Raw genomic sequence first — 141,020 nt, forward strand, 5'->3', positions numbered from 1 at the left:
ATGTTTCCCCCAGTGCTTTCCTGATGTCGCTGCTCCTGACTATGCATGAGAACGAGTGTATCCTTGATGTTTTAGGATTTTATTTGCTGGCTTAATAAAGGCATCAGGCAGCAAGTACCAAGTTCCAAGTACCAGGCCGAAAACCGGCCTGAAGTTTCAATGCACTCGTTCACCTCTCCACCTCCATCTTAGCCCTGCCTCACTTCCGGTTTGGCAATGTTGCATGATGCAGCCTAAATTGCTGCCTCAATTACACATGTCTCGGTACCTGGGTACCTGGGTATCTCAGTATCTCAGTATCTCAGAGTCTGAGGGTCTGGATTCGCCTGTGTGCGTTTGCAGGGTCAATGCTGTCTGACAGCCGGCACAGCTCTTCAACTTTAATGCGATTTTAAAGATGCACACAACGCCGAGGGCTTTCAAGAAATGGGTACCTAACTACTGATGAGGTCGTGACACGAATGGTTTATTAACATATTCAATGTTTCATTTTGGCATCTTTAAATTACGTGTATTTGTTTTAAAATTAAATTAACAAATTTCGCTTACCGAATTTTCTATAAAGTTTAAGCAAATGAACTGAATATTAATTCCTGAATTAAAAGTCGGAAATAAACTATCACTTTTGATGAACACAATTTGATGTGCGAAATTTAAAAGCGAAATGAAATCCATAATGATCATAATTCCAAATGTATCACTAAAATTTTAATTAATCTCTAACTAACAATTTCACAGAATTATTTTCCTCTTTTCAAAGTCTAAACAATGCTTTTTAAAATACCCGAAAACCCCTTGCTCTGCCCAAACAAATGCAAATTTGCAGGAACGGAATGCACTTTTAGATGCGCTGGCCATTTGTTTTGTGTCCTGACTTAATTAACGCTGACTTACTCATGTTGCCAGGACTCGTACACCCGGAATCCCGCGATTGCCGCTCCTTTTAACCCCCCAGGGCTTCTCCATAAGTCGCTGGCTGGCATTGTTGCTGCCTTTTGTTGATAATTACTTTTGATAACTTGGTTCTCTCACTTAGTGAGTCTGTCTGTTGTTGTCGTCGTTTTCCCCCTTTTCCACCAGTTTTTCATGCGTTTTCCCCGTTTCCCCTTTATCACGCGGTTTTTGGGTTATTTCATAGTTGTTGCTGGCGGTTTTTTTCCAGCCGGCTGGCATATGGCGCCATTGCAGAGCTTATCAACAAGCTTTCGCACAAGCTTTAGTTTTAGTTCCCATCCGAAAGGCCACTCTCCTCCTCGCGCCTTTGGCAACTGACTGGGCTAAGTGCTCCATAAGCCTTGAGGTAGGTCAAGTAAAAAATTTCAACCAGGCTCGAGAAGAGTGCCAACTGCTGTGAATAATGCAATTATCATGGAGTAAAGCTGCGATGCAAGACCATGAAATATTAACGGAGAGATGAACGGAGGGTAAAAGTTGCTAGTGATACGGCATTTAAAGTTAGGAATTCTAGTTATAGCTTTACATGCGGATTGTAAAGGTTAATATCTTGATGGCTTCGTTATAGTTCCGACTTGAAGATAAAGCATTAAAAATATTTTAAATTCTTATACGTTTATTTTTTTTAAGATTTATGTTATGGTGTAAAAACTTTAGTTCCAACTACTTTTACAAATTGGGGCGTGCTCTAGCATCTACATACATTAGAAAACCTATATTTAAATTATGTATAAATTAGATTGTTGAAGAACTTTCTAATTTTAGTTAAATAAAATATCGATGACAGAAATTGGTTAGGAAGAACAGGACATAAAAAATAAAATAGGTATGAAATCACAAAACGTTATTTAAGAATAACATGATAACGCTGTTTAAAATATAAAAAGATTTTTTCGTTTTCACCAACCTTGAATTAGAGAAAACAAACACATTTTTTACCCGAGGTAAATGCAGTTAGGCAAAAATTTGTAAACTAGTGTCACTCAAGAATAAGAATGAGAATTTTCTAAATTTGGGTTACTTCAGATTAATAAAGTTTCGTTTAAAATATAAAAAATCATTTTAAATTACAAAATTCGTGTCATAGTGTGAAATTTTCATAAAATCAAATGTGGTTTCGAAAGCGAAAATTCGATTTGGGGAGCTACATCGAAACATTTCTTATTTCATATTTTCTGCATTTTTGTTGGCTTAGGAAGTGTTTGGCCCAATAATGGTTGCCACTCTATTTACATATTGTAACGCTCCCAATTTTCTTCCCTATCCCCCAGTTTCACAGCTTGGCATGCAAATTTGTGTGTCTGTGCATAATGTACCCCGTTGTTGTCGTTGTTTCTGGATACTTTTGTCTCGCACATTTGCTTTTATTGCATTCCTTTTTTCGCACGCACGAGGCCTCAAGTTTTTAGCTCGCACTCCTCTTCTAAATGTCAGCTGTCAAATATGTACACTTGCCCGTACCCATCTTATATCAATATACATACATATATTTATTCACATATTTACTATTTAAACACTTAAAGAAAACATTAGAAGCTTGTACTTCAAAATATTAAAAAAATAAAAAATTGAAACAAATATTTGATAAATTATGAAGTGATTTTAAAATTTAAATCAATAAAATGTAAGCAAATGTTAAACTTTTATACAACAGTATAAATTCAAAGTCTTAATAAAAATAAATAAATAAATAAATATAAGAAAAATATTTTAATGGGGTTTTTCTCTGAGTGTAAATAAAATGTTTGAAGAGATTTAACAATGTTGTTGTCCTATATTTTTCTTTGTGTACATGAAGATATTTACCATGCATATTTTGAAACGTAAGTCGGTTACTTTTGCCGGTGTCCTTGAAACTGACATGTGTGTGTGGGTGTGTTGTGTCTGTTGCCAAGTGTGTGCCTTTATGTGTGTGGACAGCTGTTAAAGTGACAACATCGCATTGAAAATTTATGCGATTGCTTATAAATCGGATTTATTTTGATATGCAGGCCAGTTATTCATTGATGATACCGGCAAGTTCCAGAAGCGAGCTTAGACCGCTCGTATAATTAAAATTAACAGTGTGCTAAATTTTATTAGCCTGTTTAACTGACTGAAGCTGAGAGAACTGACCAATAAAAAGTAATTTAATTAAATAAACTATTTTACATAAAAAGGCAAAGCTAGTTGGGATTTAACCAAAGACAACCCATGAATTAAAAATAAAACCACTAGATGTATAGTTACAAATTGATATTGACATATATTCCAATCAACCTCTGACCCATATTTCCCTAATGAAAATAAAAAGACCCACTTAGTTTAATTTTTCACACACGCCACTTAATCACAATGGAAACAAGTTGATGGATATCAGACCAATTATTCAAATCATTAACATAATTCCGATTATACGTATGAATCCGTAAGACTGAATAAAAAATGCAAATCGAAAGGTCATTGAATCGCCCACAAAAGCGTACAGAAACTGGAGTCGCCCCGATAGACAAAATTTGTATGGCTTGCCCATAATCACAAATAAATAATTAACAAATTTTGATTGAAAATGTCAAATTGCCATAGCCCTGAGCTAAATCCGGGGCGCTGAAGACCCACAAGCCAAAAAATGAGTATAAAATACAAAGTAAATTTGCATAAAAGCGGCGATAAAAGAGAGCGCCAAAACAATTTGTCAATGTAACGCCCAAGAGACTACCCCTCCCTTTCATTTTTCGGCCCTCTATTTTGGCATGCAAATGAGGGGGAGGATGAGAAAGGGGAGGAGAAGGAGGAGGTGGCGATAGCGTGCTAATTTGCGAAGGCAGAGTCAAAATAGAGCCATAAATATGGCAAATGTTTGAAGTTGTTTCCTTTCCTTCCGGACCTCTTCAGTCCCCATACCCCTCTCTTTCTTTCATTGGCCATCATTAAGCCAAAACAATGTATAATTAAACATTTATCGGTAAACCAAACCGATGAGTTGAAGCGGTCTCTTACCTTGAGCTTTTCACATTGATTTCAATTCCAAGCCAAAAAACAACTCAGAAAACTCGTCCCCCATCTCGATATCATCAAATCCGAGATTCGTGCAGCAACAATAATAGTAAAAATAACAAAAAAAAAGTAGTTTACTAAACTGTTATTACATCTACGATTCATAGAAAGACCATGGTGAAAGGTGGTAGGGGGAGGCGAGTTGAAAGTGGAACGAGCGGATGTCCAACAAATAAAGCATTCGCACTGTGGGCCCCGCAAAGATAACTTTGGACCTGTCCAAATACGGCATCAGAACTTAAGGCTCTGCTTACGTGAGGAAATTCATAAGCTTCTAAAGAATTCCCTTTTTTCTGAGCTTCTACTAGGTTAACTGAGTGCATCAACCTTGTGGTGAATTTTTAATTGACCCTCAAGTGCAGCTTAAATTTGCATTAAAATATGACTACCGTAATTAGGAGCAATTTCAGCTTTTAAAGTTTTACAAGGCTATAAACCAATTGCTTTCAGATGATGATTAACAGCCATGACGCCTTCATAAAATTCAGTTTTTATTTAAATTAACACGCTTGACTAAATTAAAAGTCTTTATTGAAAAAAATTACTTAAGCAAGAGAAAAAGGGGCACAAAGCTGAATTTTAAATTCAAGTTTCTACATATTTATGACCCATATGCTACTTAAATTTTTAGTAAGGCTAAGTACGCAAATTATTAAACAGTGTATGACAATTAGATATAATTTCAGCTTCACAGACATAAGTTTATTGTGGTCAAGACAATGGTTAAACTTAAAAAGTGAGGAAGCTCAAGAAACTCAAAACTCGCAAACGTATAAAGATAGAAACCATAATTACGATTGTTTATTTAACAACCTGCTTCCCACATTTATTAGCCCATTTAACTTTGGGTTTACACACTTCCATGTTTCGCAAGAGCCAAGTTTCCCTGTTCGTTAGCAACTCCACCCGATTTCAACCAAAGCCAATAAATGGTAATTCAATTAACCTGTATCTAAATCAGCCACGAATCTTGCCCAATTTTTCCACTGTATATCGATAGTTAAGTGAGGCCGAATTGCAGTTCGAATCCCAATCCTCCAGCTGTTGTCGACTGACTGGTTATGGCGCTGCCTGATCCAAAAAATACAAAAATCGAAAAGGGTGCCCGAAACACAACGTAATGCTGTTGCTCTTACTTCCTCGAATGCGAGCACATACCTACACACACCCGATGTGCTTTCGATTTGCACAAAACTCCACATAAATTACATAAGTTGACCATAAAACCCGAAAAAAAAACCAGAGCATTTGCAGGAGAAGATGCGGCAGAATGGGTGAGGTAAGTGCACCTTTTCGGAGCAGCTTTTGGAAACTGGTTGACCAACTGACCTTGAAGCACTTTGGAGATGGGGCCGCTTACGCAATGCAACATACCCCGATTCCAGTTCGATCTTCTTCTCTACACGAAAGTCAACAAATTGCAGCTTCAGCTTCCCCAGCGTCGATTGCAAAATTACATTTGAAGTTTTTGGTGTTGATGTTGAGTTTTTCCCCCAACAACCACATGGCAGATCTTTGGCTTGTCAAAAATGTAAACACAAAACTTCGGGAGGGGAAAAAATACAAAAAATACGAAAAATTAAAAAAAAAAAATGTATAAAACACGAAGCGACGTCGCCGCCGACGCCGCTGCCTTTTGTGGCCAGGTCTCAAGTGCGATATAAAAGCCCGGCCACAAGCCGCTCAACGATCCACAGTCCAAAGTCGCTTGCAGCGAAAGACATCGAGTGCAGAGAGTTTAACCACCCCAGAAAATATGTTCAAATTCGTGTTGATCGCCAGCCTGCTGGTCGCCATCGCCTATGCAGCTCCTGCCGTGAGTGTTAACAAAAATTCACAAAAAAAAAAAAAAAAAAACATATATATATATGTATCCATAAAGCGAGACATAGACGTGACCAAGAAAGTTTTCGGGATTAAAAGTTTCCATTTAGTGACAAACAAATAAGTTTATAACGCGATGTTGCTGCCGTGTTCGTTGATGTTGCTGCGGGGTTTTCACGATCGCACGCACTTGGGTCGCTTGGTGTTGCGGTCCATTTCGCATTTCTCGAAGCTGCCGCACTTGACATTGCCGCAATAACTGCCAGTGGATCCGGCTAAAAAACAGATTTTAAAAATAATGTTAAAATTCAAGAGGATCTGAAATGGTTTTTTAAAAAATGAGGAAAATTGAAATTGACGATTCAAGTTGATTAATCAAGTTATTGGTGTATAAAACATTTTCCTTTTAAAATAATGCCCTTATGATGAGTTGCAAATCAAGCCGATTAAATCAAAATGATCTTAGTATTTATGTGTGACAGAGATCACATTCAACTCTTCTTTGAACGAAAATATTTTTTAATTTTGGGAGCCCTTATTAATAATTCATATCGATGTTTTAAAATATTCAACTTTAGAAAAGAGAGAAATTAATTCAAGGGCATATATTATGAAAATAAATATTTCATTTGAAAACCATTTGAGCCATGGCATTATTAGATTATACTTTGAATGTCAAGATCGCTCTAAAATGATCATTTTTGTTAAACATAAGTTTATTAGTAAAAACTTACTATTTTTGCTGCCAAAGGGCGATTTATCGGCTCCGGAATTTCCCAGCAAATTGGGTTGCACGCAGCTGCGACCGTTGCACAAATTCGGACAGCATTTGCCCCCGATGGCGCTGCACTCGCTGTCATGCAGACACTTGGGGGTACAGTTCTGAACCTTGGTGGATGAAGGACAATCTGCCGGAAAGGGGAGTCAATGAAAAGCTCTGGAAAAGCTGAAACACAAAGACCTACCACCCGCAGCAAGGGCAGCAACCACACAGGCAGCAATCAACAGAGAAAGAAAGCCCAGCTTAACTGCAACAACATACAATGTGATAATGTAAAAGCGAATTCTAAATGGTTCCGCATTTCATGCGAATATTTATAGCTACATATGTATATATTTGGACCTACCCATCGTGATAGTTGAACGTCCGCTTCGTTACTATAGTCAACATCGACTGGCGTTCATCGGGCTTTATATGCCCCGATCGGCGGTTTCGAGTCGAACAAGTTTTCAGCTTATTTGCGTTTGTATTTTTTCATTTTTCACTTCATTTTTTGTATTTTACCTCCACAACTTGCCTTGACGAGAGGTACTATAAAACAAAAGGAACGAAAAAACACGGACAAAAACAACAGCAAGGCACTTATCTTTCAGACTTTGAATTTACATACAAACAGGATCGGAATAAGCGATATCTGAAGACGCTACCATCAGAACAATACATGAAATTTAAGTCAACTTGACTGATAGGTGCCAAAAATAAAAACAAATTTTCCGATTTATATTTTCATTCAGTTAACACCATATTACTTATATGTGATCTTTGATAAGAAAATTTGTATCCACTGCATATACTTACCATGTCACTATAGCGTACTAAACAACCGTAAAACCCCAACCCAAAACACATGTCTAAACTACATCGACATATTTCAATTACTATTTCCGTTCATGCATTCGCACGAAAGACTAAGGAAAAATGTGTCAAATCGTCGTAATGAATTTTTCATTTCTTCTACTTTGACTTATATGATGGCTGAGTCATGCCTGCAAAGTCTACGTTTATGCGGAGCTCAGAAACCAAGATAAACCATTTTTAAATTGATTGCATAACGTGCAAATGCAAAGATAATTTCCATTTTTTTTATAATAGCGGTCTTGTAAAATATTTATGTTCTTGATATAGGAAAGAGGTGTAAACATTATTAACAGCGAAGTCATGTTATATCCGACAGACGACTATATAAATTAATAGTTTTGCGGTTCAATGGGTCATTTCAAATAACGCATCTCATTATCGACTGCAGGCAATGGGGAATCACGAGGTCTACCTGACCGAACACAAATATTAGATCTTCAGTTTAGAAACTGGTTCACTTAATATTCAAATTATACATGAATATACTTAAATGAAAAGGGGGTGTGACTCAAGCCTTGATTGAAAAACTGTAGCTAAAAAACACTGAACTCTGTTGTTTGAATATTTATTATATGGAGGTTGTTACCTTTTATTTGGATCACAATAATGTGTATTTTTTATTTTAATTCATCGGAATTTAAGTAAAAATGTATAAAACCACCAAATACTCGTAATACTCTGGAATTCTAAAAACTTATGAAACCTTTTCTATTTTCAGCGCCAAGAAACAGAAGCAGAAATGTTAGAGAGGGAGGCTATGGAGCGATATCAGAATGAAAATGCCCAATACTCGTTCGATTCCAATGTGGACGATAAGATAAACGATGGCCAAATCCGGAGGGAGGAGCAGCGTGAGGGAGGCACTGTGCGTGGTTCCTACAGCTACTTCGATGGATTCGTGGAACGCCATGTCCAATACATCGCCGACAAGGATGGCTACCGAGTGCTTAAGGACGAAATGAAGGACGTTGGCAATGGTCCTCAGTTCAATCCCGAAGGCCAAGCTGACATTGAGGGCTCCCTGATCGGCAAATACTCCATCAAGTTGGACAAGACAGACGATGAGAAGCACTACAAGGACATTCATGCCTAAAAGCCAATTGGTTGGAGGATTTCTAACATTTAGAAACGGACTGAATACTTCGTAGAGCCTTAATCTAGAGTAAAAACCTTCTGAACATACTTTAAATTTCAATTTTTTTTTCAAAATGAAATATTGACAAAATAAAGACATCTCCCGTAAATATGACTGCGTCTAAATATTGAACATTGGAATCGTTGATCGACACCTTTAACGGTTACTTTCTTGGTTTCAAATTTATTTGTAATAATGTTTATTTATTGGTTAATTTTGCGGTGAGTGCATCTAGGAGCAAAATGTTCTGTTCTTCGTTTAGGGTTTTGTTTTTGAATTTGGTTTTGGTTTTGTCACGCCATCGTTTCTTGATGATGTTGCTGTTGATTTACTGGATATAATTCATACAGGTTCCTCATACTGTCTTCATTTTTTCCGTTTATAGTTTTTGTTTACTCATCTTTTTTATAATTTGCATTGTATTTTTGTATTTATCAACAGTTTTAGCTTAATATATAGGGTCTCGTTTTGTAATCAATTACGTGTATTACATTTACGTTTATGCGCTACATGCTAAAGAAATGTGGGCGTGGAGAGTCTTAGATCGCTTGGGTGAGTGTGTATGTGTGGGTGTGTTGTTGGGTGGATAATACTAAACTTAGATAATTAGAAATAAAAGCCTAAGCGCTGGGCCCAAGCGTTTTCAAAATACATTATGAATATTTCATAAATTACACAGTAAACTAAAGTACACTTATCTAGCAATAAGTATATTGATCAAGTTCGTATATTCATGAATCGAACCAACCAAGTCACACACACAGCGAATAAATTATAAAAATATAGTCATCAGACGTAAGTGAGTCCATATGCTAACCTATTCTCGTATGTACTTCATATTGTTACACTTTAAACATAAATATTTACATTATAATTAGTTTCTTTAGTTTTAGATGCTTTACTTTTGCCTTCGATTATATTTGCTCTGCTGTAATTCAAATGATAAAATCTAAATTGAATTCTATTGTTTCATTTTAGAGTGCTTGTGATATCCTTAAACAATCACAAAAAACAACGAGTATCTTAAGGGATATGCAACAAGCACAAAATACACAACACTAGCTTGCATTTTAGGCTTAACTCCTCTTTCCTTCCTATCTTTATACAAAAAGTGTTACGAATTGCCAGTTTGTTTGCTTAGTTTACATGAATTGCAAATGAATTATAATATACATTTATGTATGGTTGCCATTGCTGCGTCTGTGCGTAAGCCTCTGCACTTGAGATGTTTTCATTTGTTTGTTGTACAATTGGTATTCGTCTTTGCTCTTTGATTGGTATAGTTCACAATTCAAACATAAGGTATCTCTCTACTGGGATCGTCTAAAGATACGGTTATCTAAGTAACTACAATACGTTATCCATCTCATCTGATCACGCAGGCGACACACAGCTTGGCCGCACCGATGCAGTCGTCATGGCAGAAGGCTCCACACTGCTGGCAGATCACCATCGCGTTCATCGAGCAGGCGCAATTGCTTGGCGTCGCTGTGGCCTCATTGCCTGGCGGGGTGTTCTCCCCACTCTGGTGCAACTGCAGCATTGGATGCTGATGCTGCGGCGCGGATTGCTGCGACTGTTGCTGCGGGTTGCTGGGCGAGGGAGTTGCAGCTGGTGTTGCGTTGGTGGTCACTATATAGTTGTTCCCAGCCTCCATGAGAGCGACGGCTGAGGAGTTGGTATTGCTGCCGTCGATGTAGGCGATGTTGGCCCCTAATTGGAAAAGGATATGAAATTTTTATTTTAAGCTAACGCCACTTAATGGTCTAAAAAACTATTATCAAATACTTACTAACAAATTAATTTGTCTAGGAAATATAAACATATTTATTAAAAAATTATTGTTTAGCAGGGGCCGTATTTAAGATTAGGTCTGACGGTAATACAATTTGAACAAAATTATCAAGGGTGGCCATGAAGTTACATGGAAAATAAAATATTTTATTTAGCCACCTTAGTTTCTTTCAAATATTTTGATCGTCTGACCTAAACAGCTAAGCAAACATTTCCAAAAAATACCCAATCTCTACAAATAAATAAACTCTTTATTTATAAAGAAATGAATTTTACAATTAAATTTACCAACAAACGGAAAATTATAAATAAAAAAAACAATGGAATATTGCAAAAACTAAAATAATATTGGAAATGTATCATATGCTTTATCGGCCCCTACGTTAATTAAACATGCAACTTGGCCTAAAATAAATTCAAACATAAAGGTAATTCGATCACGTAGGTTAATCTAACAAATCTATGCAACAAACTAATGATTGCGTGCCAATTATGGTATCTTGACCATAAGGTTGATGATTTTGTGGGTGGTGATTTGAAAGACGTACCTCGCTAACCACTAATAATACACCAATTTACCTGCAGCGATATTGCGCCGCACAATATTCGCGGCGGCGCCCACATTGCCCAGCGGCTGCGGCTGTTGACTTTGCTGCTGCTGCTGCTGCTGATGCTGCTGTTGCTGCAGCTCGTGGTGATGATGATGCAACGCATCTGTGGCGGAAATGGTTGGCGGCATAACACTGCCGCTGCCCGCTGTCGTGTCCACCGATGCCGGACGCCCGCGTCCTCCCATGGGAATGCCATTCATGCTGTGCAGCGGATTCTGAACGGTGACAAACTGAACGCACATAAAATAAGTATGGTTTATTAATGGAAATGGAACTGAGATGGTATGTTATCATTTACCTGGTTTTGATGCAACGGTGGGGCACTTGAGGCTCTAGGCGCTTGGTTGTCAGCTGCACCCACATTGGCCCGGTGCACCAGCACATACTGACCGCTGCCATTCTGGTGGATTAATGGCTCCGGGGCCACCTGCTGGGGATTTTGCACCGGCACTGGCGGTGTGGCCGACTGATGATGCTGCTGCAGCAACTGCAACTGTTGGGGGGTAGCTGTAGCTCCTCCGGGTCCGGGACTGAAAACATGCCGAATGAGCGTGGTGGGCGAGGGCTTCCTTTGAACATATTTCTTTCGCGGAAAACCACTCATTCTGGGACCAATAACCTGCAAAAAGCCAACGTTATTTGGTTCAGTTCATATTGAAAGTATCTCTCATCGAAATTCTACCTTATATACACCCGGACGACCGACACCCATCACATTCGGCGGCAGTCCAGCTGGCAGTGCTCCGGCTCCAACTGCTCCGCTGACCAAAAGCTCCTCTTGCTTCAAAACATTCTGCACTGGAGCCGCGGCCACGGCTGCGGCCACACTCCCGCTGGCCGTTGTCATGTTGGACATGGGTGTGGCTGCCACGGTTGAGACATTTAGGGCCACAGGGTTGACAGGTGTTGCCGCCGTTGTCGCCGTCGGCTGCTGATGCTGGTGGAGTATCGCTGCTGGTGGGCGCAGTTGAGCCTTGAGGTTTTCGCGATTTGGACTGTTTTGAATTACTGCCTGGCAGATTTGATAGCTACGCTCCAGATTGACCGCACCCGGTGGCAACCGGTTGCTGGTGGCCTTGCGACCCTTGCCCGTTGGCATCTTGGGCTGTAATCGTTGCTGGGCAATTGTGGTTGGCACTCCCGAGGGCGGCAGAGTTTTCATCGTCAGAACATTGGGAATCGTGGGCAGCTGCTGCATGTTGCTGTTGTGATTGCTCAGCAGCGGCTGTTGGTGCTGCTGCGAGGTTTGCTGCTGATGTGGCGGGGCAGGTACTGGCGGCGATGGCTGCTGTTGCGCGGCTGTCACAGCAACAACATTGGCGTAGGCGGACGGAATAGTTGCGGTATTTGCTGTTGTTGCTGCTGTGGTAGGCGATGCATTGGCAGGTCGCGTCACGGAGATGATATTTAATGGTTTGGCTATGAATTTAGCCTGTGTGGTGGCAGGCACAACATTTTGCTGCTGTTGTTGTTGCTGCTGCTGCATCAGATTGTTGTTGGCTGCTTGCGCCAGCAATTGTCGCTGATGTAGTTGCGCCTGTTGCAGGGCAAACTGCTGAATTTGGTGCTGTTTCTGATGCGCAGCAGCCTGCTGCTGTTGCTGCTCCAGTTGTTGCTGCTGCTGATGTTGTTGTTGGGCCAACAAGTTGGGCGACAAGAACTGTTGTGCTCCGTTGCGAAGGGCCACCGGCAATGTCTTGGGCAAGGCATTGCTACTTGTTGCTTGCTGTTGTTGTTGTTGTTGCTGCTGTTGTTGCTGCTGTTGCTGCTGAGCGGCAGCCGCTTGAAGTGTGAACTGTTGCAGAAGTTGCTGCTGCTGCTGCTGCTGGCGTTGCTGTTGCAGCAAAAAGTTGCCAATTATCTGACCATTGGAATCCACAAGAATCTGGCGTTGTTGTGGTGCACTTGGCTGAGTGTTCTGTTGACTCTGCTGCTGTTGCGCAGATTGCTGCGGCAGCTGATTGATGGTGAGACTGTTGCTGCTACTGCAAATGCTGCTCATATTGTTACTGCTGTCGTTGCTATTGCTACTGTTGGTGATCACAGTGCTGGATACCTCCATTTCGGCAGCAGACATTGGGACAGCGTCACAGAGCATCTCCTGGGCGATCTGGTGAAAAGAAAAATTTAATCTCATCTAATCTATTACTTCCGTATCAAACTCACATCATTTCCATATTCGCTGTGGGCTTGCGGCATAAACGAATGCTGAGCCAATTGGACCACATCCTGGATATGCAATTGCTGATGTTGCTGTTGCTGCTGTTGTTCCTGTTGCTGTTGGTGTTGCTGCAGTTTGTCCACTATCTCGCGCACCGCTTCATTGTCCTCATCCATTAGCTGCTGTTCCTGCTGCTCCTCCGTAATGCATTCCACCACCTCATCGTCTTCCTCCTCCTCTTCGTCATCCTCCTCGTCGTCATCAAGAACTTCATGACACACATCGTTATCCATGATGTCGTCGATGACGTCGGCATCCTGCACTACATCCATCAGATCGATAGATTCATGGTTTAAACTGCGCTGCTGATCTCCAGTTGATTGCGAGCTGCTCAACTTAATGTCGCCAAAGTTCCAATCGTGCTGCACATGCTGGTACATTTCATTGGAGTTCAACTCCATGGGCAATTCCTGTTGCTCTTGCTGTTGTTGCTGCAACTTGGCCACCGTTGAGAGCATGGCTTGGACATTGGCCAAAGTGGTTTCGGCTGCTGCCGCCAGGGTCAATGGAGTTGTGGCTGCCCCCGCCCCGACCGACGATGATGTCGTGGGCGCCGTTGTTGTTGAACCCGAATTACTGCTGGAGCACGAAGATGACATCGAAGCGGTGGAGGATGAGGATGATGTGCAGCTGGTGGATGTAATCGAACTGGCCGGCGTCGACCCAGAAATAGAGCTAGCAATGGGCATCGGTAGGTCCTCCAGCTTTCCACATTGCTCTTCCAGTTTAATGGCTGCAGTTGTCGCTGCTGCAAAAATAAATGGAACAATTAATACACTAGGTTCTTCAAATAAGAAACAGATGAGTATGATTACTGTTGGACGATGACGATGAAGTGAAGTAATTGTGATTGATGGCTGATTGATGGTCTTGGAAATAGGCTGATTAAAAGGAATTAATAAAAATTAGTGACTTATACCGACAGCTATCTTTAAGTTAACTAACCGTGATCAATGGTATCTGCAAATACAAAATCATGGCTGTTTGTTCCTGTCCTTACATCTGCCTCAGTTGAGTTTTCCAAAGGGGCTTTGGTGTCTACGATTTTGTTGTATCAGTTATTTTAGAAGGAAAACGTTTTTCGAAAAAATCTCCAACTTACCAGCTGCTAGTTCAACGCTTTGCAAGTAGCTCACAAAGTGGTTGACCACCTCCGGGTTGTTTACCAAATGTTCCGGCTTTGGTGCAGGTGGGGTAACAACAGCAATCGCTGGCTTGGCAGCTGCAGTAGCAGCAGGCGGCACCACTTCTACATCTTCCGTTCTTTTCATGGCAACGATCACTTCCTCACTGCACTGCTCAGATGGCTCAAATCTATCACAGGTACTGTTGATAAGTGGCTGATGTTGGCGATTGTGCTTTTGCTCCTCCTTGCTTTCTGTATCCCTTGCGGCATTATCCACAACATCAGCTGCTGGGGTAGCGACAACAAACCCTGACGCATTAGGAACAATTTCGATCATCTTCGGCTGCTTGCTATCCTTCGATGTGCTTGGCAGCTCGTCGGGATCGTCGTCCAAAGTTATGGTGGCTATCGTTGTGGGTGCCTGCTTGCGTTGCGAAGGACTGCTCGATGGACGTTTGAGGATTCGGCGTTGTTGTTCGTTTAACACATTACTCTGGCTGCTGGTGGCAGACGGAGCGCTCGATTTAGCTGCTACTGCTGTTGCTACTGTAGTTTTTGTGGTTGCTGCTGTCGTTTCGCACTTTGTGCTCTGCAAGTTATAAGATATTATGCCCCTCGTGTTTACATTTTAAGGATTTCATAAGCTTACCAAATCAAATTTTAATTCAGTCTCATTATCACATGTTGCTTGTTGTTGCTGTGGTTTTTGTTGCAATGTTGCTGGTGGTTTGGGCTCACTCTTAACGCTAACCGAAGGCTTCTGGTCCTTGCCATCGCCTTCGGTCTTAGCCTTGCTCCTGGCGTTCTTTTCGCCCCAGAAGGGCTCAAAGTGCTTCAGTTTCCAAGGATCCAGCTTGTTCTTCTCGCGCTCTGCCTCTGTTTTCAACTTTAACTGATTCTCGGGAGTGAATTCACCTTCGCTCAACCGCTCCCGCCATTCCAGGCAGGCTCGGGCAAAGAACTCGTTGTTCAGGCAGGAGGCACTAAGCCTTATACCCTCCGAGGAGCTGCCTCCACTTCCGCTGCCGCTGGGTAGCTCCAGCTCGCTCGCCTCGCGATCCACGCTGGGCAGCAGCTGTATGAGATTGTATTGATAGAGGGGCGGCAGTAACGAGAACGTTTGCTTGTTCAACAGCGCCCTAAGGTTGGTGGATGCGAGTATGGAGTCGGGGGTCTCCAGGTCGATCTTGCCATCTTTTGTTTGCTCAATTTGCGCCGCTGTCGTCAGCTTTTTATTGCTCCTCCGACGTGGCTTAACACTAAAGCCGGGTATTGAGGCTAGGACCTCCCGCATGGTCGAAGCTTGCGAGGAGCCGGCCTTGCTACCAGGTGAGATGGCGGATGGATAGTTGGCGGCGGCTTGAGCTTGAGCTGTGGCCGCCGCCGCTGCAGCCGCTGCTGCTGCCGCCGCCGCTGCCGCTGCAGCTGCCGCTTTGACCTGTTGCTGTTGCTGAATGCGTCGGCTGCAGATCAATCGCGGGGGCGGAGCAGAAGCAGGATTAACGGCTGGCTCTTCACTGGGCGCCATAGGCTTCTTCTCAGGTGGTATGGGTTTCACGATAATGCGTGGCAGGTGGCGTCTGAAAGGGAAAACGTTTTGAGATCTATGTGATGGGATCACTTGATTGAAAGCCAACCTCAGACTGTGCGTGTGCTTGGTAGAGGGCGACACCTCCAGCTGCTCCAGCGCAAGCGGATCCTTCTCGTCGTCGTCCACCAGATTCACGTGCTCCATTATTATGGGAGGCGGTGGAGCGGCCAACAGAGACTGCTGCTGCAGCATCGGCTGGTGATGCTGATCCGCTTGTGGAATGAGAAGTTGTTGGTGCTGCGACGTCGTCGTCGTCGTATCCGGCGTTATAGTTTTCATTGTTAATCTATCTGCCTAATCTATTTACAGCGAACTTTTGATCCATGCATCCATGTCAGGCGAGTTTCTTCCGCACATACTAAAATAGATAGGAAAAGAAAATTTCGCAAAATTAGTTATTGTTTGTGAAGGAAGTTTATGAAAACTTAAGGATATCTGATGCACGTTTAATCAATGCAAATTATTGTGAACTCGAAGGCTTCAGTGTTTTTTATTAACTTAAAGGGGTTCTCAAGGGGTTCTACTTAAACTTAATTTAGCTGGCTGTGCCTTAACCAATGTTAATTCATTTAAATATTTATAGTTCATATTTTAATTTTGTTCTTTCTCTGCTATTTCCCGGTACTACCCTCAACCAATGCTGTCCAATTTTAGCGCATGCAGCTTTCCAAATGCCAGAATAGATGGACAAACTAGTTCTGTTGTTTATTGCTCTGTTAATCCTGGCCGCTTCACTAACCTGGCCAGCAGTATTGTCCATTTTAAGGCAAAAAACTGTCTGTATAATTTTTACGTTGCGCCCTTTGTATATGTACTGCCATCTGTGTATGTATGTATGTACGTTTGGATGTGGATAGACTTGTGTGTGTGATTTATATGTAATCGAATTGCGGCTATGCGGAGATTTATACGATTTAGTTTTAATTATCGTTTTAGTTTTCCTCCAAATTTTCTGCACTCGCCAGCAAAAATCAACAAAAACAACAATGTAACTGCAACAACAACAACTACGAACGACCTGCGAAGTTGTTGGTTGGTTATATTTTTTTCTCACGCACGCACACACACACAGACATACACTGGCACAGCGTAAAAGTAGAAAAAATCGCTTTTGCTTCTATTTAAAAGCCCTCCTGCGAGTATTTAACATATTTGCTATACGGAAATGAGCTGTAATACAGTACTATCTTTTGCATAACTCCGATTTCCGCCTCGTTAATAGCTCACTAAATTAAATATTGAATGGGGGAAATGTGAATGCCAAACACACAAACAAAGCAGCTACAAAATGATTCTTTTCTAGGCTAACTATGCCGATCCCTTTCTGGCGCACGCGTTTCCGCCTATCAGGCCCAGCACCCATCCCACTCGCACACACTACGCAGAAAAGCTGCGTTTAATTGAATGAAATTGTTTTAGTTAGTACGAGCACTTCGCACTAATCACACCAACTAGCCACGCACCTTGCGTCCCGCACTCCAATTTTAAATATTTTTTCGTGGCCAGTTCTAAACGCGAAACGCTCGAATTGTTGGCTGCCAAGTCCGATGGGGTTGTTGATGTCGCTCGATACATCGATAGGCGCGAAAGTACTTGCATCCCGGACCAGGGTTGCCGATATCGATTGCGGGGGCAGGCGGAGAACTAGCTAGGAACAACTAATGGCGATTTCAATTTAATAATTACAAAATGTTGAATAAACAGGTCTAATTTGTAGAGCCAAGTTTTTCCATTTGTGTTAATATATGCGATTTTAAGCTGTTCAAAATTAAATCAGAAGGTTGCATAAAAAAGAAAACTGGTACCAAAGTTATAAGCGATTCGAAATGGCAACATTTAAAAAATGCTAAAACTAGCGACTAATTAAGAAGTAGCCAGTTTTATCTTCTACTGACTAAAAAGTAGCCAAGCTACAAGCACTGCTGCTGCGGACGCGCCATCCCTACCAATTGGCGATAACTTTTCTCCGGCAATCGATAGTTCCGCAGCTGCTGTGTTGGGCCGGCAAATTGTTTAACTTACTAAATAGTTTAATAATGTTTTAAGTAGTTGCGCCGCGAAGCAAACCAGACGACCGCAATGTTTTCCATGTGCAAGCAGACGCACGCCGCCACGGCGCTGGAGTTTTCGATAGCGTGCCGCTTCTTCAACAACCTGGAGGAGAACCTGGTGGTGGCGGGCGCCAATGTGCTGAAGGTGTACCGCATTTCGCCCAACGTGGAGGCAGGCCAGCGCCAGAAGCTGAATCCCAGCGAGATGAGGCTGGCGCCCAAGATGCGGCTGGAGTGCTTGGCCACGTACTCGCTCTACGGAAACGTGATGTCGCTGCAGTGCGTCTCCTTGGCGGGAGCCATGCGGGATGCCCTGCTGATCAGTTTTAAGGACGCCAAGCTATCGGTTCTGCAGCACGATCCGGATACGTTCGCCCTGAAGACCCTCTCGCTTCACTATTTCGAAGAGGACGACATTCGAGGCGGCTGGACGGGTCGTTATTTTGTGCCCACCGTGCGCGTGGATCCCGATTCCAGGTGCGCCGTCATGTTGGTCTACGGCAAACGGCTGGTGGTCCTGCCCTTTCGCAAGGACAACAGCCTGGACGAGATCGAGTTGGCGGATGTGAAGCCAATCAAGAAGGCGCCTACCGCCATGGTCAGCAGAACACCCATTATGGCCTCGTATCTGATAGCTCTACGGGATCTGGACGAGAAGATCGACAATGTGCTAGACATACAGTTCCTGCACGGCTACTACGAGCCCACGCTGCTCATCCTCTACGAGCCTGTGCGCACGTGTCCGGGAAGGATTAAGGTGCGCTCGGATACCTGCGTATTGGTGGCCATTTCGTTGAATATCCAGCAGCGGGTGCATCCTATTATCTGGACGGTCAACAGCCTGCCGTTCGACTGTCTGCAGGTGGGTCTAAAGAAGTCACATTAAAAGATTTCTTCCATTCAAAAGAATCTAATTTATTTGTATTCGACTTTACAGGTGTATCCCATCCAGAAGCCCATAGGTGGTTGCTTGGTAATGACCGTGAATGCAGTGATCTACCTCAACCAGAGTGTTCCTCCATATGGCGTCAGCTTAAACAGCTCGGCGGATAACAGCACCGCGTTTCCGCTGAAGCCACAGGATGGAGTTCGCATAAGCTTGGACTGCGCCAACTTCGCGTTTATCGATGTGGACAAGCTGGTTATCTCCCTCCGCACTGGAGAGCTCTATGTCCTCACACTTTGCGTTGACTCGATGAGGACGGTGAGAAATTTCCATTTCCACAAAGCAGCCGCCAGCGTGCTAACCAGTTGCATCTGCGTTTTGCATTCCGAGTACATCTTCCTGGGATCGCGTCTCGGAAATTCCCTTCTGCTGCACTTCACGGAGGAGGATCAGAGCACGGTCATTACTTTGGACGATGTGGAGCAACAGGCGGAACAGCAGCAGCGAAATCTGCAGGAAGAGGAACAGAATCTGGAGGAGATTTTTGATGTTGATCAAATGGAACTGGCACCCACACAAGCAAAGTCGCGGCGAATCGAGGACGAAGAATTGGAAGTACGTTAAAGATTATAACTTTTTTTAATTTAAAAACACTGAACTGAAATTAATTATTATTCTTTGTTCTACAGGTGTACGGCTCAGGAGCTAAGACTTCGGTACTCCAGCTGCGCAAGTTCATCTTTGAGGTATGCGACAGTCTCATCAACGTAGCTCCCATTAACTACATGTGCGCCGGAGAAAGAGTGGAATTCGAGGAGGACGGAGTCACTTTGCGACCGCATGCGGAATCTCTGAATGAGCTGAAGATCGAGCTGGTCGCTGCCACTGGCCACAGCAAAAACGGAGCTCTATCCGTGTTTGTGAACTGCATTAATCCCCAGATTATTACAAGCTTTGAGCTAGACGGTTGCCTCGATGTGTGGACCGTGTTTGATGATGCCACCAAAAAGTCTTCGCGGCACGATCAGCATGATTTTATGTTGCTTTCACAGAGGAATTCTACATTGGTTCTTCAAACAGGACAGGAAATCAACGAGATCGAGAATACAGGATTTACGGTGAACCAACCGACGATATTTGTGGGTAATCTTGGACAACAGAGGTTCATAGTTCAGGTAAACTGTTCATAATTAACTAATAATAAAAGTAGTAATTAATTTTTGAATTTTTAAATCCCCAGATCACCACTCGTCATGTCAGATTACTGCAGGGCACGCGTCTTATCCAGAATGTGCCCATCGATGTGGGCTCACCGGTGGTGCAGGTCTCCATAGCAGATCCATACGTTTGCCTTCGGGTGCTCAATGGTCAGGTTATCACGTTGGCACTGCGAGAGACACGCGGAACTCCCCGGCTGGCCATCAATAAGCACACCATTAGCAGTTCACCCGCCGTGGTTGCCATCTCCGCGTATAAAGATCTATCTGGACTATTCACAGTCAAAGGGGACGATGTCAATCTGACGGGAGGCTCGAGCAGTGGATTCGGCCACAGTTTCGGTGGCTACATGAAAGCAGAGCCCAATATGAAGGTGGAGGACGAGGAAGATCTGCTCTATGGCGATGCTGGAAGTGCATTCAAGATGAATAGCATGGCTGATTTAGCCAAGCAGTCAAAACAGAAAAACTCGGACTGGTGGCGACGCCTCCTGGTGCAAGCAAAGCCCAGCTATTGGCTGGTCGTGGCACGCCAGAGTGGCACCTTGGAGATATACTCCATGCCGGACATGAAGCTGGTGTATCTCGTGAACGATGTGGGCAATGGAGCTATGGTTCTTACGGATGCCATGGAATTCGTGCCCATTTCGCTAACCACGCAGGAAAACTCTAAGGCGGGCATTGTCCAGGCTTGTATGCCGCAGCACGCCAACTCTCCGCTGCCGCTGGAACTGAGCGTCATTGGTTTGGGACTCAACGGAGAGAGACCTCTGCTTTTCGTTCGAACACGAGTGGAGCTGCTCATATACCAGGTGTTCCGGTATCCAAAGGGGCATCTTAAGATACGCTTCCGCAAGCTAGAGCAACTAAATCTGCTGGACCAACAGCCGTCGCATATCGAGTTGGATGAGAACGAAGAGCAGGAAGAGATCGAATCCTACCAAATGCAACCGAAGTATGTTCAAAAACTTCGCCCGTTTGCCAACGTTGGAGGACTGTCTGGCATTATGGTGTGTGGAGTGAATCCGTGTTTTGTTTTCCTTACTTCCCGTGGAGAACTTCGTATCCATCGGCTGCTGGGAAATGGTGATGTACGCAGTTTTGCCGCCTTTAACAATGTCAATATACCAAATGGATTCCTGTATTTTGACACCACCTTTGAGCTAAAGATCTCTGTGCTGCCCAGCTATCTGAGCTATGACTCTCAGTGGCCGGTGCGCAAAGTACCACTGAGATGCACGCCAAGGCAACTGGTTTACCACCGGGAAAATCGAGTTTACTGTTTGATTACCCAAACGGAAGAGCCTATGACCAAGTACTATCGGTTTAATGGAGAGGATAAGGAGTTGTCCGAGGAAAGTCGTGGTGAGAGGTTTATTTACCCCATTGGCTCGCAGTTCGAAATGGTTTTAATATCCCCCGAAACCTGGGAAATAGTTCCTGATGCGTCCATTAGCCTTCGAGCCCTGGGAGCATGTCACCGCATTCAAGATCGTAAAGTTGTCTTACGAAGGTACGAGATCTGGTCTCAAGGAATACCTTTGCATAGGAACCAACTTCAACTACAGCGAGGATATCACCAGCAGAGGAAATATTCATATCTATGACATCATCGAAGTGGTTCCCGAACCCGGAAAACCAATGACCAAATTTAAGCTAAAGGAGGTCTTCAAGAAAGAGCAAAAAGGACCCGTATCTGCCATTTCAGATGTGCTCGGTTTTCTGGTCACTGGCTTGGGCCAGAAGATTTACATTTGGCAGCTGCGCGATGGAGATCTAATTGGCGTGGCTTTCATAGATACTAATATCTATGTGCACCAGATTATCACTGTCAAATCGCTGATATTTATCGCAGATGTTTACAAATCAATTAGTTTACTGCGCTTCCAAGAGGAGTATCGCACTTTGTCGCTTGCATCGCGAGATTTTAATCCGCTGGAGGTCTATGGTATCGAATTCATGGTAGACAACTCCAATCTGGGCTTCCTGGTCACAGATGCTGAGCGCAATTTAATTGTTTATATGTATCAGCCAGAGGCCAGGGAATCACTGGGTGGCCAGAAACTGCTCCGCAAGGCGGACTATCATCTGGGACAGGTGGTAAACACCATGTTCCGTGTGCAGTGCCATCAAAAGGGACTTCATCAACGCCAACCCTTCCTCTACGAAAACAAACACTTTGTGGTCTACGGCACCCTCGATGGAGCTCTGGGATATTGCCTGCCACTGCCCGAGAAAGTGTACAGGCGATTCCTTATGCTGCAGAATGTCCTCCTCTCCTACCAGGATCACCTGTGTGGCCTCAATCCCAAGGAGTACCGCACTCTAAGTCGTTCAAGAAGCAAGGCATCAATCCCTCGCGATGCATAATCGATGGAGACTTAATCTGGTCATATCGGCTAATGGCCAATTCGGAGCGCAATGAAGTGGCCAAGAAGATCGGCACGCGGACGGAGGAGATTCTTGCGGATCTGCTGGAGATCGAGAGACTGGCCAGCGTTTTCTAGACACCATTCGCATCAAAAATGTAAAGTTTTAGTTGGTAGCCATATTGTAGTTTATGTTACGAGTTTCTCAGTTGTAATTTTAGTTTTGTAACCCAATCGGAAGCCACAACAAAGTATTTTGTTAAGTAAACTTCAAAGTTATTTATGCTTTTGGGGTCGGCAAGGAGTCTTTAGTCGGAAAGTAATAAAGAAGCTTGTCAATTTTTTTTCATTTTGAATACATTTTGAGCACTAAACATTGAATGGTGAGTTTAATGGCAATTGAAAGATTACTTTCCGTCATTATGATTATTCAGTTTAATGGCAGCTTTAAAGTCACGGACCCACCACAACATTGAGATCGAAGTTCAAGGTATTGAAAACCTTGCCCCAAAAGTAAACACACAATTGAAGACATTTGATTGGACGCTTTGTGGTGCGTCTTGCCTGCGTCACAGTTGGAGCTGATGGCATTTTTTATGTATGGTATAATATATAAGGTATATGTATACTAGATTATTCATTGTATAAACTAACAACATCATCAGTATCAGTATCAGTTAGTTAACTCAATGTGCAACAGCCAACGACAGCCGTACACTCGTCGTACGAAGAAAATACACATTTCCAATCGAAGATCATCCGAAAAAATGAAAGAAAACTTATAGGCGATGTAAATTAAAGAAATTGCAAACTGTCTGCTTAGTTGGTACGTGGTAGTTGGTAGGTGGTGCGAATGAGGTTTCATGTGTGGTTATGCATGACATGTGGGCGGTGGATGTGGGGTGGTGTCTGTGGTGTGGAAGGCGCTTCGTGTGTCCTTGTTTCGTTGAGCAACTAATTTAGTTTAGATAGCGAAAACAATCATCAAGGCGGCTAGGCTACAGGCTAACAAAGTATGTGGGTTACGAGCTGATATATTTTTATGTGTACGTAGTGGTGACTCCGAAATTCCATCCAGCCCAGCTAGCCCTCGATCTGGGATCGCAGGCGGGGGCGTGGCAAGTCCCCAAACACAGCCTCGCCATGGACGCTTTTGGTCAGCGCCTGGATGCTGGCCGCTATGTCGATGTTGTCCATTCCCTGATAGAAAAACCATTATTAGTTTTATGTATAATTAGGGTTTAATGGGAACTTTACCTCCTCGCAGCCCAGTGCAAAATTATTATTATTGTTGCCAGCTGCAGCTCTCTCAGCCAGCGTAGTGTTGGCTATCTCGATGGGCAGACTCCTGGCGAAGTTCATCAGCTGCGCATGAGTGGGACGTCCTCCCCCCCGCACTGGTATGGAAATGGAGCTGTCCGGGTCGAGTGCATCTGGAAAAGCGGGAGCATACTGGTTACTAAATGGTTCTAGTGAAACTTGTCGTGGCACTCACCTTCAGCTTCGTCGGCAGCCTCGTCATCGAGCACGTTTCCCTGGCCGTTCTGCTGGCTCAGCTGCTGGAACGGATTCTGGTGGTGCTCTTGCTGGTAGATCAGACTGCGCGGGTAGCTGGGCACTGGCACGGACTGAACCGGCAGCGGCGTGGGGGCATCCACATCCTCCAGGTCGAACAAGCAGTCATCTGCATCGTCGGCGCCACTGGACTGGCCCACTCCGTTGGTGGTCAGCATCTGGGTGGGGGCACCACCAGCACCGCCGGCCGACTGCTGCCGGAAGGTGGGACTGTTGCCCACGCTCATGGGCGTGGCTTCTGGGGTGGCGGGCGGTGTGTCAAAGTGCGACATCTTCCTGGTCACCGAGACACTTTGCTGCAGTGGCTGCGCCTGCTGCGGCTGCTGCTGCTGCAGCTGCGAAGCCTGCAACTGTTGCTGCGGCTGCTGGTTGAGCGTCAGGAAGCTGGGCGGATGATTCAGTGTGGTGGTGGGCGTGGTGGGTCCACCGTTCAACTCCCGCCGGCTGCTGATAGGTGTTCCTGCGCCGGGCAGTTGCACTCTGCGGCTGATTGGCCGCCACTTCCAGGGCGGGGGGCATGGCACGATCTAGCAGCTCCGAGGCCTGCTCGGGCAACGCACGGATCACTCGGAACAGCAGCGCACAGTCCTGATCAGACTTCTCCCGGAAACTGTTCAGCAACTGGAACTGGTTGCGCGTATACCGCTCAATCCGTTCGTTCGTCTCCAGAATCTCCTCCTGCAGACGCGCCTGCTGGTGGGCTTGTATCATCCTCAGCCTCTGCACCCTGGCATCCGTAGGATTCGCGCTCAGCGAACCAATGCTCAGATTTGAGGCCGAGTTGGCTATTCCAACGGTGGGTCCCGCCGACACGGAATCACTGCCTGCGTGATCCATGATCAGCAGCTCGAAGGTCTCCGAATACGATTTGTTGGACTTTCGCTGGGCCAGCTCCTCGCCGCTGGTCAGCAGCGTGCAGTTGATGAGGTAGAGCGTGGGCGTGGCTCCGGCCCCCGCCGTCAATCGCTTGGCGCACAGCACCTCCTTGCAGTTGATGCACATGCTCAGCTGCCAGCTCTGGCCAGCGGCATCCAGGGTAAGTCCGTACAGCAGTTCCCGCTGGTTGATCACGGCCACTGTCAGGTCTGGAATGGGTCCATAGGCCTGAAAAGATAGGAAAAATAAAAGGTAAGTTGAGTGGTAAGCAAAGATCAAAAAATATGGCTTATTATAAAACTGTTTCTATATATTATATTTTTAAAAACATTTTTTAGATCTTATTAAGCCCCAGAAATAAAAAGTTTCTTTAAAAGAAATGTAATACCATTGTATTTGTACCATTATTGATTTAAAGTAATAAACTTTTCCTCAGTGCACCCCTCACTTTCATGTAGATTACCTTCAATCAACAGTTGATAAAACTTTTTATACAGCCTGGTGAATGCCTGATAAAGGGGATTACTAATTTATACCATTATCTGCAGTTCTGATCGCCCCTCGAAAGCCTTTCTTCGATATTTACCCAGTCGACAACCCCGCCGCACAGTAGTTCAAGTGCAAATTTGTCAATTATGTTCGTTTCGAGTGCTGCACCCGATTGTCGGGAAAACTTATCGGAAAACAAGGGACCATTGATGAACATGAAACTGACAAACAATTAGTGCAATGGCAAAATGCTGTTGGGGGCACCAAAAGGCAAAAGACTACTTGAATTATTCTGGTTGTCATGGTGACAAGCCGAAGATGTGATGGGTAAACAAGTCCCTGATATCTAAAAATTAATTGGTAAAGTCTGCATCTGGTTTGTTCAATGATTTCAAAATGGCAAAAAACAAAAAAACAATCTAGTGGTGCCCCTAAAATAAGAAAGACATCACTGATCATAATACCGCTTAAAAAGTTACCTCACACTTTAATTCATGTAGATAAATTCCCCCACATTTGCATGTTTGGGATAGTAGCACGTGTTTGCCGACTGACACAGGAGCGAATAACACATTTTATAGACGTGCTCGGCTAAATTTGACACTCGCGTCCAACACAATCAAGCTATATTCATATAGCCCGGACAATAAACACAACCATTGGAGGGGTGAGGGGGCGAGACACTGGGCACAAGTACACAAACAACCACTAGCACATGTAGATACACAGAATTAAATTGAATTAACGTACGAAATGCAAACGTCAACAGAAATCAAATGACAATGTTGACCGTCAGCTAAGCGACAACAGCTCCTGGATTGCATAGCATCGTCTTCCATATAACCACCGTTCTCATCAACAGGTGGGCAGAGCAAAATTAATCAAAGAAGCTTTCACAAAATGTTCTCAATTAAAAAATTAGAGAAATCTCAATTATTTCTTTAATATAGTAACAATTTCTTTCGACATCAAACTTTCCTTGAATACCTAATAAAGTAAAACTTTCAAAATATTTGATTGTACTTATCGGTTAGTCTAAGTGCTTTGATAAAAATCAACATGCCCTTCCCCCTTCCTCAATTGCTATAATTATACATTAAACTAAACTTAGTAGAGAACTAAATTTCCGGCATTTTAAAATTGCAGCTGCATTTGCTTGTCTTTGTCTTCTTTTGAAAATTGTTTTCGCTTCCATTTTGGACAATAACAAGTTGTGGTCACACCCACTCAAAAAAAATTGTTTTCAATGCAAATTCCAAACTTGTTTACACCCGGTGCGGTGCGGTAATATCTAATCAGCCTCAGTCACTCGGCGACAATAATTATATGAATGAAACAAAAAATGGCTGTAAAATGTGACACAGCAAATGCATTGTTGTCAAGTGTTTTGGCATTCTGTTATTATTATTTCGCTGCCAAACGCATAAACATATTTATGGGCTCAGGCCTATTAGCTCAGTTTAAAATTGCAGTTTTATGGATGTTTTCGTAACCACAAGAGTAGACTTGTTTTTCTCGCTGCTAATTTGTTTCGCCTGATACCCTTTGAATGGGTTTTTTTCTTTGAGGAGTACGAATCGGGAAAAGCAGATAAGATTGTGTTAACAAAAAAGATTACAGTTTCCACTATGATTTTTAATTTATGATTTTATCTGTTGATTAGAAAATTTACCATGTTGATAAAAGCCAATCTATTACAAAAAAAAATCGTGAAAAGCGAATGAAAATTATTACTTTGTTGCTAAAAATATATATTTATAAATATATAATGCAATTTAAATTAAAAAAGCAAAACAGGAATGTATTTTTATTGTGGATTTTGTAAGGAACAATTATCTGCAATGGTGTTGAAGGTAAATGACCTTAACTTTACACATATGTATGATCATTTAATGAGCAACCTCTTAAGATTCCAGGGTAACTTAGCAATCGATCATTGCTGATTTCTATCCATCATTCATTCTTGATTTTATGGCTCGGCTGGCTAAGCTTAAAGTGGGTGTTTTTGTTGACTTGGTTGTTCGGCCCCGACCGCCTGACATTATCAGTTGTGGTTGTAAAATGTTGAGGAGGGGCTGTTTAACTCCCGTCACATCCATCCTGCATACCCTCTTTGCATTACCCTCGTTTTCTTTTTGCCCCTTTTCCTGCACAACATTTTGTAAGAACTGGCGCATCTTTCGCAATTTGCCATTCGCCAAATGTCAATGACTCTTCTCAGTGACTTTCAGACTGCAATGACAACAATTGAAGGCAATAGCCGTCGTCACTTCATTGCTTAATTAACGTAACTGCCTGTTCGAATTATCGGTTCTTGCTTAATTGAAATTAAATGTCAGTGCTGTCCTGTCCTGTTAATTATGGTGTGGCGCCACCTAGCGTACGGAACCAGTGGCTGTTAACTAATTAAATAACCGTTTACGTTCGACTTTGACGTATGACCGTTTATTTTATGGCCAGTCCGACATTTGATTAATTGCGGCCAAAAACAGAAAAAATAAGACCACCTAAGTAATAAATAAAACATGGCGTGTTCTTGCTGGATGAGCTTCTGAAAGAGATGGCAATTGGCTAGCGGAAAGAGAGGCAAAATCGCCAGAGGAAACGCGCCGAGGAGCACGTAACTCAGCCGCACACTCTTCGCATATCGGAAATCAATATAAATCGCTTTAATTGAAACCCGACATTTAAATAATATATGCAATCAGACGGAATCAATTGCATTTGTGCCAACTGTCGAAATCGTTGTCCAACTGTCAACGAGAATCAGTGGATCTCTTAAAATTCATAGTGCTTAACGCTAACTCATATCTTAGTATTTTTATTTTTAATACAAATACCTTTTAAGTCAAATATAAAATAATGCTCAAAAGAAATAATTAATTTGTTTAATTAAAAGCTAACTATAAAACTATAATATTAAATATAATTAATTTTATAAAAACATGAATGTTGCGCGTTAAGAACTTAGTTAAGAAAAAATGTATAAAATGTTAGACATGTATCGTTAAAGCTGTTGATTCTTTGAAAGCAACTCAAACGAATCTCTTTACCTGCCTCGTTAAAAACTCATCTAATGCTACAACATCGCATAATATGGCCATAAAGTGGTCCATAACTTGAGAGTTATGTTCTTGCAGTCTCAGACGGGAAGTACAAGTGCATTATGGACCCTCAAGTGGCTGTGGTGTTCAGTTTTGCTGTAAAGCTAATAAGGACGGCTGTTAAAGCTTTTTGCTATCATCAAACTGTTGCGCACTTGAGCTGCCTGGTTCTATTTTCTTTCATTATTTCTGTCTGGGCCGAGTGAAACAATTGAAATTCATATCAAACTGTCTGACAATGCAGATCCCCCGCCAACTTATGCAACCAGAACGATTCCCATTAAACAAACAACTTTAGAGCACTATGTATGTAATAATTTTTCTCATTTTGCACATTGCTGCATAATTAATTTGTTGTTGCGCGAGGCGAATATCTAGTGTAATTGATTGCCCGGCATTAATTAAGCTCTGGTAGTCCGACACTCGATGTGTCTAATGGGTCTACTTATGTAGATCTGTTGACTTCCCCCTGTATTCCACTTTCCCCTATAATTTTCTTTTTGCTTTTTACTTTTTTGCATATCAATTCGCCTTGCCTTTGACTTGGTGAAAAACAAACAAACACATCAAGCTGTGTCCAAAGGTACAACTGAGCTGATGACACACAAAAATGCTAATATTTAACATTTGAATACTGTTTTGATAGCTCTTTTATCATGAAATAAAATTTTATTTATTGTTTTACCCTTTGTCTGATAAGAACTTTAAGCTGAAATTCAAATCTTTATGGTGCAGTGGGGTAAAGTTAGAAAGGGGGCATTAACCTGTTGCAAGTGTTGGCACCTTCGATAATTACCAATCAATCAGGCCATCAATCATCCGTGGCTGGCACACCTTTCGCCCAAAAAAAAAAAAATAAATAAAAATGAAAATAACAATCATCCATCCGATTGACGCATTTTCCTTTCCTTTGTTTTCCATTTCTATTTCTATTTTCATTCGAGTTTACTTTTTTTATAGCTTTGAGATAACTTGCCTTGTTTCGTTTCATCGGCAGAAACCGAAACTGAGCCAAAAAGAAAATAAGTTGTAAACAAATCAACTGGCAAAAGAAACTACGAAAATAATCTTTTATAGATTTGGACCCCCCCTTGCAAAGGGGATTGTGGCGAGGGGTTCGCTCTGGGGTACGACTTGGTTCGCCTCGCTGCTCACGAATAATACAATAATACCCTCTTCGTCTTCGGCCGTTCTTTTTTTATTTTTTTAGTTTTGCCTTTTTTTTTGGTTTTGTTTTTTGTTGTCGAAAAAAGCAAACACATTTCGCTCAGATACGTCGCCGTCGTTGGCCATTATCATAAACAACTTTAGACAGCTGGGGACACACGCGCGTGCGGGGCGTTTTCGCTCTTCGGATTACGAGTTGCCAATTTGTATTGCCTGCTGCCGCATCCACTCCGTTTTGCTCCGGAGCTCTTTTCGAAAAATTTCCACTACCATTCGGCGGGCTTACGCTTTTTTGGCCTGTCCATCTAGGGCTTTTGTTTTTCTCCTGCCTTCTTCGGGCTCTTTTCGACCGTCTATGTGAGTCACTTGGGCCCTAAGTTCGATCTAATCCCCCGTTAAAAGTGTCTTTGGGTCACTTGTTGGTCGAAACTTGTTTTTTGTAGACATAAACAGGAGCCCCAATATATAAGGTCGGTTCTTGTTTTTTGATTGGGATTAATTGTTTTCACAATTTAATAGGCGCCTTATGAATATAAATTGCTATAAGTGAGTTGTATTATTAGATTTACTGGTTAACATTTATATAAAGAGCGGTTAGTTATAAATAAATTAAATTAGTTTGACTAATTTTCTGTTTTTGAGTATTTTGAATAATTTGATACACACAGCTTAAAAAAAAAACGTAAGCTGGTTTTAATTTATTACTAAACCCATTTGAGCAGTATTATTAAGATGAGTTAAGGCTTTGCTTATAATTAATTATCTCATGTACCCTCTCTATAGATTCTGTTCGTATTACAAAATTAGTTGCTGCCATGTTAAGTTTCTAAACCTATTTAAGCTTATTGTTTTTCTACCCATTCTCCGCCTCCCTCTTTCGCTCTTCCCCAATTAAATGTTGCCTTATCTACGAAAAACAAAAAAAAAGGGAGAAATAATAAAAAAAAGCGTATCATTCAATGTCGTTTGAAAACAAAATCTGATAAGGCCCCAGACCCAAAACATCGCGTATAGTCTCGCCAGCCAATGTACCACCCCACCCCCTTCCCCCTAATATATACCATTAAAGTGTATATATAGTATAACGCAAACGGGACTAGGAAAAGAGGAAGAGCGAGAAAGCTCTAGGAAACGTGCACACGTGTATTCCCCCCGCCGACAGATTAAGCGTTTATTAAATAGGTTTGTAAGAGAGGTGCACAAATACGTCGAAGCTCAATTGCTTATACAGAGAACAAAAAAAAAACCGTATAATTTTCTAAAGAATTTTTAAAATATTAACATTTTTGTTCAACATATTTAGTTCCATCAGGGGTCTACTGATCAACTTACTGAATAGTTACTCAAAAATAAAAAAAAATCCAATCCGGATAATGTTCGTTATTTGGTTTGGTGTTTTTAGAAGAAACCCTAGAGTTTCTTAAAAATGACTTATAAGTAATTAACATTTTAAATGTTAAAAAAAAGGATAAATAAAAATAGTTATTAATAAATTAACAAGCTAATTAACTCAACATTTTAGAATCATTTAATTAAACAACTAACATTTTTCAGTGTATAACAGTAAATTAGGCGCAACAGTGCTAAACAGACTTTGAAAGGAGTGCGCGGCAAAAGGGCAGAGATAGCGAAGAAGAGTAGAGGTGGGGGCTTTGAGGTGTGCCAGCCAGCGTTATCTAAAAACTTTGACAAACAAATATTCGTTGCCGTGGGCTTTTGTTTGCTCAGCGCACAGCCGGCTGGCTACAACTCAAATTTAATAAACAAACAGCAAAGATGGCGGCATTCTCGGGCCTGCCCAACGTCTGCTGTTAATTGTTAGTTTACTCGCTTTATACACATACTCATACAGGTGGTATAAATAATAATATAAATATATGCCCATATATGTACATTCCTACTTGAATAATGAGATCATCTACAACGCTTCCAAAAACGCGACCTGGGACTATTTTCGGAGCCACCGAATTATTGTAGCGCTTGTGATAAGAAGTGATTATTTGTGCAAACAGACTCTATTTTAGAGCTTTTCGTGGGGTAACAATTACAAGACAACAAAAGTGTTGATATGTCGGAACCGAACCCTTGAGAAAATATTGGGGCTTCTTAACAGTAATTAACTAAGAAATAAAATAATAATGGATTCATTTTGTTACATTTTAGAAATAATAAATATAAGTATAGTAAACATAAAATCTAGTTTACTGGGATATTCTTATATGTATATTATTCCTTATGTAATTTTTTGACTTTTTAAAAAAACGTACGTAACAAGTACTTAATGTAATATTGTTGTGTTTTCTTTCTGCACTTTTTTACTTTTTATTCCTATTTGCGTATCAAATTTAGACGTTTTCCATTCTCTTGTTTCGTGTTTATCCAAAGCAAACAAATCTGTGGCCGCACATTTGACACAGTTTTCATTATTTATTTATTTCTCGCTTGCCACTGCTATTCTTTTTTTTTTCGTTTTGGCTGCATTGAGTTGTGCCCCAGAGCAAATATTTATGCCAAGCCATCATAATTGGGGGGAAGTGAAGGAATTAACCCCTCACCCGAAAAATCACGCACGTTAAACGTGAGCGACCGAAAATAAGAGATTCAACCATTCAACCCCATCCCAAAATCCCACCCCTTTTGGCATTCTTCATCCCTCTTGCACACGCAAAATAAATTATTCGCGTTTAGATATTTTGAAAATTGCCCGCTAGCAAAGAAGAGGTGTATTCGCTTTATTTTTAGCAGGCGCGCGATTTCTCAATTCAAGAATTTATAGTTTTGTTTACACGAGAGTGGCAATTGGTGCACACTGGTGTGGTTCTTACAATGCCCGAGGAAAAGGTTAAGAGTTTATGAGTAAAAGGCTCATTAAATTGGCCCAGCGATTGCTCTGGTCGGTTCAGGGGAAAAGCTCAAGTGTGGGCTTTATTACAGTATGCCGTCTGACTGCTGCCGCTTTCAAGGTTATATTTGTTAAAGATTAACATTGGTTTTCAATTAACCGACACGCGCAACTCGGTACTCATAAAGCGGAGGTTAAAGGGGATGGTCAACTCTGATTGACCACTAGGACTCTGAAACTATGACCTTGCGATATCGTAAGCGAAAACTTCAGCTGGGGGATAATAAATAGCTCTTAAATGACCAGTGGGTAAAAGAAACATCAGTATTGATGGGGGAACCCGATATTGAACAAATTAAACTGAAAAGTACAAAAGTTAAAAGAAGAAAAATATATTCTAGAAATTTATTTTTATTTAAATTCTATTCAAATATTTATTATTAAAAACTTTTTTTGCAAGATAATGTTTTGGTTTTAAAAGTGCCATCTCATAGGGCTAGCACATTATAACCGAGAGTTTTGATAAGAAATGCCTTTATTATTATTAATTTCAAAGACTGATTTCATCACCTTTGTTTGTTTCTTTTTTTGCCCTAGACAGCAATTAAGCTACCCTCGCCTGATTTGCGATAAAATAATGATTTCTCCTTCCCTACTTGCACCCACTTATCATTTTACTCACTATTATTGTAACACAAAACCCATACAAACCTCCTCGATTCACAGACTTTACATTTGATAACTGGCTATTTTTAGAGTCCACAAACGTTGTCAGTGCAGCCGCGCCTTGTATTCTCCCCCCATAAAAATATAACTTTTAACTGATTGATAACTCGTGCTTGGGATTTGCTGTTGCTGATGTTTGTTTTGTGGAATCAGGTGGATTGGAAAAGGGTTTTCGGTTTCATAACGCGATTAACTGGGCTAAAAATAAACATGGGCATTAGCATATGAATGCAGCTGGCGCATGTTGTTTTAGCTTATTCACAAAACTTGTTTTTGCCCCATTGAAAGATCGTCGCTGTGGGCTCTTTCAATTATTCGATTTCCACAGGTGAGACAGAATTTCAGCAAAAGGGTCAAAGGAAAGCGAGTTTAACTGATTAAAGACTCTAATTATAAATAAACGATTTCCAAGGCAAGAATTAGAGGCAGACATCCACTGACGACAGTGCGACTGGCGGTGATCGCTTATAATATATATATATACTATACTATATATTTGTTGGGAGATTATCAGTATGTGTGCCGCGGTGCTTTTACCGTTTGATAACCTAGAAAAAAAGCCTAGGAGTGAGTGTGGATGTGGATGTGTGCGTGTGTGGGCGCTGCAGAATCGAAAATTGATAAGGGGCCATTGCGTACAATAAAAACCGAGTATTTGTTCAGTTTAAGATGCACTGACCAGAAGTATCCAATATGATCGATTTGTTTAGGTTTAGAGAGTAACACTCGTGAAAGCACTTATGTAGTTGTTAATTTAAGAATAGGTATTCGAATAAGTTTAAGATCTGGGAATTTCCGACTTGTAAGATTGTAGATTATTTTAATATTTATCATTAATATATCGGTGCTGTACTCTTTAGGTGATTTCTCCAAGTTCTCTGTCTATATCATAGCATAATCAGAAGGCATGAATTACTCTTGCCAATAAAAATTATAATTAATTGGTAACAGATGTCGTATTAAGAGCATTTTAAATTGAAATACTCTATTGTCAGTCAATTCAATTTGCGTTACACAAAACATGGGGAAGTTCGAGTTGACAAAATTTGGACATAGCCTTGCCATAGCTCATCACATCTCATCCATATGTCGTCCAGCGTTTCAACAAATTGTACGCATAAATTTATAGTTTAAACATATTGGGGCCTACGCAGTTGAGAGTTTTGTGGGGACGGGGGCGATGGTGCCCCGGCGCTGTCAACTGGCCCATCAAGTGGGCCCGAAAAAGCCATTCGCCAGCCATCTCTATGTGCCTTAGTGACCCCCTACCCGGCTTTGAATATATTGTGCTCATGGGTCTTTTATGTGCCTACACGTAGGAAAAAATATAGTAATTTATTTTTTTATTCATTATGGGGATTTTAGTATAGAAAAAATTGTAAGTTTTACTTCCTCTTGTACTATGAAACTTAAAAGAAAGAAAGATCGAATTGAAATTCTGAATTTAAGCAAATCTCAGAACTTTATATCGATTATTTTAATCAGATATAGTTTGGTTTTTTCTGTGTATCATAGGATCTCATAGTTACTCCCCCTCTGTTTGCGCCCAATAGGCCTTTTGGAGGCCCCCTTCTTCCTCTTACCGGACTCCATCGAGTTTACGGCGGTCCAGTACCCGGCCGGCCGCATTTGGAAATCTCGAAAACTTGTTTATCCAACACACACACACTCTCACAACCATACAGCACAGAGATGGGGGAAAAAATTATAAACAAGTTTTTTGTTTTGTATTTCGGCTCGGCTGTTGTTGTTCTTCCTCTGCCTTCGTCTTGCACTGCCCCCGCCAACCACCCCCTCCGCGGAGCCCACTCCTCGACCGCTCTTTGTGCTTTTTACTTCTTGCTTGTATTTTGTCGCTGGTTTCGTAATTTATTCTAAAAGCGTTCGTTTCGGCTCTATATAGAGAATATATACACACACGGGCTTTTATACATATTTATACATGTAGGATATGTGCTATGCTGTGTATTTGAATATAAAACATACGCTGAGAGGAGGTAAATTTTAGAGGTAATCAGAGATCGTAAGCTATATTTTTGTTTAATTACAAAAAACAAATTTAAAGTTATTTTAATATATTCGTACTACATTACAATGTGCACATCATTTTACAAATCAAGTTTCAATTTCAAAATATTTTAAAATTTGTTAAGACGTGGTTTCGAATTGACACAAAATCTTTTAAATCAATTTAAGATATCACTTTTTTAAGCTGTACAAAAACATTTTTGTGCTAGATTATATTTTAAAACAGTTTTTAAAGTCCTTAACTTAAACCATGTATTTCCAAATGTAATTGACTTTATAATGTTAGAGCATTTATTTTTCGTTGTTCTCCACACTTTTGTCTTTCTCGTTTTCTTCTGGTTTTTTGTTTTGTTTTAAGCTTTGAATTATTCAAAATAACACTTTTGGTCTATTTGTATGTATTGTTACTGCTTTTGTTGTACGCCTCAGCGCTTTTGAAGTGGGTGCAACACAAAGCAATAAAAACAACAATAGTGGCAATATCAGGACGATCTCCAAACCACAACAACAAAAACCCAACAAGACGTAGACTTATTGAACAATTCAATTTTGCATTACAACAAATACGACACTCGAGTTACAATCTTGCGGTGTAGCGAACGATGTGCAATCACTGCGATAAACAATTGTTCAAAATAAATAGAGTCGAACTTACAAAACTCAAACCACTATTTTCAAAAACCAAATTGTTCTTAAAGATACTTCTAGTTGCGGAATTGGTCATAATGTTCAAGCTAAAAACTTAAGGTTTGGTATGTTCAAAGTATTCAACTGAACTGCATTTGAGTGTGAGAAGAACCTTGATAATCCCCCGTCCACCCACTGCCTTTCAAACATCGGCTTTGCAGCTCAGTGGTTGTCAAAATGTGACAAGTGTCGTGGTCGAAGGAGGGGATAAAACAGACACAGAGAGAAAGAAAGGGGGATAGAGAGATTTAACCTTGAAAAGTATGGAGAAGACAGACGACGATGACGCAGATATTCTTTTTTGGGTTTGGACGAGGCAGAACCAGAAACGTAAAGATGAAAAAATACAGTACAGTTTAATAATAACTATTACACGCAAAATAAGTCAGGTGAGACAGGTTCCCCAATAAAACTTCTTATACATCGAGAACGAAGTTTTATTTGCTTGCAAATGTCAACTACTTAAGAACCCGTCAACTTCTTGTATATATGATCTGATTGTTTGCACATACATACATAATTTGATACATTAAAAGTACATAAACTACAAACCATTTATGAAGCTAAAGCAATAATTCCTAATAAAAACCTCTATTGCATGAATGCGGTATTTGTTTTTTTTAAGAATACCTTAAATACACTTTTTGGTTTTTTTTCCAGCTTAAGTTTGTGTCAAGTAGGTAATGGAAATTACTACTTTGCTAGTACTAGCTTTTTATTTTATTTTAATAGTAAATCAAGTTTTCTCGCACTCGTGTCGAATGTTGTCCCCGCAAGATCGCTCGACTTAACCGTTCCAGGCAATAAAATGAGCCTGTATTCCATAAATTGTGACGGCACCCATTTGGCCAATATCATCTTGACTAATGGAATCTTATGACGGCATTACTAAACCATAGTTTGTTTTGATTAAAAAAAGAAGAGTTTACAACGAAAATAAAGAGTTAATAACTTATTTGTTTGTAAATGATAAGACGAAATGTTTATTTACATTTCAAATAAAAAAATACAGGGAAAATAAAAAACCCAGAAGGTAGGGAAACTTTTTAAAGAAATCCTAACATAATGAAGGCAACAACAGAAAAGATAACTAATGACTAATGAGAAGCGATTGCGGGTGGTCTATAAATTTTATATATCTTTTGATGAAATCAGCAAATATACAAGACGTTTTTGTGGCAAATAGAAGTGGGACACAAAATTAAAATATGTATATAAAATATTTTATGAGGATTTCTACAATTATATAAAAAAAACTAGATAAGTTAAATTAGAGAACACAAATTTATGCATAATATTTTACATAAACCTAAAACTTTTGAATTCCAAAAGGGAAAAATTATGAACCATGAACCGAATTCACTTAACCCCTGAATGCACGGGAATGTGCCCACCCCTTTAGAGACTTTGTGACGTTTTTAGGGAAGCGAACAGAGCTGAAAATTTCTGAACGAAAATATGCAAATTACTTACAACTGAGGGCGTGACAAATGAAAAGCAAAAGCGCATAAATCATAAAAAACGCAAATAAAAACGAAGAAAAGTAACGCGAGTAAAACAGAAGCTGACGCAGGAAACTAAAAATACCGGCGATCAGGTTGGCAAAGAAAAAACCGAAAAAAACAGGGTGTTCCTAAGTGAAAAGAAGGAGCGGATGATAAAACAGGTGCGGGAGGAGGGGGTTCCGAAGGAGCGGAAGAAAGATGCGAGTTGCACTTGGCTGAGCAGGCCGAAAATAAACCAGTGAATGTGAGGATTTCTTACGATTTTCCCATCAGCGAATGGATGACCCTATTTCTTCATGCCCTCTTCCATATTCCCTACATCCTTCAGTGGACCATCCCCTGCCATTCCATTCCCATTCCAATTCCCGATTCCAGGGCTATATAGGCCTATGTTTGTTTTGTGTGTGTGAGAATAGGCGGCATAGGCAGAACGGCAAAAAGCAAAGGCAAACGCAAAAGCCATAGGCCGGCACACAAAGCATAAAGAACGATAATAAACACACACACTCTCACATATCGCGGCACAATACAATGCAAATACAGTGAATTTCGCTTAACAATTACCCTGACTAATCCAAACCGAACAATTTTGTTGGTTTTATGAGCTCATAGCACATACACGTTTTGGGATAATAATATTAATCGCTTATTTATATTATTATATTTTTCAAATGTTTAGAAATGTTTATATATTAGTGTATAATGGAAAGTGGTATTGAAAAAATTAAAGAACCTACTAAGATTTAAATTAATATGTTAGATAATTAATTAATTAAATAATTCAATTTATAGAGACATTTAGTTGCATCCTGGTTTTAACAGGTTATTATTTAAGCCTAACTATTCTAAATGGGTTTTTTACTTTTCTCCCCCTTTCCTTTTAATCGTATGACCACTGTTATCCCGCAAAGAGAGGGAAAGAGCGCGCACTAGTGGCCCAGCATAGGCCTTCTGCCCAATTGTTGTTGCTTTTTATGCTGCGCGGTTGTTGTTATTGTTGCCTTCCCCACAATCGATACATGCTCCATCCTGCTCTTGCACAGGGGGCGATAATCGGGTGACGAACTACATATATAGAGGCTTTATATTAATATAGACTTACGTGCTTGAAGAAGTCCGTGAACTGACTGTAAAAGGTGAAATCCCGTGGATATTTCTGCTGGAACACCTGTGACAGGAGGATCGAGAGTGGGACTTCGCCAACGGGTGTACCGCTGGCTACAGGATTACCGTTAGCCGCGCCGGTACCGCCCACACCGCTGCTGGTGCTCCGCTGCAATTTCGAAGTCGAGGCAACGAAATTCAAGCATTTGCACGAGATCAACATGATTTTTTGTTATTGCTGGGTAGCTGATAACGGTAATTGATGCGGCTCCTCGCTTCGTTCTTCTTTCTCTTTCTCTCTCTTTCTCACTTCACTCTAAAAGGAAAACACTTTGGCTGTTCTTCTTCTTCCTCTCCTCTTCCTTATTTCCAAGCGTTAAACAACAACAAGAAGTTCAGAGGATTTTACAAATCGTTTACCGCGGTATTGCGTTTTGAATTTCGAATTTAATTCAAAAACCCTTAGAGTCACAAGTCGAAGAGCATTTGCGGTCCTTTCGGATTTTACGAGTTTTGTTAAAGCGCTTGCAACCGAAAACAATCGAACAGCCGAAAAATACGCACACCCACAACCGTTCAATTTTTTTCCTCGACTCGCGGTTAGAGGTGGGGAAACCTCAATTCATTCATCGGTGTAATCGATTTTTTTCAAAACACCGGTGATATCGATGTTTGGCGGGGCTTGATAGATGGTTTTCCATGTGTACATGTGGTTGGTGTCTGTGCTAATGTTGTCTTTCCATCTCTAAACTCTCTAGTAGCATAAACTTGAACCCTTTATAACAGAGCTGTTACTAGCGAGCGCGCGAAATTCAAGACTTTGAGCTTATCAGAAAAACAAACAAAAATATTAACTAGTTTTAAACAGTACATTTAAACGGAAAACGCACTGTCGGCGGATTCGCGAGAAACCGGAGCAGATAGGCGGGTGTCTCTGTATCTTACATATACTGATGATTTTGAAGGTTATTTAAATAAATTCGTTTTATTTCTAATAGTATATGATGAATGAAAATTTTACAAAATACTTATAGTATAGAAAAAGGCTTAAAGGACTTTTAGTTAGCAAAAATTGCTGGATAAACATATTTAAAATATAAAGCTTGAGTTAAACATTTGAAAGCTTGCTTCTTTCTTAGCTCCAATGAATGTTAATAAATGAAATGGGGAATTGCTAATGCCAAAATATATAAATTAAAAATTAAGGAAAGTTTAAAAGTGTTTATTTATTTATTTATTATTTGGTATTAAGTACAAATTAGCAATCTAAGAATTTAATGTTATAAAATGTTTTTAAAAAAATGCATAATAATAAGAATCAAACATTTTTATGACAAATAATTTTTCATGATTAAATAATGCCAATATTGGAAAATTTGTAAGTTAAACGGAAATGTGAAAATTCTTAGAAAGTAGAAAACCTAAATTTGTTATTTAGTTTTGCAATTTCTTTACCTTGAGTAAATGTTTCCCCAGTTGCAAGGAGTGGGACTTGCAAAACTGTGCTCCTATTTGCCTTAGACTTAATTTCGGCTCTTTTTGCACCTGCAGCGCTTGATTAAATTCCGTCCAATTCTATTTGCCACCTCCAAAACAGGGTCATCAAAAATGCATGCAACTTGTTAGGTTACAGCCACGAAGAGCCCGCTCCCTTGTATATCCACTTCGAAGGCGAGAAATCATAAAGTTGGCCACGTGCCCTCAGCCCGGCTTCCTTCCTCTATTTCTAAGGCCAGGTCAACTTTAACCCACTCCACCAAAGTTCGCTGTTTGTTGGGCATAAATTATGCCTTGCCCTGTCAAATTTGGCACCTGGCCGCGGTCGAAGGTCTTACAACACCACAGCTCCTTCTCTATTTATCCATCCATCCATCCATCCCGAAATGAAAGTGTTCGAGTGCTGGGGAGCTGCTCTATATCTGCTGTCTTAGCCATGTAAACATGTAAACCGTTTTGCGGCCTGTTGGGTTCGCCATGTAATTGAAATTGCGCGGCGTACGCGGCATTAAGTCATAAAAGCAACAACTACAGGCCACTACTCTGTTACCCAGCAAAAAAAAAAAAAAAAAAAAACAGAAAAGAAACAAGTTTGTCACACTCTGAGGCCAGGCACGTACTCGCCAAGAGGTCAAAACGCACTCTGGACATGATAAACCCGCGAGCAAATTGTGAAACTCGTCCGTTTCTGTCCACCACCATCACCATCACCACCATAATCATCATCTTGGAGCCCTGTGTGGGTCATAAAAGCAGTGTACTTAGAACAAGTTAACACAGAAACCGAAACGAAACCAAAAATTCCTGTTCAGGCAACAAAAATTTAATTAAGGTCTCTGTATCTGTTCGGGTTCTGGGTAAACGCTTTGTTTCAGGCGCTACCAAGGGGCACAAACAGCATCTGATTGTGTAACACAATCTATATGGAGAACGTTGACTTTGTGCCGCTTATGGCAATTTTGTAAGAGGTGAAAGACTTCTTGGGGCTTACGAAAATATAATGTCACTTTAATGGATCATGAATATGTGGAAGATTTATAAATCTCCTAGGTGTATTATCATGGAAACAAGTTGGATTTCACGTTTTGTAAAATTATATCTCCTCATTTGTCTGAAAAGTGAAAAATATTTCTAATTTATTGGAGTGCATGAAATTCTTGTGAATTCGAATTTCATGCACTCCAATAAATGTGTAACAAAACTAGAGCTGCACAGTTTTTCTCTCTTTCTTAATTGTTAAAATAATATCATTGCTTAGTTCTGGCTGAAACCACAATTTAATTTGAAATGTAGAAGTAAAATAAAATAAATTAAAACTGCTTGCTTTGAGCCTTAAAATTTGACAACAGTGAAAATAGTTTCGAAGAGGTTAGTCTTTTGAAATATGGTTTTGAAATACAAATAGCTATTACAATTATATTCCCTTTTAATTAAAATATTCCCTTTTTAGTTTAAATATTAATTTGTTTCGTCATACGAACAGCTATTGCAATTATATCTTATTTTTTTTAACTTAAATATAAATTTTGAAATTAAATTAAAAAATTGGGATAATTTATTCCTTAGCAATAAGTGAAAAGAGGAGCCAAAACGATAATATCCTCGTGACTTCAGCCCGCCTACTAAAGCTTTTGAAAAGAGTCTGGCGAACTGGGATTCATCCTTTGCCACATCCTTTCCCAGCGGCTCCTTTTCGCTCCCTCCTGTGTTCCCTCTACGGACTCCCTCTCGAAATTTGATCTTTTTGCCGTGATAAGAAATCGAGGTACGCGAAGGCGCAAAGCGAGAACATGCTCGAGGAAATGCCTGGGCAATTGCTGGAGAGCCAGGAGAGCTCCTTTGTCTTGGAGGACCTTTTATGTCTTATCAAGGCGAGCAAACTTGGGACGCTCGCCGGATCCTGCTGCCATTGGTCCCGGTCCCAATCGCAATCCTGGATGCCAGGTCCCGGCTCCTGGTAACACAATACTTTTCGGGACCGCAATGCCAGCTCCTTTTTAAATTAATTCGCGAGAATTTAAGGCGGAGGTGCCATGCGGCGAGGTGATCCTTGGCCGCCGCTCCTGGCGTGCTGTCCTGGCTCCCATTATTGCGGCAGCAACTTTATAAATTGCGCATAGAAAACAAACCGCCCGCAAATGCGAGGCCCTCGATTCCTTTGTCCTGCACAATCGCTGTTTATACTTGGTGCTGCCTGCCCTGAATGGCAATCAATCAATCAATCAGCCTGGCGATGATCGCGTATCGATATCCATTTACATAACGCCGATTTCGGCACGTTCAATCTCTAATAAGGGGAATCATTAATGGTATTAACAATATTCTGGGTGTAGGAAGGAAATTAAATCTCGAGGAGATTGCGAGTTTCTGAGGAAACCAACTCTATGAACCTATTTTACATTTTTATTATGTGGTATAAATAGTTTATCCAGTTGTTTTGATATATTTTAAAAAATTTAATTGGTGGAGTATAATTTTGTTGTCTACACCCAAATGGAAAATGGTGAAAATCGCATTTCATTTAAGAAAATCGCTATTAAAATGGTTCTTAAAATCTATGCCTAATTTTTTGAAAAGCAAAAATACACTAAAAAAAACAAACAAGATTTTAGAAAATATTTTCGTTGTTTCAAAAATATTTGTAAAATGTAATAAAATGTCATTTGTTTTATATTATAGAAACAAAGATTTTTGGTTGTACTTTTGTCAAATGAATAACAGAACCTATAAAAAACATATAGAATGGTTTTCAATTTTCTGACATTTACAAGAAAATAATTAATTTAGTCCTGGACATTTTTTTAGATTTAAATTAGATATTCCTGAAAACAAAGCTAATATTTAAAATTAAATTGAATACTTAAAAAACCAGAAAAACATACTTCTGTATTAAAAATAATAAGATTTAGACCCTTTTAAGCCAAGAAAACCTATGAAATTCTAGTATTAAAACTATCAATGCGAGAAACGGACCTTTAAATCGTTCTATATGGCTATCACATTTACTTTAAGAATAACAATGGCCTAAATGGACTATTAATTAAAAAAAAAAAAAATCCTTACCTGCGTCATCCAATGTATCTGGCAGATACATTCCTTGCCACGTATGTATCCCATACAATCACCCATGCCACGCCCCTAACGACTCCCTGCCCATGTGTATCCAAGAAGTGGTATATAAACACCTATAGTCACACTCACATTCAACAGTCGGCCAATGGCAGCTGCTCGCATATGTGTATCCGAGGAATTATGTATCTGTATCTGCAACTGTTTTCGGTTTCCGGTTCGTTTTTGTGGACCAGCTCGTGCCGCCGAAGAAACACAACAAACATATTAAACAAAAACAAGTACGCAGCGGAGATGAAGTGAATTTATCTAGTAATTGCATAATTAAGTGTGCAGGGCGGAGGGTAACTGTTTAGTTTTAATTTGTGTAAATTGCCCGTCCGATACAGATCGCGCGTGTTGGGCCTTACGCCCCTCCAAAGCGAGGGATTATTAATTGAATTAGCGCCGAAGTATCCTCTTCTGAGATGCGTATCTCCGTGATCTGGTCAGCTAATTAGCGGCTGCCCCATCTCATAATTTCAGTGACAGGAAGTTGACAGTCAATTGACAAGTTCCAAATGAAGATGAAACCCCTCCATTAGATGATGAACTTAATGGTTGCAAGTGAAACCCAAATCAAAATTTGCATATGACAACGTTTTTAGTAAGCTGTAAGCTGAAGAATTTCCTCTGGCACATCCACATCCATCAAGAAATTCGCACGGTATTATTGACAAACGGATATGGGATATGGCGCTTTCAAAGTCATTTTCCCAGGACCTGTACCTCCTGTATCTCCTATACCTCCCACACATAATTCAAGAGCCCTCGGCAGGCACATCCTTGTCCGCAGTGTCATTATGTCTTCGCCAGGATACACATCACTCCCCCAATCATCGGTAAATCACGCTAATAAGCCGGTAATGAATATAATGTAAGTGTAGCCCTCGTCTCCGGCATGTATTGCATGTTTGGCACACATTCCGTGTCCTTAAACTCCTTGAACACCCCCCTTTTTCCCAGGCCGGAAAAGGAAGCATTTGCCGAGGGGTTGTGCAAAACAGCAACAAAAAAAAAAATAAAACAATTTTTCACTTTTGTTTTTGTTTAATAGGGCATGCGAAAATATTTCACTGGCATCACTTACCCCTCATTTTCAAGGACCTGGTCGCTTTTTCTCCTTTCTGACTGCCCTGATCATCATTTGTCTCCATTTGCCATTTGCCACTTGGTTTTTGGGTGTTTCGCTCGCATCTTCATCAGTTGGAACTCCAGTCCTCCGTCTTTCCATCTCTTTGACTGATGGGAGCTTCTTCATTTGTCAATGTAACGCAGTGCGGTCCCAAAAATGCTTTTCCCGCATGCCAGCCAGACTTGGCGATGGCCAACTGGGGGTCCCATGGACATACTCTATATATATGTGCATAGCCAAGTTGGAGGCATCAGAGTGTGGATGTGCTGGTGGTTGGACATGCCAGTTGCCTTGCCAGTCACTCAGTCACTTTGCCAGTCTGTTAGCCGCTCCGCAGACTTTCAATGGTCGCATAGTGGGCTTAAGATTTAAAATGCAGGAGCCAAGAATAGTTGAAACTTGCAGACAAAAATGTATCTTAATTCAGAAGACTTAATGTACTTATAAAAGGCTCAAAAGTCAGAAAACATTATGAATTGCTTGGAATATAAGGTAAAGCTATCATTAGTAACCTTATTTGTAAGGAAAGCTACTTTTATGATTGTAAAAGGCCACTTTAAACAGTTAAATTTCACTGATGCCATTTTGATTTTACTATCATTCCGATATAAACTAAATGGTCATGATTGTATATAACTCGAACTCATATTTTGCTTTTAATATGGAACAAAAGTATTTTTACCATATGACAGCTTATGTGAAAAAGCAGACTGCATAAAGAGTCCTAAAATATGTAACCTACAACATTTTTGAGATGAATGATTTCTTGCAATTGTTTAAAATACACCAGCATTTATATAAAATTTAATTTTAATTTTGATTATAGCCAAAAATGACTTGCTTCTGACGGAGCTTCAAGATTGTAGGTAATAACCATTTGCTTAAAAATTTTTAAATTAGGCAAGTCAGTAATTGCTTTCCTTTCACCTAGAGCTCATCATCCACTGACCACTGTTCACTCCCCTGACAAAGACAGCGTGTAAAAACCCGTCAAATGCCAGAAATACCAAAAATAAAGCGACGCGAATCGATGCGATCGGTGTTGAGTTGAGTTGTGTCTGTTTCGATACGTTGGAGGTTTTGATTTGCAGAGCCATCGGCATTGTCATTGCAATCATCATCATCATCATCATCATCATCATTACTATCAGTGGGGACATATTGGTGACGCTAAGCGACGAGCAGTACTAAACTATAAAAAAGAGTTCGCGGAAAACGGCAGAGGCAAGGGAATGGGAATGGGAATTGAATCCAGTGGATACAGCGGATGACGCGCCTGGCGGTCTGGCTGCGATCGAAAAAGCCGGGATCATGATGCAGTGATGCAGTGATGCAGTGATGGAGTGTGCATGTGCGGCCAAAACGATCAATGAAGTCTCCTCTCGTGGCTTTCGATTGTCGCCGGCAATTCCGATTGCCAAGTGTATTTTTCTTTCTTTCTGTTGCCTGCTGGCCGCTTGTATTTGCTGTTTTCCTTCGGACGTTTTGGCATTTGCGGCATGGCGCTAATTAACAACTGCCGGTGCTTTTAAGCCACTTGGAGAGCTGGGCCAATTGTTTGCTTGATGATAAACATTTTTATTGATTTGTGATGATTGCCGACAGGAGAGGGCAGCAGGTGCACAGATGCACCGATGCACCGATGCACCGATGCACAGATATATCAAATGGCATCGGTCGGTGCCTTTTGCCGCTGCTATTTATTAAATGCGATTTATTCGCAATTGCTTCCCAGAAGCAGGAGGTGCTGATTCTGCTGCCGCAAGATTAGACCTACGATCCGCATCCAGTTTTGGAGCGTTCCGGGAAAACAGAAGCGTCATATGTTGGACCGGGTAATTGCCACCGGTCTTGCAGATAGAGATCACCCAAACGAGATGCCAATTTGTCGTCGTCTGGCGAAACTCCATGGGGCTACGGGCTACGGGTTACGGGTTACGGGTTACTGGTTACTGCTTACTGGTTACCCTGTTGCGCACCTTTTTTATGGCCACTACGTGTCGCGCTTGCCGAAATAAACCAGAAACGAAATATTCGCCATAAAATTTGGACTTGGAGGAGCCCTCGAGGAGACCTCGCATCGCCAACGTCGCGCATGTTTCGTCAGCTTCCATAAAAACGGAGAATAAAAGACACACTTCTTATCGGATTTGTGAGCCCCCCTCGCGAAGCTTCTAAGTAAAGACATAAAATATCTCGCGTTTTGTTTTCAACTTGTGTTTGTTTTATTTACTAAATATTTTTTCTGTTGTCTTTCGTTTGTTTTGCGTTTTTTTTTATGCTACACATTAAAAATGTTTTGGTGCTTATGTAAGTCGTACACACTCATATGTAATTGTATAATCGTTTATAGTTACATGGTTAGTTATTGTTGGATCGTGTAATACAATATAAATACTGAATCAAAGGCATGGCCCTATAACATACAAATCTATAGTAGGTAAATCATAATCGAGGATAAACAGCGGAGTTGAATCTTTGAAAAACTATCACACACAAATGCTTTTCTTTTATGTCAAGACTTTCTACGCGTACACTAGTCGTATGTGTAATATTGATAATGTATTCACGTTTACTTAATGTGTATGGATTTATGCAAAGTTAGATTTATGGTGTATGTAATTATACGTTTATGGTTAATACTAAACTGTTTCATTTGCTGCTTCATGTTTATAAGTGGCAAGATCTAGGAGTTTTGGGTGCCGAAATTTGGGTCCCAAAATGTTTATAAAAATAAATATATTGAATGTCGGAATTGTTTTAAAAGCATGTTTGGAAACAGTCTTTTAGATACTTGGCAGCCCTATAATATGTTTCTTTATGCTTAAGACTCTGCTGAATTACTGGTTTTAAATCTGGTTAGGGTCTTCAAGAGACTCCGGACTGTTGGGTATTTTTGCTAATTCTCTTTTTTTAGGCGCTATTGGTGGACCTTTCCATTTGCGACCCAATCTCACTTGGACGTGTCTCGTGTGGCATTTGCTCTACTTCAATGTACTCCTCTTCGTCCGGTGGATTACTCTCCGGCTCCTCTTCTCCGCCAGCGGACTCCACCGTGTCCGTTTCGTATAGCTCCTGTTTGACAATCGTGGGACTTCTCACCGGACTCTGGCTGGGTGAACTGTGCCGGTTGGCGGTTGGCATCTCCACTTTCGGCACTGGTGCGCGTGCCTGCGGTCTCAGCTCGTGACCCCTCTGGTGGTGTTCCAACTCGGCCCGGAAGTAGAATTTCTCCGGACAGAGACTGCAGTCGTAGGGTCGCGAATGAGCTCCATGCTCGCCCATATGGTTGAGTAGACCGCCGGGTGCGGTGAAAACGGCCGAGCAGATGTAGCAGTTGAAGCCGCGCTGTTCGGTGCCCGCGAACGTGTGCTCCACCAGATGCTCCTGCAGTTTTTGGGCATGTGGCAGGACCATCTTGCACAGGTTGCAGCGATTCTCCACGAACGCCGAACTGGGCGGTGCTTGCAGGGATGCAGGGATGGGTTCGGTGTGTTTGCCACGCTTACCATTCAGGTTGTGCTTGCGGCAGCACTTCTCGCAGAGCTTCGCCGGACCCTCAACGGCATCGGGTAGCGGCTCCAAGCACAGGGCACACACTGGCTCCTGCAGACTGCCACCACTCGAGGAGGACTTGGTATGGAACTTGGCATGCAGACTGAGCTCGAACTCCGAGTGCAACGTTTGGCGGCAGCAAATGCAGGCCAGTGGCAGCGAAGCTCCATCGCTGCCATGCTCCGACAAATGAGCCCTGAAGGCGGCCACATCCTCCAGCGGTTGTCCACAGTGCGAGCACTTTCCCGACTGCCCCACCTTTGAGTGCTGCAGCTTGTGCTCGGCGAGGATGGCAGGCGAGGGAAATACCTCATCGCATATCAAACACTTGTGCTTGCCGGTCGAATTGTGACAGCTCTTCATGTGCTGCTCCAGTTCGGCTCGTGACTTGAAGTTTCCCGCACAGTAGGCACATCGCAGACTCACTCCCGTCTTCAGATTGTGGGCCAGTTTGCGATGGGAGTGCAGTTCCGCCTCGCTGCGCAAATCCTGACGCTCGCACATGCCGCAACTGAAGGTGGCGGTGGTTGCGTTTGTCGGCGGTGGTGCGGTGGCCTGAGGAGCCGCCGGTGGAGGAGGATTTCCAACTCCCTCATTGCCCGAGGGCGAAGTGGACTTGGCGGCATACATCTCCATTAGATACCGCTGACTCAGGCCGTACATCAAGGCCGGGTGAGGGGAGGTTTGTGGTTTCAGTGCATTGGTTTCCACTTGCAGTGGGCTGTAGTATTTGTTGCCCGAGGGCGGTGCTCCTCCGGCTGCCTGAGCTCCGGCTCCTCCTGACGCTCCTCCTGCACCGAACAAACCCTTGAATGCCACATTGTAGTCAATTATGCTGCTGTTGTTATTGGTGGCCGCTGCTGCCGCCGCCGCTGCCGCCAAAGGAGGCAGCAAGGCGTTCACATAGAGACTGCCCATGTTGGGCGAGTTCGCCTCCTTGTCCTTGACTCCTCCATGCTGACTCTGCATGTGACGATCGAGCAGGAACTCCACGTGGAAGGTCTCTGGGCAGGAGGGACATCTAAACTGTCGCGCATGGGCGGCCAAATGGAAGTGCATCTCCAGCTCGGAAGAGCAAACTGCTCGGCAAAACATACACTGCAGTGGATTAGTGGGCGCATTAGAAGTGGCGCCCAACGTGGGATGTCCGCCCAACTGGTGACGCGTCTTTACGTGCACATGGAACTCGGCATCGGATCGGAAGAGCTCCAAGCAGGCGCTGCACCGGAGCAGCTTCGTTTCCTGACTATGAGCACAGGCCAAATGCAACTGCATGGCCATCCGGCTCTCACAGACCTCCGAGCACAAGGAACACTTCAGCAGGGTTAGCACGTGCTCGGAAAGCAAATGTTGCTGCAGATCCTCCGATTTGGCAAAACTCTTGCCGCAGCTGGAACTACAGTTGAACTCTGAACCCGTGATGAGAAAGTGACCCACCACATGACGTTCGAACTCCGACTGCTCTGGCAGACTCAGACCGCAATGGGGACATACCGGCTGCATGCCCTCGGCAATGTGACTCTTCAGATGGTTCCTGAAGCTCTCGAAGTCGGGCAGTCCCGCGTTGCACTGATTGCAAAAGAATACCCCTGGTGGAGCAGCTGGTGGTGCCAGTTGAGCCTGTGCCTGGGGGTTGGGTGTCAGCGGTCGCCTCTTGTTGCTGCTCAAGTCCGTGGGAAGATCGTCCTCTACAGGGCGCGATTCTCTCTCCGGACTGCCCAAATCCGGTTTAATTTTGGGCATATCCATAGCAAGACGTGGACTGAAGGTGCCAGCGGTGGCCAGGCGGTTGAAGTGCTCGTAATAGGAGTTCGGGCTGCTCAACCTGTCCATGTGCGTGCTCCTCATGTGCTGGAAGAGTCCAGCGATATTGCCGAACTTCATGGTGCAGTACTCGCAGCTTAGCTGAAAGCCTTCGCCCTCCTGAACCGCCGCCTTCACAACCTGTTGTTGCTGCTCATGGACACTCTGGAGATGGGCATTCAGTTGCTCCAGACTACTGAACTCGGTGATCTTGGGACAGTAGGTGCACCTGAGCAGCGGAGTGGGCGTGGCCGTGGCAGTTGTGCCACCCACATGACTATTTCTCGATCTCTTGGGAAAGTCCAATCTACTGGGACTACTATCTGAGGCCAGGGCCAAGGCGTATCTCCTCTTTTGCAGACTACCATTACTGGAAACGGATGCCGAGGCAGATCCCGTGGATCGGGGACTATAGTTCAGAGCATTAGGATTACCACCGGCTGCCAGGATAGCTGCGTTCTTCTTGTGCTTTTGCATGTGGGAAGTCAAAGCAGCAGCTGTATTGTAGCCTCTGTTACACATGCTACACTGGAAGGGCTTTTGGATGTCGTGGGTCTTCATATGGATCTTCAAATGGTCACTAAAAACAAATTAAAAAAAAAGAAATTCGTTTGTTTAGTTTAAGATTTATCCAAGCTCCGTGACTTCTTCACTTACCTCCTGGAAAAAGCTGCCTCGCAATGGGGACACTTGTAGTTACGCTCGTTGGTATGCAATTTCTTATGACGATCGCGGGAACGCTTGTGCTTGAAAAGCTTGGAGCAGTATTCGCATTTGAAAGGCAGGTGTTCAGCGTGGCTCTGAAAAGAAAATAGAAGCAAATTTGGAAAATCCCATTAGCATTAAGATAATCTGAGCAATTAGCCCGGGGCCCACTAGGCTATTTGAAATTCTTAGAAGAGCCCCAGACAAGGCAGCGTCAACTGTCCGTCTACCCTAGTTAAAAGTTGGCGATGACAACGATGACGACTACGTCGACGACGACGACGACGACGACGACGACGACTCCTGGCTTGAATTTATAGATGCGTCAATCTGAATCTGAATCTGCATACCGACTGACTTGACTCAACTCAACACAACTCAACTCAACTCGGACCCAGACGAGTAGGTGTTTCACTTGCGACTCGTGGCTTGTGGACAAAATTCATCTAAATGCGCGACGCCGCTTACTTTTTTTTTCGCAGGTTGGGGTAGAAAGGGGCAGGTGCTGTGAGGTTGGGTCTTAAACTACACCCGCAACCGGTTCGCTTTTTGGGTTCTTTTGGCGGCGGACGGCTTTGAACTTTGAGAGCGGCAAAAAAATTAGCCCATTTGTATGCAGCCCCCCTGTTTGGACTGCCTTAAAATTGCACAATATATGATGAGTTAGCCGGGTTAGTCGCATCCAGAGAGCGCAAACTTCTCGTGTTGGTTATGGTTTTTTAAACTGTCGCTCCAATCATCATCGCCATCAACATCCCATAAGCTCAAAGACCGAATTCCGAACCGTAGCAGCCCATCCAGGCGCTAGGATCAAAGCCCAAGCGCTACATGTTAGACCCTGGTTGCGATAAAAATCACTGGTCGGTCGGTAGTCCTAAACAGCAGTTGCAATTGGGTTAACAAGTTGCTGATGTCATGGGCGGCAGTTGGCAGTTCAAAAAGCATTTAAGCCGAATTAGAACAGTGGCAGGAGGGGATCAAGGGGCATGTGGGTGAAATGCGGTGTCCACAAAGGCTCAAAGTTTCGGACTTTAATCTTAAGTATGAGATTGCCGAAGGAATGTTAGATAAATGATACTAAAAGTTTTGAATAATTTTTAATTTTCAGGACATTTGCTTGGAAAGTTTTTGAATATTTGTTTTAGACATTCATTGTTCAAAACTCGAATAAAGAATAATTTATATTTAACTAAAAAAAAACAAGCCTAACTTTCACATGACTCCCTTCAGTTAAATTTATTTAACAAGATAAACCTAAATCCTTCCATAGGATCTATATTTAGCCCACTTCAAGCCTTCAGGCACATTTACCACTTTCAATTTCAATTAACAAATGGAATTTAAGGAAATCAATGGAACCACCGCAGATTGTCAATCAAAGTTCAGCCTTGACGCCTTGACGCCTTGAGTGTCTAAAGGTCCTAAGCATTTGGAAGTCTGTCACCTAAGAGGACAAATGCCAATCAAGGAAAGACACCCAGCCACGAAAATAGAATAAGCGCCTTACAAAGATGTCAGGATGGTAATTAAGAACTTTGCCAGCCACCCACCCGTCAGATTTAAGCTGGAGTTCCCCTGAACTTTGAACCCTTTTTTTTATGGAGACTCACCTGTACGTGATGCTTCAAATAGCCGAGACGTGGAAATGTCTTTTCGCAGAACTGACACTGATAGGAGCCGTCGCCACGACTTTTAATCCCCTCTCCTGTCAACTTATCAAACTTGGCGGCTGCTCCAGTGGATCCAGCACCTGCGGTGGCTCCCATTTTGGCTTCCTTATTGATTTTGCGCAACTTGTTGGCTATTTTCAATGCCTGCTGATGGTGGTAGTGATGGTGATGGTGGTGATGGAAGTGGGGCATACGTTTCGGCTTGGGCAACTCCTCGCCATCGGCGCCACCATTGGCTTTGCCCTCAGCCGGATGATCCTCCTGACCACCAGCGGCGGTTGGAGCTCCGGGCAAGTGGTGTGAATTGGGTGTCATGGTGCCATCGGAAATACTAGGCGAATAACTGGACGATGTGTGGGTACTGTACATATCTGGAAGTAAATAACAAGAGGTCTTAATTAGTCTAGGGGACAGTAAGGCATTTTATATATTAAAAGTAGTTTTGATGCAATAATACATTATCATCATAAAGCTAATGTACCTATAAATAGTATTTTCGAAAAGTTTAAATGGAAATCGAAGTTAATTTACAAGCTTAACTCGAAGATTTCTATAGACATTAAGAAATTTAATACCATAAAAAATGAACCCATAACCCATATGAACTTATTGTAAGTTGAGAGACTTCAAATAAAACAAACGAACAAGGGAAATAGAATTTCAAGTAATGTTATTTCTATGATGGGAAACTATTTTTTTATGAGAGTTGATTCCGTCTTATCGAGTGGGCGGCTGCATCCTGATTAGCGGCGCTTTGGGGACCGGGACAGGAAATCAACGTCGGCTATCAAATGCTGGACACGGAATTAATTCAATTAGCTGGGCAACATTTGGTGTTGACCAGACACCCCATTCCCCAGTGTGGAATGGGGAAAACTGTAAGCGAGTCTCATGCAAACTAATTGCGCTTTGTTCTTGCTGCGGTTTTAATTACGGCCCCAGCATCCATGAGGGTCACATGAATCCCCCTTGATTCTGGGTTCTATCACCACGCGCCAAGTGCCGATGTTCACTTTCCGTTTTCGACAACTTTTAATTAAGCTCAATTGCGCGTGATCTTCGCGTCTGTATCTCTTTTTGGATAATGCTCTGGGTCGGGGGTTTGTCATGTATGTTTGTCATGCTTTGTTTTACCCCCGATCGGTTGAACTGTGATCTGGTCTAAGTTCTACTCTAATTGGGTAACATCAAGCTGATGCACCAGCCACTTGACTCACTCATTCGTCTTGATCTTTGGGGTTAAAGAAAGTTGTAAGAGATTTGAGCCCATTCGGATTTGATTGAAATGTTGGTTGCGTTTGAGATGCGAGGGGTTAGGAATGTCAAGTGTCAAAGAGGTTGAACTGATTGGAAAATATAAATTAATATTGTCTAGGATTTATGATAAAAGTTGTAAAGCAAAATAATGGGCAAATACTACATTTACGTTTGTTGTATTGAATTGTTTGTCTAATTTGATTTTTTAGTTGAAGTTGAATCCAACTACGTAAGAGCTTAAGAAAGTGGGAAGATCTTCTATGTTCTTAAATAGCTTTTTAATGCCCAACCTTATAGATACTTTCCCAGTTTGAATATAATCATTCTTTTAGCAAAGATACTGTTTAACGAAAACATTCTCAAAAAAAGTGCTTTAGAAATGTTCAAAAGCCGCCGGCATATAAACTTTCAATTATATACACTAGCTAAACTTGTTTGACTTTCAAAGGACGTCAAGGGACGACCATTTAAAATAATTAACACAATTTCTTAATTATTTATTTGTAAGTATTCAATAATCTCTTTTTCACAATTTATTATGCGTAACCTAAATAATTTACCGTTATTGGTTATCTCCTTGGTGGCCTGGATCTTTTCAATTAAATTCTCCAAACGCGAACTGGGACCACGATATAACATTTTTAGGGCCATCATATCATGGCATTGTCCAACTGTCTTTCCTTTTTAACTAATAAATTTAATTTAAATTCAACTAATTGCAATTTCAGAGGCACTTATACTGCACTTTCTCAACGAACATTAAGCACTTATGTTTAAGTCCCTTGCTGCACCAAAGGATCACTATATTGTTGCCTTATAAACGGTTTGTGTTGTTTGTGTTGTTTCCAAAGCGCGAGGCGCGAGACGAAGGACGTCCATTGCCGCGAGCACCAAAAAGTTACTAAAATCAGAGCCAAAGGCCGAGAGCCAAAGAGCCAAAGAGCGTGTGAGAGAGAGGGGAGAGGATGGAAGGAAGGAGAGGGCGACAACTAGGCGAACTGGTTTTTCGCCTCTACGTATCTGTGTGTGTGTGCGTGCCTTTTGGGATTCTCAGCCAACAAATGAGAAGCATCACGAACACAGCAAACGCAATTTAAATGGCGCCCCCACCCCACCCCCACTAATACACACAGGGAAAGCTTCGTATATAAGCACCACACACTGATGTCCCGAAGCCAGAGCCGAAGAAGTTGCGTTCGTGGGCGAGAGCGAGATGGCGCCACAGAGTGCGAGCGAGAGAGACAGGGCGAAGCCATCGTATCTGGCTTGGTGTTGGTGTAAGCGCTATATGCACACACAAAAGGCGGAGCATGGGATCCAATGGGTTAACGCAACCACGGGGCCCCTAATGGGTTAAAGGAGAGCGCCTGCGAGAGGGAGAGGGATGACAAATGCGTTTTATTTTTTATTTATGTGCACATAAAAATGTAATTTACCCAAAACGTCAGGTGATGATGTGATATTTCACTAGATTTGGTTCGTTTCTGACTAAGTATTAGTGTTTTTTTTTGACGGGGATTAACTTTGACAAGGAATTAACTTTTTTGGGTTAATTAGATGCTATGTGTATTGAAAAGTTGCCCAAAGCTGAGCATAACTTAATGTAAGCTTAAATAAATGATTTAAATACATAAATTACATTTAAAATTATTAAAAAATCGTATTTTACTTATTGCGTGTTTTAATATAGGAATATGTGCCATGTGACAGCCAATTTTACATCGGTGCCCAAACTGTCTTCTAAGTTTCTATAAAACTTAGAAAAAACAAACAAACAAATCGACAACCCCATTTAATAAATTCCTTTCGGCCCAAATAATTTGACTAGAACAAAATGTGGTAATTTGTACACATTTTTTCAGAAATCGAGGCAAACTCCGAATAAACGTCTATTGCCTTTCGCTTCTCATATGAACATATGAACATGACCGCAAGTAAACAGAACGACAGATAACCGAAATTGTAAAAAGTTAAATTGATGCCAAAAACAACATGAGAAAAAAGAAAGCCAAAAAGTAAAAACACGTTTAAGCCATTAGCGCTAACCCGTCAAAGTGGCAAGCAAGTTTTTGCAAAAAACAATCGTGATGACAGAGGATATCGCAGGACATCGGTTGGCCAGGACGAGCTCTGCACACTGCAGCCACTAAAAGCCAAATTAATTATGCATGCAATGGTGGGAGTGACAGCGTTGGCAGCAGCAAAAACAGCAGGAAAATGCAGCAAATAAAAGCTCTCTTTGTGCTAACTGTCAACAGCAAAAGTTCACTTAGAAAAAACATATTTTTGCATTTATTACGAGACCGTTGAGTACAAAATTTATAAATCCGAGTTTTAAAAGCTAATTTTTGATATTGTTTTTAACTAAGTCATTCAGGGATTAATGGTTTCTTAAAAACACAGTTGGTAATTTTAATAGAAAAGCCAAAGAATATAATAAAATGCCGCACAATATAAAAAAGTCCCCATTTATTTGAAGTGTAGCTTTAGTTAAGCTGCGCACTTTTCACCTGTCCTCCCTCAGTGTTGACCCAACTCCCCCGTCAGTGGCCGTAAAACTATTAAAGCAATTAAAAAATCACTTTTCACTATTTTAGCCCCAGCCCAGCACTTCTTGCTCTTTTTCCCTCATGCATTTTTTTGTTTTTATTTTAGTTTTCTTTTTTTGGGTACTGCTTTTCCTTAGCTGCCATTGGTTGCTGATTATGTTGGCCAATCACAGTGGTCTCTGCCGACGCATGCGTCGCTTTTGCAACAAAAACAACAGCAAATATTCAGTACATGAAGTGTACATGTAGAAAGAGATGGCTATTGATGGAGCTGTCGATTCGGGTTTCACGGCTTTTAACAGTTAGCTCTCGATTTGCTAATTGACTCGTGTGTGTTTGTTGTTGTTGCTGCTGACATCGCCAGGTTTGTTGTTTGAGTCTTTGGTTTGAGGTTGAGCAATTGTTCGTGATTTATTCAGGTCTTCATGGGTTAAATTTCTATGGGGAGTGACTAAGGAAGATTTATTTTCAGAGATATTTTCAGGTTTGGGATCCATTTGATTGAAATAAACTTCTGTTTTAGTGTTCCTTTGTGTGTTAAATATTTTGCGACATTAAAAACAATTTTAAATTCATATTACTTCATCATAGATGAATTAAATTGTATTAATTTATCACCAATTTAAACTTTTAATATTTTTAAATAGTTTAAAGGTAAAAGACAAATTATTATATAAACCCTAAAGGCCTGATAATAAGTTTTATAACTGATTACAAAGACCACCTGTCAATTCACCAAAGTTCAACTTTGGGCATGCCACTTCCTAATCATTTACCCGTCTTCAAACATCGTTGTCCCATTATAGCAGAGTTCAATTACGGATACTTTCAATTAACCTAATAACCGATACCGAAATGCTTTAACCTTTGACCCCTCTCAAACGGAACTTTGTCGCAAGTCAAATGTCGGAAAAAACCCGCAAAACGAATTTATCAACGGCAATCCCAAGATCAAATTGCAATTAAAGTTAATTTTCTCCTCTTACATATTTAATGACAGAACACGAAGAAAGTTTTTCCGCCTTACAACAATTTTCGTAATTGTAACAAGAAATCCGTATTTTCCATTTTAAATTCTAATTGCCCTTAGATGTTCTTTTTTCGGAGGAACATTTTCCCCATTTTCCGATGGCCGTTGAAAAATCAACTTTCGGCTGAAAAATGGTAAAACGTTCCCATTCCGCTCGACATTGAGCCACTTTAGTCCTCCCTCTCCCGGTGTTAATTACATTTGAGTGACAGTTTTGTGACAGGACCACGACAAGTGCTGGGCAATAGGGGAGGATGGCTTGAATTTTGGGCAGTTGGGCGGTTGGGTGGTTGGGCGGTGGGTGAAAGGGTGTCGGCACAGGTAAATCGTATCGCCCAACTTTTGCTGCTTGATCCTTTTCCTGTGCATTTTTAATGCGCGGCTAATGCGAAGTCAGGCCAAACTTTTCACCGAGATTTGCAGTTGGTCAGCAGCAGGACTTCATGTGTCACGACGACGCTTGATATGTGTGCTTCTGTGTGTATTGTTGTGTGTGTGTGTGTGTGTGTGTGTGCTGACAGCCAAAGGGTTTCGCCGGCGCCCTCATGCATAATAGATAAATTATAAAAATGTATGCCCTGCCTGGGAGTTGGAGAGGTGAAAAAGGAGAGACCTGTCAGCATGTCATCCATTGTCCTACCGGCAGCCTAAGTGTCCTTTTGTTTCAGCTCATTTTAAATTAGCCATTCTCGGAAAGAGTCACTCAAATTGTCACTTTGATGTCCTGACAGCTGCCCAACACAAGCAACAAAAAAAAAAAAACATCATCGGTCCAAAGTCCGTGGTCCATTGTGTCTCCACAGATTTCCATCTTTCCGTGATCTCATTCCGGCGCTAACGGCACAATTAATCAGACGCTTGAGGACACATTTAATTAGAGCCACAATCATTTGGTGGTCAAGACCAGGCCGAAAAAAGGTTTACTCATGTCAAAGGATAATATTTTAATGAATGTTGACATTATTTGTGGACTTATGTACTTAGGGATAATTTGCAAGTTTTTAGATTTAGAAAGGTTAGAGTAAAAATAAAATTAATTTGGATGTAATTTTTTATGAACCTTCAAAAAAGTTGAACATATTTTTACTGCCCCTAGGATGATAACTCCCAACTCCTTCCTGGTGGTCAATTCGTCGATTTCTGCTCTGCCTTTATTTGGAACCCAACTGCGTTACCCTCCACCGCATTAGAGACAACTCTTAGACATATTTACCAAACAAACAATTATCCTCATAATCTGATTTCGATGATGACCGCTCTTTGGCATACTGTCAAGTCATGCTCGCTCAATGGTCCATAATGATGATCCTTTCGAATTGCATCACAGACAGATCTTAAACTCCACCCATCCTCCGAGTTACTCAATGAAAAATTAGGTTTTTCAATGGATTTGTCTCAATCGAGGGATCGAGGCGCTGACACAAATCAATCAGTCGGGCAAGCAGGTAGTTGTGCGGGATCAGTCTGGTCTGGGATCTTGATCGCTTGTCAAGGGGTAATGATGGGCCTGGCGACGTGTCGAGGGCGTCCTGCGGTGGCTTAGTCCGCTCACCTCTCCGCTCTTGAGAAGGGTTTCTCAAATCGATTTCGACCATAATTGACTTTCGCACCTGTTTCCCCTCGAAACCCATTCAACCGCAGAAAGTCGGAGTGAAATGTGGGGCTAGTGGGGAAAAGTGCGGTGGCACGTGCTACCAGTCTTGTGGCTTAGACTGGGAGCCAGAACAATGCCCCCCAGCTGCCGCTACTAAACGGTCTTTGACCATCCATCCATTTATCGCACGCGTGCCAGCCGCCATAAACTCAGAGGGTTATGCTCAGACGGAGTCCAGAAAATTGAAATGCATTGCAGAGTCGGCGGAAGGAGGGAAGTGAATGAAGTCCAGAAACCAGATTAACATGTCCGATTGCCACATCCGAGGTCTTTTGTACTGGCTCCGATTCCGGTCACTGATACCTGTGTCAGAGCTCTCAACGCCACTCGGAAGACGGAAACTAGAACTTCACGGCGTTTCAAGTGCCACGATTCAACGGGACGAGGGTCAGGGGTTCACTCGGAATTGGGTTTACGACACTTTTTTGCTGCCGCTGGTTTTTGTTTAACCCCGCTGATGGTGATAATAATCATAAAATAATTTTATTGCAAAGGCAGTTTCTGGCTCGCTTTTGGCATTTAACTAATAACTGGGGGAAGTTGGGGGGATTACGAAGTGAGCTGAGGGTGAGGACAGCTGAGTTGGTCCAGCTGGAGGTCATAATCTATAAATTATGAATAAAATATCTCAAAGGAGCAAGTCAAGGCGGATGAGGACGAAATAAGTTGGGTCACAAATGAGGTTGACCTATAAGGAAGTAGTTTTCAGAAATATAACTTAGAAAAAGATATAAACCAACTTAACCATCAAAATAAGTCTTATTGCGGTTTTTAGTAGACTAAACCAACTGCTAATTGGATAGCTAACATTTAGGACATCATTATCCAAATGTTCCACCTAATTCTCAGGAACCCAAAATCCCCAGACAGACAAATGGGGTGGCTGAACCATCGAAAGATTTATAAGCATGTTACCTGCTGAGTCAACTGGCCCATAACAATATGTCTAAATTAAATCCTTTAAGATCAAATAACCAAAGCACGGACCGTTTCGCATGTGAAACATTTCAACGCGTATTTCATTTAAATTACCCCAAATTTATCCCCGAAAAATGAGACGAGCCAAATATTCAGAGTGTGTGTATGTGCGTGTGTGTTTGTGATGGTGAAGGGCGGAAAAGGAAAGGCAAAGCTGAAAGGGTTCCCCTGGGAGTTTGGCACGCGGAATTGCGCCTTGGAGTCGCATAAGGACGAGGAGCATCCAACCCAGAACTATGCACATGGGAGCCACCAAAAAAAAAGAAGAGAAAGCCAAGGAGCTATGTGTCGATGGGTGGTAAAAATGCGATACACGAACGTTCCGCTGCTTTTATTTTTGCATCGTAAAACGGAATGAAAACGTCTTTCGCGGAAAGTTTTCTTTTCCAGTGCTCCCGACACCCGGCGGAATGGGTCCAAAAACTTGGCGAAAGGCGAACGAACCGCCAAAGGCACATAAATCATCCGAGGCAACGAAAGGTGGCAATAGCAGCAACTTGGGCGTGTCATAACTTCAGAGCCAGAACCCAGTTGGCCATGGCCCGTGGGATCGAAAACAATGAGGATGGAGACGGCGAAAGTTGGCGAAAAATTGCCAAGAGCCTTGGCCAATGCGCCTATGGTGAGTACCGGTGCAAAGCGGCGGGGGAATGTCCTGCAACTGACACTGCAGTCCGAGTTTCTAGTAGAATGCAGGACCAACTTTTTTCGCCTTGTTACCGCTTGTTTAGCTGCGGTGTCAGGGCGGTTTTACACCTGAGATTGCGATTACTTTGTCCAGACAGCCAGGCAAGTTGGGTTAAAGTTTTTGGACTCCCTGTACCCTAAGGTGAGTGGGTGCATGCATTTTGTTGGATGGCTTTACTGCACCGATAAGGCATATCATTAGGAAATCTGATAAGATACTTAAGCATGTCGGAATGAAATAAGAAGTTCTTTAACCAGGAACCCCTATTCACTATATTAAAAAATTTCATAACTTAAATGAAAATATTAATGGTAGATAGGGACAGTAAGAATTCAATGTTTCCTAAGCTATTTTGAATTGAAGGTCTTTAAAGAATTAGTGAATCTGTATTAATTTCCAGTTCAGATTGACTCCCCGATTCAAAAAATGACTTTCCCAATATGACTCAATAAAACTATGAAATTTATAGACTTAATAGAAACGATTTCGACAATAGAAGTGCCTGAAAGATGTGTGATAAGCTTGATAAAGCTAAAGACGGACTAAATTCCCATTGAAGTGTATATAAATGTCACCGCCCCCTTGGTTAATCAGAAGGCTCCACCCCCTGAGAGCTGCGTAGAGCAGCGAAAACTTTCTAATGGCTTGTCGGTGGGTTTTTGAGCGCGTGTAAGGAACTTTAGTTGTGGACATTTTGCAGGTCTGGCTGTAATTAAAACGCATTAGATTTGTACTTAGGATAGCCCGGTGACCCAGTTACGCGACGGTGGCTGTGTCTCCGTGAGGGCGGTGCCTTAAAGAGCCGGAGAGTTCGCTACGTGATGATCGAGTGGATCCGTGGCCGTCTTCGGGCCCTTTTTTGAGTGCCACACACAAAGTTCGACAAGCGGTTCATTAACCGTGGCGATGTCATCTCGCCGGCCAACCAGTTTTCCCCAAGCACAGATTTCTATCTCCGTGTGCGGTGCGTAAAGCAATTTGCGCTGATGATGAGACGACTTCTTGGGAAAGCAACGGTTCAAGTGCTGTGAGAATTCGCCACTTTAAGCAATCCCCAAGACTCGACCCGAAAGAAACTGCCAACCCAAGCCCCAAAAACCTTTGACCAGAGCAATTATTTATGGCCCCGAGACACGAGGAAGAAGGGGCTTACTCTCTGTTTGTCTTGTAAGACAAATGTGTAATTAATTGCGCCGCATCAAAAGGAAGCTCTAAAACTATTTGCATACGAGCATGGTAAATTGTCTTCGTTGTCACATCTTGAACTACACGTGCAATTAATAAATCAAAAGGGACAGGCTAAGCCCAGCGTCCTTTGGTCCTTTCGTCCTTCCGAGCGGAAGTCTCAGCCAGGCCAAGACAAACAAATGAAGTGACTGGAACGGAAAAACTTTGCCAACTTGAGATTCTTTTTTCGAGGGGGTTATGCTTTCCTTCTTCTGCAGTCGCAGTGAGGGTTCCACTGCAACTAATTGCATTTCATTGCATACATTTAGGCTGCACCCCCCCCCAAGTATCCTTTGCCCCTCCACTCGTACTCGTTGCAGCCGCAATCAGATCGCACACACAACGTAAAACGTTTCGGAATTGTGCTCAAATAGCCAGAGAGATTTCCTTGGAGTTGCCAAATGGGCTGAGGTGGAAAGCCAACCACAAGTGCTTCGAGTCGTTCACAGGGTGGAGGGGATTAAGTTTGTCAGGAAGGATGTGCTGGGCAAGTGTTGAGTGCTAGCCATGGTTGCACTGGGAGAAATGGATTAAGAAGATGGATTTGCCTTCGATAACCGAGAAAAAACTTGTATATCATATAAAGGATTACACTAGATGTAAGTAAAATCTCCATTTCCATGTGTTATTAATGTAAATAAACTTTGTTTTTTAGATATGTAGTATTTTCTTAAAGTGTAGTGGAAGGAAAACACAGACAAGTTAGCAGCCGGGCAAAGTCTGCTTCGAAGTCGGAGGCAAGTAGACGAGTGAAGTGAAGTCTGAGTTGTGTGCATGAATGAATGAAAGATGAAAGGGGGCGGCAAATGGGCAGCCCGTTCAGGATGCTGCCGCCGGCAAGGACGTTGTTTCGGGCAAAAACAAAGGCATAAGAGGGAAGTTGTGAAAAAATAGCAGCCAGGAATGTGAGACGGCGGCAGCAGCCGTCGCCACAAAACGAAACAAATAACACAGAAAAAGCATTCGAAATGGCACTAGAGAGAAATGTGGCCAGAAGGATGGGTTGTAAGAAGGGGCGGGAGGAGAGGTCATGTCGTGGCCGTAGCTCATGATGCTGCCGAGTCTCCATTTCAGGCATCTCTGTCTGTCCCTCAGTCTCGCAGTCCCTCAGTATATTCGACAGCTCGTAAATGGCAGCGAGGATATGTGAAAGTGATGGGGCAAGAAGGCGATGGTCGGGATCCTCTGGTCCCAACTTGACTCCGAATGCCGTCCGACTTCTGCTGGCTGGTGTTGATTGCTGTTTGGGGTTTTTAAAACGTAGTTAGGCTGCCCGGCAGCCACAGGACCGCAGCATATGGAAACGACACCCGCGGCACAGGTGTAGAGCACCCTGGAGTGCCATCTCCGGCAGCCAGGATAACACCCCCAACGCCAATTTCAATGGTTATGGCTCCAGCACGCATGCTGTGTGTATTGTCGGACTAGAAATGTGGGAGTATCGCAAGTACAAGTGTGACACGAGGCGCTTACCTGAATAGAAGCTGTCCAGGCTCTGCAGCTCCTCGTCGTCGTAGTCCTCATCCCCGCTGAGACTCAATAGCTCCTCGTCCAGGTCCAGTTCGTCCGGCTCCTCTCCATCCGCATCCGCATCCGCATCCGCATCCGCATCGGCATCTTCAACGTGTTGGCCTGCAGTGAAAAGGAAAAGCTTATTTTAGTCTCGATTGCAGGGAGCGAATGCAGCTGGGACTTGACCTCGACGTCTTGGATGGAATAACTTGGGGCCAAAGGGCAGCGGCGGCCGAATGCCCCTTCTGGATCCCCAAGTGCAAGGAATTTTGATTATGCTAAGCCCCAGGGTGCCATAATTCCATACCCCCAGCAAGTGAGCCCTCGATGTACCACATCCCCACTACCAAAATCCCCTTAGCACGAACTTAAGAGCAGGGAAGAGCAGTTCGCCCAAACTGCGCATGTCCTGGCTAAGAGCTACTAAAAGAGAGATTCCTGGCTAAGAGAGGTCCTTGTTTTGGTCTCTCATTGCTAGGGAACAGCTGTTAGCAGCACGTGCTTTGAATCTTGGGCAGCAGGGGTTCAATTGGGGAGCAGGGGGTAAAGTTTGTCTACAGTGCCGCACAACTTAACGTTACTCATACGCAACGTTTGACGTGCCTCTTGGTGGGGTTGGGCGCCAAATGTCTCACGTGAACGAATGTCTGACTTGGGTTTTGGCAAGTAAGCCAGGAAGCCAGGAAGCGGTTCCCGTGGGATATGCTAATGGGGTTGCGTTACCTGAAGGACAGTGGGAATACGAACAGGTTATATATGAAATGGATAGATGAAATGTCAAGCCATTAATTGGAAATACATAATACTCACTTTAGCAAAAGATAGAAATAAAAGAAAAGGTCAAGATAGCAATTAATATTTGTTGAATGTTAAGGGAATAATATGTAACTATACAAAGTTAGATCAGAAAAAGTCAAGAAGAAATTATTTTCCGTAACAAATTAATTTCAAAGATAATTAATTTAAAACCTGTCAACTTAAGTTCTTTACTTTAGCTTACAAATCGTAAACTATTAAGTAGTTCCCACCTTTCTGAAATCATATCGACAAAGTGAACCTATCTCTCTGACTTTTTCACTCCACCAACACATTCCAATCTTTCTGGATCGCAGCCATCATAAAACCCCAACAGATGCAAAACCCTTCGACATGAACTCATCAAGCCATCGACAATCAGGCTTTCACTACTCTAGCTACTTTCGCGTTTTCGGCTTTTACTAGTTTCTAATGACAAAATGAAATTTCGCGGGCACTGCTGCGTTGCAAAAAAAAAAAAAGAGCGAGATAGAGGGAGAGTGAGAGGGAGGAGCAATGGCGACGGGTCCTGCAACATTCTAAGCGCTTGAGAATTTCCTTGATGGCTCGTCGTTTCGGCGACGTTTCGATGATGTGGTTCTGTGGCTGTGGATCTGCTTTTATGCCACTTTGCATGGCAGCACATAAAGCACACAGAATGTGTGAGAGGGGGGGGGGGGGGGTGGAATGGGGCGGTGTCAGGACTCTGAGCTACCAGTGAAGCTCGGCTGGACCGCCACACGTCCAATAATCCTTGTCCTGCAGCTGGGGAATACTTCATCAGCGGAAACAAAATTTTACGAATTTCTCTCTGCAAGTGTGTGTGTGTTTGGGGGAGAATATGCCATGGTGTGCGAGTTGCACGTACTGACTGACTGGCTCCATCTGGCGGACGGACCCTGGACCGAGCAACAGCCCGGGACAAGTTTTTAACATGCCAAAAACGCATCTCGCGCCTGGTTGGTTTCTCCACGGCCACCTATGAAATATGCACTGAAAGAACATTCGGATGGTTTAAGAAAATAAGTGTTGAACATAGAATTTACATAGAAACAGATCCCTTTTAATAAAGGAATTCTGACTTTAAGTCAAGAAATAAAGTTATATCAGTTTTGGTTTATTTACAGGGGAATGGCTGAGTATCATAGTATCATTTCATTTCTGGTTCCAAAGATTTAAGTTTTAACTTTTTGGTAACTATAGTGTCATAGAGGTGAAAATAAGTAACGATTAGATTAACAAAATATGTTATTAGTTATGCAATGTAACTAACTGGTAGGCTAAAAATAATATAAAAAATAAATACAAATTTTTTAAATAACATGGTAGCTGTTTCAAAATTTTCTTGGATCTTGCATCCTGTTTTTTTTTCAACGTGTTTATGTAGAGATGACGACGACTTTGCCACAACTGCAGCCCACAAACTCCCAATCCCTTTTCCCGCCGTATCTCCGTCTCTCTGATGATGCCTGATGATTATTCAACATTCGCTCTGTGGGGAGACATATGCCACGCCCCCGCCTTTGGCCCCACTCATGCATCTCCGGTCGCTGCTCTGCTTTTTCGACTTCGTATGACGCAAAATTGGCTCTCGTCGAATTGTTGCTTTGAGTTTTGCAAATTTTTCGGCACTACTCCAATGGGGGCGGCACAGAGGCGGGGGCAAGGAAAGGAGGCGTGGCAGCAGGGAATCCAAAAAGGAGAGGAGACGAGAAGGTTCTGCAATGCATTCATCATCATCATCAGCCATCGACTGGCGGTGCCTGGCTAATTTTATGACTCTCTCGCATCTTTCGCGAATCATGTTAATGAACCAGCTGTCCGTGTGTGTGGCTTTGTGTGTGCTTGTGTGGATATCGCTACATGAGAGTGTGTGTGTGAGGCGACCATAAATCGAACGAAATTTGCATATCCGACTAGCGCCATCTTGCGGCCATTTTTACGACTTTCGGGGCTTTGTGGTGCAGCTGCTGATTATTGTGAAGTTGTTCGGTCACGCCCACTCACTCTGCCACGCCCCCTCACACACACACACACACACACATACACACACGTGCATAGTGGCATTTGGGGAACGCTGCAGGCCGCTGCAAGCTGCACTTGCTCAGATTTCCCTGAGCGCCGCCGCCTACGAGAACAGCAACAACAACAACAGCAACGAAAATGAACGGACAAAGTCCACAAGAGTACGCTTCTATCAGGGGCGCAGTTGGGGATTTCCCCAGAGAAGGGGGTGCTTAAATGGCATTATGATATGACCAACAAAAATTGTTTAAAAAAAAGGAAAGGGAATTGCCCAAGCCCTTTCCTTTTTTTTTTTAAACAATTTGTTGTTTTTTACAATTTAACAAGTAACGCCAAATGATCATTTCGTTGTCATTAACGATCAAACAATTTCTTAGTAACGAGAATTTGCTTTATATATTTTGACAAGCTACAAGAAAATTTATTACTTCAATTGCGAATTTGATGTGCTGAGAAATTGTTGAAGGTAATTATGTTTTCACTTTACTAATTAATTAAAAGCCTTAAAATTATTTTTATTTATTGATAATCTTTTTTATTGATAATCTAATTTGCTTTTATTTATGCCAACTCAACTCTTTACTAATCTTTCTAACTGGCCTGTAAGACAATATGAATTGTAGGACTCTGCTTACAATTCTTAACTCGTGATTTGTGGTTCCCCGTTAGCGCAATCAAATTTATTTGAGTGTGGTTACTTTATGGCGAACCCCTTAGGCGAACTACCGCCACCACTGTCAACAACAACAACAACAACATAGCCGTGATGGGACAAAAGAATGGGACAAAGGGGAAAGGAGTACGGAGAATGGGCAATGGGAGAATGGGAGATGGGAGTTGAACTCGGACTGCGCCAATCCCGTGGGAAAAAGACTGAAGCGGGCGCTCCGCTCCGCTGTGCTCCACTGCGAAGTGGGACCACCTACCGTGTGGTGGCTCTTAATTCGATTCGTTTGCTCCCTCCACTCCACACAGACCCCAATTCCCACTCCACTAGCACTAGCACCACCACCACCACCACCACCACCCCCCTTTTCCTTGGCAAAAGCCAGCACTCCGCTCCTTTGCCTTGGCTTCGTTGCCATCGTCGTCGCCGGATCTTTGGGGAATTGTTGCGCAAATGCTTTTTGTGTGTTTCTGTTTGAAAATTATTGCAAAAAAGGCGAAATAATAAAGGCAGCCGTCGACGTGCATGTAATCGAACAGAAGTGCCGGGGGAGGGGGTGGTGGCTCATGGGCGGGGCGGCGAGGGGCGGGGGAGAAGTACCTACGGGAAAGTGGGACTCGGATATGTCTCTGATGCAATTATGAAGTGATAAATGAATTATGTATGCACGGGGAATTGGCCCGAATTGGTCATGGTCATCGTCATCGTCATCAACATCGCCATGACTGCAATTTGTAAATTTATCGATCAGCCACCGCAATCGATAAAAAGTACAGTGCACCCCGAGCTTTATAATCAAAGCCACGGTAAGCAAACGAAGTTTTGTCATTAAATACCACCCTTTTACCCTCGATCTGGTTTCAGCAAATCTCCCACGAGTCTGTTGAGATGTGTGTGTGGGCACTGAAAAAAATTGTGTTGCAGTATTATTTTTGCAAAATGTTATTATTTTTTAATCTTAAAAGATTTTAAAATTGGAAGTGAAAGCTAACTAAAATATTTTAAATCTATAAATAAAATATGACAACCAAATAGGCCATTCCTTTCAGATTCTTCTATAATATGTAGTTGTTGACACGTCACAGAAATGTTGTTTAAATTTTCAACTCTATATTATTTCTTTATTCACCTGATAATTCTATGGCCAACATTCATATGTGTGTGTATGTGTGGATTAGGGACGTAAAGGAGGAGGCGGGTTAGGGAGTCAAAGCGACAGAGACGATAACTCACTTTTGTTTCATTTTTCAATACACAGTGGAATAATAATGGCAAAATGAGCAACTTCGCTATGCAACAAGAAGCTGTCTCCCTCCTTCTCCTTGGGTCTCAAGATGCTCCCCAATGAACATACCAATAAACACGCTGGCAAAAGTTGGCACACACACACGACACACACTAGCACAGTCACACACACACACACAAGTGGAAGTGGGACGGAGACACCTTGGCTCCTTCGGGGAGCTGGCGTCCCTCCTCTTTGTTGTCTACTGTACTTCGTCTCGCCCGCTTATATGGCAATGTATAATTTTTATTCGCACCAAGGTTGCTCCCCATGGAAATGTCGTCGTCGGGGCTTCTTATTTTGGAGCTACTCCCCTTTTTCTGGCCGTGCAACCGCCGTCAACCGAAAATATTGCAACATAAAACTTTACACAAATATAATCTATAAGCAGCAGAATTCATATTAGAATCCTGCGAGCGAAAGAGAAAGGGAATTTTATAGGGGACACACGTGTGTCAGTGTGTTTGAGTGGGTGAGAGTGCAGGGGTGTGCGTGTGGCATTTTGGCGGGCGCACTGTGGTTTGGATACACGTAAAAAAGTTGCGGTATAAGTGGAAGAACAATTAAGCCTTCAAATGCCAATAAAAATAAACAATTTGTTATGAAATTTAAGAATGAGAAACACACCAGAAGAACGCTCAACAAACAAAAAAAATTCTGAGCTTTAGAATCGTTTTTAAAAAACTGAAAATATTTTATTCTTTGCCAATGTTCTGCAATGAGTTAATGAATGACTAAATAAATTGCCTATGTCTAGTGTTATTACTTTTTTTTCAGAAAATTAAATGGAAGTCATATTTGTAAAAGGTAAATGGAATGTACAATATAACAATAAAAAAAACCTTGTCGCAAAAAATAATTAAAAGGATATTTGTTGTAAGGTAACTAGCTCTCTACTTCTGTTTTGGTTTTCTGGGTTTCGAAATTTTAGATGTTTAATAAACTCCTTTCGTTTCTCCATATAAGTAAAGACTTTCTTACTATTTTTTTATCTTGTTCCTCTTAATTGTACATTCTAGCCCCACTGTTTGGGATACCCCCAAGTTAAGTCACCGTGGTGCTGGTGATGCGCACAAAAGGGCCAATTCATTCTCGCCGGGTTTCTCGTTGGCCTCCAGCAACAACGGGCACAAGAGCGCCAGCAACAGCACCGAGCAGAAAGACAATTTTCGGATCCCCAAACTTATCACAGCCTCTCGATTTCCCCTTAGAACATTATACAACCCACTAGAGGGCCTCGCAGGACGAGCGGAGCTCCACGAGCTCCGAGAGCTCCAGAAGCAGCAGCAACACCAGCAACAGCAGCAACAGCAGCAGTAAACGGACGCAGTGCAGCAGCGTGTACTTGTCATATAATATGCGCGTGCGAGCAAAAGGGACGGAGAGTGCAGGCGCGCAGTGGTGATAAAGTTTGGTCCTCCGTAGTGCCGTTAGTGCCGAAGAGTTCGCAGTGAGGTTAAAGCCTCGCACACACCAACACACACACACACACAAGCACAGAGCGAGGCTGGAGCTCCCAGGTAGCCGGCAACAATAATCCAGGGCACCCAGACCTTTCGAATGGCATTGGCATGCCAAATACAGTCCAACTTCTATAATTCAAACATAGATAATTTTACCATTTTTCACTTTTTACAAAGTATTTCCCTCAACGGGAAGGTTACACGAAAAAGCTTCCTTTTTACTTTAAGATAATACTTTGAATATAGCACATATGTCTAAAAGTATGCAATAAGGCTTTCAATACAAAGTTGTTAGCGTGTAATAATTGGGGTTGGCAGAATATTATACTTTGTCATAGCATACTTTTAGGCAGCTTAAGAAGTACGATTTTTAAACGTCTTTTATAGATAGTAATTTATTTGTTAACAAATACCGAATTCCAAAATATTCCAAAATGAAACTTATAATTCTATTTAGGGAAGATCGACTGTATAGAGGGGGTGGCAATGGGCGCCATACTAGGTTCTAGTTGATGATGATGTTCTCCGTTGCCGTCGTCTTGACTCGCGGGAATTCGCCGCCCGGCCTGGCCAGAAACACACAGAAAAGAGCAACAAATAATGAACAGACACGTCTCAGTGTGTGTGTATGTGTGTGTGTGTGTGTGTGGATCTGCGTATGTGTGGGTACTACCCATACACAGGCATGTGTGTTTACGTTCCATTTAAAACATGAAGCTTGTTTTATTATTGTCAGACAGCAGCGGCCATAACGGCCAGCCAGCGCTTTGGTCATTGGAATCGATGGCTTTACACCCAAGTGCCATAATCCAATGACGCACAGGAATACTGAATACAAGGGGCATATTGCGATGCAGATGTGTGTGTGTCCTGTGTGTGTGTATTGGACCTCATGGAGACATCAAAGTTGATGTGACCAGGCAGTGACTCCAATGGGGATAAAGCCAGATATAGATGAACAGGGTCTGTAATGCACTGTTACTGTATCTGCTGTATTGCCTACTTTTAAGCGAGACATGAAAAAAAGTTATTAATTTTATGGAGTCAAAAAGTTAAGATATGTCCAAAAATTGTATACAATTTCTTTGTACAAGCTCAATTTTAATTTGGTTATACAGGCTAAGAACACTTTGTTGCACCAAAAATAAACATTAATTGAGGTTTACTTTTTTAATAGATTTATTGTGGCCACGAAAAAGTGTCTGCACGATAAATGACCTCAAAGATTACGACTCTCATAATTTTTCTCAAACCAAAATCAAAGTATATTATTATGAATGTAAAACCACAAAAGTCCAATTTTGTAATACACTATTACATTCTCTATTACTAATCAATCTTAAGAAATAAGCAAATGATTATTACCAATAATCCCAAATACGATAAAGCACCCTGTACGACTCTTTGAATGTGATTAACCTTATCCAATTTACAAGAGCATTCCACACTTTTAAGCCGTCACCGTGAAGACACCAAAATAGACCCAAACCTGAGGGCCAAGGACTCACGTGTCCAGTGGCCAGGGGAGCCAGAAGATGCGGATGTGTGCCTTAGATGGGTCAACTACGACCACAACAAGAAGGGCGAGAGCAAAAACCTTACATTTGCTATTTATGAGACTGTCGAGAGTTATTAGCCGGACATGTGAACGACCCAGGGGGAAAGCCAAAGACGACGGCGATGGACTTGAGGCAATGCCAGAGAATGCTGGTTAGTTCACATCCTGATATCCGTGTGTTTGTACGCCAGTTATACACAGATATATCTTTTGGCTAGAGGCAATAAAATATGCAAATTGAAGTCAAACTTACCAGAGGACTTGCAGTGTCCGTTGGCATTGGCAGAAGCAGAAGCAGCAGCAACAGCAGCAGCAGCATCAGATGCAACTACCTCATCCCGTGGGTGTTGTAGTTCTTCTGCTCCTTCTTCTTTTGCCACTGCAGCTGGGGCCGCTGGCTCATCAGCTGGTGGCCAGCTTTGTTGCTGTGATTCATTGGGCTCGGGCTGGGGCCGGTCGCCGCCCTCAGGCGCCTCTTCATCGACGACCTCCTCGTCCTCATCCTCATTATCCTCGTTCTCCTCGTCCCCACTGAGCAGCTCCTCCTTGGGCTCCAGCAGCCCAGTGCTTTCCTCATCCTCCTTCTCACCAACTGAAAAGAAATCCACATATATTATATGTTAATATGTCCCAAAAATTGGTTAACTATTTCTTAATATTTTATTCTGACAAGAATATTTACAAGTGCCTAAAAGCATACAATGAATTGTAATTTTGGCTTTCTTAAAGTAAGTTTGTTATTATGGTGAAATACGGTAAGGTATACTTTTAGGCATCAAATGTATTTTATTATTGTATTGTTTTTCCTATCATTTTAAAATTCATTATTAAAATGTAAGTGATTTTTTTCTTTGACAAAATTAATAAAAAATTATTTTTTGTGTGTGTCCATATAAATGAAAGCTAATCAATTGATATCACTTCGAATACTCGCACAAATTTCTACGTGTCGGAAGTTGGCGCAGACATCGGGTGCTATGCTACTGCCGGCTCATGCAGATTATGCCAAAGCACTCCCCGGGCGGCCATCGGGCCAAAAATTCTATTTACACGCTCCGTGTTTTATTGTTCCCCTTACCTTGCCAATAGCTCAAAACTCAGACTCCTTCGATGGCTATTCCGACAAAGCCGCCACCTGATCGATGGCCTCTGCCCGGGGCCTTGTGGGTGTCGTTTTATCCCCCCCAAAAAAAAAAGAATGAACCGACTGCTCTGCCTCAAAAGTAATTGCAAGGGTGCAGCTACGAAAGCAGCAAACGAAAAAAGCTGAGAGAAGAACAACTCCGGAAAATGGAAATGTGTAACATGTGTAATTGCGCAATTAAATTGAATTTTTCATGCATTTCTCCAGCTGCCTGTGATGACCAAGAGAGGGCAAGACAAATGCTGTTCGGTATGGGGGATTCTTTTGCCTGGGCCAGCCACAGGTGAGGAAATCATTTACATGGTGGGCTGGGAAAAAAGTTATATTTATGTTGGCTTTACTAACTTTATAAGAAGTAAAAAAGATAATTAATATATCAATTGAAATATACATTTATAAACCGTTAAATATTAATATTGATATTGCTTGAGTCAATTGGTCCGGTGTAGTATCTTAAATATTCTTTTCTATACATTTTTTAAGGAAAATAAGTTAGCAATAAACTTTAAACTTTCCACCAAGTTTTGCAAAATAGTGAATGATTTTGGTGGGCAAGGAATAAGCTTCCGTATCTGCCACTTTCTGAGTTTGCCAACGAAGAGGTATCTTCCGGAGACCGGAGTCTGGAGGCAGCGCGTGACCATTTCGTATTGGTGACCGCGAGGAAGGTAAGGACTTAAAATATATGGCCGAAAGGACAAGCCGGAATCACACCGCAAGGAATCGCCATGGAAATGAACATTATGCATGGGTATGGTCACCATAATGGAAGGGGGGCGGCGGTGGAGTGGTGGGGCAAGAACATTTGGTTATTATTTCCATATAAAGGAACCGAATGCTGCAGCCACTTGGAGGAGAGGTGGTGCTGGTGCGGTGGGTTTGGGTGTGGGTATGGGTTTGGGTTTGGGTGCTGAATGGAGGAACGATGGGTGGATGGGGCTGTGGGGCAATGGCAACTGAGTGCCGTTTGCGGCGGAAGTGCCGCGTATTTTAAAATAAATGCGCGTGGTGGCGTTGGGGAGGCGGTGGGGAAATGAAGAGGACAGGGTGAGAACCAGTTATGGTCGTTAAAATTGTCGAAGCACCGCAACAACAACTGCGGCAGCAACAACACAAGCAGCAACTCAAGTTCTTTTTGTGCAAGCCAAAAAGGCTATAGGTACACTGTCAAAAATAATAGCTTCAGACTTAAACTCATAAGAGTTTGGAACACAAAACATTGTATGGATGAATACAAATATTCATTTCTATATTATAACTTTGGTTAATGTTTTTCGTTAATGTTTTAAATGTTATCAAATTTTAAGAAAAAATTTTACAAATCTTTAATCCTTTTAATCAAAAATAATACATGTACAATAATTTAGATGATCATTCCAAGTTTGAATTACTATTTAATCATTTTTATAAATTTTGTAATAACTTGAATTAACCCAAATTATTGGGTAACAAATAATAAATAATTTGCTTGATCTTTTACTTTCTTTAAAATTATAAATATTAAAAAAATAAAAAGCTTAATAAACGTTTTCTTTTTTTTACATTTTATTCATTTTAACTTTAATTTAAAATAAACTTATTTTCCGCGTGCTTGTATATGTGAGCGTTGAGCATGCTACTGTGTGTGTGTAAGCGCCCATATGTATGCAAGCGATTTTCATTTTTGTTTAAAGCCCCCCAGAGTGCATTTCGCACTCGGTCGCTGGGTTGCCATCTCTCCCTCTCTCTCTTTCTCTCTCTCGCTTTCTCCACCCCTCTCGTTCTTCGTGTGTGAGTGTGAGTGCGGTGGGGGGAGTAAGTGGTGTGTGTGAGTGTGCGGTGGAGAAGGGGGATACAAGTGCCTGCATGTGTGAGTGTTTCTTACTTGTTTTTCGGCAATGGTATGTTTTTAAGCGTTTTACTCAAACATCCACGCCCCCACCACCACCAGCAAAAAGGTGCACACACACAGACACACACATGCACACTTATTTGTAAACGTAATAATAAGCGTCGTCCCCTTTGACCCATCAATCCGTTGCCACTGCCATCGCCTCCTCATTCCGCTCCGGTATTTCCCCTTTTTCCCGCCAAATACCCCAACGCTTGCCACTTTTCCAGCTCCCAAACGGCTACTAAGCGTGTGTAGAGGGCACCAGTGAGCAGCTGGGGAGGCGTTGGGGGGGTGGCAGTGGACGGGGATGGGTGGCGATGGGCGGGGCGTTTGGCCAAAACAAAGCGCGCTTGCAACTTTTATAATGGCTCGAACCAGAGTTTGTGTGTGTGTGTGTGTGTGTGTGAGTGGTATTAAAAAAATAATGAAATAACAAACCCGAAGGTGTTGTTAAAAGCGCCAACAATAAATTTTATCAATAGTTGCAGGAACAAGAGATAAATGTCAGAAGCTGCCACCCGAGGAAACATGGCCAAAGAGATCACTTGCCATTGGTGAAAACAGTTGAAATAATCTCTAAAGGTGGTAAACTTCGATACTACAAATTTTGTTTAATTCTCAACAACTTAATACAATGAGAGACTTAGCTTAACTTTTTTTTTTTAAAAAAGTTAAAGCTGTAAACAATCAACTCTTATTATAGCACCCATGAAATAATACCTCATTGTTTTTAGTTTTAGGCGTCTATTAAGAAAGTTTATTTGTAAGAAATTATAAATTAAGTAAAGTAAGCAATTCTCGGTTGATTTTTAACATAAATTTAATAAGCTGTGTAAAATGTAGCTTTAGTTTAAAAAGATAAAACTGTAACGATTGACAAAAAAAATTATTTAGAAAAATATTCTTGGTAAGCAACATAAACAAACAAGTATATCTTTAAAAGTGATTTAAAATTGCAGAAGATGTTTATGTACACAAAAACTTAACCTCATCTTATTTTTATTTATTATTATTTAATAATAATTCATCTCTATTGTTTTGGTAATTCTAACTTTTGCCACTTTAGCCCTCCAACTGGAATCTTCAAGCCACAACTAAACTACTGCTGTTCATGTGTGAGTGTTAAGGAATCCGCAGAGCTGTCAAAATGCCACCAGCACCATCGTTGATGTCGTTTGCAGCGTTGTTGCCTGCCGGGATATCCCCAGACGGCTGACGACCCTGCTACCGTGCCACCCTGCCACCCCACCATAGATTGGAAGTACCCAGCACCACCGCCACCACCGCCACCACCTCCACCACCCACTCATTGCCATCGCCCACAGCAAATTCTATTTACCAAACTAGTTACCGTTAGACGCAGCCAATATCCCACATTATGTGCCAGCAGAAGCCATTGCACATGGTAGCCTATGCCCTCAGCGGATTCCCGCTGCTGCCGCTCCAGCTCCAGCTCCTCCTGATTCCCCTTGAATCTCCTGATCCCGGCTTCCTTATTCCGACCCGACTGTTGTTGCTATTTTTGGCGCGATTTTGCCGTGCAATGGCAAATATTTTGCCAATACACCAAGGACTCGCGCTCACGTTGACGATGAGGTGAAACGGAGGGGGAAAAGGATGGTTGGGTTGCGTTTGGGAACGGGAACTGGTGGCGAAAGGAGCCAGAAGGCAACGACAACTTATGGCAGCTGGAATCCTAAGCCTTTCGCCCAGCTAAGGGAATTCCACAGCAGAAGCCGGCATTTTAAAGCATTTTACGGAAGACAGTGTCTGCTAAAAATATGCAAACCATTCACTAGCACATAAGAAGCGAGAATTGCTGAAGGAATCTGGGTAATCAATCGAAGGTCAAACAAGTTTGAAAATAAATATCTGCAATGATTTGGCGGTTAATCTAGTGAATTGATTCTATTTCAATTATATTTTGAACCAATCCAAATTTCCTTTATTCAAACTGTTCGAATATATATAATTTAAATTTATTATTCTCCCTTAGTAGGGTACAAATCAAAACTGATAAGGTACAGTGTAGAAAATTATGAAATTTAAAATATTTCGCTTAATTTTTGTTGATATTTATATTGACTATTTGAGACAAACAATAAGGCCAATTGAAATTTATATGTTTTGTGTTTTAATTTATTTATTTTTCTGAAATGTTCTTGACTTATGTTAAACACTGTACATTTTTTGGCGAAATAGTTTAGCCAAAATCAAATAGTAAGAGTGTATTTTTCTTGATTTCTGTATTTTGCCAAAGATGACAGGCCATTAGCCATTGCGTGTGTTGTTGTGGATTGTCAATAAAAATAGCTCTGCATACGCATGTGATTGTTCTACCTATATGTTCTATATATATATATATATATATAGATATACCTAGCGATATATACATGCAAACTGGCTAGCAACGCCAGTCAACAAATGAAAACTCCCCAGGGAGTTGGCGCATGTTTGTTGCTGTTGCTGCCGCTGGATGTTGCTGCTGTTGCTGTTGCTATTGCTGTTGCTGTTGCTGTTGCTGTTGCCTCGTTGCCCGTTGGTTTTCCTCCAGGGGATTGGCCAGAGAGCCGTTGCCGACTCCCCTGAGAAATACATGGCAATGGGTTTTCTGTGTTTTGTGCTTTTTTTCGCGCGCCCCTCGCAAAGCGCATTGGTGCGACAGAGAGGGCAGGAAAAAGAGCAAGCCAAAGTTCGCTTTTTTATACGTTGGGGAAATTTTCATGCCCCAGCATGAGGATATCTTTCTCTGTCTCTGTCTGTGTGTGTGTGTGTGTGAGTGTAAATTTGTGTGTGCGCCAGTTGTCTTTGGGGGTTTCAGATCCCCTCAGCTGCCACCCTACCCCCCCGGCTATCCACCACCCCCCCACCTACAACCCACACCACATTCACATGTGTGCATTGGATTTATTGTCAATTTTATTTGTTATCATTGTTGTTGCTGCTGCCGCTGCTGCTCTGCTGTTATTTACACTGACACAATTTGAAATTGTATTAAAAATTAACGGCACTTCGGTTGCCTTGGCTTGGCCTAGCCGCAGAACGGTAAATGGAACCGAGTCCCAAAAACCGAAACTGCACCGGAATGCCGCCCAGAACACAAAAATATCCAATCTGCAAACTGCGTTTTGGCCAAACCGCTTTTTATGCCCTTTTAAAGGGTGCCCTTGTTCCAAAGATATTGGAGCCTAAATGTTAACTTCTAAAACTTTTTTTCCCTACCTTTTTTTTTTTTAATTTACAATTATTAAGGCAAAGAACGAGTTAGGAATAAGGAAAACAAATAAAAATTATCTCTAAAATTGACACAATTTTCCTTTTCACAGATTTAAGGTTTGTGAGATTATTGTCTTTATTTTATTAACCGGGCTTTGCGTTTGTGTTATGGGTTTATTATCTTATTTAATTGAATATACTAGACTTTTTTAGATATATATAAAAAATGAAAAGCAAATTATTATATAGAAATAAAGAAATGTCTTAATGTTTTTCAACTTGTTGGACTTTTTAAATAACTTGTTCACTATAATTAATGGTTTAGGTTACTTTTGTTCATAGCACAAAAATTAATTAGTTATTATTAATTAATATAGTTGGTTATTAATTTAATTTAGCACAAAACTAACAGAAAGTGTATACGCCATTCGCCCTAGTTTACCTTTTGTTAAGCATTTACTTGTTGGTTCACCAGAACACTCAATGTTTCAACCTCATGCTGGGGTTTGTTTGGGTTTTGGGGGTCTCCTGGCCCCAGTCCACCTGCCCCTGCCCCTTCCCGATCCGCTCCCCACCGCCCTACCGTGGCTGCCTCATCCACTTTGTCCCGCCCCCTTCCCCCCTTTGGTCGCTCTCTATCACTGACAGTTAGGTGTGTTGATCCCCGGGGATTGGCCAATGCCTGCAAGCTGCTGGGCTGCAGCCGGTTTGGGTTCAGTTTTGGGTTCTGGGACGGGATGGGTTGGGGTGGCTGGGAGTCGAGAGTCGAGCTGGATGGAGCCCCCCAAACTGGAGGGGAGGGGAAATGGCAATAGCCCAACCGGACCGGACGGTGGGCCATCGCAGGCCGAGGCCATTTGCATTTGTCACATTTTGCGGTCCCGCGAGCAAAGTTTGGCAGAGTAATGTTGTGTCCACCCCCTTTTGGGGTTTATCAAAGCAAATCAATCAGATGCACACACACAAACACACACTGAGGGTAGCACAGGAGCACACACAGGAGCACACACAGGAGCACACACAGGGACACACTCAGGATATGGAAATGGAGACCATGTCAGTCGGTGGTCACTTGGGAATTGAGGACCTGCCACTGACCACTGGCGCCCAACTTACGTTTGAGACAGGCGCGCGGCTTGGCCTGTTTGCGTCGGGACATGGCCAGGTTGGCTATTTGAATCACTGTTTTTCGGCTTAGTTTCGATTTGGACTAGTTCGCTTCCGGCTTCCGGCTTTCCGGCTTTCGTTTCGCGCCAAAGCGATTTGTTTTGGTTTCTTTCTCGACTGGCGAGTCCTGGCAAGCGCAACGAATATCCTTGCGCCTTGAGCGTCGGCAACTGACTGAATGCTGCCAGCCAGCTTGGCCCGAAAAGTGGCATCAAAACAGAAGCTCTTAAAACAAAATGGAATTCCAACGGCGCAATCGCAAGAAGAGAGAGCGAGAGCGAAATGTGGTGGCAAAACATCCAACATCCAACAGCCAACAGCCACCCAAGCGCACTCCCAGCACTCGCAACCCAAGTCCAAGTCCAAGCACAACCATCTATCAGTGCTGAACCTATTCCCCCGGGGGTTGCTTCGCTTCCATCCCCTAGAGAATTCCGGCCGGCACCAATCGCAGGCCATTCTGGGTGCCTTTTGAAGAGCCAGCGATTCGGGGAACCCATGCCGACTGCTCACAGTGTGATGTTATCCCGCTCGCCCTCTTCCCCGCTTCGCCTGTTGCAATTATAAAGTCAAGTCAATTATTTTATAACCGACTTTCGCACGTGCGTATGGGGGGTCCAAAAGGGGCGCGATCTCGAGTCGAGTCCGATTCTCCCAAGGTGCCTTGCGAATTGCAATTTCCACTTGGTTTCTCAGCAGCGGGATAACGCCCAGCTCCTTGGTGGGCCGTGAGAATCGTGTCCAGAAGCGGAGATTTTCGTGCTTTGGCAGCGGGTGACGACATTGGCAATGGATCTTTTGTTATGCGTTCCACTCATCCACATTTCAAGAGTGTCACACGCATGGGTTACGAATGTTGATGAAGTTGGATATCGCCAGAGCTAAACAATATTTCAACGCGATTCAGATTTATAATTTTATTCTACTATGTTTATACAAAATACCTACCGTAGTAATATAGCATTTTAAGAGGTTGTTGCTGAAAATTGTAAATTGTAAATGGATAGTCAGGGGTTAACATGTTGTTCTTAAACAAAAGGCCTGCATCAAATAATATTGTTGTATATTTATTTTCAATTTATTTAATCATATGACTTTTCTTGTTAAACACTACTGCCATTACATGTGTAAAAGTGAATTAAGTAACACGCAGCACAAAAAAAAAGTATTTATATTTGCAATTTACCTACTAAAATGTATTTAAATTTGAATGTGATTTTATAGCTGTCTTAGGAGCAATCGAATAATAGCTTCATTGTTTTAAAATTTTGATGTTGAAAAGAATATTTATGCAAAGGTATATAAACTTTGGCTTGACAAAGTTCGATTTGTTTCTTGTCTTCCATTTTTTTCGGATTGTTTCCTATGGGAACTGTATAATTTTGTCGTCCGACTTATACACTACCTGCAATAGGAAGACAACGTTTTATGCAGATAGCATTAAAAACTGAGAGACTAGTTTGCGTAGAAACGGATAGACGGACATGGCTATGAATATGTGTCTCGTTACTAGATTGCAATTTCTGATTGTCTGCAAGGGATAAAAATAATATCTTCGCTGCTTGTCAAGTTGTTTCAATAAGTTTCGAATTACGTTTTTTTACATTTTATTAAAATCGACATTGAAAATTTATGGACAGTTTTTGTGGTACGAAAATACACTTTGTTTAATTAATTTTAATGCAATTGGTGCTATTAACTATAAACTGTAAAAAAGGAATCATAAAGATATTAATTTATTACACTTATTGTTTTTATTTGATTTTACAAACAATTTGTTTTCATTTTCTTTTATTTTAGCCAGAAGTAGCGCCATCTGTGTAAATTTTTGCAAAGTGCAATGCGGCTGTAGTGGCCACGGTGGCGCTGATGTAGAATATGTTAACGTTGCATTGTAATAACATGTTATGCTACAGAGACTCAACAGAAATCTGTTCACTAACATTTAACTCAATTTTTATTATTAAATACATTTTGTTAATAACATTTTTTAACAAAAATATGTATATTCAATATTTATTTATTATATAAACGTATATGTTTTATTACATCGTATACTTTACTTTAAATAAGGGGTTCAAAAACCAGTGTTTTATAATTTAAAGACAATTTCAACAATTTTAGGAAAATGTGGGTTAGTTTTTGGTCTTATATTATGCAGCTGTAATTCTGCAAAGACCTGTTGGCAGAACTCGCGGCAAAATAATTTCTCGTTAAAAGATTCAAATACAGTGTTAAGTTATAGATAAATTTAATAAATTTACATTAAACTGTATGTTTATATAAATCTGCTCGATCTAGATCAATGGAATCGGGGACAATAACAACCGAGTTACCCTTTTCGAGAAGTGAAGCAAAAACGCACAAAAATTAATTTATTAAATCGTCAATAACTATGATGACATATCAAATGGACAAAACTAACATTTTACTATTAAAGTAAACTGCAAAATAGTATAAATTTATATGGTATCCGAATAAATATTTATACCAATTTTTTTTATGTGTACGCATATCAAGTTAGAAATCGGTTCAGATGGGATGTCAGTATCCTATAGCTGCCATAGAAACAATCAGGTCAACATGTTTATTTTCGCTGTTTTGTTTTTAAATTTAGTCGATGGTTTTATATATGTAGTGTTTAGAACCCAATCCCTAGATATTTGATCAAACCCGGTTGTCTAAATTCTATAGCTGCTATGTATATGCAATACGGACAATATTTATGACTTATGCTTATATATATTTCGAATCCATTCCTTGACTGCAAGGGTATTAAAACTTCGGCTTCCCAAAGTAAGCTGCCGTTATAGTTTTTTAATTGGTTGCAAGTAGAAAAACATTTTTAATAGATTTTATAGATGATTTTCCAATTTCAATATTGGTCCCAAACTCTTTTTAGATTGACTAGCTTGTCCTTCTCTTCCCCGTGATTTTATTTTATCACCTTGAACACTTCCTTTCCCCGGACTCTGATCAATATGGAAATTTGCTACGCATATGGCGAGGAAATCGATCGAGTTGAGGGTCCAGTTCCGTTTGCGGATACATTTTTCGTTCGCCACGCTTTCCCCGCTCTTTTCCTCCCCCGCAAAGGCCCATTCATATTTTCATTCATCAGGGGTTTCGATTGCGATTGCGAGGCCCTTACTCCTTTGTTTACTATCGTCGAAGATGCGTAGTAAAAGTAGCGGCGAGCAGCGCCAGTTAACCCAGTGTCTGCAATCTGGAGAGAAGGTGCAAATCGGAGAAGCAGACGAAGAAGGTTCGGGCGAAGGAGAGACAGAAGAAACATCTGTCGCCACGAAGAAACCCGGTTGCAAGCTGCAACACCGGCTCAAAATGAGCTACAACACAGAGAACATATGATTGAGCTGCCCGAATAAAAATGGGAAAAACAAAAAACCGAAACGCACCTTTTGTATTTGGGAGCAGCTGCCGTTGATGTCGGTGTTTTGGAGGAGTCTCTCGGATCTGTGGATCGCTGGATCGGGGAGTTGGAGGGCAGCAGACACTCGGCAGCCTGTTGATTTGCCCACAATGCACATATGCTGCATGCTTATATGCTGTATGCTAAAGGCTCTGTGTTGAGCCGGTGGGTCTTCCATAATAATAAGTACCAGCGAAGGAAGCTGTCCACATTAAATTCGGTGTTTGTCGCTCGATGGCAGCTGCCACCGATTCCTCCGGGGGGCTTAAGCCCAACCAAAGATCTGAAAAGAGGTAACTTGAGTGCCAAAAGTTCAGATAGGTCAAGTCGTCAATATTTTGTCACAATATTTGGGTATAAATTCATTTAAGTCATGAGATTTTATTGTTATTAACAAGTCCCATAATATAATTGATTTAAATAAGTAAACCTTTCTGATGGATTTAAAAATTCCAAAACCATGTCTCGACTTCTTTTGTAGTTAAAAAAATGTTAAGCAACAATTATTATATTAATATTTTTAATTTGTTATGTAAAGCTCAATGCTATTTTATAAAACAAATTATTAAATAATATTTTTTGATTGGTTAGACATAAGGGTTCAACATAAAGTTCTGAATATTGAAACCTGTAGGTATCCTTATAATTTGTTTCGTGTTAAGAAGGTCAAAATTCTGCTGTAATACCTTTACTGGCATTGCCTGATGTTCTCGATTTCCTGTTCTAAAATTCGCTCTAGTCATTCTGCCACTCAACATCCCTTTTAGCGCCCTTAAATGTGAACATATGCTGACAAGGCTGTGCCACCCCTACTTGCGCCTTTTCTTTCAGTGCAGACGGTTGGTGCTTGGTAGAATTAAACAAAATATGTATATGACTTTGGTCAACATTACCAGGGGATTTACCTGATAAGCCAAAAACCTATATTTGTCGATTATATATTTATTGTCGATTAATTTAACTATAAAACAACAAGGTGAAATGTTAATTACTCTGCTATTTTTCGATATGAAATATTATAAATAAATTCCATAAAAATTTCAAATATAAACATTTATTAGCTTAATTTTTAATAAAATTATTTTGTACTACTATAGATTTTTGGCTTCAAAAATAATAATTGTAATCTTGTTGCGATTCTTAAAACAAGAAAACTGTGTTGCAATACACAGTGCATTGCTTGTAACATGACAACTTCGTTCTAAAAAAAAAATAAAATGAGCAAATTTCCCAATTTAATATATGTGTAAAATATGTTTAAAGTATTCACAATACTTTAAATATTTGTCAATAACATATTACTTACCATTTAAATTGTAAGTGCCTCTTGCCTTAAGATTCTTTTTTTTTTGGTCCGGCAACCCTGCGAACCTGCTCGTTTCTATTTCACCAGTCCGGCAGGCCACACACACATTTTGAAAGGCAAAGGCAAAGAGCAAGAGGACAAGCCAGGCTCATTCGAAATTTGTGCGTGCAGCGCGAAGGACGTGCCGCTCCGTAGCTCGCTGTCCCGCTCTCTATCCAACTACCGCTCTCGCTCGCTCGCTCGCGCACGCCGTCTGCCGCCTGCCGTTTCGCATTTGTTGTTTGCCACTTTTTCGCGCCACCCCAAATATAAAATACGAGTGCCAGAGGCGAAAATCAGAAAGTTAGTGCCGACCGTTGGTGACGTCAGAGGCTGGGAAAAATCGCCAGGATGTCTGCCAATAATCAGCAGCAGCAGGCGGATCCCTCGGCCGGCCGTGGCCGCCCCCGCAGCCTCCTCGGAATACCTGAAACGCACCTGCCTCATCTGCGGCTGCCACACCAACCAGACGATCAATATCTACGAGCCCCGCTCCGGACCCAATATCGTCCAGCTAATCCAGGCGAAATTCAAATTTCAGGTATGGATTTTTCATCAAGGACCATCTTACAACTGGGCGGTGGGGATGTGTGGGGTGTGGGATGTGTGGGTGTGTGTGGGCGAATAAAAAGTAAAAATCGATATTGGGGCAACTCGGCGGATGAGTCATGCAACGCCACAACGTCCTTCGGCCAAAGTTTTACTTACCGTGCGCGTGTATCCGTGTGTGTTTTTGGGTTAAAAGGGGATGAACTTCGCAGGGCGGAAAAAAAGAAGAAGGTTTCCAGGCGAGGAGTGGCGGGTTTTTTTTAGCCAGGTAAAGGTAACACTCCTACAGCATCTCACACAGAGAAAAAATGATCCGCCCACTTTGTTAATTTTTTATTTACAATTTTAGTTTCAAGAAACTAACATTGTTTTGTAAAGTAATATATTTGCTTTAAATTCAAAATTAATTAACTCAGAAGTAATTGTTTAACGTGTTAGTACTTTGCCTACTTATAATAAATGTTGAGCCTAGTTTTGTCTAAGATAAGTTATTTCTTTGTACTTTCCAATTTAAAACTCCTTTAAAACTCCAATATGTATAGTATTATAATATATTTTGGGCAACAAATATTTCAATTAAGGATGTACAAAAATCATTGATGTTTTTTTTGTTAAATGCAGTAAAATAAATTGTTAGCTATTCTGGAAAAAGATGTCATACTTTTTATGTCCTTTTCCTTTGCCCTGTGAACTGCATATCCTGTCTCGAAGCAGCTGATGCATTTCCCTGACTAAATTCGGTAATTGGACACTTTGCATATGCGCCGCCACTTAGTTCGATCCCTTTCCTATAATTTCCAACAGCTTGTTCTAATATGCATGGTGCGGTGTGTGGGAAATGCGACAGCGGAAGATGGCCAGGGAAATCGATCCTGGCCGAGAGATCCTGCGTTTGTTTTCTGTGGAAGTGAGTTTCGGGTCTCGGATTACTGGCACTCCACCTTCACCACCACTTCATTCCGCTGACTACCTGTACCACAAACCTGCTCGAAGGGCAGATGTGCGGTGGATTCGTTGAGGAGCCGAGATTGCTCCAATTTCTGCGGGCAGTGAACGAACCTTCCATACACTCTTCACCCTCTCTTTTTTCCTCTTTTTTTCCCATATCCCAAACGACAGCTGTATTTGCCGCTTGGCACTCAAAATCCAACCCATCAGGGTTCCCTTTCCATGCTTTTCTGCTGCTGCTGCTGCTTTATCAGCTCTTCATACCTTCTTCTGATTTTGTGTGGGTTTTTTTTTCGCATATCAACTATTGAATACCTGGGATCGGAGTTCACAGTTTATTGTACTCAAGGTAGGGGGATTTTCGTTAGAGCTAACTATGGTGGAGGAACCCTTAAACAATGCCAAAAAAAAACCCTAAGACAGAAAATCCGGTTTCTTAAAGTGCGCAAATCCAAACAAAAGATCTACCCTTAGAAAATGAGGTATGAGAGATTTTGAGTCTGTGAATTTTCCAGCAGAAGTCGTTGAAGTGCCGAAACAAAGGACAAGAACTAGACAAGACTCTAATTTAAAGGTCTTCTTATAGTTTATTCTTTTTTCGGGGAATGTTCGTTCTAAGGTTTCTTTGCTATTGGATTAGAAAGCAAAAATGGGTCAGGCAAATGTAGAAAGATACTGTAAGTAGAGTGCAATGAAGCCTTATCAAAACATAAACAATGTTAAGTGGTTGCCAACACACTTTATAAAAATATTAAAGAATTTTAGTTCCATTTCGTATGTATTATAGCTTAAGAGCAGATGTTGTTGTACAGAATTGTGCTGTTCAAGGACTCATAATTACTAAACTTTAATTGCTGGAAAAGCAATCAATTTAATTACGAAATACTGCAGCCGCACGCTATTCAATTTCATAACAATAAAACCCCTCGGCTTACCCCACCACAACTGACCCACGAAGTTCACCCTATATGTTTTCACTCCCCTAGGATCGTTAGAATTTACTTTGAACCGTTATTGCGAAACCCTATAGGGTACATATATACCACCTGCCGCGATCGTAGCATGGCAACCGATCACCCCCTACTGAAATGACACCCTCGCAAGTTCTGAATAAAATAAAGCCCTCAATGACAGTGCCATATACTCCAGTTGCAATCAATTTATCATGCTGCCTCCCTGCCTCCTTCTTTTATACACTTAGGAAAACTAATAAACTTTAAACCTTTAAAGTAATAAAATATTTAATTAAAATAAATTATACATATAAAAGTTTCATAAAGTTTTGTAATATATATATGGCAATAATCATATACTCTGGGTAATAAATCCCACAGATCTATGGAGCTTCACAGTTTCTGTCAGTGTAGGTGCGTGTATGTGTGTGGTTCTCTGTCTGCTTTGCACCTGGCCTGCAATTTGCATTATTATACCGTTTACACATGGCCCTTGGAGCACACCTTTTCATCGCCGAGGCAAAAGGTAAACAGGCAGCCACAATCGCTCCTGATCCTGGCTACCCTTCCCCTTCCCCTTTCCCTTCCGCCACCCGATCCTTATGGTCCCCCCTTCTCCTCCTCCTGTGATCACCTTTATCTAATTCCCGGAGCAGCTGTCGCGCATGCGCGTGCCTAATATCCGTCATAGTTGGGTCTTAACCCAGTTCCCCGCTTCGGTGCCACCACTCCGCTTGAATAGGGCGCGTGGCCTTTGGCCAAAACGAGTTTGCTGCGAGGTTCGAACTAACCGAATGTCCCTATGGCTTTTGACTGGTTTTCGATCCGTTTGGGCCAGCTGCCTTTGCTCTTGGGCGCTTAGTTTTCGTTGGCAGGTGCACGAAATTATTGATACCCCAGGAATGCTGAGGTCCGCTCGGGTAATTAATATGCTCGACCCGTCTGGCAGTTGCTTTTGGGATTGTTATGCCTTTTTTTTTTTGCACCTTCGGTTCGATGCTCATTAGTGGTCGGTCGGGTGGCAACCGAGAGCGATCACTAAGTGCATAGGCGTATCGTAATTTTCAAGAGGTTTATTCTGTGGTCATGCCTGGCTAGAGATTGCAGGACATGCCATCGAATTGGGGTCACATTCCTTTCTAAGGTAGCTACTGAGTCTTAATGAGCCTAACGGTGACGGACCTATAGGCATAAACTAATTGTTTTCGATAGTGACCTTTTCTCAATTGCTAATCTTACTCTCTCCCATTAAAACTAATCAACTGTTTGAATAGTTTCAAAAGTTACAATAAAGTCTGATAGTTTAAGGCAATGATAAGCATTGTAACTTGTATGCCTTTAAATTGTAACACGCATTGTACTATAAGTTCAAATTCAGCAGGATTCACACTTTGTTAGAAAAGAAATCTATATCTAATTAGGAAAAAAAAAAACTAACAGAGTATTTCTCTGGATCCTAAAATGTGTAACTATAAAGGAATGTTATTGAAATAAAATGCATTATGTATTTAAAGTAGTATTTATGCTGACTTTAAAGTTTCATATTAGCGTCCCGGGAAAACGCTTAGATTTGTCGTTATAAATAAGAATAACTTAATGAAATATATATCCATCTTTGAGCCTCGTATACTCATCTATTTATTTCTTTCTTCTCTTACAGCCCTTGAACGAGGACAAGTTCCTCTGCTTCAGCTGCAACAACTGGCTGATCAACTGGCATTCCCTGCAGGCGGTCAACAGCAATGAGGCCGAAAGCCAGAGCCAAAGTCCCTCGCACATGGGCAACAGTGTGCTGCAGCAGGAGCGGACCAAGCTGCGTCCGGTGGCGATGGTCCGGCCCCAGGTGCGTGTCCAGCCGCAGTCGCAGCCGCAGCCGCAGCCCCAAGTGCCCGTCAATCCCACACCCGCACCCATAACCTACTCGAAGCGAAGGACCAGCCGACGCAGTGCCTCTGTTAGCCGAATGAGCCGAGTGCTGCGACAATGCTGTATGGAGAGCCTGCGGCGGAGTCCCAAGAAGCGCAGCCAGCAGTCGGTGTTGGTGTACCTCAGACAGGGTCAACGGCGGAGCAATGTGATCTGCAAGGTGGAGTGTGTGGCGCCGCGAAGGAAACCGGCGGAGAGACTGGTCAAGGAGGTGACTCTGGCTGCCACACCCACATCCGCACCCGCACCCGCACCCACCGCATGTCCCACACCCACTAACCAAAGATTCCCGCAGCCCAGTGTGGATGGCAAAGTAGTGGCCATGTTCCGGCGACTGGGGACCACACTGAGCAGGGAGGCACCGCCCGCATCTTCAGCAGAATCAGCCACCGCCACCACCTCCAGCACCTCGAATGTGTCGTCGCGACCCCCGCAGATCATGAGTCCCCTCAAACAGAGACCGCGCTGGACGCGGCACCTCGATGATGATGAGATACTGCTGCAATTCGATAGTGCCATATCCGAAGTCCTGCCAACCACCAAAGCGCGACGCTGCCTTGGCTATCAGGTTACCCACCAGGATGACAAAGAAAACGTACGGGCTGAGGAAATGGAGCTCGAGCTGGAGGAGGAACTGGAGGAGGACGACCAAGCGGAAGAGGATGCGGAAGCGCCAGTGGAACCGCAGGGCCACCGCAAAGCAGGCAGCAGCCATCAAGATTCCCACCAAGCTTCGCTTCAACTTGCCGGCCTGCGATTACCGATGGGCCTCAGCATTAGCCTGGTGTAAATGCGAAGAGCCCAAGTTACGGCCACAAATCACAAGAATAGTCAAATTGCATGCACAAAACAGAAGCAAATTATGAGCATTAGCGAATGTCTAATTTAATAGTACCTCGATTACATTTTAATTGTTAGTCAAATACCTTAATTAATTAGCGGACAAAAGAAAACACACACAAACACAAACAAAAGACCTAAGAATGTTAAGTTAACGGATGTGGAAAGCTATATTTAAAATATACATATTAGTCATAGGCAACTCCCCCTTAAACCCAAATCGAAAAAAAAAAACCACAAAACACAAAACTCCCCTCGAGCCAAGCCAATGTAGTTGAATTTGTTTGTTTGCTCCAAAAGACAAAAGTATTAAAAAATAACAAGCGAATAAAAATAGCACAAAAGCAATCCAAATATACTCAAAACTGGTTTTTTATTTAGTAGTTTTCTAGTGAATGTTTAGATTAGGTTCTTTTTGTATTTACCTTGAAGCTTTTGTATGTAATTCAGTTTATATTTTACCGCCAACTGTTTGGAACTGCCAACTTATTTAAAGTCTGATGCCGAAAAGTATGCTTTTATATTTGCGCCATTTCGTTTGACACTGGGAATTCATTTTAATTGTGGCGCCGAAAACTATGCTAAATTGCCCACTATTAATGGTAAGTAAATATTTATATTTAATGATCAATTGTTTCCCTTTATGCATGCAAAATATTAAATTAAGTTGTGTAATATTTGAGTAATTGTTTTAGGAAAAATGAATATTGATAAATTTCATTGTCATAAATTCTGCCTAATTATGGATAAGATATGGATCAGACATAAATAAATTTAGGATTTGGCGTTTGTTTTTTTTAATTTACAGTCTTTTGGTTTTGCAAAGCAACCATTTGAATTGGTGTTAAGAACCTCTTCTCGATTTATGAGTTTTGCGAATTCCTCGTTAACGGTATGAAAACCAGGAGGTTACACATTATTTCTGTGGTTTTCCAGAATCATCGACCTGATTTCTTTAGAATTATCGTTTTGCTTTCGCCTCGCGTCCGAATGGCAGAAGTGTAATTGTTGATTTTTGATGTTTTGGTGATTTTATTTGATTTAGCCAATTGCGTAGTGAGAACGAACGTGTTGAGGTCAGCATCGTCGTTGTTGTTCATGCAACTGAGACAGCGGTGCGTATACTTATTTTGGCTTACAATATGGCATTTCATCAATACGAACTGATGACTGAGTGGCTGGCTGGCTGGCAGTTGTGGTTTCGCCGACATGACTGGCAATGTTAATAATGTGGTGCGGAAATTTCTACGCGCACTTCAAGTACGCTTTATTGAGTCAGCGACTAAGGTTACTTTTATTTATAAATAAATATCAGTGTGCCTTCTGAACTTGAAGATGACTTGGCGCTACGTCGAAGGAGAGTGTGCAGTTTCCGGAAATCAAGTATACGCCCGGTGGCCGTGCGAAGAGCTTACATATTTCGACTCAGGCGCCTAGAAATGACGGTCAAGGTTGAGGCAACTTGAGGTGGCTTGCCACACAGCACGTTCTACGTTCTGCCCGTTGGCGTGTTTATCATTGAGCGGTTTGAGACATTTTTAGCCCGCCCAAGGATGTGCGATCTTGCCAAAAAAGTGTAGACTTGACTAAGGTCAGTGGTGCACTGGGAGAAATAGCAGGCATTTAATGCAATCTTACATTTTGTATTAATAACTGACAGATAAATTGGTTGTAAGTGAGTTCTTTTCAATAAATTGTTTGTAGATACAGGCAAATTAAATATAAACAATATTGAAAACTTATAATTGTACTAATAAAATATAATTAGAATACACCCAAATTTATTAATATTACCAATGCTATTTTTTCTTTGTGCAACCAGCTCTATTGTTGCATTTTGAGACCTAAAAACACCTTAATACTCAAAGCATTATGTCATCGGTCAAAACTCAACTCCCCACAATTTATGCCTGATTCGCTTGCGATAATTCACAGAGTTTATATTTATCCCCATCGGCTGGAGATGAACTCTCACTTAATGAGTGCGAGTTGTTCTGAAAAACACGAGCCATGCGACTGGTTTCTGGTTCGGTTCCTGTTTGAGCACGTTTAATTAGCATAAATTAAAAAGGGAATTCGGCAATTCGAGCCTCAGCGCCAGGAAGTTTAATCAAGCGGGCACATGAACCCGAGCTATGTGATTACAATGCGAGTGTGTGGGGTAAGACCCCCCCAGAAAAATGGTCTTATGCAATGCACGCACAAAATGCTTCCCGTTGGCTAGATCTTATATTGCTGCACTTTTACGAATTTGCCCACGCGGTGAAAAATTGTGCGACAATTAGTTCAGTGCGCTGGCCAAGCGCACCGAAAAAAACTGGTTTCGAATAACACAAAATAAAAGATACAAAATAAATTTAAAAAAAATAAAGTCAGGCCGCTGTGGGCGGCGCGGCGGGATGCGTGTGTGCGAAAAATCATTCACTTGTGTACGAGCGTGTATACCCATTGAAATTGTTTAATAAATCGAATCCAAAAGAAACAAAAATCAAGAAAAATGAACTGAAAAGTGAACAACAAATACCTTGGGACCGCAAAAAAATCGCACGCACGGCAACGATTAAGGCATGAGTACTCGAAATTCAGCCCCAGAGGCTGGAGACAAGGCAATAACAATGCTAACGGCCGCTTTATGAACAATTATGAGCCGCAGGCGAGTTCGCCAAAAAAAAAAAACCAAAACAAAAAAAAAACCGAAATAAAAAAAAGGAACAAAAAATAATATCCAAATCAAAAACTCGAGTTGGGGGCGCATGCGTCACGCTCATGTCACTTTGCGAAGACAAAAATTACGAATATTATTCAATAAAATTCAAATTGTTGCTTTCACAGGCAAGGCAGACTGGTTGGGACTTGCTGTTACTATATATACATATTGCTGACTTTTTGTCGGCTATTTCGTTGGCCTAGTTACCTTCGGTTCTCGAGTGGCGCGAATTTCGCTTTCAATTTCGGCCAGCCTCATTGCGCAAGATTCGTTAAATGATTTGCAAAAAGACAGCAAATTGTTAGCTAAGCTCCATTTCAAGTTCACCAATAATACCCCAGACCAATTGCAGCTGCAAATCCCACAAATGCGTTCGCCCCTTTTTTCTTTTTTTTTGTGTAATAAGTTTATTTATGGTTAACACGCATAATATAATTTATTGCATCCACAGATATATGCTTCTGTAAGAAATCGAAATTAAAAGCTAAAAATGAAAAATATTTTTATTCTCTCCTGTAATAATCCGTTTTGCTGTTTCCTCCTTCTTTTCGCTGGAGGACAACCAAGTTTCCTACATCTAAATATGTATATATTAGACTAACTATAGTTAAAACTGGATAAAAGTGTTGAAATAAAAAAACAAATAAAAGAAAAAGTTGTGAAAATATTAGGGGGTTAGGTGGCAAATGTGGAAATCGGTATTTGACTGCCCTGCAAAAGTTAAACCTAATGACCTGAGACTCTAAATAATTTTCTTGATTCTGATTACATCCGTATAGCTGGTTAACTATGGCCACGATTCTATAACTGATTTTTATGGCAGCCGTTCGATTTATGGGTGTGCCTATTCTATATCTAACCTAATTGCACGCTAATTAAAAAAGTTTATAGGCAATAAAAACAATACTAAATCTGCAGTAAGATTTTGTGAACTCATAAGGATATAATCTGCTTTAAAAGGTAGATTGCCAGGCAATGAAATAAGTCAGGTGAGACTTTGTGATAATAACAATTGGGCCCGCATTCTACTTCTATCTTTTTTCAAATATATTATATATATTTAGTGAATTATAAAACCTACAATCTATTAACTGGTTAATGGTCATTCAAATTAGTATAATCTTAAGTGTCTACCAAACCAATTATTTTCCGATTTTCTTTCCTTAAACTATTGGCAGTGATTGTTGTAGTTATGTTGCATATAAGAATCGTTTAAACAAATAATAAAGCAAGGGCTATCAAAGTTCCACATTGACCAAAGTAACCTCCGTATAGTTTTCGCTGATTAAAATTCGATAGCTATAGGTTTCTGTTCCTAACCTAGGTTGGGCTAAGGGTTTTGGGGGGTGTACGTGTGGGACGTTTAACAAGTTGGACAGCATCACAGTGTACAGCCATTAATTTCACATACGGTTCTATAACAGTTTATCTTCCCACTAAAATTAATCAACAAATAAATCCCCCACTCTGCGGTAGTCTGACCCCCTAGTTCACGGGTGATATGGCCTGTCCGAACTTCCTGGCCCTCTGGCCGAAACCCTTGCTGCCATCCGGACCCATGGGAGTGCGCACCAGACTCTCGGCAGTTCGCTGGGCAAAGGATCCGGATCGCGACCGCGGTGATCCGTCCAGGAAGCTTCCGGTTCGCGACCTTGGCTGCCCGTCGTAGCCATCTCCTGCGCCGTGCTTGTAGTTGCTCAGGAAGCTTCCGGTGCGGGATCTTGGCGATCCTTCGTACTCGGAGCCAAAGGAGCAGCGACGATCGTAGCCCGAGTCCGTGGATATGCGCCTGCCGCCAATATACTGGGCATTGTCGTAGGCCGCCAGCTTGCTGCTCAGCTGCTGGAAGTTGTTGGAGTAGCGACGTGGCCACACCTGGTAGCCACCTCCACCGCCGCCCACCAGCTGATCCGTTTGCATGGGCTCCCTTTCCATATTAAGTCGTTCGAGGGACGACGATAGAAGCCACTGCTCTCGCTGGCATTCGAGAAGGTCCGCTCGAACTGCATGGATCCGTTGGAGAAGCGACGCTCCTGGCTCTGGTTGCCCGGGCAGCTGCCATTGGAGCAGACAGAGGTCTTCCGGTAGCCGGTGTCCGTGGTCTGGCCGAAGTCGGAAACCCTCCTGGAGCAGGGGCAATTCTCGGAGCAGTTCGAATCACGTCGCTGAGGAGCTACTCCGCCGGTCTCCGAGCAGTTGCTGGCCCTGCGCGACATCGAGGCATTTGCCTCGGCGTGAAAGTTCTGCTCGGAGCAGTTGGACAGACGCCGCTGGAGATTGCTCATGGAGGACACCGGATTACCGCCTGAATTGACAGCAGAAGACATAGGCGAGGCATCGCCCAAGGCGGCCGCTGTGTTGGCCGAGATCGTCGATGTGTTGCTGTAGCGCCTGGGTCCATAGCCGAAAAAACCCGATGGACCCATCTCCTGGTTCTGGCTGCCAATGCTGCCGCGTGGCTGGTAGGGATTGGCATGGTACGGATTGGCATGGCCATGGTAGTTGGGCGACGCCATTTGCTGGTAGTAGCTGGGCTGGAAATCCGAGTTATTCCGCTTCAGCTTGAAGCGCAGATCCGGCACAGTTTCGTGGCCCGAGAAGCTGCCGCCGCGACTCCTTTCGTAATTGGTGTCGTTGTAGTAGCGATAGTTCTCCACCATTCGGGCCACTGGAGCGGCTATCTGGATGACGGCTGCCTTCTTGCCGGTCTTCTTCTTGGGTGCCACCATTTCGTACACCTGGAAGGGGCCACTCAGATGGCGGGCATCCCTGGCCGACGAGGACTCCAGGTACTCCACCAGCGCGCACTCCTTCTGCTGCAATTCTGGGTACTTGTTCATGAACTGACGCACGTCGACGGGTATGGCCATTCCCGGCTTGAGGATGCGGATCAGGGCGATCTCACCGCATCGCGAGAACAGATCCGAAACCTTTTCAATGGTCAGCTTGTCCAGCGGAAGATCACAGGCCACGATCGTTCGAGAGGGCATGGTCTCATCGAAGCTGGGGAGTGCTTCGATTCGGCGCATCTTGGTGCCCTCGGCGTTCAGCTCGATCTTGCGGGACTTGCGACGCACTGCATCGCCGACCACCTTCCACTCCCTAGTCAACTGGCGCACCCTCTTGAAGCTGGACACCAGCTTCAGGCTGACGAAGCCCTCCTTGTTGCGCCGCACATGCTTCAGCAGGAAGGCATCCTTCAGGATGCTCTCGTTGGAGAAGTAAAACTCCACGGCGTCGGTGATTTCAGCAGCCAGCTCCTCGCTGGGCACCAGGGCGGGATCCAGAGAATCTATCTCGTTGGGTCCCTGGGCCTCGTGATCCTGCTCCTCCTGAGGCTGCACTTCCAACACTTCCTTCTCCAGCACCTGGTCCACCTCTTTATCCTTCTTGAGCGACAGGAACGAGCGATGACTTCTCTTGGCCTCCAAGACAGGTGAGTTGGCTGGGGCCACAGCCGGCGGCGGAGAGGCGTCCAAACTGAAGTTGGGATGCAGGTAGATGTTGTCCATCTGGTGCTTGCGGAACTTCTCCAAGTTCGCCTCACTCAAGACAGCTGGAGGCGACGCCTGCCGCTCGGCTAGGTCCACCTCGTGCATGATGTGATTGTCCACGGCCAGGGGTTTCAGTTCGTCACCCTCCTCGGAGGATTCCTCCGAGTCCCCGATGGAGGAGCCCATGCCCACGTCGACAAGCTGGTGATCCGTCGGCGACATGGGTGGAGCACTGGGCGAGGTGTCCTCCGAGTTGCTGCCATGGCTGCTGCCCAGCTGCGAATCCAGGGACTCCATTTGGTGGAGCAGGGCCTGCGCCGATCGCCGGGCATGCATCCGGAGCAACTTGCAGGGCAGGGAGGAGGACAAGGGCACCACGGCCTGGGAACTGCAGCAGGGCTGCTCGTCATCCAGCTCCTCTTTGGAGGCTTCCCTGGGCTGTGGTGACTCCATCTCAAGGGGTTTCATCACAGGCACAGCGGTGAGAATGGGTGCCAGGATCGGGGTGGGATCCACAGGACTCACTAGAAACGTATGACCCTCTGCTCCGGCATGAGGAGCCTTCACCTCGTACACCTGTTCCGGCTGATCCTTGGAACTGTTCATGTTGGTTCAGACGACCTTGGCTGATGCTCTGAGATGTTTGTGGGCACTCCAGCAAAAGCGAAAAGCTGTTATGGTCTTTCTTTCTCTATTTTTTATGTTTTCTATCTCTCTGTCTTTACGCTCTCGTTTCCTTAATTTCTCCGCTCTCTTTCACTTTCACTTTCAAGTTCAGTGTGGGGGGAAAAAGCTCTCTGGCGGAGCTGCACTTTACATTGGATGGCTTGGCTTAGCCAAGATCTGCATCTGGGTAACCTGAAACTGAAACGTTCATTGAACGTCAGCTGTTGGTGTTGATGTTGCTGCTGTAGTTGCAGCAGTTGCTGGTGTGTTTTATATCGCCGTTTGCGTAATTTCGTCTGCAACGTGCTTGGAATTTGTTTTGGGCGTTTGTCGTTGGGTTTTTATTTTTTTTGTTTTATTTCTTTCTCTAGGCCGCGCTTGACACCGTTTTGCCAAAGTTAATAAATAAGAGTTCAATTAACAATTTCGACTGCGTTTTGGGTTATTTTGGAGTTCAAGTTGTTGCTGCTGGTTATGGTTGTTGTTGGTTGGTTGGTTGGTTGGTTGTTGTTGCCCGTTTCCTAACTATTTCCGTAAGGCTTTTGCGGTGATTTTGTCTGTTTTTTTTTTTAGTTGAACTTGTGTAAACTTTGTGTTTCGCACGCGACTAAAATTGAGTTCATGCAACGCTGCAACGCGGAGATCGACTGAAATTGCAAATTGATTTGAGGTCGGTTAAATACCCTCTGCTTTCGTTTCAATTTTTTCTGCCTCTTTTTCGTGTTTACAGCAGCAGGCGGCCGGCGGCAGCGACAGCAGCAGCAGCAGCGGCAGCGGCAGCGGCAGCAGCAGCGGCGTTATTGAGCGGTCCAAGTACGCACGATAACAACAAAAGCCGATAGCAACAGCAACAACAACAACAACGACAACAACGACAACAGCAGCAATGTTTAACAGCCGACGGCGCGAGAGAGCAGAGACGTCGGCAGCGACAACTTATTGGCAACACACACGAAACTTGTTGCGTTAACAACAACAACAACATGGGGAGCAGCAACAACAGCAACAAAGCAGCAAACACAGCTGCAACAACAGCAAATACAGCAGCAAATATAGCAAACACCGCAGCAACAGCACTAGTTACAACAGCAATAAAGGCAGCAAGCTCAGAAGCAACACCAACAAACACAGCAGCAATATGGCCAGAAGCAACAGCAAACACAGCAGCAACACCAAGAACAACAATTGCAACAACATTAGCAATAATGCCAAAAAAACTACAGCTACACATTGGCGACAATCGCTTTTGCTCAATGCATTTGTTAGCTTGCTTAGGCTGCTTGAATATTTTATAAATTTAACATTTATGCAGCGAAGTGTTCTCGCACACACACACACACACACACAGTCACTTCCGATTTGCATTGATCGCCTGAAAATTGGGAAAGTGCTTTTCGTGTGGTGACCTCGTTGCACAAAACACACAATTTCAATTGCAATTGCAATTGCAATCGCAATTACTGCGTCCAGTGCGAGCAGTTTATCTCCGAGGGGAAACAGGAAGGAAATTGCAGCTAGCGACAACAAATTGCAATTTGAGGGTTACACACTTGACAACCCAGAGACGCTGATCAATCAATTGTAGGTCAGTTCCGCTTTAGATAGAATCGATCACGCACAGAAAGAAATTTGGTTTTAATTTAAAAGTAGAAAGTGGTTATTACTTGAAGGTGTCTTAAAAGTACTCGTATTTCAAATATTTAAAATTGAATATTATAAATTTCTTTTTATTAAAAGTTATAAGAAGAAACATGTACAATTGTACAAGGCCAAAAACATACAATATATTTTTGTTAAAAATATTGTAAATATCTACGCTTTGCATTACAGAAATAAAACATTAATATATAAATATTATATTTTCAAATTTGTAATGGATTTATTGGAATTTACAATTTAATTAAAGCTGCGTGAAATGGATCTCTCCAATTTCATTGTTTATAAGGCTCATTAGTGCAGGGAATCTTCATTGCATCGCAGTTATCGCATCGGCAATTTGCATGTCAAGTGCAAGTTCAAGTGCAATAATGAAATGAGCCGTATGGGCAGCGTCATTCTCTCGACTTTTGCTTTGTACACTGTGTTTTGCAATTATTATATCATCGCCTTCGCCCATACTCATATGCAAATGTACCATACATAATGGCAAAGAATAATCCTTTTAGTGGGCCATACTTTTATGAAACACTGTGTTGCATCAGCTGCACCCCCTTTCATGATCTCCATTGTTTACCCAAACTGATAAAATTATACAAGACAAAAAAGGCCACACAGAACCAGAACAAACGTTTGCAATCCAATTACAAGGTGCTGCCTGCTGTCTGATGCCTGCTGCCCCTCAGCGTCCGGCCACACGGCGTATACTTGACATAAGGTCAACTGGCCATCAAATGCTCATTAATTTGCCAATTGACGACAAGCATTTCATTTCGAATAGTAGCGTTCCCCCTACAATTTGATTTGCCAACAAGTAAATTATGTTGCCAAAAAAAAAAAAAAAACAAAAACAGAAAAGCACAAAAAATAGATAAGTGAATAGCGTAAAAAGAAAAAATCTTGCAACCTTGCGGTAAGAGACACACTGGCACACTAGCAGACCAAAGCAACAATGAGAAATCAAGAGTTTTTATTGTTTATGGGCCTGGTAGCATAGCCAACAAACATACCGCAAATGGCAAATGATTTATTTAATACAAATCAAAATTATGATTTTTATTTTCGGTTTTTTCCGTCTGTTTTTTTTTTTTTTTTTTGGCAGGCAGGCGTGTCCCACAAAGATCGATTAATCCAACTCGTTTGATTGTTGCCCAAAGCTTGAAATAATCCAGGAAGTGGATAGATTTGAGGTAGGTCAATTCGACAAACAACGCAAAAAAAAATGGGAGGGAGGTAGCAAATTGCGTCTAAGAGCCAATTTTAAAGCCTTAAGCTGCATTGTTGTTTGCCTGCTTTGTTCACGCATTTATTTGCCTTTATCTAGCGTTTATTTACTTTTTGCACTTTTTTCCGAGTGCCGTAGACGCCGTCGAAGTAGTGCGTTCAGGGCCACCGATCTGCTGGCGATCGGCGCACATTAGCAATTGTTAGTTGAAGTTTGTCCTTCTGTTGACATTTTGCACGCGTTGCTATGCTTTTGAGCCTACGCAAAAAATTCAGTTCGCCCCAGAGATTTTTGAGTTTCGAGTGGGAAGATATTGCTGTCAGCACCGATCAGGCTGGATATCCGAAATGGAGTATGAAGCATTAGCATTTGCATTATTGCATTTTCATATATATTTTAATCACGCCGCCTGCTCAGCCGCTCAGCTCATTAGATTGCATGACAGTCGGCGAATAATTGGCAATCCATAAGACAGTTTCCCTCACCTCAAGTTCAATGTTTCAGCTATTTACACGCTGCCTTTGATTCCGTGTATTATGCGAAGTTGATGAGTTATGATCGCATATCCTGAGAGTCCGGCTAAACGGATTTATGGCTGCAAATTGTATGGATGGCCACAAAAGTGGGTCATGAGAATCAACAGGCTCCTGCTCGGGATTACATAATTCAGAACCTTTTATCGGGATGAGAGCGCAGAAAGCAGACAGAAAAACAGGTTCAGGACAAGGGCAGTGCAACCTTCGGTTTGTTTTGTGCTACACTGAGAAAAAACAGTACGGAGTGTACTAATTGACTTATATGAAAAACTTATATTATATACCTAAAAAGTATTTAATTTGTTACATAATTTAACTCTAATTCTTTTATATAGATTTATATTTTTATATATTTTTTATGGATGAACGAAAGAAAAAATTACTTATAGATTGAATCAGGATGTGAAATAAACTGCAGCGGCATTAATATTTGTAAGCTTCAAATTTATTCTGCTAACCTAATTTATTTAAGTTTGCTATTAACAAAATGTTGTATAACTGCTTAATGCCAACCATTAAAACAAAGTACTTACCAAGCTAATTTCATATTTTATTATGATAAATCATATATAATTGGTATAAACGACCGTTAAAAAAAAGTATTTACTAACCAAGCATATTTTATTAGGATATATTTAATTATGACAAATAATACATAACTTCCGGCGAAGTTTCTTCTGTGTAAGTTGCAATCACCACCTGCATCTGGTGGTGGCATCCACTTGAGAGCGGTGCCCGAAACCAGTTCCATGTCAAGTGCCTGCCACGAAACGAGCCCAAGTTTCGGCACTTCATTAAGGAAGCGACCTTGGCAGAGGCTGATGCCAGCACAATTTATCGCTGCTGGAGGCAGGAAGACATTGCCGCCGCCGGCGACTGGTCCGCAATTCTCGTCTGGAGATGGACATCGACATGGACATGGAGATGGGGATGGGGATGCAACAGGTTGGAGACCGAACGGCTGACCTCCAGGTATGGCGTTACATACAGCACAGTTTTTTATTCGACTGGCTGGCCATTGTGCAGCACGCTTTTAATTAAGCCGCCGCAGTTCGAAATGTAAATCGCAAAGTGCATATATGCCTCCTTTCCCGAGAGACAGAATTGGGTTACAAATGTCTCAAAGCGGAGAACAAGCTCTGCAGAGAAAAAAATTATAAATTTTAGAAAACATTAGCTTTTTACTAATGTACAGTAGTTTTAATAAAAAAAAATATATATAAAAACCTTAAGGTTTTTAAATATATTATTTTTAAAGTCTTTATACAAATAAAACAATCATTTTCCCTAGAACCTTATTTAAATTTAAAAGAAAAGTCAATTTAAAAATTGTTTTTGTTTTGTTGTTAAATGTCGCTTTCAATCAACAATTAAAAATGTAAACTATAAATATTTTCAAGGAATTATTGAAACCAAAAATATTATTTCTGTATTTATTCAAGAGCGATATTAAAAAGGTATTTTTGGTTGGTATTTATATTTCACCTGTGGCCATCTAGTTGATATGGGTATAATTTTGTTGTGTGTGGGGCTAGGCCTCGCAATTTTCCAAAAAAAATCCGCAATCCACAATCCGCCCGAGTTGTGCAATTAAAATCGCAAGCGTTTTTCAAGCTGTGGGTCTCCGATTGAATTTTTTTTATAATTTTTTATTTATTTTTTTTTTAGTTTTCGGTGCGTGCAACGCATTGGGGCAACGCCTGTCCCCGTGTGGGTTGGTCTCGGCTCTTTGGTATGTGCAAAATGTTACGGCCATAATGAAAAGACCGACACAACGTTTATGGCCCGAGAGTTTGTCTACACGAAAATGGCCAAAAGGGTGCTGTGTGATCTATGAAATGGCAGAATTATTGTTGCAATTTGCAGCATGCAAGTTACCGTTGGGGAGTATGCCATAAATTAGTCTATTAATAGCTCAATTAATTTCCCCCCAGTACGATTAAAATTCCAACAGCAAGCTGAAAACAAACAACGCTAAACGGAAGTGTATTTGAAAGTGTGCGGCAATGAGAAGTTAAGTCGAAACGCTGATCACTGATAGCTTAATGCTGTTTATGAACTGCTCAAAAAATACGAATAATTGCAAGTTTAGCTGCCGTATCTGTCGGCTATCATAACCGCATCGAACTTTGGGTCCGGTTGCGTGACTCAGGCGCAAAATGCATTTTCCAGCGATTAATCTGCATGTGTAGCCATAGAATACAAAATATATAGCTCTATACAGATAGGCGAATATGTGTGCAGCGGAGCGGCCTTCAAAAGTGGCAAACAACGCGACATTAAATTATGCGCCTAGGCCTATTATTTTATGCAATTGATAAATTGACAACGAGGCCCGCTCACTTTTGTGTTTTTCGTATTATTCGCAGTGAAAATCCGCTCACATGCGTGCCAAGTTTCTTGCCCCGCCTACTAAATAACATGTATATAGCATACAGCATATAGCATAGCATATAGCATATCATATATATAAAAGCGCATAATGCCTGGCAACTTTCATATTGAGTGAACTTTTCGCTGTTTGTCATTCGTTTTCAATGTCAAGGTTGCCGCTGCATTAATGCATTTATTGACTTTCAATTAGCTACAGTCGCACATCCTTGTCGAAATTAGCCGCCTCTGCTGAATTTGCTTAGGCAAATTAGCTGATGGTTATGTTGCTTTCGGCGAAATGCACTAGACAACAATGAGAAAAACAAAAATTCGAAGGCAACGCACTTGCCGATAATAAATTCTATACTATACTATACTATACTATAAATATCTTTTGCATTTGACAAATTGCCTGCGATATTCAAATTTGTCTCTTTCGAAAGAATGGGCAGGAGTTTCTGCCAAGGTTGAATCAGATAGGCATAAATCATTTAACCCCAACTGGCTGGACATATTGAACATGAAAATAGGCGTTTTCCTTTTATTTTATCGGCTATTTGAGATCGCGGGCATTTGTTAGTCATTTTTGGCATTCGTGGCGTATGAGTGATGTTGGATTTAGGTCTCACCTGAGCAACACTTCCTCGGGGAATTGCATCTCCAGTGATTCATGGGCCATAGATCGTGAGTTGCCTCGATTTGGTCACGCCAGGCGGCATCATCATCATCAGCATCGGCATCGGCATCAGACGAATGACCTCAAATGTCGCGGTTTTTGGCGTGATTTCGAGTCGCTAACCTTGGCCTTAGAACAGGCTACAATCGTTTGTGTCGGCGGCTAACACAGATATATGCATGCGACGATCATCTAACGGCAGTTAGGCATTATTCTCGACAGCTGCACAGCTGTTAACAGACGACCCAGCCGCACCCATTCATCGCTGACATTGCTAGACTAAAAATAAACTGAAAACTAAAAACAATATGCAGTAATACGGCAACCGTTAGACCCGTTCCCGTCTGAGGCGTCTGTGAGATTAATTGCACATTGATTACAGACAATTACAATGAGTAGAGCGGGAGAAACGGAAATAAAATCGAGAGATACGACTGAAAACGCGTGCAAATCGCATGAAAACCGCTCGAAAAACGCCTGAGGCAAGGCGGAAGCTTAGAAACACGTGTAGTGACTTTACAAGATACATTTAAAGATAAACTTAAATAAACTTTTTCAGATACATTTGCCGATACAAATTTTAAGTTTTTTTGCATTTTTATTTTCAGGATCAGGATTCGTAGTTAGGTGAGTTCAATAAATACTTACAGGCTAGGCAAACATGTGTAACACAATCTTTAGTTAGCAACTAATACAACTTATCGAACAGGAGGCGGTGGCGGAGGCGTCGACGTAGACGGGGGCGAGGCAGCGGCAGTGGCAGTAGCCCGCCTGCTAGGCACACGAGCAGCAGCCGCCGCCATAGGAATAAATACTACAACTTCAGCTGCCGCTTCTCCATCTTCCGCTCGCGCTGCAGCAGGAACTCGCGCCTCAGCTCGCTGGAGCGCATCTCCAGGATGCAGTTCAGCTTGCTGTGGATCTGGTCCGCCGTGTGGGTGTCCGTGTCGAAGTCGTAGTGCTTGAAGCGGATATTGCTGCTCGAAAAGAAGCCGGACGAGTGACCCGGACTGCTGGGCGAGTGGGCAATCCCCGCGCTGGCGCTCCCCATATTCAGCGTGGTCACGCTGGCATTGATCGGCGCCGAAGTGCAGCCGGTGGTGAAGGAGGGCGACGAGGAGTTGGACTTTAGCCAGATGCGCAGCAGAGCCTTTAGCTGGCGTCGCTCCACAATCTCGCAGTGGGCCACCAAATCGATTGGCGTGGACACGGGTTTCTTCTGTGGCCAGAACTTGGCGTTCTTGTAGTGATCGATCTCAATTCTCTCGCCGGAGATGCCGAGGGTGACGTCGGATTTAAAGAACCGCTTGTCTATGATGTGCAGGCGGAAAATGCGGTGCATGGGGGCCTCCAGCATGTCATTGTGGTTCAGCAGGCGTTTCTCGTACTCTCTGACATTGTCATTTGGACTATCATCTCCTCCTTCTCCTTCTCCTCCTCCTCCTCCTCCTGGATCACTGGTCCTGCCATTCAGATTGACGTTCTGTAGAGCCTTGACAGCTGCCTCAGCCAGAGCCGCTTTGTCCTCCTCGGAAGTCATGGATTTGGTGCCCAGCTGACCGTGGTAGTCCACACGCGTCACCGGAGCCAAGGGTCCGACGTTCGGCTAGTGTGAGATGGGAGAAGCCAAACTTGGAGCAGGGTTCGCGGTTGTCCAACGGCGGAAAGTCCTCCATGTCATCATTATCCTCCGTCATGTACAAGGCGTAATGCTGCAGGGACTTCAAAGGAACATCGGGATACTGTAGGGAGGTCTTGTAGCAGACGTAGCCAATGACCTCCTGGATTTTGGCAGTGGCTAGGACGCATATCTTCAACGGATAGTTGCGATCCGGTTCGGGAAGCATATTCAGATACACGTTGATCCGCTTGGTTTGCATGCCCACCTGGGAAGTGCCATCGAAGCGGGCGAACTCAATGAAGCGATTCTGGGTTTGCTTGGGACTCTTGGCCAACTGCTCGGTGAGTTGGCTCTGCACACCCTCGTCCGACAGCTCGTCCTCGTTGGATTTGGGTGGTTTTTCCACGGGCTCTGCCATTCTAAGGGGCACCTCCTTGCGCCTGAAGAAATCCTCGCTGTCGGGCGGCTGCACTTCCTCCTGGTAGTTGATACTTTTAATGCGCGCCGCCCTTCTCTTGGCGATGTCCAGCTTCTCCAGTTTCTGGGCCGTGTTGGAGCGAAAGCGATGAGCGCCCACCTCCGGATACATCTGGATGTCGAAGGAGTGCGTGGACATGTCTTCCTCGTCGTCGCTGAGGTCCAGTCCTGGGTAGCAGATGAAGTCCACCTCCTGAAGCGGCGCATCCGGATGGCGGGTGTTGCGCTCGGGCGTGGTCCCGCCCCCCGTTGGCGGAGGCTTGTGCCCCCGCCTCCGGTGGCCGTGATCCCCTCCAGCGCCCGAGTTTCCGTATTTGCGCAAATAGTGCTTGGGCATGTCATCGCTGAGCATCACTGTTTCACACATGCCCGAGTCGTCCGTGGAGATGAAGGAGTTGCGGATGTGGGAGAGCAGCCAGTGCTGATTGGAATAGGTGGCCATGGTGGTAAACAACCGAAAATCGCTTTTCCGAAATTATTTTCTATTTATCTCAGCATCTCGGTAAAATGCACTAACGCGTTGAAGTAAACTAGAGATGGTAAACTAAGTATGTCACGAGTCACAGCTTGGAGATGGTAAAAAATACCACGCACAAGTCACTGTTTTTTGTAGTGAATACAAATGACTCTCCTTAAAAGTTAATTACAGGTAATTCAATTAACCAATTATTAATTATTATAGTAATTAATAAGCAGGTTGAAAAACGTAAGTAATTACATAGATTTTTAAAAGAGTTTTATATATAGCTTACAGTATCACCTATAAAGCAATTAAAAAGTCACTTCTAAACACATTTGGATACTTTTGTGTTTAGTTGAATGAAAAACAATGGGGATGGCTTAGAGTTGCATATAATTTAAATTAATATTATTAAAGCTTTATTTAACAGCGCATCTTAGTCAAAACAAAAGCCATTTAAGTAAATATAAATTGACTCAAAATTAAATTTCAAATAAAGTTCCCTGATGTGTTCTGCAATCGGTATTATTTGATTCTAGTATTTTTTATAGCCAACTTCTTTCTTCGCATATGGTCACTCTCGGCCACCATATGACTTTTTCTAGACGCGAAAAGTTACAGAATTACAGAATAAGTTAATTAAAGTGAGTTTTTCGCCGCCTAACCTGCAGATCTTCGATGTCCCCATCTTGAGAACTCCCAGTCGGATCGCATCGATGTGCTAGCCAGCAGCGAGATGGCGGGCATGGAGGTAGAATTCGACGAGACGGTGGTCAACCAGTTCAGCTGCAAGCGCTGCGACCGCGTAAGTGTCTGGGAAATCGCAGCTATAGCCATGGCTTAATCGCAATATTTTGTGTACTTTGGGTGACAGACTTTCAAGAGCAAGCGGGACCAAACGCTTCACAGGCAGGAGGTGCACAACCACAACAAGACCACCTACGAGTGCAAGTTGTGCGCCAAAAGCTTCTGCAACTCGGGCAATCTCGATCGCCACATGAAGGTGCACAACGATGTCCGGCCCTTCGTGTGCAACATTTGCTCGAAGGCCTTCGCCCAGGCGGTGAACCTGCAGCGCCACTACGCGGTCCACAGCGGGGAGCGCCCCTTCACCTGCAACTTCTGCAACAAGTCCTTCACCCAGCAGAGCAACATGAAGCGCCACAAGATGACACACACCGGCGAGAAGCCGTTCCGCTGCCAGCGATGCGGCAGGTACTTCTCCCAGCTGGTCAACCTCAAGAAGCACAAGCTGGGCCACCTCAACGCCAAGCCCTACCAGTGCAACTACTGCGAAAAGGGCTTCACCCAGCTGTCCAACTTCAAGCGCCACCTGCAGTCGCACATCAAGGAGGGCGTCGACGTGGACGTGCCCGCCTCCATCCAGGCGGCGGCCGCTCTGGCCAGGGAGCGCCTTGAGGCGGAGCAGAAACCGTGAGTAGCCGCCGGTATCAGAGGATCAAGGTGCCCTGTGACTCGCTCAATCTACATTCACTCAGACCTCAATCGGTCTGTTCGAAACTCATTAGGGGGTGACTCCAAACAGATTAGATAAGAGCTCATCTCAGTTTTTCTTTCCCTTTATTATAAACTAATACAACACATTTATATTATAAAACGATTTGCATTGGTTATGAAACCAAAACTGTCTCTAAGAGGGGCGAACCAGTTCTAGTTCAATATTTAGACTTTACTATTCAAACATGCCAAAGTCAAGACATTATTAGAGTGTTAGTTTTAAAATTTGAAAAAATGCTTGATTAATTTACTTCCTTTATGTTTTAAAATCGTACATATAATTTATTTTCCTACTGAAAATGTTGACACAAAGCTTTTGAAATTCAAAACAGTAATTATTGAGTTTTTCTAAAGTCGTTGTATGCAATTGGGCGTATTTTATCACTTTAGTGCCTTTTTTAAATAGAAGTTTCAGTTATATACAATTACTTCAGAAATACGGACCATAGTTTAGCAAGTTAATAGAGTCATTGATCCTTTTACATAATTTCATCGCCGAGTACAAATCTAACCGAATCCCATTTGCAGAAGCTTTTTCGAGTGCATGGTGTGTCGGGCCATCTTCGATACGTTCGCCGACTACGAGAAGCACGAGAGCAAGTGCCATGAAGACCACGAGCGGGCCCAGCTGGAGGTCAATCAGATGTCCCACATGCATCCCGACGACTATTTGCCCATGAAGTTCGCCGTGCCCGATCTGGATACGCACGAAATCATCATTGAGACTACACATTAGAAATGGCGATAATGTTAAACAAGAAACCACGAAAACACACAAACACAAACCAACTCACACCTACACATACAAATAGCGGCGATTGCGTCGGGAAGATAAATTGTGAAGAATATTGCATTGAATATACAGATATGAATATATATGCAGGCCAACTTAGTTCTCCATTGAATTACGTCAATAAATGCAATAAATATGCAGAACCGTTCGCCTGCCCAATCGCTAATGGCCCGATCTCTGTTTACATTGTTGCGTGAGCCGTTAAATCCGGCTAACTTCCCGATTTACGGACCCTAAAGACTTTTTATCATGTGTCATTTTACGGCCATATGTATGATATTCGACGGATTTTTCCGCCGCACATCGTCAATGGCAATTGCTTGCTCGCAAGTCCCAAAACCTGACGCTGCGTAAATTGTCGTTTTAATGACACATTTCCCGCAGCCGTAAAACTGCCCCTTTTTCCGGCTTGTCTGGCAACATTCTTGCGTCATTAATGGGGGGGTAAATATGTTTGTCAAATAGTCAGGTTACTTACCGACAGTCCATAATTTATACATGTGTCTGCCACAATGATTTCTCGGTTATTTGATTGAAACTAATTAAAGGCACGTTCCTGACTTGTTTACAAGCCACAAGTCATGGCGCAAAAATTGATCGCAGGGTCCTTGTTATCAGCATCCACCGCTGTTTGCTCTGACCATGTCCTTGCGGCTTTCGCAGTCATCGTTTTTTCTGCTGCAGCGGCATTAAATCAAACTATTTATACATCGGCCATCCCGGACTCACACTTCCGTTCTCTCGAGGAAATAATATTTCATGTCCACATCGTTGTTGTCCCGCCTCCATTTTGTTCCTGTGCATGTGTGTGCGCTCAATTGGCATTCGGTTGCTTAAATGGTCACTGCTTGGGGCCTCGGACTAATAGGTCCACATTTATTAGGCTGCCCAATGTCATTTGTTATAAATTTATTATGGTAACTGCCCTGGACCTAATGTAAGCTCATAAGTTTCTACAGTCGAGCAAGGCTATCAAGAAACGTCTTTTGATTTGTAGAAAGTTGATGTCATCATAGATTAAAAGCCTTCCATAATAAGGTTGGTTTATTTTAAATACCACTTTGTATAATGCAAGTTTTATTTGCCCTTAAAAAACTTCATGGTTTTAAGTATTTAAATACCACTTAATATTATGTAAGTTTTATTTGCCCGAAAATTTCTTCTTTGCTTTTTTATATAGTTAAAGTATTTCTTTTTTTTTATATACCACATACAATATCATTTTTGTTTGGCTAAAAATAACTTCCTTTTTTTAAGTAAATGGAATTCGGTAAATAGTTTAATACCTATATTTTTTATTGTAAGTTATTGTAAGTTTTAATTGCCCGATAAAAACATTCCTGCATTTTCGAAATAATTATTCATAAGAAAATAACATTTACTTTAATTCGACGAGATAGGTTTTTCTCAATAGGCATTTCAAACAAACATGAAATATTTCGTTGCCGGGTTCAATGTTCCTAAAAGTTTACAAAAATAAAATGATAGACTTTAGACTTAAGCAAATTTAAACTTCGATTCTGATTTTTATTCCATTTCTATTTTGTGATAGTTTTTTTTGCCCTCGTCTTCAATGTCTGCTGCAGATTCAGAGTGTGTTTTCAAATGAAATCAATAACTGGTCCTGCCCCAACCGCCCCTTTTAGCAAATGGGTCGGTCTGGGATTGTAATTTTTGTGTGTGTGCGATTTTTTATACTGTGCAAATATTTGCACACCGAGATTGTGTGGCAATAACGGTTCGTTTCCCGGCCAAATTTTCACCCCTTCATCTTCATTGCCAATTGTTTGCTCAACAGTGCACAGCATGCAAATAATCACACTGGAATCTGGTATGCACAAACATTTAGAGGGTCGTTTTGGGGGCTTGGTGCCTGTGACGTCAGGCAGGTTTAATGAGTTCTCGGTTTTAACTTTTTTTTTATCCAAACAAGTTGACAAAAGCAAACAGCATCATCAGTTTTACACACGCAGTTGAGTCATTAAGGCCAACGCCTGGGGTTAGGCAACGTATTTTTTTTTGTGTGTGGAAAAATCCCCGTTCTAAAAGCCAATTTCCATTTAAGATTTTTTTTGTTTGACATTCAGAAGAGGCCACCCTTATGTCCTAAATTGATTTGGCAAACGCTCCATCCAGCCATCATCATCATCATCATCATTACCATTATCAGCTCTGTGCTTCTTGTCGTTTGGCTTACAAGTACTCGCCAAAGCCACAAACTGGTAGCCAAGTCAACGCCAGCACGTGTAACAAGCCGCAGGAAAGAGCTCAAGCAGTCGTTGATTTTCATGTTGCTTCTGTGCTGTTGGTGTTGCTGCGGTGCCGTTGATGTTGCTGCTGCTGCTGCTGGTGCTGGTGCTGCTTCCCACTAAGTTGCATTGACCGCACATTATAGCCACCAAGTGGCTCGCAAAACGAGAATGTCAGTGACAGGAAACTGGGAATCACATACATGTTGCTGGCATGCAATGGTGCACCAGCAACTGCTATAATAACGCTGTTTCTATGGTTATATTCGTTTCCCTTTTTCATTCAACGCTTCATAATTGGGCATGTGGCCGACGAGCAATTGAATTTTATTGATGAAAAAACTGCAAAGCCGGGCCATTTGATTGTTCGATTTCCAATGGCTGCGTGTAAATACACTCCTGAAATCTATCCAAATGAAGTCATTGCCATGCCAGGCGACCCATTCGCCACATATATTCATTTGTACTATGCATAGTGGGTTTTGGCATTGTTTTGTTTGGTATTTTGCGTATGCCACTCACAGCGGATGTTTTGGCTGGTTGAAAACGTGACACCCACAGACTGCGTGTCTGTCCTGGGAGTCCAAGTGTCCTTGTGTCCCCCATGAGGCGAAGCCCATCCCCCACAGGTAGGCATAGAAATGGTTAACGCACACATATGTACAGCTGCTGTCAAACACGCAAGTCGCTTAAACTAACGCCTCTCGTGTGTGTGTGTAGGTTTGTGTTTGACTGGCTTCGGCCAGGTTAATTTTGGAAATGTGCCAAGCACCTAACGGGTAAGGCTTCTCGACTAGTGTGACAACACACTCTGCAAAATTGTTTTAGTTTTTAATATAATGTATAATAATAATTTTTATACCAAAAAAGTTAAAAATTTAAAGGTGTAATGAACAAACTTATGTTTTTCATAGAAAGCATTGCTTGAAAAGTAACATTTATAATATCTTAAATTTGGATAATAAAAGTAAAAGAAATATAACAAAACATTATGAATGTTTTTTAAAGTATTTCTCATCATGGAAATGTCATCAAGAGCCATATTTTTTTGTGTGTCTGCACTGAACTTTACACATAAATCATAAATAGTTGATGACATTTTAAAGCTGCCCTCCAATCATTAAACTTGAAAACTACAAATGAGTCCACATGACGTATGAGTTATATTAACGTTTTACAGATTAAGTAAAGCATGTGTATGCACTTAAGAAAAATTTGCATTTCAAACATATTTTAGGAATGTAAAATTAATTAAAAAATAAATTCTTAAAATTTATTTCTTTATGTTTCGAACTGCCTACTACAATTTTCATCTAGGATCAAAACTGAACTCCACTTCGGCACTCTGGGGCCTATAACAGCCATGAGAAGGCATTTTGGCTGTCATCACAGACACCGGGAGTAATCAAGGGTGAATTGGAAATGACTTAGCCTGTTTAAACAACCAGCAGATGGCAGGAATGCAAGTGATTGGGGAAAGATCTGTAAGTGATTGCTCATCAAAGGCGTTGCGTTGCGCTTATTTAGCTGGAATGTCACTCATTTTATTGCCGCCCATTTTAGTCGCAAACAAAGACGAAAGTGTAAGTGCGGAACGTGCCCAGACAATGACCACAAATCCCGCCGGGATAATGAAAATTTATGTCCGTTTAAATAGTCGAAATGTCGACACATGCCGGCCGCCTCAAACCGCAGCTAACCGATGTTTTGTAATTTCCCGGTGTTGTTGTCCGCTTCTCCATAGACAACATATTGAAACCAAGCGTAAACTATGGCCTCAAGCTGTTGGTGCGCAGAAAATGCAAATGACCAGTGGGCGGCGGGCGGGATGGGCTTGAATAAATTAGGTCAGCAGTTATTTAATGCATTTTATTCATAAGCTTTAAGTAACGAACACGCGTTTTCATATGGTGGCAACAGACAAATTAAATTTCTGGCTGGACTGTCGAGGATTTCCCTCGACTGCATTTGCATATCAAAGCAAAGCTGGGCCATCCGGACCTTCGTCTGCTCTCTGGCCATAAATACTTGATGAGCTACTGCATTCCGTTGCCAGTTGGCAATTCCGAAGATAAAATACCGGTGACAGTTGGCCAGCTGGTAGTGAAAGTTCAGCAACTGTGCAAGTACTTTGCAATGTTTTGTAGTGTGTTTATTTATAGCTGGACTACAGGGAGCTGAATACTCTAAATACTTGCTTCTGTTGTGAAAATATTATATTTAAACTAGACATATTTATTATAAATAAATAACATTGTCCCACGCAACGTGTGGGCAATAAACTTTGAAAGGATTTTGCAAGCCTTTTTCCTCTTGCAATTTTTGAAGTGTGTAAAAAGAAGACCTCCTTGACCAACCTTAATTGCCTGTCAGAAACACAAACCAGATCTGCCTGTTTACCTTACTGACAATTTATTTTGATTGTAGTTGCAATTAAAGTTACTTGTTTGGCCATATCCGTTCTAAAAGTGTTTCGTGGGTGTATCCGTTGATACGAACTACGTACTAATTGTGGTCTCATGGAGTAAAGTTGCTCCATTATCCGCATTGTATATTGGTTGTGCAAGCTGTTTGCAATTTTGATTAGAAGTTGTTGCATACTGCTTCTCTGAAATGGCCTGCAAGTCTTTATTACGTATACGCCGCATGGGAGCAGCTGTGCAAGCAAAGGAAAATCATTAAAGTTGATGGGGAGAATGGAAATTGCAACCCACTCTTCATGATGCATACCAGTTGAGACCTTGAATTCAATTTCCTGCAGCAAAGAAGTTTCTTTAGGGGGACAATTCATGTATTTTCTTTCGAAAATATTGATTAGCTTTCTTGCTTTCCTCCATTGATTTGAATTTAAAATGAAGGCCAAATCAAATTTAATATATATTCAAATATGAGCAGCAGACTGAAGTGGAGCAAGCAGAGTTAATCCACCCTCTTCAATCTGGTCTGCAGACCCTTCGATGTACATAAAACAAAAAGCCAAAATTGCAGAGAACCTCGACCACTGTCGACACTAATTAGAAACGAGTTTACGGCGCATTAATGTCTCATTAAATATTTCATTTGATTTGCCTTTGCTGGCGCTGTGTTATTAAAATTCAATTTCGAGTGTTTACATTCTATTTCTGTTTGCGTTTGCCTAAATTTCCAGCGGCCCAGAAGCTTTGCAATGACAAAGAGCAGACTTTGTTCGGGGATAATTTTAAATAAATAAATTTGTTCGGCCATTAAGGGAAAGGAGTCCCCAGCACATGAGTCCATGAGTTCATGAGCTCTGGCTCAAGCTAAGGCCAAGATTTATGGCCTAAGCCGGCGGAGCATGTGCAGAGAGCCTAGGTAAGCCTCCGAATATTTCAATTTCGCTGCCGCATTTTTAATATCCAGGCGGAAATTGCAGGCACTTTGTGCTCCATCCTTCAAGTAACCCAAAAAAAGAGGCAGCCTAACTCCATTGTGGTTTCGCTGATTGCCGCAAATATTTTACGGCTGTCTAAAAGCGGGTATTCATTGTCAGCTGCCGTTGATGTGGAACTAAATGCGCGCCGTTTAAAAGGAGGGCCAACCAGCAAGGGGAAAGCCAGGAAGCCGCACATGCGAGTCCATTTGGCAGAGAGACAGAAGCAGAAAGCTTTCCACAATTTTCGCACACGATTTGTAAATGAAAATGGAGCATCTTACTCCTCAGCCACCCATCAAGGTGGTAAACCTTCACATCACCACCACAAATTCTGTGAGTGCGGTTAGGTTGGTAAAACTCTGGGGATTTGCACATCAAACATTTTCATCGATGCAAAATCTGTTTGTCATTTCTGATGGCCAACAATATGCTCGACTGAATCCATGCCAGTTCGAGGGCCACTTTGTCATTGAGTGGAACTTCCTGACTGACTCACTGAATACGGGGCCTGATCAAAGTTAATCACTTGTGTGGAAACTAGCCGGGGATTTGATTCGATTTTGATTGTCTGTCGCCGGTTAATGAAGTTGGGGAATATATGCTAAATGGTTGGGGCTTGCTTTAAATTTTAAGCAAAGAAAACGTGGTTTTTTGAAAAATTTGACATTGACCTTAATTGGTTTTTACCCTTTGAAAACATTTATTTATTAATAAAATATTTTCACTTAGAGTTCTATAACAGATCTGTTGACTGCTTAAATACAAATTACACTATATAAAATATTGTTTGAGAGGGATTAATAAAGTTTCGAAATTAATTCAGCTTAAATATTTTGTCAGTCAAATATTGTTTTCTGTGTGGTTTACATTTCTGAAGTGCTTTGCATATTGTAATAGCTGGGAAATTATTCTCTGGACAGTTGCAGAGCTCGGAAAGCAACCGAGCCAAACAACAGAAATCATCAAAAAAATCTGCAACAAAATTCGCAAATTAAAAGCTGGCTGGGCCAAGGGGAACCGAGAAGGGAATAGTGTGAGAGCGGGAAAGAAAGCGGGGGCGGGGACGGGGCGGCAAAGTGGGTCATGCCAAGTAAACAGACTCCCTGGAGAAAGAATATTTGCTTCCCTCGTCAGCATGAATTTATTTTTAGCAGCTTTTCCTTTTCAGTCGCTCATTTTCATTGCATTTTTAATGCCACTCCACAATGGGTTTTACTATTAAAGCTTCCTTAATAAGAGCAATTACTGACACTTGGACCAACAATTGTTTGCGAATTTAATTAGCTATTTTTCCATTAATCATTGCGGTTCGTTGGCTGTATTATATCGTTTCATTCAAGCGCACTTTTTATTGATTGGAGTTTAATTCGCTTTCAAAGGTCGAATAACTAAATATCAAACTAAGTGCATCCAACTTTGTGGAAAGTTAATTATATTCCTTTCATTGTTTGGCATAAACTTACCAGCAGTTTTCATCTCGCACTTTGTGGCTACTGAGTGACCAATAAGTTTTTCCACTTGCGGCATTTTTCTTTTGTTATGTCCGACAAATTTGCTTGTCAAAAGCAGGAAAACTTTCACAACAAACTGAGCAAAAGAGGACATCGAAAAGAAGAAGTATAGAAGCATAAGAAACTTCTTATCTCTTGATAACAACACAATGTACCCAATTTCCAGAGTATACAATTGCCATTGCATTGCTCAGGTGGAGTCGCTCGAAAAAGAACGCACTTTGTGTTTATTGTGTACACAACATAATTCAAGGTAAGCAGGCAAGCGAAAAACTCGAAACCCCGAAGGGATGTGGCCATTCCCTGAGCCATTTCGTATCCATGCACGAGCAGTCTCCACTGTACGGGTATTTGAGAATTCCGTTGGAGGATTCTGCATTCAGAAGCAACCCGAGGAGCAGCTGCTGGCTCGACAATGGGCAATCGGCAAGCCAATGCCACAGGGCGGAAGTTGGCAGTTGCCTGTGTTAATACTCTTCAATTGGGCATAGTACGTTTTCCAGGAGTTTGCCATGCAGTAAAATGTATATTTCTCTATCCGATGAGAAAAGCGTATATTTAGGAACTTAAAGCTAAAAGCAACATTTCCGCACCGTTAATGCTTTTGAGTTAAGTAGACATTGAACAACAAAATGGAAAAGTACAAAAAAGATCTCACTATTGAATTAAAAATTGTTTTAAATATTAAAATTAAATATGAAATCATAATATTAAATATACATGATTTAATTACATGATTTATTATTAAAATTGTTAATTGACGTGGAAAATATTAGATTTAAAATAGTTCCTATTTAATTTAAATGCATTTTATTTGAGTTAAATATGGCTAAAAATTAAATTCATTTTTCAGAAAGCTAAATCAAATCCGAAAATAGTCAAAATATAATTTAAAAGTTTTGTTAAAATTTTTATTTTTAAAATGACTACAAACTGCAATGGATGAAAATCAAAGGGAAGATATTTGAATTGAATACAAGATATTTGGATTTTCTACCTTTTTTTTTACCAGTGTACATATACTGAAAACAAGTACAGTTGCATGAAGCTTTTACTTGCTATTATTTGATTTCTTGAATATGTAATTCTTTATTTGGGTACAAGTTTTTCTCATATTTCAGGAGTTTAGCTTTTTTTAACTTAAATTTCTGTGAAAAGTAAGTAAATATTTCATTGCTTATTTTCTTAGTCATGTTTTTCCAAACATTAACAAGATTCTGTGTGTCTTAATTAAAAGCTCCTATTGGACTATTTCGGTTATTGCCAGTTATAGAGTGTTCTTAACTTCGCAGCATTTCTTCCTACATAGTTTCCTTCCCTCTCACTTGACTGAATCCTGGCTTGGCAACTGATGGAGAGATGGGACAAAAGACAGACGTCGAAGGGCAAACACTTTGTCAAAAGTGCAGGCCGCATAAATCAAACTGCAGGCCACTCATTGTCCCGCCCAGCTGCTCCTCAGTCCGACACTTGATTTGAATTGCTGAGCAGATCCCAAATAGAATTCAAGTGGTTTAGTACTCTGCGGTTAACCCATTAAGATGCATGACTCGAAATAACTCAATGGGAGACTTAAAGCTGGCTTTGGCCCATAAATCATGAACCGCTTTCGAAAGTTTTGGCCTTGGCCCAATAGAATCCCTTAAGACCTCTCCCCATTTCAATTAGTTATATGACTCTCTCCAAAATCCATATTAAAGGAACTCGTTTACCTTGACCAGAGTGTTGCAAGTTGTTCGATTTCATAAATCTCTGCGGACTCGGACTCATGACCAAAAACGAGGTGAACACAGAATGACTTTGCCCGTTTTGAAAAACGAGGCGCCAGGAAAGTTTTTTTTTGGCACGTGCATTCAAAGGTCACCAAACTGGATGTGTGGCGGGTGGTGTAAAACTTCCTGTTAAAATTCCAACCAAATGAAAGCGTTCTCCTGTAGTAAATTATGCACTTGGCTGGCATAATTATTTGATGGACAGTTGGGGAATTGGTTCTGGGAAATGGTAAACTGGAAAATAATGCAAGCTGGTTAAGTACAAAATTAGAGGCTGCCAACTGCCAGCAGTTGGCCAACTCAAATTGTGTCGCACTCGAAACAGTTTGCATTCAAATTCTAATTCAAATTCAAATTTCGCCCTAAGCCAGTAACTTGACGGCTGATTAGGTTTATTATTCAGCGCTTTTTGGCCAAATCCATTTTAAGCGGCTTCCAGGATCATTCAGTTCCTGCGACGCCCTAATTAGTATGCATGTCACAGCTTGTGTAGGGGCGAAAGATGTGACGGAGCATTCGATGTTTTCTCACAACAAACAAGACGAAAGAGGTGGCTTCGAGGGCAGTGAGGCCCCTTTTATGACACTTTAAAGAGGATTCCCCGGAGAAGTTACTTTTTAATGTAGAAATAACGCTCTGTGCAACAATGAATTCCAAATGGCATTTTCTGCAAATAATTGCCAGACATAATTACCCATTGAGCCACTGCAGATTTCATTTCACTCAACCATTGTTGTTGATTCAATTGCTGAGTTAAAGACCTGCAGGCACCACCCACCATTTACTCTCTTTATTTTGCTACTTCAGTGTAATTTTGCGTTAACATTGTCACGTTTTTCGCCCAAATCGAACGTTTAAGGCGCGACGACAGAAAGGCAAACAATGTCGCGGCCCACACGACGTATGTGTAATGTGTTAAAAATGACGGGTCCTCGCGTCTGCCGTCAGGGATTAGTGGCAAGTGACTGGAAGGATATGCGGGCGTGTGTCCTTGAAACTAAAGGACCAACCTTCAGCCGCCAAACCGAAACTGAAACTTTTCGGGCCTGATGGGGGCGAAAGGGCGCAGAGCAATCTTACTTAACACAAAATATATTGTGGCAGCGCCATTTTCAACGGCTTCGAGGGCTGTTCAAACAGTTTTCGGTAGTGGCTTTGGATGGGTGCTCGAACTGATGGGCCAACCCACTCGCACGGCGCTTAGATTAATGTTTGCCTGGCAGACACAAAGGATATTTGATAAATGATCCCGGCCATTATGTTTTCCTTCATCTAGCCGCTCAACATGTGTAAGTACATTTATACGAGTCAAAGCGTATGAGTGTCCTTTTTACGGCCAGTATATAGAGATCAGTCTTTGAGTGTTTCAGAATCCTGAGGCAGCTCAATTGACAAACAGTTGAACTTCAGTTCAAAAGCTGATGTGGCTTAGAGTTCAAGATATATATTTTTTGATGTACAATATTTAATGAGTTTTACAGATTAATGAATGAATTTGAGTTCATTAAAGAATTTCTTGATTTCTTTTTTTTTTTGGGAATTTTCTTAAAGTAAAACAATTTTTATAAAAGTGAAAGAAAAATGGCTTTAGGTGTTTCTGGAATAAGTTTATTAAAAAATATAAGTTAAAAATAAAACAAAAAATTTTTGATTTGTAAACTCGAACAACATAAAACTTTTTTCTAATTGAAAATTCGATTCTGAGGTATACCTTGCATGCTTTTTGTTATTAAATTGCAATCTAGTTTTAAGAAACCCAAACTGGAAAACTTCAAAGTTGAAAACAAAGTTGTTATGAGGTTTGTTGGCCAACTCGAGTGCCCCCCGATTGAGCTAAAGAAATTTCGTCTTAGAGCATACATATTTGTTTTAGTTTTCTGGCTTGCGAGCACACAACCGAAATTAATTGCTATCGCCCGGCAAGTAATTGACATTGGCAATGCAGGTGTCCATGTCCGTGTCTATGTCCTGGCCTCAGACCGCATGTCCTGCCGAATCGGGCGGCACGCACATGTCCGGTGGTCGGTGTCAATGTGCCTGGCAAAACAAGCGACGGGCCCAGCAGGCCGAGGCTAGTTTAAATATCCCGCTCGAGTGGATTCCCCTTCCGCCCAACTGTCACAACAGACCACACAAAACGTCATATTAAAGTAATTAAGTGGCATAACAACTTTGGGGCATGCATAGACGTCAGGTCCTGTGTCCTGGCAAATTGCCTTATTGACTCATTAGCCTGGTTTTGAGCGTCATTAGCCAGGACATTGCGGGCACGATGGCCACGAGGAATTTAATAAAAACAAGCCAACGGGGCGGGGTGTACTTATAGTAAATTTGCATAGTAATGGCGGGGGACAATATCCTGCCGACCCGAGATTGTACGCATAATCTTATCGAATGATTTAATTCTGCGGGTCCCTTCCAGTTTCTGGCGCTGGCAGGCGGCCCCTTTGTGATGCTTATCTGGGTGCTGGTCCTGGACCTGGTCCTGACTACAGTAATCCTCCTGGCTATCTGACCGAACATGGACACGGGCAAATGAGCAGTAAGGACGAGCCACTAAAGAAGTCTTCGACTTCTTCGACTGGGGGCATTTGCCGGGCCAATTACTCCCATTTTGCCATGGCAATTGTTTGGATGGCAACCAGTTGGAGGACTTTTATGGAGACCCTCCCCTCCTCGAGTGGATTCCACGCGTTCCAATTGACAATTACCTCTCGAAATAAATAAATAAATGTCGAGTGCTCTTCAAAAAAAGACCTGCTTTCGATTTGTATTAACCATTATTGCGCCTCTTTCGGCCCCAATTTTTATACCCTTGCAGAGGGTATTATAATTTCAGTCAGAAGTTTGCAACGCAGTAAAAGAGACATTTCCGACCCTATAAAGAATATATATTCTTGATCAGCATCACTAGCAGATTCGATCAAGCCATTCCGTCTGTCCGTCCGTTTCTACGCAAACTAGTCTCTCAGTTTTAAAGATATCTGCGGAACGAGCCGGATCGGACGACTATAGCATATAGCTCCCATAGGAACAATCGGAATAATAAATAAAAAAAATTATAACTTTGCTGTTTTTCATTTTTTTTTTTAGTTCGACATATAGTAATGGTTAATTATTTCAGAACTACGGTTGAAATTTCACCAAAATCGGACGACTATATCACATAGCTCCCATAGAAATAATAAAAATATATAAAATAACTATCTAATAATTGAGCTGCAAATCATCATAGCTTCAATGTTTTTCAACGTATACGCAAGTAAATCATAATTTTAATGTTTTCAAAAGTATTTAATTCGTGCAATAGCTGCAAGGGTATATGAACTTTGGCTTTCCGAAGTTTGCTTTTTTTCTTGTTTTCAATTAAATTTTTCACCAAAAAATCAATTTTTTTCCATACAAATATTTCTGACATTTTTTTACAAAAAAAGAATTTTAAATGCATGTGGTTTGCCAATTTAAATTAATATTTCACGTTCATATTCATTTAATTTTATTTTAACGATGTTTAAAAAATCGAAAAAAAACATGTTTTTAAAGTGGGTCAATATTTATTTTCATTGGATTAATATATTTGCATATATTCTCCATTTTGTTTTTAATACAACAAAATTGCTAAAGTGCTTCATAAATTTTTAATTGCATTCCATTTTAATCTTGTTAAATCTTCAAAAATATCAACATAAAAAATAAATGTGTTAGACATTGAGCTGGGCTGATTTGTTTACCAATACTCAAATGTATATATTTAATCCTCGTTTTATTGTTGCCTTATTTGTGCAGAATTAAATGAAAAGAAAGTGCCTATGTGGTAGTCTCTGTTTTTGGGGATTAAATGTGTTTTTAAACCACCAAAGAAGGCAGAATAAAATGCATTTTGTATATTTTGGCTCCTTTAATAAACTTTTTGACGTATGCAAACAGCTTTGACATCACTCAAAAGAACGTTGATTGTTCAAAGGCCACTTGGCGAGTAAAATGTTGCAATGCCTCGCTGAACTTTTCACACTGCCATGATTCGGAATTGCAGGATTTTTGCTTGCCATTTAGCACATTGCACAACTCGGTTGAATAAAGCTATCAGAGAATCCTTGTTCGTCCCAGCTTAGCATTTAAATGGCTACAACCGTTTCAGCCGGTTAAATCGTTTTGAGACACCAGGACCTAACCCTTGGCCAAGTGAACTCATGGCCTGCTTTATTTAATCGGAAAGCTGGCTTTTAAGGCATCCAGGACTCACTTTATTCCATGGCTTAGGTGCAGGAAAATTGCTGCTGCTAATGGCTGTTTATTATCGAATATTTGCGCAACTAATGCTGACCAGGAATTTGGTTTGCTTTGTTGAGCACCAGGTTATGATGCTTCAATAAGAGGATTAATGAAATAATCCGGGGAAATAGGTCTGGGGATACCCTGGGTTTTTCGCAGTATATTTCTGAGCCCGCTGTGTGTCCAAAAAGGTTGGGCTTTGGTGGGAAAATCGGGAAATTCAAAGGCCGGCAAAGTCAACAGTTTTTAAAACCGCAAGTGTGGAGAGCACGCAAATTTGGCCAAGAACGAAAGTGAGTGGGAGCCATAAAAAGGCCAAAAGAAGTCGCCCGGAGAGTATCAATAAAGGACGTGTAAGCCGCCAGCCAAAGCGAACGAAGGCGAAAGGTCAATGTAAAAAGTGCCAGGCCACAATAAAAAGAAACAGTAGCCGCAGCCAGCAGAAAAAAAATAATAAAAATAATCACAAAAATAAGAAAAACTGAGAAAAAGCTGAAGGCTCAAGGGCCAACGATGCGTGCACATAAAAAGGCAACGTCAATACGCACAAATATACATCGTAGATTGCTTGTAAATATATTTATAACTATAGAGACACAAATATATGGTTTGTACAAAAAAATACCCTGAACTTTAGAAATATGAATAAGCAGGGATAGAAAAACAAATACAATAATCTCACTCTACGGCACAAATAACATACGTTTTTATAATCTTTAAACCTTCTTGCTATAATCTATTTTGACTTTTAACTTGTAAAGTTAACCCATTAAAAGTTATATTTAAACTTTTAAATTGCTTATAATTCATTAATAATCTTCTCTTTAGTTTCTATTTACGGCCCAGACCTCCCTTGAAAGGTCAAGTCCACGTGGTATTTGCAATTTTTGAGACAGCTCGTAAAAGTCGCTGGAAAACTCAACAGTATCCGGAAGGATATCGCGACCGCGGCTGGGAATTTGAATACAAACGCACCGCGTCACTCGTAAACTTAAAGCAATGTATTTAATTTTTTAAAGCCCGCAATTCGCGTTTAACTTAGCGGTGGGAAACCGCCAGAAGCATCGCAGCCGAGGGAATTCAGAGAGACAAAGGAGATATTGTTTTGCCAGGGAATCAATTACATCCTCAGTGCGCCCAAGGAACTCATCTCGTTCTCGTTTCCATCCCCTCTACAGCCCTCCAGCTCTATCGACTCGCATTGGCTGCAAGCGATTTTTTTGATTAGCTTCCGCCCACACAGAATTCTGGTGGGGAAACCATCGGGACAGGACTAATGCACGGCAGGCAGCAAAAGGAAGAGCAGGTAATAAAATAATAAAATTCTGTTTTGATTTCTGCCCTCCTTTCCCCAGTATCCCCAATTCCTGCCGTAAACATTGTTCCCATTGCGATGACGTACACGCGCCCAAAAATAGCAACGCAACAGCTTGCTAACATAATTTCAAGGCTGCCTTAAAGAAACAAAGGGTATGTTGAACCACATAGCTAGAGAAAACTTAAAAAAAAAGTAAGTAAAGTATATAAAACAAGCATTTGTAGAACTGAGTTTAGTTTTAATAATCCACTAGTAAAATAAAAAATAATGTAAGTATTTCAGCCTAAGCTCGTCTAAAGAGTTTTTGAAAAATATATCAAACAACATTTTATTAACCAATTATTCCATTAAGTAATATTCAAAAGCTAACAAAAACAAAGTTAATACAGGGTAAATCTCAGTCAAATGAACACGAACTGTTTGCTTTTTTTTTTTTTCTTTTTGCTTGCTGGATTTTTCGCGTGTTATGGCAACCAGTCCGTGAAATAATAAGGAGCACATCAAACAGCATACATGGCCTCAGCTCATGGCGTCAGCGAAGCCAATGCGATGCTTTTCCATGTCAAATTCCGTATAATATTTGCCCAAGAAGACATCCCCCAGAATCCAGAGAGGTCCTTTGGGCGACGGCAGGTCCACGGCTATAAAGGCGGACGAGCAGATCCTGCGGTCCTGGAAGTTATCCCGGAAGACGTACTCGTGACCCTCAAGGAAAAAGCTACGATCTCCTATAGTGAAGATGATTTTGGGTAAGCTGGAAACATTTTCGCAGGGTATCAGAAACTGGCCGTACGACGAGGGTGTTCCCCCTATCGATTCATTGATGAGTATGGCCTGGTCGTAGGGTAAGGCCAAGAAGGAGGTTCCCGTATCAATTATCACCTCACAACCCCGCGGACACAGCTCCAGGTTCCTGATGGTGGCCGTTTCCATTCTCACCTGCCAATAAGCACGGTGGCTCACCTTGACATAGGTAAAATTGCCACTGTAGTAATTCGGATTGGAGCCGCCAAAGAATATGGCTCCACCCTCGTTGTCGCCATTCCTGCTCAGGTACACACTGAATATGGGTTTTAATAGCAGTCCTTGCTCCATCATGGCGTAAAATGGTGGCTGGATGTGCTGCATGGAGATTCTGCGATAGGCCAGCCCAAAGATGCCGTCGAACTTGGCCGCCAGGAAGATTGGGCCCGGCATTTCGGTGGCCTCCGCGAAGGTCTGATCCCGGATCTCCATGCCGGCCACCCGTACAGTATCGGTTGAGAGGAAGCCCGACAGACTTCCGCTGCCGTACTGGATGGCAAAGTGTTCTCCCCTGGCCTGGTGACTGGTCGACCTCTTGGCATAGTACCGGTTGTGAACCCTGCAGGCCACCATTGCAGACGAACAGGTGGCAGACGGCACCCAGAGATTCGAGGAGCCCGTGTCGAAGATCACCTGGAAGCTCTGAGGCGGTGTGCCAATGGTGATGGGTCCAAAATACTGGGCGTCCAGGTAACTGCTCAGCGGAGTAGTCCTCACTTGTGAGTCCCACTCGCCTCTCAAATGGCTGCCCTCCTCGGAGTACTTCAAACGCAGTCTGTCCATCCGGATGCCCAATTTCTCGAATCGATGACGGGCGGAGGGAAAGCGCCGCAAGGGAACGCTGTACAACTGCGGTCTGCAACTGACCGGAAGTAGCAGCAGCAGCGGAAGTAGCTGAAAGAGCAGCCACATAATCGCATCAAACGCAGACGATACCAAGTTATGTTAAAAAAAAGAGAGACAAGTGACTGTTTCAGTAAAAAAATCCAAGCAAAGGCAAGTTGATACAATGATGCGAACTCAAAAGTAGAGAGTGAAAAGCCACTCCCTGCCATACTTGTTATGTAATAAATTGTTTTTAAATATTTCCATTGCATATGCCAGGCTTCAGTTTTCAGATTTAAATGATTTCCAACAGGATGAGAACAGTTGGTACCCCTTAAAAACACTTCTTTAAAAGGTCAAACATTGAAATTAATTGAATACATAGTTTTAAGTACTGTTAACTCGTCTTTAAGTTTTTCAAATTTTTTTAAATTTGTATGTATTTTGGTTCCATGTGTATAACAGCAAAAACACCAAGTACCCCATCCTTGAAAATGAGCACTGGGTACAGCATAAAAATTTCCATAAAAATGTAATTGGAAATGTGAAACGTCTGTGTGGCAGCAGCTTCGAATCGAACTCAGATCGAATATGTTGGGGGAAAAGGACGAGCAAAACCTTTTCATTGCAATGTTAAAAGCGTCTAAAGGTGTCGAGTTCAAGTTGAGTCAATGTGTGAACTCAGTGTGTGTGTGTATGCACCGAAGGCAGGGGCTTCTAATTGTATTTGTTGGCATTGAACGGTGCTGTTCGATTGCACTTTCATTTCTACCCAGCCATTTGCATAAAGATGTGCTCAATTGCTTGGATACAAAAATATATAAAAAAGTATTTTTTTTTAAAGAAGCACTTTCAGAGCAAACAGCAAAGAGCGAAAGCTTTATTCATCATACGTCCCGTCGGACGCCAATTAAAACGTCAACCATCTGGCTTATGCGACAATAACAAGGCCTTCGATATAAATTGAAAAACGGAAGGGGAAGGCAGAAATCCCAAATCCCGAAAACCTTTTCAGACGACCTCCTCTTGAAAGCCGGCTGTCAATGACAGGCCACACCTGCGCTAATGGGCCAGGGAATACGACAATACCTTGGGGTATCTGCTCCTTTGTGTTATTATTGTCCCAGAAAAGTCGCTGGGGGCTTGGCGGCACAATTAATTATTGCATTTTGCGGACTGACTAAGGGTTCTGGTCTGGCCTAAAAAAGGATTGGCATGGAATTCGACGCAGAGCACTCGCCTCTTAATTGAAGGCGACTTTCCGGCCCCTGGGCAAATAACATTATCAGACAAATTCAAATTGCATTATGGCCATTAGGCAAAAAGCTCGGAGAGTTAAGCAGAACCTCATTGAATTAGGTAAACACAATTAAAGTTAAGGAAGAGCAAACTTTGTGCTTGTGATTCCGGGGCTGTCAGAAAAATCATTCGCTGGGACAGAGTTAAAGTCAAAAGTCATGTCGGTGACAGGAATTGTGGACATAATGCGGGGTGTGAGGTTCTTGAAAAGCTGTCACCGAGTGTCAAGAGCCAAAGAAAACTTGTGTGGCAACACTTGTTGATTTTTGCGAAAAGAAACGAAAAGTTTGTCGGTTTTTTCCTCTTTCGACCTGTGTCGACCACACGGAAAAAGGTAAACTCCGTCTCAAATTGGAAAGCGGAAATTGCAGGCAGCACATTTTGTATTCTTTGATGCTTATAAATTAGGTTTGGTCGAAAAACCTAAACAAAATGGGGGGAGGAAACAACTCCCTCATGGCTAATATGAAAGAGATAGAGGCAGGTATAAGCCGAAACCCACAGCTGGCCAAAAGTTTTTGCCAAGAACTGCAGGCCAAGTCGTTGATTCAAGGCATGTGGTCTTCGGTGCTTTTCCACTTCCCAAAAAAAAAAAACCAATTATTTCGTGAAACTTTGGTTCAGCTCTCTATCTACATTTTCGCCACACAAAAAAAAGGTCTGGCCATGAAGTTGACTCTTTAACTGGCTGGCTGAGAACAACCAAAAAATATTTATGTATACAGAACGTTGACTTGTTGCCGTTTTAAATTATTTATGGGCCAATTAGTGGGGTCGAAACAGACCAAAAACAGAACAAACTCCCGAGCTGGGTATCCAGTTTATTGATTTGTTTTGCATTTCGCATTCGCAGCCACAAAAACTTTTCTTTAACCCTAACCGAGTTCTTACCCTTAGCGGATAAATATGAATAGAGACCCTCTGAGGGTTTTGTGTAAACTCGAACTCGTATCCTCTGGCATGCATTTTGCCGTTGCAAATGTCAATGGAGCAGATGGAATATGGAAATAAATTGGCAATGCCAGGAGACGCAAAATAGTGGGGGAAATTGAAAAGTTTCTACCACAGGAGGTGTTACTCTTCCAGAGGATTACCGACTAAAAAGAATAATGCTGTGCAATTTATGAACGAAAGTGTGATGAATAAGGCTAACGGGGAAATGGACTTCTTAACTCATTAACACGTTGATTATCGCACTTAATCTTTGCGGTCGTCGGCGGGTAAATAAAGCCGTATTAAAGCCGTTTAGTTGCATCGCCAGCGGCATTGATTGATATCCTGCGTTGCTGGGGAGGCAATCAATTAGGCGCACTGCGATGTCAAACACTTTGCACTCAGTTTTGATTGATTTTCGCGGCAATAAAATAATGGAAATAACTGGAAGGGGCGGGGAGGTATTAATCGCAGTCCCAGTAATTAGTATTCACTAGAATTGCATATATGCCAACATCAAAGTGCTCTTTTTCGCAACTGCAGTCAACGGCACTGACTGGCTCAACTCCGCTGACGGCAGCTGCTGCCCCAATTCGATTTGCATAAAGAATGTTACTCGGTCGCGATGGCTGCCGGTGGAAATTGTTTTCAAACCGTCACCAGCAGGTGGATTGAGGAAGTTCTCTGTCATCCCCGCTGACGTCTTTAAGTTCCTGTTTTTCCAGTCAATCCACAGCAAAAGTTCAAAGTTTACTCCGCACAATGACGGAAACGCTTAAGCCGACAAGAGCAAATATTTTAATTAACCAAGGTCCTCGGGGGCAGAGATCCACTAAACGGAAGGGAAAGGAGAACATATCCTGTGGCCAAATTTTTCGGCAGCCACAGGCATTCGAGCGTGAGGCACGTCAAATGAAACACACATTATGGCCAAGGACTTCGGGGGAATTCCCGCCGCCATCTAGGCGCTAACTTTGGCCCTATTCATAATACATCTACACATAATTAAGGAGAGCTGCTGAAAAGGCAGAAGCTGCACATAAATCACATACGGCCCGAATGCTCATCTTTTTTTCTGCGGACACTGTTTTAATCAAAAGCGAAAGTTGCGCTACAGAGGATTTTTCGCTGGAATAGAATATATATTATTTTCGCATTTTATTCACACTTTCTATGATCCTTTTCGGTCGAGCAACCCCCTTTGTTTACAACATCTCTATTTGTTGTTAAAAAATGTTTGAAGCCGATTACATTTTTGCTGGAATTACTACTCTTGGGCCTAACTGAAACTTTTAATAACTTTTTCTGCGGAAAAGGCTTTTAAATTAATTCCTAGATTTAGCCGTTTAAAATTGTGATACATTTTTTTTAGGATCAAATTTAAATTTGTGTAAAAAATAAAATTCACTTTTGAGCTACACAAAAAAAAAACAAACAATGTAACCCCTATACTTTTTAGTTTAATTTATATACCGAAGAGTCAAAAACTGTAGTCTAGGGTCTTAATTTTAAACCTCAAAAGCTTTATTTTGAAACTTTCGTGGTTTAATTTAATACTTATCTTACTGATACATTTTTCATAGCTTAAAGTTTACGTATTAATTTTTGTGTAGTTTGTAGTTGATAACAGTTAAGTTATTTTCTCCCAGTGAGTAATCAATATGGTGAAACCTCTTCTACGTCCGTTTGTCCTGTTGACCTGATGCCAACTTGTTAATGTCTGAGTTCCTACGCTGTGCCTTAAATGCCCCGACTCTTGAGTGCTGGAGATGGCGTTAATTAAAGCAGCTGCCGAACCCTTTGAAAAAGATTTCTTGTATAGTGGCCGCCTAAGCGACTTATAATTGAGTTCCGTTTGCCGCGTTGCTGAAGTTGCCATTTTATGCGCACAATTTGGTTAATTAAAAAGCTACAATTGCGTTGGCATTTTTGTGGCGCCCCGTCGCCACTTGTCCCTCTTATCTGGGTCCTTCAGGTGCTGGCAAGTGTCCTTGTCGCCGGTTGGCAAGCGAAGGATCTTCAAGGCAACAGTTGCACACGACGCATATGTTGACGGAAGTTCGAAAGTTGAGGGGGCATCGGAGCTAAGGACTTGCCACACACTGATGTGATTCCATTTGCGACTTTGCCACACTTTAAGCATTATTTTTGCGAGGAGTTTGTTTGGATGGTTTGGCACTTGATTCCTTTAAACTGGTTTTGTTGCGGCGCTTTGGGCATTTCTATTAGGTTAAGCACGGAAACATGGTCACCACAATCGCCACTTCCGGCGGATAAATAAAACCACGAAACACAAAAAGAGAGCGAAATAAAGAAAGAAATCGCCGCATATCAAATTTAAAATCGAACAAACGTTTCGTGCATATTTCATGCACATTAAACATTTATTTATACTTTAATTTATATTTCGGCATGCATTCTCTACAAACAGAGCAGCAGTTGGAGTGGAATATTTACATTTTTACTCGGCTCTGAATTCTCTTTGCTATCTGGATTTTCCTTTTGTCTGCTTCTCGCTGTAGAAGTTATGTACCCTGTTATAGCAAGTGAGTATCGGGATTTGGGATCATAAATAAAATATATAGATTTGTTTAAAAAATAAAAATACTATATGATTGGAAAGAATAATAAACATTATTTTCTCAGAAAAATTTAGTAATTAATTAATTTGAGATGGATAAAATTGTGATTATTAAAAAAAAACTCCTTCTTTCTCGTTATAAAAATAAATATTTGTAAATGGAAAAACATAACAAATACCACCAAGTTTTTAAGAGGGTATTTTATAGTCTAGACTATAAAAACAACAGCCAGCATTTCTAGTTTTTATCTGTACTTGCATGGGCGCTTCTCATGCAACATTTATGAGCATTTTGGGGCTATACTGGCAGTAGTTGCCATGAATTCTGAGAACGCCGGAATGTGTGCAACGCTTTCAACTTAATATTTCCATGGGACGCTGCTAAGTGCTGAAGCCATTTGGACTCTAAGTTTCCCAAAAGTTGACCTTTAAAGCAGATGGCGGGCTAAGGGGAACCTTTTTTCCTAACTTGGGTCAATTAACTCATTAAACTTGACACTGTTTGCCGCGCTCAGGTCCAATTAGCGAACAATTAGGCCGCCCAAGGGCAGATTTTTCATCAGAAACCGAAATTTCAATTAATAATTAAACTGAAAAGTGTGCGCCAAGGCTACCCTTTAATGGGCTTCTACTACATTGTAAGGCCTGGTAGAATATTAAGGCTGGATAGGAGTCATAATAAAACGACAAAATTTTAGCTCTTCCCTGTCAGATTCATAAAATGTTGGTTTTGATAGAAAGTTTTGTCCATGAAACTTTTCGTACGCAGATTATCGTAAAAGATTTTTGAGATCCGTGGCGCTGTATTGTTGGCTGGCCAAACTGTTGCACACTTTTAGAAAAGTTGTGAGGAGCGGAACATGTGTTTACTGTGTCAACTTTTCCCTTCAACTTTTTCCATATTTGTAGCCATAGCAGCTTTATCAAAAGAAAAATTTCCTTGTGCTTTTTTTTTTTTAAACCACATAATCAGCATCATCAAAGGACATGAAGAACATCCCCTGAGCCGCAGTAAGAATCCCCCACAATAAAAGAGCAAAATGTTCACTGGAGAACGTGGAACATTTATTTAGATGCTCAGATTTTGTTTTGTTTTGTTTTCTTACAGAGAATTAATCCATTTGCACATTGAGTTACATTCAACAGTTACAGGTGGAGTAGATGGCGCATGGGGTTCTATGGTTGATCTATGGGATGGGGCTCTCAGCGGTTCACATAGACGACATCTAACAGTTTAAAACGATTGGCCTAACTTAACTTGCTTGCTTGCTTGCTCTGCTTGGTACTTGGTTTCGTTCTTTCATCGCACTCCTCCTAAATATAGTACTAGCTAACTAATCGCACTCGCAGACCTGCGGCACGGAAGTGGAATTCAATGAAAGTTCAGTCTCTTAAGATGCAGTTGCTAGGAATTTGCCTACACCGAGTTCTCCTCGAGTCCTTGCTGTAATTTCAAGAACGATTAGTCAGGGTCGGCAAAAGGGGCTTTCGAGGGAGAGATCCTCCACTCACCCTCATCAGAGGACTAATGGCCCGGGGCATTACGCTCAAAGTGCTGCCGGAGCTCATGGCATTGCCCCCCAACGTGGGCATCGTGTGCAGAGCATTGTTGGATCCCCGGTGGAGCGAAAGTGGAGCATGCTGACCCACCAGCGTCGTGGTGGTGGCCGAACTCACGCAGGACTCCCGCTTTCCGCGTCCATAGTAGCTGGTCAGAGGTCTGCAATGGGGGTCAGGTCGAGAAACACCGTCACTCCTTACCTCCAATGACCACCTATTCCCGGTAACTTACCGCATGCTCTCGGCTCGAGGCGAACCACCGCCTTTCGAGAAACTCTTCGTCGTGTATCTGCCGAGTTTAGAAAAGATCACAGAGATATAAAGATAAGTATCAATAAATGGTACAATAATAAATAAATAATAATAATAAATTCAAGAATACATGTTGCTATACACTGAGGGATTTTAAGTTGTTGAAAGGTTAATATTCTTGAAAGTAATTATTCAAAGTAGGTATTTTATTAAAGACCCTATTTAAAGTAATTAATGAGAATATTATTCCTGAATTTTCTTATAATTTTATAAATATTGTTAATATTGACAGCCTTGTTTTAGTTACCATTTAACAATTTTATTACTTTTTCGAGAGCTTATTAATGCAATTTTTTTCAAAACCAAATAATTTTTGTACATTTTGGTATGCGTACAGTGGTTAAACCTAAAAGTTAGAACTACTTACCTTCGGTTTTGGTTCAGCTGGATGGTGCGCGTGTCCCGCCACGTGGAAATGTGGTGTCTCAGAGCATTTCGCACCTCGGAGTTGAGAAAACAGTAGAACAGCGACACAGAGAAGCCCTGTGACATACATAAACCTTTAGGAAAAAAGTGGCGGCTTTAGCAGACAATCCCACCTGAGTGCTGAGTAAAGCCGCTCTCAGTACGGCAAACATGTGACCCATTAAGCCAGATTCCGAGGGACCAGCGAGCACCACCAGGTAGGTGATGCCGAAAAGGGGAATGAGCACCAACAGGGCCTTGGCTGCTTTCCTGTACTGACGAGTCTCCACTGTATTGGCCGAACGCAACTTTGTGATAAGAACCTAAGAGGATAGAAATCTGTTAATCTGGCTAACTTTTTCGGCAGCTTACACTCAGAAAATAATCGGAGATAGAAGGAATTGATCTTTAAAGTAAGTAATTTTAAAATATATGGCACCTATACAAATTGTAAGCTCATTTAACTCTTTTATTTAAAACTGGCTAGAAAGACAATGAGCTAAGCAATTTATGAAATTGTGCAGGAGGCATGTAAAATAAACAGGCAAATTAGAAGTAAGTTTGCATTTAACCTGAAGATCCTCTTTCTTTCATTTAAATAACCTTTTACATCTATATTTATAATCTTTGCAAATTTGAGCACTTTGTTATCCTAAACAAATTCAAAATAACTAAAATAAAAAAAATTTTGTTACCCAGTTTAGGCTTAAGGTCAAGTCGTATAAGCAATAACAAATTTTAGTATGAAGAAGACTTAAATTATTAATTCAATTTATTATGCGAATAAATGGATGATTTTTACTTAAAAAAAGGTTTTACTTTGGTCCCTGCTTAAATCCCTCTAAGTATATTTTATTGCAGTGTAAGGCCTTACGCACCCACATGATGCGCAGCAGGAAGGTTAGATTGATGATTAGCACGGCACAGACGGGTCCCTGGTATATCCAATCCACATGGGTCTCCTGCATCCAGGGACAGTTGATTTCATACTGTCAAGGGGGAGGCAAAGAGCAGAGTAGACTGAAAGGCAGCTTGGCGGTAATCGCAGGGCAGACTTACCTTTTCGGGGGTGCTGTAGGTGACCGTCAGACTCTTGGCCACCGCCCAGGTGACAACAAACAGGGCCGGACCACCTGTCAGCAGGGGGGAGACTTAATTGACCGCCCACTTGGAGACACTCGGACTTACCCCAGCCAATGGAGGCGTAGATGTTAAATCGCAGGTTGTCCCCCGAAAAGGTCTTCACCACCAGCATGTACAGGTACAGTCCCTCGACCAGCATCCAAAAGAAATTCGTCAGCGTGAAGAAGTGGAAGAGGGTGATCAGGGCAATGCAGCTGCCCACGCCACTCCGAATGGATATCTGAAGATTATAGAACAACTATTACTACACGTCTGTCAGCAGCATCCATGCCATGCCGTCAAGACACTCAAGTATGATTTAATAAAACTGCAATTACAATTATACCGCGGACATAAAACCCACCTGGACGGACAACAGGAGTATCCAGAACAAAGCCGACATGATGTACGTGAAGAACAAATTGGCGTGAATGGTGTTGCGCAGGCAACGCAGCTCCCTGCGGCGCAAAAAGATGGGCGGGGCAGTCGGGGGTTAAGCAAATACATATAAATGCCAGGCAGGGGTATTGGGGTCACCAGACCAGCTGGCATGGGTAGTCGACTCACTTAAAGTAGCCGAAAACAATCAGCGCCAGCGAGAGCGAGACCAGGCTGAGGGTATAGCCAATGTAGTAGATAATGGTGGGCAGCTCCACGATGACCTCAAACTCCGGCACCGATTCGGGGGCGGGCAGGTGGGCGCAGGCATCGTAGTTGGTGTACTTCTCCCAGGTCCCATTGGCGTGGCAGAACCTCGTTGCATTCTCTGGTCAAGATCGAAAAGGCAGGCAAAGAAAATGTCAACAATTTTAAAATAGACTGCATTCTATTTACTTTTTTTTGGCTCGATCAAAAGTTTACTTTTATTGAGGATGGCTGGAACCCAAAGCCTTGATATAGATGAGTTCAAGTAATAAGTTAAATTAAATCAAATTTAAATAATACTTTTCATACTGCAATGTTATGATGTCACTAATTGGATATACCACAGAAATGACAAGGGTATTAAAATTACATAAAAAGTTGTCTAAAAAAAAGGTTATTTTTATTTTCATAGCATAGTGATTTCTTTGGCACGCCCCAATATTGTTATTTATTTTTAGCTAGTCATTATTTTTAGCTGGCATTTAAGAGCCCATAATAGTCCAACGTTTTTTTAGTGTAATAAAAGGTCAGGAGGCAGCTTGATTCGCTTTCACTCACTGCTGCTATCGTAATGAATCCCCTGCAGCTCGTCCATGCACTGGAGCACCGCCAGCGTTCCGCGGGCAGTCCTTGGCCAGCACAGGATCGAGTCGAACTGGGTGAGGCAGTGGTCACTGGCGTTGCCATAGGTCGAGGCCTCGATGTGCTCCTGCAGCATGCACTGCAGCTCCACACTCTCACCGATGTCCGCTAGGTTGTGCAGCTCCAGGAGGGGATCACTCCCGCTGGCATTCACCGAATTGATGTGGTCGTGGTCAGTCATTCTACCACATCTTGACACTCAGAATTTTAAATTCTAAAATAAAACAGTTTAAAAGAATAGTTTTAAGGAGGGTGTTTACTATATATATTTATATTTTCTTTACAAATTATATACGCATATTTGCGTATTTCTATCCGATTTGTACCAGAATTTGTATTTAGACGCTTAATCAGTCAAATTAATCGAATTTGAAAACATATAATATGCAATACAAAATTTGCCAATTTTATATATGCAAAATATGCAAAATATATGCATAAGTATAAAAGCGCGACTGATAAGGATTTTATATTTATAAAATTAAATTTTGAGATAGTTGAAAAAATTATAACTTCCTTGCCATTCAAGTCAATGCATTTATTATCAAACTATTGTAAAGCTTAAACTATTGTTATTAAAGGCAAAATTTAAAGATATTTTAAAGAAATCCATAGGTAAATAATATTTTAAGTCTGTTTAATATCAGTGAAATAGCTATCAGAAAATACGTTTGTGAAATATCGACCATATATTAATTTAGTTTATAGTTTCATAATTTTTCGACAAATATAACAACATTGTAACTACAGTGATTTTGTATGTTAATGTCATGTTTGTTTTCACTACAATTATATCATACTAGGTTGTATGTAAAAAAAATGTTGTTCAAATTCGAAATGTATATTCAAGGGAGTAGAATTGTAGGCTTTAATGGCTCTTGATTGCTATCATCCGAATCAGAAAAGACAAAACCTAGCTTTTCCTTGCAGAATTCGTTCAATCAGAAAGTTATAATTCCCTCAATTGTTAGGGGATTCCCCGGCGGGTGGTTGGCATCTTAAAGGCCATAAATTCTCCGGGGAGCGGGCTTTAAGTCGCAGACCATTGCCATGGAAAGCAGGATGGCTAGTTAAGTAAATGCACAGGCCCAGTGCCATAAAAATTCATTAGTTTTGCCATCAAAGGCGGACAGAAGCCTCAGCAGATCAGAGGGATGGCAGCCTGTCGTCCTGCTTTCGGTATTGATATGGGGGCCATAAAATGGGAGTCAAAGGGCCCGAGTCAAGGTTGATGGTGATAGAAATTAGAAACGCTAACTTCCTGCCAAAGATTGGGGGCTGGGATGCCTTGTTTTGGTTCCTCTGCCTCAGATACGAAATCTCGCATTTATGTTTTGATAATAAATGGCATAAATGATGCATCGTTACATTAATGCATGACATAAAACTCAGGGCGGGAAATAAGACACACATACGAGATATTAAATATGTAGATGGCTTCTGGCTACAGTGCTCTAAAAAAGTTGAATGTACCCCAAAAAAAACCAAAGCGGAAGCAGTTGCCTCTCACTACTTAGCCTTGGTAAATTTAAAATAAACACGAAACCACATAACTCCCAGGGGAAACACCAAAAACCAATGCTTAAAATGGGTTTCTTAGAAGTGGCACCCAACCCAAGCCAATTACTTTCTGTGGAATTTCCGATTTACTCGGACAGCACTTTCCCCGAGCGATTTTCTAATTGGCAAAGGAATTTGCAGCCACAATTCATGAAATATTAAACCCTCAGGCAAATTGAATTCCCGCCCCGGGCTTGGGTGTTCTACTTCTGGCTCCCACTGTGTTTGCCTCTGTATTTTCTCTATCCATTGTTGCTCCTTTTTGTTTTCTCGTAAATTAACGCATGCACATAAAACAAAAGACTGGCTGATTATTACAGTATAGTACATGCCTACACGACTTTTCCGGAGTTTTCCATGGTCCTGGTTCATTAGCCGCTTGGTTACATATAACACATACGCCCCGTTGCCTGCTTTTCTTCAGCACAGCACATAACAGATAAGTTAAGACAGCAATATACAAGACAGGCACATTTTTAAGTTGAATGTATTAGAAAAGGGAAAAAATGAGAAGGGACCGCCTCTAATTACCTCATAAATAAAGTCGGACGAAATTAGAAAGCCTAAATTATGGCCATAACTGCTAATTGCATATTTGATTTCAGTTAAGTTAGCAGGCGCATCCACAGAACCCAACATCGGTGTGTGAATAAATGCAAATTCATTCTGACAGCTCGCTTGGACAAATTTCATTTATGTCCCGTCAATTTGACGAATGTCCCAGCCCGGCGGGAAAACAAGCAAAAACACACTCAGCTTGGACGAATCAACGGCGGCATAGAAAAGGACATTACCAGAAATATACGCCAGCATAAGAAATGGGTCCAGCAGACGATGGACAAATCACACACATCGTCCCTTCTGCTTCTCTGCCTTCTTTGCACACGCTATTATAGAAGATTGTATCTAATCTCGTACGATTGCACACAATGGATTTGCCAAAGGCGACACAACAAAAAAAATTTGGGGATTGTTGGGGGCATTGCTTGTGGATTCCTTACTTTTTATCCCGCCCTTGTGAGAGTTTCTGCAATTTCCGGCTGCTATAATGCTTATAAATGTTTGCTCGCAATTGCCGGGGATTTCTTTAGAGGATTGAAAATATAATAACACTGCGTATAGTGGCAAGCATTCGCATTTAGCACTTATCCCAAAAAAAGTATGCACAAAAAAGATTAAATTCCAGTTTTTTTTTTCGAGCCATTGAAGCCAGTTTTTTTTCCACTTAAACCTTCACAATTGGTCCGTCGTTGTGGGAAAGTGCTATTTTTGGTTCTCATTAATGAAGCTCATTAAATTTTATATGCATAACCTGCCAGAGCAGCAGTGGTAAAAAAGCGAAGCATTTACAATTTATAAACATGCCACACAAGAGACCAGCATCAGCATATTACGTATACGCCACATGAATACGGCCAAAGGCAGCCATGAAAGCCAGCACGCAGGCATAAGCGTATAGAAAGTTTGTAATTAAATTGCTCATTTAAGCGTGCAGGCAATGTTTTTGATCGGGAATACAGAAAGGAAATTGCTGGGGAAATATATAATAATCAGCATATTTATGGCAAGAAAAAGAAATGGCTCCTTTTATTTATCCTCGTTGGCCGCTTAAATTTAATGCATTTTCCTCGGGGGCCGATAAGGAAGAGCCAGTCTAGACTGTAGACTGTAGACAAGCCAACATTATAATTTGCAGGCACGCTCTGCCATTTCCATTTCCGTTTCCGCCTGAGCCGATCTGCTGGCCACTTCGAATGCTTAAGTCAGCACATATCCTTGGGCAGGAGAAGATGGGATGGGATGGAGTGGCGGAGGCGGAGGCGGACACTCAAGCGATTGGCCAACAAGTGTTGCGTTTTATTGTCTGGCATTTAACGGCTCTCCTTTGGCTTCCGCTCATTGTGTGCGGCACGTGCAGGCGCTTGCAGTTGGAGCTACGTGAGGGATAGTCCGTATAAGCATAAGCCCATAAAAAGCTGGCCTCCAAATCTGTTATTTATTGACCCAATAAAAATTTGGTTTAATGCATTACAAGTTGCCGAAATGCCATGGAGATTCGGCCGAGATTTACTCAGCTCGCAGCGGAAGTCCATAAAGCGAAGGGCAACAAGTTATCAGTTGGCTTATGGTGGCTATAGAGTGGATGGGGGATTGCTGATTTCTGGCCTAAAATTTTACCAATCGATACTGCAAACATGCAACATGCAATGGCTCCTCAGGCCCCCCAAAACCCATCATCTCGGCTCTTTCAACCGCACAATTTTCGCTTTGCTAACCGATTGCATTGTTCTCGGCAGGTGAGCGTGTGTGCCTGCTGCACTGGCATTTTAATTAACCACAATTTGTTAGCCTTTGCCTACATTCTTCGCTAACAAAGCTGGTATCCGCAGAATGGGATTCCTTGAACACTCCCCCTTATGTTTTACTTGGTATCCTTGGGCTTCCTCTGTATTAAACACTTTCACTTACTCGGCACTTTTCAGCTGACCACCGAAGCCACGGAGCCCGGGCCCTTTGTCCTTTTGACCACTTACTTGACCCGGCTTAAATGCGTTTAACGCCTTCTAAGCTGCGAAATGATTATGTTTAAGCTGCTTGATAGTTGCCTTGGTTATTGACACACGCCCACACACAGGGCCAAAACTTTATTGTGTTCCCATTTATGTGCGGGATTATTTGCTATAGCAACACTTAGGGCCAATGACTTTGAAAAGTTTTCTGAATTATACAGGGCAATTATTTGTTATTCATATATTTTGCTTATTTAAATTCACAATCTTTACTTGGCAATTACTTCAAAAATTAGTTTCCACTTAAGCGGTTTTGATTTCAACTTAATTCGAAACTCCGAACCGAACCGCACTCGTTCACATGCCGCTGATAACTGATGGGAAAGCCGAAGGATGTGTCTTAACAAGCCTCGCCTTCTTACCAAAAGGCGCCAATTTTGAGATCCACACGGGGAAAGCTCGCAAAGCTGCATTCCACAAGCTGTTGCCAAAGCTTTCCGCCAGTCAACAGGTGGAACGGAAGCAAAAAGCCGAGGGGAAGGGAGGTCCTCGAACAGGCACCGATTCGATTGCAGTTCTAATGCCCGGAAATCTGCCTATTTGATTTATGCAAATATTTGTTGGGACCCATGTTTGCCCAGCATTTCGCTGCCTGTTTGTTTAGGGAATGAGGAAAAGGGATACTCCGGATTTGGCAGAGAGATAATACGGATGTGAAACTCCACAGGCGGATGGGATGTCCTTTGAAGTCGCAGGTTGATTTAATTGCGAGTTCTGCAGCGCCTACGAAACACCTCTCACGTGGCCTAATCAAATTAAACTGAAGTGACAGCCCCACGGCGACTGGAAGTTATTGAAATATCAATACGGCTGGGCCTGTGCCAAATGGTTCCCGGAAAATGACTGAAATTAAATTGTTGCGAAAACAAAGGGAACATTTTTATTCACAGGCTAAATTTAATATCACCATGATAAACATTTAGACGGATGCTCTGACTGCTGGGTGCCTTGGAATGCGTGTGACACATGAGGGTTGTGGGATGATCCAGGGGGTGAGACTTTCTGGGGCTCAGAGTGTGGGAGTGGCGACATCCTTATCCAAACTGTTTGATTTTCAAACAAATGCTAATGTCAACTGCCACTCAGAAGCATTTAAATTCCAATTTAAAAATGCTTTCTCTCCATGCCCAAGAGCAAAGACATGTTCGTTGTCCTGTAGTGTGTTCTTCCCACTCGCTCTCTCTCTCTCTTTTTCTCTGTTTCACCGATTATCTGATTCTCCAGTTCCCTGTACGCATTAAAGCGTTCGTCCTGTCTCATGCATATTTAATGTCACACGCATTTTAATCGATATTTTTTCTGTCCCAGATTTCTACCTTCTCTTAAATGTTTGTCACACAATGTACCTCACTGTTTTTTATTTCAGTCGAGAACTGCCCTGGGAATCAGTTGAATGCATCAGCTTTGTTGCATGCATTGTTTTAATGTTGTATAGAATATGTTACTTTTTTTTAATTAACAAGATATACCCGAGGAAATCGAAAACTAAAACCAATCAGAGTGCGTAACTTTGATAAGTGCGTTTTAATTCATTGAAGATTATGAAGTTGCCTTTCTTTCATTTAAATAATGTACTGCCTCAGCATTTAAGCTCACCTTGAGGACAAAGGAGCTTCGTCGAAATTGTTTTATGCCCAAAAAGCCATCAGCTTAGTGGTAAGGAACATAAGGAGCAAATCACTGAGCAGAAGACACAACAGGCCCACAAAGGAGCAGCTCGCATGTATTTACACTGAAGAAATACTTTTTCTGTTGATAAATTATATACAATTTATATTTTACGATTTAAAATGTATCATTAAACATTTTTTTAATTGTTCTTCCTTATAATTTAAGAAATATATCTTGTTAACTTATCAAACAAAAACACTATTAAAGCTTGGTATAAACAACACAAAAATGTTGGGCCGTTTTTTTATATGAAGTTTTTTGATTTAAAAGCCACATTGGTAGCCCGAATATTAAACCTTAAAAGGCAAAAGTGTGACGATGGCGCCTCTATATACAACAAATTTGTGATATAAACTATTGTGACGAATTGCATTTCTTCCCTCTATATATTACTACATTACAATTAATTCATGTTAAACATCTCATTAATAAAAGTTAAGAAAGAGTTAATTTAAAGTATTGCCATTGGTTTAAATTATATATTTTTTCTTCTAGCTAGATTTAAGTTTTTGTTTAATTTGTATTTAAACCAGATCAATCATCTGCAGTGTTAAAGCGGGTCATGGATCGCTCCCAAAGCTCTTGTCTGGCCTTTTCGAGATTGTTCATCCTCTTGCTGATACTGAATAGCTCATCTTTGATATACTCGTTATCTGGCTGCTTTTTCTGGGCCTCCAAGTAGGCCTTGCGGGCACGCTCGTACTCCCCCAACTCGGCCAAGGCACGTCCCTCCTGGAAGAGCGTCCTCCAGGGGGGATTGTTGCCGGACAGACGGCGTATGTCCTTCATGACGTTGCAGGTCCACTTTGGCTTCTTCTTACTGTTGTAGCATATCATAAGGCCTAGGGAAAGGAGAATCAGCAAATCGGTCTGTTGGCGCTCCTCCTCGACATTGGCCATCCGGCAGTTCTTCAAGGACTTGATAGCCTTCTGAAAAGCAGTCACCGCATTGGGATAGCGCAATCGCTTCACCCAAATCTTGCCCTCCTTGTACAAGTCCTTTGCCTGGGGAAATACCACATAGAACTTGTCGCGCTCCTCCTTGGGAATCTCGTTATCCGGAATCGGCGAGTAGTCGATGACCTCCACCTGGAACAGTGCATCCGCCTTGGGTTTGATGTGGGGCGGAGCTCCCAGCTCGCCGAAGAGCAGCTCGTTGGATATCACAAAGTCCGCCTGTTCGTAGGGTCGCATGGTGCGAACAGCAGCCTCTAGACCCTTGAGCACCATGTCCCCACCAGTCTCGAATTCTTGCAACTTCGCAGACTCAAAGGCAGCCTCCTCTCCCTCCCAGTAAGCCCTGTACCTAATTGACACCCGGGCTTTTTCCGGCACCGGATCTCGCTCCTCATGACCTTCGCGAGTAGTACCCTTGTAGATGTTCTCATCGATGCGGCTCATCAGAGTCCGAAGGTTGTCGAGGGATCCTGTCCAGGGGGAGGCCACTGCTCCGTAATCCGCATCTTTGTCGTCATCGTAATACTTTTGCTCATTCATGTCCCACATCTCTAAGAGTTCACTGCCGAATCGAGGAAATTCTTTTAAACAAAAGTTTTTTAATATCTTGGCACTTACAAAAAGGCTAAAGATCTAAACGGCCGGTATTAAATAACAAATGTTTTGATTTCACAAAATATTATTACCTATTAAATGCGCTCTATTTTTTTTAATATAGAAACTGACAAGCAAAAGAGATGACTGGGCTCTATTTCATATAGTGTTGCAATAGTGTTGCAAAATTGTGTATATCCAACAAACAATATTCACTTATTAGAAGCTTTAGCCAGTTGGCATTTGTATGATTTCAAAAAAAAATTCGCTTTGCTGGCATTTTTTTTTTTATTGCCGAACAAGCAAATATACTCGCAGCAATAAGTTATTAACAAATACGGCTGAGGAAAAGTGAATACGTCAAGATTTGTTTTCGTACTGCCTTTATTAAGCACGTATTTGGGTTTATATATACGATTTGGGGTAATAAGGGTATTTCTGGTACAGAGTTTGCAGAACTTAAGTCTAAAAAACCAACAATTATCTACCAGATGTCAGGATTTTAAAGTTTAAACAGATTATCAGGTAGATGGTGCGAAGACGTGTTTAACGGCTTATAAAAATGTTTTATGGCCCAGACACATTATTTAGGTAGAAGTAACATTATGTCGAAATTGTAAAGCACTAGTCGCTTATATAAAAGTCATGTTTTAAATCAGGCCTTTTAAAATGAAATAAATATCTAACAACTTAAAAAAACCACAAATTGGAAAATAAAAACCAAATAATAAGCAAACTCAACAGAAATGTCATCCACCCTGATCGTTTTTATTCTGCTCATCTACTTATAAGTCATAAATTCAAACAGATGTTCAAACTACAGATCCATTGACATTGTTACATGAGCAGAGCTCGAACCACTCGTACATCTTACTATTTTTGGTAACAAATAAATTTGATGTCGTTTCTCCCAGTGCACCCACACACGACAGCCGGTGGTGGGAGCACTCAACAATTACTTAGCTGGCATCTTCAACGCCTCGGTGCCTCTGGTCTCGCCTTTCAGCATTCTTATTAATTACACGCCGCGCTAATTAGGATGTAACGGAATAGCGAAAGGATTATCCGCAGCTTTACCTGAATGCCTTGGATGTGAGTCACTCACTCGGCTGAATTCCGCTTTTATCGCCCGTTCATATTAGTTTTGCCCAATTTGCGGCAGCTTCTGGTGTTTCCCCAATTTTGTCACGCACGACCTGCCTGCCAAATAATCGAGTGGAATCGAGTCCAGTCATCAGTTAGCCAAGCTTTGTGAGCCGGCTGATGTTTGCTCTCAGCCTTCGGCGGACGCATTGAACCAACAAACAATGGCAAGCGACCCAACTTCATTACATGCCCATTAAAAACGCGCCGAATTCGGCTATATAAAGCGGCTGGCGGTGAGCTGGAAAAATTTTATACATTTTGCGGCACCACAGCGGAGATTAATCACTCTATCATAAATATGCAAAAATCAATCGTTTCTTTGGGCTTGCTGCTTCTATTGCTGGAATGTGCTCAGGCGGCTTTTAACTGTTCAGCGCCGCCTAGCTTCAATAATTTTGTAAGAGAAATCAATGGCAGGAGGGTCTCCTGTCTCTGAAATAATAGGTCAATCTTTCAGGACATTAACACTTGCTGTCGTACTCCGGAATTGGACATGGGGGATGTGCCGCAGAAGTGCCAAGAATACGTGAGTGGCTTGAAGTCGGCCAATTCCAAATATCCCAGCTT

The 141,020-nt window shown here is 41.9% G+C and overlaps 14 protein-coding genes across 28 annotated transcripts in view; 5 read left to right on the forward strand and 9 right to left on the reverse strand.

The window, feature by feature from the left end:
• The first annotated feature begins 5,648 nt into the window (after positions 1-5,648).
• Positions 5,649-8,697, forward strand: LOC128255073 (uncharacterized). Its single transcript, XM_052984558.1, has 2 exons — positions 5,649-5,806; positions 8,172-8,697. Exons 1-2 carry the CDS (start codon positions 5,747-5,749, stop codon positions 8,544-8,546), a joined length of 435 nt encoding a protein of 144 aa, XP_052840518.1. The 5' UTR covers positions 5,649-5,746; the 3' UTR covers positions 8,547-8,697.
• Positions 5,898-8,002, reverse strand: LOC128255074 (uncharacterized). The gene is made up of 4 exons (XM_052984560.1): positions 6,942-8,002; positions 6,780-6,842; positions 6,549-6,722; positions 5,898-6,089 (listed from the first exon to the last, which is right to left on the reverse strand). Exons 1-4 carry the CDS (start codon positions 6,943-6,945, stop codon positions 5,989-5,991), a joined length of 342 nt encoding a protein of 113 aa, XP_052840520.1. The 5' UTR covers positions 6,946-8,002; the 3' UTR covers positions 5,898-5,988.
• A 54-nt stretch (positions 8,698-8,751) lies between the features above and the next one.
• On the reverse strand, positions 8,752-17,587 carry LOC128255068 (polycomb protein Asx). 6 transcript variants are annotated; one of them, XM_052984546.1, is made up of 11 exons: positions 17,395-17,580; positions 15,978-16,289; positions 14,990-15,920; positions 14,317-14,929; positions 14,160-14,252; positions 14,030-14,095; positions 13,160-13,962; positions 11,676-13,103; positions 11,292-11,612; positions 10,962-11,223; positions 8,752-10,301 (listed from the first exon to the last, which is right to left on the reverse strand). In XM_052984546.1, the coding sequence occupies exons 2-11, from the start codon at positions 16,208-16,210 to the stop codon at positions 9,955-9,957; spliced, it is 5,097 nt and encodes a 1,698-aa protein (XP_052840506.1). In that variant the 5' UTR covers positions 16,211-16,289; positions 17,395-17,580; the 3' UTR covers positions 8,752-9,954. The 6 variants fall into 6 exon arrangements, with proteins under 6 accessions (XP_052840506.1, XP_052840507.1, XP_052840508.1 ...); XM_052984547.1 differs by lacking the exon at positions 17,395-17,580 and adding an exon at positions 17,116-17,211; XM_052984548.1 differs by lacking the exon at positions 17,395-17,580 and adding an exon at positions 16,671-17,059.
• Positions 17,588-17,874: 287 nt separating this feature from the next.
• Positions 17,875-22,722, forward strand: LOC128255069 (cleavage and polyadenylation specificity factor subunit 1). Its single transcript, XM_052984553.1, is given in 6 exon segments — positions 17,875-18,844; positions 18,920-19,483; positions 19,558-20,043; positions 20,109-21,542; positions 21,544-22,408; positions 22,411-22,722. Coding segments are annotated over 6 exon segments (4,365 nt in total). The 5' UTR covers positions 17,875-18,010; the 3' UTR covers positions 22,593-22,722.
• A 266-nt stretch (positions 22,723-22,988) lies between these two features.
• LOC128255071 (uncharacterized) lies at positions 22,989-39,170 on the reverse strand. The gene is given in 5 exon segments (XM_052984556.1): positions 22,989-23,654; positions 23,712-23,887; positions 23,950-24,481; positions 24,483-25,133; positions 38,556-39,170. Coding segments are annotated over 5 exon segments (1,701 nt in total). The 5' UTR covers positions 38,781-39,170; the 3' UTR covers positions 22,989-23,537.
• A 7,381-nt stretch (positions 39,171-46,551) lies between these two features.
• Positions 46,552-78,278, reverse strand: LOC128255070 (zinc finger protein 423 homolog). 2 transcript variants are annotated; one of them, XM_052984554.1, is made up of 6 exons: positions 78,068-78,278; positions 70,972-71,310; positions 62,887-63,045; positions 51,971-52,401; positions 50,313-50,455; positions 46,552-50,235 (listed from the first exon to the last, which is right to left on the reverse strand). In XM_052984554.1, exons 1-6 carry the CDS (start codon positions 78,108-78,110, stop codon positions 47,211-47,213), a joined length of 4,140 nt encoding a protein of 1,379 aa, XP_052840514.1. In that variant the 5' UTR covers positions 78,111-78,278; the 3' UTR covers positions 46,552-47,210. The 2 variants fall into 2 exon arrangements, with proteins under 2 accessions (XP_052840514.1, XP_052840515.1); XM_052984555.1 differs by lacking the exons at positions 62,887-63,045; positions 70,972-71,310; positions 78,068-78,278 and adding exons at positions 53,848-54,654; positions 54,724-54,820.
• Positions 78,279-83,117: 4,839 nt separating this feature from the next.
• On the forward strand, positions 83,118-88,329 carry LOC128255072 (protein phyllopod). The gene is given in 3 exon segments (XM_052984557.1): positions 83,118-83,286; positions 83,288-83,434; positions 87,004-88,329. Coding segments are annotated over 3 exon segments (1,245 nt in total). The 5' UTR covers positions 83,118-83,244; the 3' UTR covers positions 88,060-88,329.
• A 2,904-nt stretch (positions 88,330-91,233) lies between these two features.
• Positions 91,234-95,634, reverse strand: LOC128254775 (uncharacterized). Its single transcript, XM_052984071.1, is given in 2 exon segments — positions 91,234-92,756; positions 92,759-95,634. Coding segments are annotated over 2 exon segments (2,613 nt in total). The 5' UTR covers positions 94,917-95,634; the 3' UTR covers positions 91,234-92,301.
• A 3,348-nt stretch (positions 95,635-98,982) lies between these two features.
• Positions 98,983-104,179, reverse strand: LOC128254874 (stress-activated map kinase-interacting protein 1). The gene is given in 3 exon segments (XM_052984222.1): positions 98,983-99,532; positions 101,396-103,036; positions 103,038-104,179. Coding segments are annotated over 2 exon segments (1,725 nt in total). The 5' UTR covers positions 103,983-104,179; the 3' UTR covers positions 98,983-99,532; positions 101,396-102,256.
• A 392-nt stretch (positions 104,180-104,571) lies between these two features.
• On the forward strand, positions 104,572-106,478 carry LOC128254992 (zinc finger protein 239). The gene is made up of 3 exons (XM_052984389.1): positions 104,572-104,805; positions 104,875-105,434; positions 106,047-106,478. The coding sequence occupies exons 1-3, from the start codon at positions 104,737-104,739 to the stop codon at positions 106,252-106,254; spliced, it is 837 nt and encodes a 278-aa protein (XP_052840349.1). The 5' UTR covers positions 104,572-104,736; the 3' UTR covers positions 106,255-106,478.
• Positions 106,479-121,218: 14,740 nt separating this feature from the next.
• LOC128254664 (lysosomal aspartic protease) lies at positions 121,219-122,661 on the reverse strand. Its single transcript, XM_052983867.1, has one exon. The coding sequence runs from the start codon at positions 122,541-122,543 to the stop codon at positions 121,347-121,349; it is 1,197 nt and encodes a 398-aa protein (XP_052839827.1). The 5' UTR covers positions 122,544-122,661; the 3' UTR covers positions 121,219-121,346.
• Positions 122,662-128,320: 5,659 nt separating this feature from the next.
• On the reverse strand, positions 128,321-136,392 carry LOC128255040 (diuretic hormone receptor). 5 transcript variants are annotated; one of them, XM_052984476.1, is made up of 12 exons: positions 136,310-136,392; positions 131,872-132,169; positions 131,236-131,434; positions 131,033-131,126; positions 130,735-130,909; positions 130,606-130,679; positions 130,425-130,535; positions 129,681-129,869; positions 129,509-129,624; positions 129,062-129,118; positions 128,782-128,989; positions 128,321-128,713 (listed from the first exon to the last, which is right to left on the reverse strand). In XM_052984476.1, the coding sequence occupies exons 2-12, from the start codon at positions 132,134-132,136 to the stop codon at positions 128,687-128,689; spliced, it is 1,515 nt and encodes a 504-aa protein (XP_052840436.1). In that variant the 5' UTR covers positions 132,137-132,169; positions 136,310-136,392; the 3' UTR covers positions 128,321-128,686. The 5 variants fall into 5 exon arrangements, with proteins under 5 accessions (XP_052840436.1, XP_052840435.1, XP_052840434.1 ...); XM_052984475.1 differs by having other exon boundaries at positions 136,050-136,386; XM_052984474.1 differs by having other exon boundaries at positions 135,985-136,386.
• A 1,836-nt stretch (positions 136,393-138,228) lies between these two features.
• Positions 138,229-139,671, reverse strand: LOC128254705 (inactive peptidyl-prolyl cis-trans isomerase shutdown). Of its 4 annotated transcripts, none has more exons than XM_052983947.1 (2): positions 139,524-139,671; positions 138,229-139,275 (listed from the first exon to the last, which is right to left on the reverse strand). In XM_052983947.1, the coding sequence occupies exon 2, from the start codon at positions 139,260-139,262 to the stop codon at positions 138,291-138,293; it is 972 nt and encodes a 323-aa protein (XP_052839907.1). In that variant the 5' UTR covers positions 139,263-139,275; positions 139,524-139,671; the 3' UTR covers positions 138,229-138,290. The 4 variants fall into 4 exon arrangements, with proteins under 4 accessions (XP_052839907.1, XP_052839911.1, XP_052839910.1 ...); XM_052983951.1 differs by lacking the exon at positions 139,524-139,671 and adding an exon at positions 139,440-139,474; XM_052983950.1 differs by lacking the exon at positions 139,524-139,671 and adding an exon at positions 139,400-139,468.
• Positions 139,672-140,124: 453 nt separating this feature from the next.
• The window catches only part of LOC128254711 (uncharacterized), a 1,421-nt gene continuing 525 nt past the window's right edge, over positions 140,125-141,020 (forward strand). For both annotated transcript variants that reach the window (XM_052983959.1, XM_052983962.1), the window contains exons 1-2: positions 140,125-140,850; positions 140,911-141,020. The exon at positions 140,911-141,020 is cut by the window's right edge and continues 10 nt beyond it. In XM_052983959.1, coding sequence (XP_052839919.1) covers positions 140,752-140,850; positions 140,911-141,020 — 209 coding nt within the window. In that variant the 5' untranslated portion in view covers positions 140,125-140,751. The remainder of the gene's footprint in view (positions 140,851-140,910) is intronic.

This window comes from Drosophila gunungcola (genome assembly GCF_025200985.1).
Source record: "Drosophila gunungcola strain Sukarami chromosome 2R unlocalized genomic scaffold, Dgunungcola_SK_2 000006F, whole genome shotgun sequence".
NCBI classification, from domain to species: domain Eukaryota; kingdom Metazoa; phylum Arthropoda; class Insecta; order Diptera; family Drosophilidae; genus Drosophila; species Drosophila gunungcola.

Excerpts from the sequence above, each read along its gene's own strand:
- LOC128255073 (XM_052984558.1), top strand. The coding sequence starts at position 5,747 with ATGTTCAAATTCGTGTTGATCGCCAGCCTGCTGGTCGCCATCGCCTAT. Across the intron at positions 5,807-8,171 it reads TCGCCTATGCAGCTCCTGCC|CGCCAAGAAACAGAAGCAGA; the intron begins GTGAGTGTTAAC and ends TTCTATTTTCAG.
- LOC128255074 (XM_052984560.1), bottom strand. Across the intron at positions 6,723-6,779 it reads TGCTGCCCTTGCTGCGGGTG|ATTGTCCTTCATCCACCAAG; the intron begins GTAGGTCTTTGT and ends CCTTTCCGGCAG. Across the intron at positions 6,090-6,548 it reads GCCCTTTGGCAGCAAAAATA|CCGGATCCACTGGCAGTTAT; the intron begins GTAAGTTTTTAC and ends TCTGTTTTTTAG.
- LOC128255068 (XM_052984546.1), bottom strand. The coding sequence starts at position 16,210 with ATGAAAACTATAACGCCGGATACGACGACGACGACGTCGCAGCACCAA. Across the intron at positions 14,930-14,989 it reads CTGAATTAAAATTTGATTTG|AGCACAAAGTGCGAAACGAC; the intron begins GTAAGCTTATGA and ends TATAACTTGCAG. Across the intron at positions 14,253-14,316 it reads AAGCGTTGAACTAGCAGCTG|ACACCAAAGCCCCTTTGGAA; the intron begins GTAAGTTGGAGA and ends ACAAAATCGTAG.
- LOC128255070 (XM_052984554.1), bottom strand. The coding sequence starts at position 78,110 with ATGTCCCGACGCAAACAGGCCAAGCCGCGCGCCTGTCTCAAAC. Across the intron at positions 63,046-70,971 it reads CGGACACTGCAAGTCCTCTG|GCCAACACGTTGAAGATGCC; the intron begins GTAAGTTTGACT and ends TTTTCACTGCAG. Across the intron at positions 50,236-50,312 it reads GAGGCAGCTTTTTCCAGGAG|TGACCATTTGAAGATCCATA; the intron begins GTAAGTGAAGAA and ends ATTTGTTTTTAG.
- LOC128254992 (XM_052984389.1), top strand. The coding sequence starts at position 104,737 with ATGGCGGGCATGGAGGTAGAATTCGACGAGACGGTGGTCAACCAGTTC. Across the intron at positions 104,806-104,874 it reads GCTGCAAGCGCTGCGACCGC|ACTTTCAAGAGCAAGCGGGA; the intron begins GTAAGTGTCTGG and ends TTTGGGTGACAG. Across the intron at positions 105,435-106,046 it reads CTTGAGGCGGAGCAGAAACC|AAGCTTTTTCGAGTGCATGG; the intron begins GTGAGTAGCCGC and ends TCCCATTTGCAG.
- LOC128254664 (XM_052983867.1), bottom strand. The coding sequence starts at position 122,543 with ATGTGGCTGCTCTTTCAGCTACTTCCGCTGCTGCTGCTACTTCCGGTC.
- LOC128255040 (XM_052984476.1), bottom strand. The coding sequence starts at position 132,136 with ATGACTGACCACGACCACATCAATTCGGTGAATGCCAGCGGGAGTGAT. Across the intron at positions 131,127-131,235 it reads ATTGTTTTCGGCTACTTTAA|GGAGCTGCGTTGCCTGCGCA; the intron begins GTGAGTCGACTA and ends TTTGCGCCGCAG. Across the intron at positions 129,625-129,680 it reads CGGCTTTACTCAGCACTCAG|GGCTTCTCTGTGTCGCTGTT; the intron begins GTGGGATTGTCT and ends TGTATGTCACAG.
- LOC128254705 (XM_052983947.1), bottom strand. The coding sequence starts at position 139,262 with ATGTGGGACATGAATGAGCAAAAGTATTACGATGACGACAAAGATGCG.